Source organism: Phocoena phocoena, chromosome 8 (assembly GCF_963924675.1).
Source record: "Phocoena phocoena chromosome 8, mPhoPho1.1, whole genome shotgun sequence".
NCBI classification, from domain to species: Eukaryota; Metazoa; Chordata; class Mammalia; order Artiodactyla; family Phocoenidae; genus Phocoena; species Phocoena phocoena.
Genome location: NC_089226.1, coordinates 84,718,038 through 84,862,216, shown reverse-complemented (window position 1 = coordinate 84,862,216; position 144,179 = coordinate 84,718,038). Strand labels below are relative to the sequence as shown.

Sequence of the window (144,179 nt, the reverse complement as noted above, 5' to 3'; positions counted from 1 at the left end):
ACTGTTAAGTTGGATTTTATTAGGATTAAAAACTTATGCTTTGCAAAAGACAGTTTTTAAAAAATTGAAGTGTAGTCAATTTACAGCACTATATTAGTTTCGGGTATACAATATAGTGATTCAGTATTTTCGTAGATTACACTCCATTTAAAGTTATTATACTCCATATAAAGTTATAAAATATTGGCTATATTCCCTGTACTGCACAATATATCCTTGTAGCTTTCTAATTTTATACATAGTAGTTTGTACCTTTTAATCCCCTACCTCTATCTTGTCCCTCCCCCTTCTCCCTCCCTATTGGTAACCACTAGCTTGTTCTCTATATCTGTGTCTGTTTCTGTTTTGTTATATTCATTTGTTTGTTTTATTTTTTAGATTCCACAAATAAATGATAACATACAGTAGTTGTCTTTCTCTGTCTTATTTCACTAGGCATAATAGTGAAATATTATGTGTTGCAAATGGCAAATTTTCATTCTTTTTTATGGCTGAATAATATTCTATAGTATGTATATATATATATATATATATATATATATATATACATCTTTATCTATTCATCTGTTTCTTTTTTCTTTTTTTTTTGCTGTACTCTCCAGCATGTGGGATCTTAATTCCCCAACCAGGGATCAAACCCTTGCCCCCTGCAGTGGAAGTACAGAGCCTTAGCCACTGGACTGCCAGAGAAGTCCCTCCATTCATCTGTTGATGGACATTTAGGTTGCTTCCATACCTTGGCTATTGTAAGTAATGCTACTCTGAACACTGGGGTGCATGTATCTTTTTGAAGTAGTGTTTTCATTTTTTTTCATATTTATACCCAGGAGTGCAATTTCTGGATCATTTGGTATTTTTATTTTTTGAGAAACCTCCATACTGTTTTCCATAGTGACTGCACCAATTTGTGTTCCCACCAACAGTGTAGGAGGGTTCCCTTTTCTCCACATCCTCACCAACACTAGTTATTTAATTTTTTTTTACACTGTATATCTGAATTTTATTTTATTTTTATTTTTTAACATCTTTATTGGAGTACAATTGCTTTACAATAATGTTAGTTTCTGTTTTATAACAAAGTGAATCAGTTATACATATATATATGTTCCCATATCTATTCCCTCTTGCGTCTCCCTCCCTCCCACCCTCCCTATTCCACCCTTATTTTATTTTTTAACATCTTTCTTGGAGTATAATTGCTTCACAATGGTGTGTTAGTTTCTGCTTTATAACAAAGTGAATCAGCTATACATATACATATATCCCCATATCTCCTCCCTCTTGCGTCTCCCTCCCACCCTCCCTATCCCACCCCTCTAGGTGGTCACAAAGCACCGAGCTGATCTCCCTGTGCTATGCGGCTGCTTTCCACTAGCTATCTATTTTACGTTTGGTAGTATATATATGTCCATGCCACTTTCTCACTTCGTCCCAACTTACCCTTCCCCCTCCCCGTGTACTCAAGTCCATTCTCTATTTCTGCGTCTTTATTCCTGTCCTGCCCCTAGGTCCTTCAGAGCCATTTTTTTCTTTTTTTTTTTTAGATTCCATATATATGTGTTAGCATACGGTATTTATTTTTCTCTTTCTGACTTAACTTCACTCTGTATGACAGACTCTAGGTCCATCCACCTCACTACAAATAACTCAATTTCATTTCTTTTTATGGCTGAGTAATATTCCATTGTATATATGTGTCACATCTTCTTTATCCATTCACCTGTCGATGGACACTTAGGTTGCTTCCATGTTTTGGCTATTGTAAGTAGTGCTGCAATGAACATTGTGGTACATGACTCTTTTTGAATTATGGTTTTCTCAGGGTATATGCCCAGTAGTGGGATTGCTGGGTCATATGGTAACTCTATTTTTAGTTTTTTAAGGAACCTCCATACTGTTCTCCATAGTGGCTGTATCAATTTACATTCCCACCAACAGTGCAAGCGGGTCCCCTTTTCCCCACACCCTCTCCAGCATTTATTGCTTGTAGTTTTTTGATGATGGCCATTCTGACCGGTGTGAGGTAATACCTCATTGTAGTTTTGATTTGTACTTCTCTAATGATTAGTGATGTTGAGCATCCTTTCATGTGTTCCAACACTTGTTATTTGTAGACTTTTTGATGATAGCCACCCTGACAGGTATGAAATGATATCTTGCTGTGATTTTGATTTTCAATTCTCTAATGATTAGTGATGTTGTGCATCTTTTCATGTGCCTGTTGGCCATCTGTACATCTTCTTTGGAAAAATGTTGAAGACACTGTTAAAGATGAAAAGACAGGCCACAGATTTGGAGAAAATTTTGCAAAGCACATATCTGATAAAAGACTTGTACCCAGGGGCTTCCCTGGTGGCACAGTGGTTGAGAGTCTGCCTGCCGATGCAGGGGACACAGGTTCGTGCCCTGGTCTGGGAAGATCCCACATGCTGCGGAGCGGCTGGGCCTGTGAGCCATGGCCGCTGAGCCTGCGCGTCCGGAGCCTGTGCTCCGCAACGGGAGAGGCCACAACAGTGAGAGTCCCACGTATCGCAATAAAAAAAAGAAAAAAAGACTTGTACCCAAAATACACAAAGAATTTTCAAGACTTAATAAGAAAATAAACAGTCCAATTTAAAAATGGGCAAAGAGTTGAACAAACACTTTACCAAAGAAGATATACAAATGGAAAATAAGCATACGAAAAGATGCTCAACATCATTAGTCATTAAGGAAATACAATTTAAAATCAACTATGCACCAAATGGCTAAAAAACAAAAACAAAACCAAGACCAAATCTAAGTGATAAGCTGGAACTCTTAAACATTGCAGATGGTAACATATAATGGCACAGACACTTTGAAAGACATTTTGGTAGTTTTTAGAAATGGAGATATTGCGGGGACAACCACTTCTGCACCCTTTAGGTCTCATAAGAGTGACCCTCTGGGCTTCCCTGGTGGCACAATGGTTAAGAATCCACCTGCCAATGCAGGGGACACGGGTTTGATCCCTGGTCTGGGAAGATCTCACATGCCGCAGAGCAACTAAGCCCATGGACCACAACCACTGAGCCTGTGCTCTACAGCCCGCGAGCCACAAGTACTGAGCCTGCGTGCCACAACTATTGAAGTCCGCATGCCTAGAGGCTGTGCTCCGCAACGAGAGAAGCCATCACAATGAGAAGCCTGCTCAGCGCAACAAGAGTAGCCCCCTCTCGCCACAACTAGGGAAAGCCCGCAGGCAGCAACAAAGATCCAATGCAGCCAAACATTTTAAAAAATTTTTAATAAAAAATAAGTTTAAAAAAAAGTGATCCTCCCAAGAACACGATATTATTTATTATCTTGGCTGCTAGATCTAGAGGTATGGTTTTCCCCATTATGATAGTCCTTATCCCTGGCCAAGGATAATAAATGAGGGTTTATTGGGGAGTATTCACGAGATCAACCCTGTGGGGGAGTAAAAGAAGCAGAATTAGGCAGACGGAAAAGTTGAACTGTTATGCAATCACAATAACTCAAGGAAGCTTTGTAGCTGGAATGATTTTTCTGAGTTATTCCAAGTTGTATCCATTGGATCTGGAATGGCTGACCCTGGGAAGCCTTTGGGTGAGGTATCTCCCTTCAGTCAAGGGCAATTTCTGGAGAGAGGCTCAGCTAAGGCTGTCATCTGCCAGTACTTGTAGCAGCTGAGGAAATGAGTGTTTCAGTCCTACAGGAGGGGAATCTGAGTAGCACACCCCCCAACCATAGTGGCTTAAATAAGTTAGAAGTTTGTTTCTCTCTCTCTCTCTTAATAGCTCCAAAGTAGGTGCATCCAGCAGAAAGTAGAATGGTGGTTGCCAGGAGCTGGGGGAAGGGAGAATGGGAAGTATAGAGTTTCAGTTTAGCAAAATGAAAAGAGTTCTGGAGATGGGTGGTAGTGATGGTTGCACAACAATATGAAAGTATTTAATACCCCCAAAGTGTACACTTTAAAAGAATTAAGATGGTAAGTTTTGTTATGTGTATTTTACCACAATAAAAAAATTGGGGGATAAAGCAGGTGGTTGTTAGGGGGGTCCAGCTCTTAATAATCAGGGACCCTGATTCCTTCCATCTTGTAGTTCTGCTATCTTCTAAGCGGTTCTTCCCAAACTTTAAAATAAATGTGAATATCTTGGGCATCTTGTTAAACTTCAGACTCTGATGAAGTACATCTGGGGTGGGGCTTACTCTAACAAGTTCTGATGCTGATGCTACTAGCCCAAGGACCACAGTTAGAATATCATGATGTTTTTGTGATTTAGAAGCTGCACAAGTCACTTCTGTTCCCATTCCATTGGTAAGAATTTAGTCATGTGGCCACACCAAGCTATAAATCTATTACTTTGGAAGATGGAGAAACATTTTGGAGGATAACTAACAGTCTTTCATGGATCTTGTTCTAGGTATCAGTTTCTTCATCTATGAAATCAGGACCTTTTAACCTCTAATAGTCTGGGGTTTTGTGACACCCAATGTCCTCAACTGTAGAAACATGATTCTGTGTTACTTATTGTTGCTTTCTTGCAAGGTGACGAGAAAAAAAAATTTGTGTTGAGACAAAGAAGATTTTAAAATTTTGTTCATTACTTGCTTTCTTCTAATGGAAGTATATTATTAGGTGAACAGGATTTTAGGTGTGAAGAAACGAGAAGAGAGCTGAATTGCTCTGCAGGAGAAAAAGGAGAGATTTATGAGTTTGGAGGGACGATCCCAGGGGCTATAAAGCAGATTATAACTAGGTGCATCTGACAAGGCTGCCTCAAAAAAAGACTTAGAAGGGAGAGGAGGTAGCTGGTGTCTGGAGATGAACTTGGGGAGTGAACAGAACTGGTTAATGGAGATTTTTATTAAATTTTACCGTGTGTTATATCATGCAACCCTCCAACCCCATCTTCTTTACAAAACCTTCCTTCTATTGCCTTGTAGAATGGATTTTCTTTTGAGATATAAAGGGAAGTACTGAGTCCTACCCTAAGGGTAACACAAGGCAGGAACAATCACTATCACTGGTTATATAATGCAGTAAATACTCTCATTGATCTTCAACACTTGCTTTAAATAAAAGAGAAAATACAACACACACACACACACACACACACACACATGACAAAAAACAGGCAGGCTTCCTTGCACTCCAAAGACTGAAGTATGTTTCTGTTGTGATTACTTACTCTGGAGGCCTCAGCTTTTCATTCATGACTTAAAGAACAGTCAAATAATACTTTTTAAGCTTCCTTCCAACTTTACACTTCTATAACTCAAACTCAAATGTTAAACAGAATTTAAGTACAACTGAGTCAACCATAATTTATCACTTCAGTGGTACCAGGAAGGGAGAAATAGGCAGTGAAGAATTGAGACAATATAATTTAGTCCAAACAAAACAAAACACAGAACTGAGATACTTGGAGAATTAAAGATAAATTGCCTTTCTTGGTTTGGCAATCTATATAATTACAACAATTCTTCACTTCGTGCCTTGAGTTATAATTTTGCTTTTAAAAAACAACCATCAGGACTTCCCTGGTGGCACAGTGGTTAACAACGTGCCTGCCAATGCAAGGGGACACGGGTTTGAGCCCTGGTCCCGGAAGATCCCACATGCCGTGGAGCAACAGAGCCCGTGCACCACAACTACTGAGCCTGCTCTCTAGAGCCTGTGAGCCACAACTACCGAAGCCCACGTGCCTGGAGCCAGCGCACCACAACGAAGAGTAGCCCTCCGCTTGCCACAACTAGAGAAAGCCCGCGTGCAGCAATGAAGACCCAACGCAGCCAAAAATAAATAAATAAATAAATTTATTAAACAAAAAAACCAACCATCATTTTTTAGTGTGTTTTTGCTCTGACTTTACAAGAGGAAGCATCTTAGGATAAGATTATTATACATATGGAATAGGTAACAAATGCCCATGGTACAAAATTATAAAGGTACAAGAGTCTATACCATGAAATGTCTCCCTCTATATTTCTCACCTGCAGCCCCTCAGTCTCCTGGAGGCAAGCACCTGTCTCTTGGGTACCCTTGAAGAAGTATTCTCTGGATATGTAAGTTAAGTAGGATATTATAATGAGACACTTTCTGTCTTAGTTTCAGCTACAGCTTCAAAAGTTGAGAGAAAATAGTAGCTACCACATACATTCACATTCCAAGGAGAGTGGCCACCTTTCAAACAGGACTTACAAAGATGAGAATCAAAAACTAGCTTTGCAAACTTTAGCCAATTTTGAGGGTATTAAAGGCTTGAAGCTGAAGTGACCTGAGAGGGGGATTTTCTTTGGGGAGGATTTTGTTATTCCTCATGTCCATGGGCATCAGGAGAATGGTGTTTCTCCTTATATTAAACCAAAAAGAAGCCTTCAAAGAGACCACTTCTAGGTCTGGGCTGGATAGCATCCCTCACAGTTAGCGGGGTGGGGGCATGCTGGAATGGTGTCTGATGCACACCTGGGGAATCTAAGGTGAGAAGTTATGGCTTTAGGCCTGAAGAAGCAGAAAATGGAGAGGCCAAGCTTCCCTGGGAGTGAGCTGCATTGATATGAGGACCAAGTGGATTCATGGGCAAAACCCAGGCTGAAATTGGCTTAAAAATAACATTGCCCAATATAAAATAGATAGCTAATAAGGACCTACTGTATAGCACAGGGAACTCTACTCAATATTCTGTAATGACCTATATGGGAAAAGAATCTTAAAAAGACTGGATATATGTATAACTGATTCACTTCTCTGTACAGCAGAAACCAACACAACATTGTAAATCAACTATACTCCAATAAAAATTAAAAAAAAATATAACATTGCCCAGTTGGGCTGCCTGGAGGGGCATGAGACCCCAGAAGAGGGAGAGGGAGAGAGAGAGAGTAAACATCAGACATACAAGGGCTGAGGGTTAGAGGTGTAAGTGGCCTGCCGGAGAAAAGCATCCACCACATCACAGAAATTGCAATTGGAGGTTCCTAGATGGGGGATCTCGGAGAAAACAATACAAGAGATCAAGACTCACAGCCAGAATCTGCTACTCCTAGAAGGCCACAACCCACAACTAGAATTACCTGTTTACCAGTCAGGTATGACCTTTTCCATCCTTTACTTCTCCCTATTCTTTTACCACTGAGGGGTCAAAGCAGCTTAGAGAAGCAGGCAAGAGGCAGTAGCGGCCCAAGGCTGAGAAGTTAGGAAGCCTCCCAGCCTGCCCATTCCTCAGGCTTATGGCCAAGCTGAGCTGGAGGAAGGATAAGTTCTAATTTACAGAAGGGTTTGGAGTTTCAGTTATTTCACTGGACTGACCAATTGAGTTACAGAAATGAAACCATTATTGGAAATAAAAGCGTTCAAGAGACTTTTTTTTTTCTGAGTGACCAAAACAATTATGATATTGCACAAGATTTCCTCCAAGGTTTAAAGAGATACTGAAGGGAAGAAGTAAAGTTGCTGTTTACTTATACCTTATTTTGAGCGTGACCCATTTAATAGGATTTTTACAAAAGCATATGTGCGCATACCATACATACTGTTCTATGCTTTCTTTTTTTATGTAGCTGGGTGGCTGTTCCCTATTAATATATATAAAATTACTGCATTCTTTTAAACAGCTGCATAGTAGACCATTTTAAGGATGTATAATGATTTATTTTAATTGTTCCTTTTTAGGGTGTTGTCAATATATTGGTAATTCTTAATCTGTAAAGAAAAATGTAGAAAAAAATTTAAAACAAACACAAATGCTTCTACCATACTTAAATAAACACACTTGTAAGCACCTACTTTATGTGAAAGATATTTCTGGGTTTTGGGGGTTTTTTTATATAAATTTATTTATTTTATTTTTGGCTGCGTTGGGTCTTCGTTGCTGTGCTCAGGTCTTCCCTAGTTGTGGCGAGCAGGGCCCACTCCCCACTGAAGTGTGCAGGCTTCTCACTGTGGTGGCCTCTCCCGTTGCGGAGCATGGGCTCTAGGCGTGCGGGCTTCAGTAGTTGTGGCTCACGGGCCCAGCCGCTCCGCGTCATGTGGGATCTTCCTGGACCAGGGCTCGAACCTGTGTCCCCAGCATTGGCAGGCGGACTCCTAACCACTGCACCACCAGGGAAGTTCTGATATTTCTGTTTTTACAGGAACTTTGTTTAAAAAAAAAACCCTCATTGCTAAGCTTTAGAATAATCCACTTCACACCTAATTATCCACTGTATGACTGTCATTAGTGACTGGAAGCTGAAACTGAAAGCATTCAATAATAAGCAAAGCAATTATAATTAAATTAAATTCATTCTGGAACCTGGTTGAGCCACATGCAAAAAAAAAACATTTTCCACCTGTTCCAAATTATAGTATTTTAATACGACCTGGGATGGTAGAAGTAGATCAGTTGTTTATTTTAAAAATTATTTTTTGGACTTCCCTAGTGGCTCAGTGGTTACGAATCCACCTGTCAATGCAGCGGACACACGTTCGAACCCGGGTCTGGGAAGATCCCACAGGCCACAGAGCAACTAAGCCCGTGCGCCACACCTGCTGAAGCCCGCGCGCCTAGAGCCCGTGCTCCGCAACAAGAGAAGCCACTGCAATGAGAAGCCCACACAATGCAATGAAGAGTAGCCCCTAGAGAAAGCCCACGTGCAGCAACGAAGACCCAACGCAGCCAAAAATAAATAAATTAATTAAAATTACTTTTTGCTTAAACAATTTTGTGCTTATTATGTTCTAAATTCAGGACACTGTTCTAAGTTCATCACTGATGTTAACTCATTTAATCCTCATAACAACCCTAGGAAGTAAGTATTGTCATTATACCCAGTTTACAGATAAGGAAATTGAGGCCTAGAGAAGCTAAGTAACTTGGTCAAGGTCACATACCTAGAAAGTGACAAGGATTTGAATGCAGGAAGCCTGGCTCCAGAGTTCGTGATCGTAGTCACTCCCCCTTGTTGTCCCCCTTTAGGCTGACTATAAATCTATCATATCACTGCAAAGATGAAGACTTATGGTGTGCTTTCTTAAAGCAGAACTAGCACTCAAAGCCATAATCTTCAACCCCATCATCATTAACAACAAAATTTGATAATGAGTGCACACTATACTGTCCCTATGGATAAGAGAGATACATCACGGCCTCTGCTCTTGAAAGGATTTAATCTAATTTCCCTGCTGGGTCAAAGGAAATTGCCAGAGGCGGTATTCTATGGCATTACCAGGTCAGTTCCAAGGGAAAAGAATTACTAAAACCTAACAGTTAAATCCAAATGAGGAAAAATAAGAGGAAGCCAGAATGCAGTCAGCCTGGGACTGGAGGAGAGCTAGTATGTGAGATGGTTCCAAGCAGACTAAAGGAAAGAGATCTCGAATCCTTACCTGGCTGAGAGTTTAGGTACTGGCCACAGATTGTTACCAGTGGCCTCTGGTGTGGGTGTGGTAAGAAGAGTCAAAGAGTTAAAGAGCTAAACCCATGTGCAGAGGGTCCTGTTTTCCCATCTATGGGAAATCAAGGCTCCAATACACTACTTCTGAACTCCAGATAGTACTCTTTTAATAGTAAACAGTAGAAATTTACATGATTGGCTAATTTTTTTTTGCGGGGTTGGTGGGGGCGCTGTTCTTGATAAGCATTCAGTTGAGAGAGATCTAAGGCAGGAAGGGAAAACTCAGATGCCTACAGAGGCCAGGCTGCTGACTGTACATGTTGTGCAGGGGTGTAGCTGGTCAGGGTAGCAAAGTGAAGAGTGCTTGCTTACTTTGACACCATTTGACAGCAGCTCAGGATTTTGTTGTTTATTTCATGTCAACAATCATTGCAAATGCAGTAAGCAGCCACTCTAGGGAAAGTGGTACTAGCTGAAAAGGGAAGTAGCTTAAAGAGAAGTTAAATAAACACACCAGTTTTATTCTTTATGGATTCTAAGGGGATGTCAGAGTTGATGCTTCTCCTACAAAGGATGTGTTTTTGGCAAAGGCAAGGACAGCTGGATTGTAGGTTCCGTCCCAGTACTCTGTGTCCTTAGTGTGTAAACAGGCTTCACACTTATTTTCAGAGACAGAAAGGAAGGGGGGAAGCTAAAGAAACTGGGTCAGACCACAGTCAGTCTTAGGTGGGATGGGGTGGGGGAGGAACCCCAGGAAATAGAGCAGGTGATGACAGCTGTGAGTAGTAGAGGAATGAGTGCTGAATCCCTAGGGACCCTGCTGAGAGCAAGAAAGAGACTCTGAGGGGGGTGGCCTAGAAGTGGGAATAGAGCTGACACTTAACAGCCTTGCCCATGGAGTCCTGGAATAATGCCCAACAATAACATTTTAAAGCAACCAAACTGGAGAATCTATGAAATTCTGCCTGATTGAATAAAACTAGTTAAATAAAAGTCATGATAACGTTGCTGGTGTAAATACTTAGGTCATTTGGTTTGATTTGCCCAAGTTGATTCTCCAGAGGCTGCCACCATTTAGCGTGAAATCATATTATGCTTTTTTGCAGGGGTATACTTGCAGTCAAGTAACAAACTGCACTATAATAGCTCAACCATTATTTTTTCTATTTAAGAGACAGTTCGTCTTAAATTGATTTTCTTCCTCTGCTACATAGCTAAAATTTTTGTCTTCATCTTATCATGCCCAAAATAAGCTTCTAAAAATAAAGTAATGAAAAGTCTTAAGGAGGGAAAGAAAGAAAGGTGATGAAATTTGTTAGCTTTACAAATAAGGGATCTTGAGACCTGTAAATTTAAAAGTTTAGATTTTTACACTCAACACTTTATTCCTATTTCATAGGGTTTTGTTTCAATTTTTGTTTCAAAAACTCTACATACAAATTTTAGGAAAATAAGAGTATATGCCCGGGCTTCCCTGGTGGCGCAGTGGTTGGGAGTCTGCCTACCAGTGCAGGGGACACGGGTTCGAGCCCTGGTCTGGGAGGATCCCACATGCCGCGGAGAAACTGGGCCCGTGAGCCACAATTGCTGAGCCTGCGCGTCTGGAGCCTGTGCTCTGCAACGAGAGGCCGAGACAGTGAGAGGCCCGCGCACCGCGATGAAGAGTGGCCCCTGCTTGCTGCAGCTAGAGGAAGCCTTAGCACAGAAACGAGGACACAATACAGTCAAAAATAAATAAATTAATTTAAAAAAAAAAAAAAAAGAGTATATGCCCACCATAGTTATTTTAGTTCATACCCCACAATTTGGAAAAATAACAGTTTTATTTTAGAAATAGCCAAGAAAGAATTTTAGGCAGTGAATGATGTCAAAAACATAGTTCTTTATTTTGGAAATATATTAATTAAATCTATCATGCATCTAATAAATTCAAATAATAGAGACATAGACTAAAAATTTCTAGTAGGAAAGAAAATATTTGCAGGTGAAAAAAATACACTGGACCTCTAAGTAACAGTTAATTACAAATAAGTAGATTTGCCATTATCCTCTGCTTTAGAGTTATCCAGAAGGTTTTATCCAAACTCCTTGTTAGGTCACTTCAAGGCAGATTATGGCTTATTAAGTAATACTAGTTTTCTAAAAAGAAGTTAAGTATATTGAAATGGGCTACCAAATTACTCAGTATACATAGAGCTCCCTTTTTAAAATGTCCCTGTTGGAAAGGTCCATACATTGTTTGTTACCAAAAGCCTCTCTAACTATAATTAAAAATAAAACTTTAAAAGATAGCTGTTGAAATAAGTAAGTAAATTGGTACTAACAATTTGAAAATAAACTTAAACAATACCTTTTTAGTTGCTTAGCAAAATATTTATTACAAATAAATTATTCTCCAAATAAGTATATTGTATTAAAATAGAGATCTCCCCTTGAAATCTCTTTTTCTTGAATAAATTTCCCCTCCCTGACAAAAGGTTTCTAGAATGTGGCAGGTGGGTGGTACACGTAGTCTTACAGCCTAAGCAAAACAAACTTAGGAACAGATTTTAAAAAATAGATTAAGTGTTTTCTAAGCCACTGCTTGCCTACACTAGCCAGCTGAAGGCTTTAAATAATTTAATCCCTACAACAACTGCCAGCTCCAACTGGAAGCATTAGACAAGGACTGGATTCACTGAGGACTCCAACAGGTGCAGTCTAATAGTGCTCCCCTAAATCTACTACTGATCTATGTGTGTGCATGTGTAGGACTCTGTATTCTTAAATTCAACAGGACACTAATTCAATTAATCCAAATGCCTCTTGTTTTGTCCCATCTTCCACTACCATATTACCTAAGACATTCCTCTGGTTTTTTCCAGAGAAATAGTTAGCATAATGTGTGCATATGAGTTTGTTTTCAATGTTGCTTTTCTAAGCAAGATCCCTCTTATTACAGTGTAAGTTTTGCAAAGAAAATTAACTAATACATTACTTTCTTCCTGTTGTTATTGCTCTTTCTATCCAACTGACTTTTCTATATTACTGCTTGCTAAGCACCATTAGAATTCCTCAGATTTTTTCCTTTTACATATTTATAAAATGTATAAGAATGTACTTGTTGCTTATGTATTCAACTATATCTACAGAGAAAATTCACACATGGCATTTATGTAATCAAACTGAGATAACTTTTCCTATCAAGTTAAAGTGAAACACCAAAAAAGAAAAGACCACTATAATGCCCTCAGTCAGTCATGCAGTAAAAAGAAGTTTAAAAACCAATAGCTAACTGAATATGCAATGCAAAATAATGAAGTTGGACCCTTATTTTACACTATATACAAAAATTAACTCAAAATGGATTAAAGACCTAACTGTAAGACCTAACACTGTAAAACTCCTAGAAGAAAACATAGGGAAAAAGCTTCAGGACACTGGATTTGACAATTATTTCTTGGATATGACATCAAAAAACATAGGTAACAAAAGCAAAAATAGACAAATGGAACTATGTCAAAATTCAAAACTTCTGTGCCTCAAAGGAAACAATCAACAGAGTGAAAAATCAACCTACAGAAAAGGGAGAAAATATTTGCAAATCATATATCTAATAAAAGGTTAATATCCAGAATATATAAAGAACTCTTACAACTCAATGACAACAAAAACAACCCAATTAAAAAATGGGCAAAGGACTTGAAAAGACATTTCTCCAAAGAAGATATACAAGTGGCCAACAAACATATGAAACAATACTTATTTCTGATCATAAGATACATGCAAATCAAAACCAAAATGAAGTATCACATCACACCTTTTAGGATAACTGCTATGAAAAGAAAAAAATAACAAGTACTGGTGAGGATGTGGAGGAATTGGAACCCTTGTGTACTGTTGGTGAGAATGTAAAATGGTGTAGCCATTATAGAAAACTATGGAGGTTTCTCAAAAAATTAAAAATAGAATTACCACATAATCTAGCACTCTTACTTCTGGGTATATATTCAAAAGAATTGAAAGCAGGATCTGGAAGTGGTATTTGTACACCTATGTTCATTGTGGGATTATTCACAGTAGTCAAGAGGTGGAAATAACCCAAATGTCCATCAATGGACGGATGCATTAAAAAAATGTGGTATATACATACAGTGGAATATTATCCAACCTTTAAAAAGAAGGCAATCTGACAATATGCAACAACATGGATGAACCTCAAGGACAATATACTAAGTGAAACAAGCCAGTCACAGAAATACTGTATGATTCCACTTATATGAGGTATCTAAAATCATAGAAACAGAAAGTAGAAAGGTGGTTGGCAAGGGCTGGGGAAAAGGGAAGGGGGAAATTAGTGTTTGTCTAATGGATGTAAAGTTTCAGTTTTACAAGATGAAAGAATCCTAGAAGAAATCTTAGTGAATATACTTAACACTATTGAACTGTATACTTAAAAGTGGTTAGGATGGTTAATGTTACATATTTTTTACCATAATAAAATAAATAAATAAATATCAAGGGGAGAAACCCAAAAGCTACAGCTACCTTCCTGGCAAAATTCTTTCCCTAACACTTTTTCCTTCCTACCCCCAAGGTTTATAGAATTATTTTTTCCAACTTTTTATTTTGTAAAATTTAAAAACCAGAAGACTTGTAAGAAGTATAAATTGAATACTCATCCTAGATTTGTCAACATTTTGTCACATATACTTTTTTCTTTCTCTTGCTGTGTCTTTCCCCCACACATATACACATATATATTAACACGCATACATATATGTACATGTATGTATGTGCACACATATACATATATAATTATAATCATTTCACTAAGCTATTTACAAGTTAGTGGCATACATCATGACACCTTACTCCTAAATATTTCAGACTATCTCCTAAGAACGAGAATATCCTCCTGCATAATCATAATTATTATACTTGTTAAAGAAAAAAATTATCCGTGACACTTGTTAAAGATGGCAAAGCAGACTTTATTCAGAGAGAACTACCACAATGGGGTTTTGTAGTGTGGAGGAGAGACTGAGCTCAACTAACAAAGGCAAGTGGGAATTTATAAGGAAGGAACAGGGTGAAGGTCTGTGGATAGAAAATTACTAAGAGGAAACATCAAGTGTAGGGAGATTCTGGCTAACCCATTTGACAAGATTCTTGCTGAAGGGAGGCTAGGGTGATAAGATATAGAAGATGAGGGATGAGGAACTTGATCAGATGTCAGAAGTGGTCAGATACCAAGCATGGGAAATTTTCCAAAAACTGACCCAGCAGGATTCTTGCTAAAACTGTACTAAATGGGCCAAAGACAGAACCCAAGGTCAGGGGCATAGTCAGAAAGAGAACTCAGAGGAACCTGACACAAGTTAGGTCAAAGCAGAATCTTTGTCACATTTGTGAAATTTAATGTGGATACCATATTACTATCTACTAAACAGTGTATATTCAAATGTCTGCAATTGTCCCAATAATGTCTTTTATACCTGTTTTTTGTTTGTTTGTTTGTTTTCATTTTCTCTTGTTTTGATCAAGGACATCCAGTGAACGATCACATATTGTGTTTAGTTGTGATGTCTCTCTGGTCTCCTTTAATCTAGAATAGTTCCCATCTTTTTTGTTTGTTTTTTGTCTTTCAAAACATTGACATTTTTAAAAAGTCAGAACAGTTGTTTTGCCAAATGTCAATCAGTGGATATCCTCATGACTAGGTCTAGGTTAAAAACTTAGCGGGATACCACATTGTTGATTTGTGCCCTTTTCCTATCAGGTGGTATGCCATAAAGAGTTAACTCAGCAGGCTTGATTGCTCAAACTCTGCACCTTCCAAAGAAAGGATTGGACCCTGACCGGCTCCTGGGAGATAACCTCTGAGCCCTTGGAATATCCTGCCTGGAAAGAGTGTTTTTTGAATGCCTTTGACCTTGGGCAATCCGTATCATTTTGATCAGATAATTTATGCTAACAATTTGATTTATGGTGAGTACCTGTTTTTATATGCTGTGTGCCTATGTGACTGACTCCCAGTAAAACCTTGGACACCGAGGCTTGGGTCAGCTTCTTTGGTTGGCAACGCTTCACACATATTGTCGCACATGGTTGCTGAGAGAATTAAGTGCTGTCCTTGTGACTGAGAGAGGACAACCAGAAGCCTTATTCCTGGTTCCTCCTAGATTTGGCTCCATGCTCCTTTTCACTCTGCTGATTTTAATCTCTATCCTTTTGCTATCATAAACCATAACTACGAGAATCACAGCTTTTTTGAGCTCTGTGAGTCCTTCTAGAGAATGATCAAACCTGAGGGGGTCTTAATGTTAGTTTGCTTCATTCTTGGTGTTAACTTTGTTCATTTCACTAAGTTCCTCCCGAATTTCTCCAGTATAAAGATATCTTTTCCCTTTGTAATTAGGAAGTATTCTGTAGAGTGATACTTTGAGACTATGAATATTCTGTTCCCCAACAGTCTTTTACATAATAGTTTTAATATATTTTGATGATTCTTGTATGAATCAATTATTACTATGGGGGTTATAAAATGGTGATTTTTTTTGTTCTGTAATAACATGGACTGATAGGTTCTTTTTTGTTAGTCAATTCCTACTATTATTTATTTTGATGCTGAACTTGACCACTATTTGACCAGTGGGACTCCCCTCAATTTGACTCCTGTGTCCCCATCAGTTTTTCAGAACTTCCTTACTTTCTGATACAATGAGATATTCCAAACTTACTTTGTCTTTCCTTGCCCCAGCTTGAAATCAACCATTTCTCCAAGTAGACATTGTTCCTTTTACTTTCCTTGAACATGAATTCCAGAGTCATGTGTAGCCTGTAGGAGTGATGAATAGAAAGCAGAGTCAAATTAGTCTGCTAGGATGCACGATGACTGCATTGCTTTTGGCCTAAGCAAATAGAAAGATGTAGTTGCCATTTTCTGAGATGGTAAAGCCTAGGAGAAGAGCAGGTTTGGCAAGTAAGATCAGAAGCTTGGTTTTGGACATAAATTTGAGATACCATTAGATTCACATGTGGAAATATCACATAGGCAATTGGTTTAAGAAGTCTGGAGTGCAGAATAGAAGTATTGGCTGAAGAAATAAAATTGGGAGTTAGCATATAGCTGGTATTTGAATCCCTGGAACCTAATTGTGACCATCAAGGAAAAAATTGTGTTAGGAAAGTTCTAAGAACTGAGTCCTGCAGCATTCTAAATTTGGGAGATAAGAAACAAAGAAGGAAGATCATACAAGTTTAGAATTGTCATTATTGCCTGGTGAAATTAACTGCTGATTTGGTCTCCATCTCTATCCCTATAGTTTTTCCTTTTCCAGAATATCGTATAAATGGAATCAGTCAGTATGTAGTCTTTTGAATCTGGCTTCTTTCACTAAACATAACGCATGTGGGATTCATCCATACTATTTTGTTTATCAATAGATGTTCCTCAAAATTGTTGAATAGTATTTCTTTACATAGATGTGCCATAGTTCATTAATTCAATACCAGTTCATGGACATTTGGTTTATTCCCAGTCTTCAGAGATTATGAATAAAGTTGCCATAAACATTTGTATATTGTTTTGTGTGAAGACAATTTTTATTTGTCTTGGGGTAAATATTGATACTTAGGAGTGGAATTTTGGGGTCACACAGTAAGTATACATTTAACATTATTAGAGACTGCCAAACTGTTTTAAAAACTGTCTGCACAATTTTGCATTTCCACAAGCAATGTATAAGTGTTGCAGCTGCTTTGCATCCTCATCAGCACCTGGTATTGTCAGGTGTTGTTGTCTTGCCATCCACTACTAATAGGTTTGTAGTCATAACCTATCAGTTTCAATTTGCCTTTCCTTAATGACTAATGAAATTGAGCATCTTTTCATGTGCTTATTTGCCTTCTGCTTTTATTTTTCCATCAAGTGGCTGTTCAAATGTTTTGCTCATTTTTTAGTTGTGTTGTTTCCGTATTAGGTTTCAAGAGTTCTTTGTATCTGGATACAACTCTTTTGTCAGATATGTGCTTTGTAAACATTTTACCAAAGTCTGCAGCTTGTCTTTTTATTCTCTTAATGATGTCTTCCAAAGAACAAAACCTTTTTAATTTTGAAAAAGTCCAATTTATCAGTATTTTCTTTTATGGATTAAATATGCTTTTGGCATCATATCTGGAAAACTCTTTGCTTAATCCAAGGTAAAAGCAAGTTTTTCTCCTTTGTTTCTTCCTAAAAGTTATATAGTTTTACTTAGGTCTGTCATCCATTTTGAATTAATTTTATATAAGGTATGAGGTATAAGTTGAGACAGGTTTTTGCACATGGATGTCCAATTGTTCTAATACCATGTGCTGAAAAAGCTATACTTTCTCCCTTGGATTACCTGGACACTTGGTCAGAAGTCAGCTGTTTGTACTTGTATGGGTCTCAAAAAAACCTGCTTATATTTTGACTGTAATTGTTTTGAAACTATAGATCAATTGGAGGATAATGACAGCTTCATATTTAATAAGTCTAACATAGTCAGTGACCTTCCTGCCATCATTTTCATAGTTGCATTCTAATGTTTAAATACCTTTATTGAAGTCTAGAATTTATTTATACTTTTTAAGGTAATTTAGTAGTTGTACATTTTAAGCCATACTGAGTTTCTGGAAGGCAAAATCTGTACCCTACTTATCTTTGAATTATAGTATGCTGTAGATTCAAAGCATAGAATAGGACCTCCATAAAAGTTTGTGGATTAAATATTTAAATATGAGACTTTTAAAGGATTCTGATATCTTCAGACATGTAGAGGATTGGGCATATGGAACTTCCATGATACAAGAGGAAGAAACAAGTATTTCTCTTTCTAAAAAGAGCCATAGTAATTGTCCCTGATGCAAGTAGAAGTAAGAGGACAGAAGAAACTGTCCCCCAAATTTTCACCCATCACAAGACTTAGATTCCAGAAATGTCAAGGCAAATTATTTTATAGATGAGACTCATACAGTGACACATTATACTTAGCTTCCCGTATTTCATTATACACTTATACAAAAATTTGATCCAAAAATGAGAAACTTCTGCTAGAGCTGGTTAGGTTTGATTGGTTTTTTGTCACTTATGAAAATTGTGCATTTTTTGCAAATCAAAACCGCAGTCAGGTATCACCTCACACTGGTCAGAATGGCCATCATCAAAAAGTCTACAAACAACAAATGCTGGAGAGGATGTGGAGAAAAGGGAACCTCTGTACACTGCTGGTGGGAATGTAAATTGGTACAGCCACTATGAAAAATAGTATGGAGTTTCCTTAAAAAAATAAAAATAGAATACCAAATGATCCAGCAATTCCACTCCTGGGTATATATCCAGAAAAAACAAAAACTCTAATTCAAAAAGATACATGCACCCAAATAAATAGTGTTCATAGCAGCACTATTTATAATAGGCAAGACATAGAAGCAACCCAAGTGCCCATGAACAGACAATTGGTTTAAGAAGATGTGGTATACATATGTTGTGGTATATATATATATATATATATATAAAATATTACTCAGCCATAGAAGAGAATGAAATATTGCCATTTGTAGTACATGGATGGACCTAGAGAATATTGTGCTTAGTGAAATAAGTCAGAGAAAGAAAAATACTATATGATATTACTTACATGTGGATTCTAAACAATAATACAAATGAATCTATATACAAAACAGAAACAGACTCACAGACATAGAAAACAAACTCATAGTTACAAAGGGGAGAGGAAGGTGAGGAGGGACAAATTAGGAGTATGGGATTAACAGATACAAACTACTATACATAAAATAGGTAAGCAACAAAAATATACTGTAGAGCATAGGGAATTATACCCAATATCTTGTAATAACCTATAATAGGATATAATCTACAAGAAAAAAGGAATCATTATGTTGTACACCTGAAATAACACAATACTGTAAATCAACTATATGTCAATTTTTTAAATTATGTAATTTTTAGTTTGGCCCCCATAGTGGACTTTTTTTTTTTAGAATTTCGCTTTAGGAGAAAATTCACTGCATGATTAAGTATTTTACTGAAAAACCCCACATTTTGCCTTTGCCTTACTGTTGAATAGTACTATAGCAATCATCATCAATCAATTTTCACATAGCTGTAGTTCAAAGATAGGTGTAAGGGATATGTCATATCCTTTCTGATACACAGATGGTACCAAATTATTTTACCAATAATTATGTGACCACGGTAGCCAAAGGAGTAAAATTCATCATTATTTTTTCCTCTGCTACCATTTGATTTGGTGTGGTTCAAACAAGCGATTTTGATGCAAAACTAGAGTGCTCAGATTTCTAATCTTTTAAAGCCTTTTGCTTCCTTCATTTTAATAAGACTCTACTGGCAACAAAAGCAAAAATAAACAAATGGAACTACATCAAACTAAAAAGCTTCTGCATAGCAAAGGAAACCATCAACGAAATGAAAAGGCAATCTACAGAATAGAAAAAATATTCAAAAATTATATATTTGATAAGGAGTTAATATCCAAAATATATAAAGAACTCATACAACTCAGAAGCAAAAAAACAATCAGATTAAAAAATAGGCAGAAGATCAGAATGAAATACATTTTTCCGAAGAAGACATACAGATGGCCAACAGATACATGAAAAGGTGGTCAACATAACTAATCATCGAGGAACTGCAAATCAAAACCACAATGAGATACCATCTCACACCTGTTAGAATGGCTATTATCAAAAGACAAGAGATAACAAGCGTTGGCAAGGATATGGAGCAAAAGAATCTCTGTGTACTGTTGGTAGGAATGTAGATTGGTGCAGCCACCATGAAAAATAGTATCGAAGTTCCTAAAAACTTTTTCAAAGAACTACCAAATGATCCAGCAATTTAACTTTTTATTCAAAGTGGATATTTATTTGAAGGAAACAAAAACACTAACTCAAAAAGATATCAGCACCCCCATGTTCAATGCAGCATTATTTACAGTTGCCAAGACATGGAAACAACCCAAGTGTCCATCAATGGATGAATGGATGAAGAAGATGTGGCATATTGAGAAATATTAATTAGCCATAAAAAAAGAAGGAAATTCTGCCATTGCGACAACATGGGTGGACTTCCAGGGCATTATGCTAAATGAAGTAAGTCAGACAGAGAGAGACAAATACCATATGATCTCATCACTTACATGTGGAATCTAAAAAAACAAAAAACAAAAAGCAAAAGAACTCATGGAACAGACTGGCATTTTCCAGAGGTGAGGGGATGTGAAATAGGTGAAGATGGTCAAAAGGTACAAACTTCCAGTTATAAAATTTTTAAGATAATAAATAAGGCTCTATCTGTACATTGATTGGTACACAATGAAACACATTTAGGAAACCCCATTTCCATTAGATGGATCAATTAATTGTTCATTTAGAATCATTTAGGAATTGTCTGTATATATAGGAAGTACCTTTCTAAATGACTACTAACTAGTGTCTAGGTGAAAATGATAATTTTATTATTCCAGTCGAATGGAAAAACATTTTAAATTATTCTTTTCCAGCTATACTGGTGGATTTACACAAATTATGTTATTCTCTTTTCAGGCACAATTTGGATCAAAAAGAGACATTTGGGGACTTCCCTGGTGGTGCAGTGGTTAAGAATCCACCTGCCAAAGTGGGGGACACAGGTTCGAGCCCTGGCCTGGGAAGATCCCACATGCCACGGAGCAACTAAGCCCGTGCGCCACAACTACTGAGCCTGCACTCTAGAGCCTGCGAGCCACAACTCCTGAAGCCCAGACACCTAGAGCCTGTGCTCTGCAACAAGAGAAGCCACCGCAATGAGAAGCTCGCACACCGCAAGGAAGAGTAGCTCCCACTCACCACAACTAGAGAAAAAGCCCGCACGAGCAACAAAGACCCAACGCAGCCAAAAATAAATAAAATAAAATAAATAAATAAATTTTTAAAAAGAGAGAGAGACATTTCTCAAGCACTTGGCTGGAGCTAGGGGTGCATGCTCTGATTAAGGAAGCTAGCAAGGCTAAATGGGCCACATTGGGATCAAAACTATGACCTCATTGACAACGAGTTCCAACTAACCAGCACAGAGATGATAAATACATACTTCTTGGAACTTTACTTTCTCTCTTCTCCACAAGTGTTTTCTCTGTAGTCACTGAAGGATGAAGACATTTTATTCTCTCTAAGCTTCCAGCAGAACCCTTTGTGCCAGGGATAGCACATTCCATCCTTCTGTGTACTATTACCAATAAACAATGAAATGACCATAATAGAGCCTAAGTATTTGTTGCCTCATGAAAGGAATTTAGAAGAGTCCTTGGATGAAAAATCACCACACAGAGTAGAGTGGTAGTATTGTACTATTGTGCAGAGTATTATTACACCGAAGATTATGAACCATACATACTTTGCTGAGAGTCTTTTGTGGGCCAAATTCATGTCCTCAAAATAGACACGGTATTTTAGATAATGTAAATTTATGGATATGGTAGATTTTTCTCCTAGAAAATGAATACATCTTTTATACAATTTCCAGGTTAAAGGATAATGAAACTGTGGAAGCAAAGGTTCTAAAATACTCATTATTTTTACACATCAAGTTGTTTTCGAGATGGTAAAATCTGTTCTTTAAAATTATTTCTATTTCAGATGAATCATTTGGTAAACAAGCTCACATAAAAGGTGAGGGAACAGAAAAAGAAGGGGAAAGAGGACAAAAATTGATAATTTATCAGCATGTGGTTGTATCACACTTTAGAATGCCAAGAGCAGAAGTTCATTCAGTCTTAAGGACAAAGGAGGTTAACTGTAAGGACATGGATGGTTTAAGATTGTTAAGCCATTTCATAACAGTTCTAGGACTGGTCACACCAGTGTCCACATGGTCTTTCTCTCTCTTTCTTCTGGTGTCCCTCTTCTTTCAGCTTCAAACTTTCAAGTAGGGTACGTGTGGTTGTATTGTTTAATTCATCAGTGTGGAGTCTATCTATTGGGTAGATTCTGATTCAGGTGCCCATTCCTGACAAACACATTTAGGTTTAGCTTCTTTTTTTTAAGAGGCAATAGGTAAATCAACTATACTCCAATTAAAAAAAAAAAAGAGGCAATAGGAGACAGTAGAAAGTCTGTGTCGTATCACTTAGTACAGGCCCCACTTTCTTAAAAACAAAAAATAGCCCTTCACAGAAATCAAAATTGCACAGTATACCCAACATTTACGGCAAGGGAAGAAATGTATGCATATGATTGAATACAAAAAGGGACAATGTGAAACAAAACCTGTTTTTCAAAGTGGTAAGATTATAATTACTTCCCCCCCCCCTCAGTTTTTGCTAATGTTGTTTTCTAGTGCTTTGACTAATTTAAGAACATTTAAAAAATATCTAGAACAATAAGTATCATTTAACAATACCTATATGTTTTTTTAAACTGATTATCTCCAGGTTTTTTACCTTTGAAATCATTTTAAACTCAAGCAGTAGAGTCAGATTAAATCTAGGAAGTGTGTAAAAGATGAGATTAATTAACATTCTAATTCAAGATGAGTCAATAGTCATTCCAGTCAGTTTCATCATGCACATGAAGAATTCATTACTTGCAAGTGTTACAAGTACTTTAAAAAATAAAATTCCAGATATATTTGTGTCCTTCTCACAGAAGCTTTTAAAATATTTGCCCATCCCTCTACATAGCTGTAATCATGTGCCTGTTAAACTTTTTGTAAAATAGATCAAAATATAAAAAGCAGACTGAAACATTAAGGAAGTATAGCTTTGAGGGTGAGGAAGTGGGGTATGATTAATTATTTGTAGCAGGTGGGTATATTATATCAAGTATAACATATGCCCAGCCTTTTATGACCAACTTTAACAGATATGAGTTTACAATTAGAAATAACTGTAGAAATGTCCAAGGAATTTTTAATAATCTAATCAGCTGGTTAACAGAGCTTTTGCTTTATTATCAGTGATGCTTGAGTTTTTCAGATCCCAAACAAAGGACCAGTATTAGCTTTCATAGCCAGCAGATACATTTGTAAGTGTTTAACATGATGGATCAGTTGGAATATATATTTATCAGAGTGCCTAATTACAATGATCTCTCAGCAATTTAACAGTTGCCATTGATGTTTCTAGTAAAATTCTTATGTAAGTTATAAGAAATTAGTTCCTTAATCATCTGGTAGGTATGCTTGGACTATACTCTAGAATTCTGATTAGTATTTTTAACTGATTTGTAATAAGGAAGTAATGCTCTTACCAAGTATGTTTGTTTGTTTGTTTTGGCCGGACCTCGTGGCATGTAGGATCTTAGTTCCCCGACCAGGGGACCAGGGATGGAAACTGTGACCCTTGCAGTGGAAGCCCAGAATTCCCACCAAGTATGTTTAATCAAGTGGAAATTGTCTGCCACCTGGGGGATTCATGGAACCATTGCAAGTGGCAAAATTCATAGTAATAAAGTATTACAACATATGTATCAACAGTATTATATTTACATAATTGTGGCCAATGAGGTTGTGGCAAAACGAAGAAACTTGTATCCTGAATGTCAAGTGATGAAAATGTCCGAAAGAAAGGAGTGATCAGCTTTGTCAAATATTGCTGATAGATCAAATAAGATGAAGAGGACAGAAGGCTGAACACTGAATTTGGCAAGTGGGAGGTCATAGGTGTTTCTGGATGTTTTATGGTTCTTCTTGCTATTGTCAGTATGTCTTTTCATTTATGACATTTTTTTGGCCGCCACATGTCTTTCGGGACCTTAGTCGCCCCACCAGGGATTGAACAGGTGCCCCCTGCAGTGGAAGCAGAGACTCCTAACCATTGGACTGCCAGGGAATTCCCTTTGACATTTTCTAATCCATTACTGATGGAGTATAGGAAACTATTAATTTCTGTAAGTTGATTTTTTATTGGGCCACCTTACTGGATTTTATTATTATTTCTAATAATTTATCAATTGATTTACTTGTATATTCTAGGTAGAAAATCATATTTATGAAAATATCAACAGATTTGTCTTACTTTCCAACATTTATACTTTATTTGGCATTAAGTGGCATATCTGTAATTTTAAATGATTTGCTGTAGATTTCTGGGAAATATTCTTTATCTAATATGGAAATGTTCTTCTACTCCTAGTTTGTTAGAGACTTTCCTTTTCTCAAATCATTAATGTGTGTGGAATTTTATCAAATAATTTTTAACAAATATCAGATAATAATGATTTTCTTTTTTCAATTGTTAATATGACAATATTCATTAATAGATTTGCTAATGTTAATTTATGCTTATGGAGAAATCTAACTATCCAGTATTTTATATTTTCTTTTAAGCTCCATCTGTTTTCAATTTGTTTTTGTTCATTTCCTTTTTCTTTTTTTTTTTGCTAATTTTGATTTTTTATTTTTCCTATTTTGTTTACAAGTAAAATTGGCCTTAGGATTTGCTATAAGCGCCAACTATGTACAATTTTGGTATCAGAATTATTTTTAGCTCTAAAATGATGTTGGGAGTTAATGAAATATTTGAACTAAATAAATCTAAAAGTGTTAAACAACAACTATCATACAGGACAAATTCCCAAGCTCTAGTTGATTTACACATTTCAAGCAATAGCTAAAACAAAACTTTGATGGACTACTTCTCAATTCATTCAAAAGTACTCTACTAGAGAGTAGATATAATCTAGCAGAAGAGAGAACATATGAATGCAAATATAACACAAGGCAATATGGAGAAGTGTTATAAGGATTTTAGAAGTGGAGATAGTTTCTGGCTCAGTTGATCTGTTAAGGTATCGTGTAAGAATGCCTGATAGAGGGCAAGTACGTGCAACTTATATCACAGAAGACTGATCTCCCTTCTACATTAAGAGCTCCTAGAAATCGAAAAGAAAGGAATGAGCACCCAATATAATAATGGGCAAATGCCAGGAATAGAGTTCACAGGAAAGTACAAATGGTCTTTAACAAAAGAAAATTTTCTCAACTCCACATATAATAAAAGTAATGCAAAACAAATCTTTACTGTGATACCACATCTCACTTATCAGATTGGCATAAATACAAAGGTTTGACAACATACTCTATGGCAGGACTGTGGGGAAATGAACACTCAGATATGGCAGTAAGAGTGGAAAATGGTACAAGGTAACAACATTAGAAATATCTGTGGAATCTAGAAAAATGGTACAGATGAACCTGTTTGCAGGGCAGGAACAGGAAACAGACGTTGAGAACGGATGTGTGGACACGGGGGGGAAGGGGGATGGTGGGATGAATTGGGAGATTAGGATTGATATATATACACTACCATGTGTAAAACAGATAGCTAGTGGGAACCTGCGGTATAGCACAGGGAGCTCAGCTCAGTGCTCTGTGATGACCTAGATGGGTGGTATGGGGGTAGGGTGGGAGGGAGGCTCAAGAGGGAGGGGATATATGTATACATATAGCTGATTCACTTTGTTATACAGCAGAAACTAACACATTGTAAAACAACTCTACTCCAATAAAAAAAAAAAAAGAAATGTCTACCAAAACGACAAATGTATTTACCTTTTGACTCAACAATCCCATTTCTTAGAATCTATGCTGAAGATACCTCTACAAACAGAAACAATATATGCACATTTTTATTCATTGTAGCATTATTTGTAATAGCAAAAGATCGGAACAACTCTCCTGTCTATCAATAGGGAACAAGTTGAACAAACTATGGTACGTCCATACTATAGAGTGCTATGCAATTGTAAAAATGAGTGAAGATCTCTGTGTATTAATGTGGAGAGATCTCTGGATTACTATAATACAAATGATAAATGCAAAGTGCAAAACTGTGAAATAAAGAGGGGAGGGATAAGGATATATGCACATACACATATTTCTGCTATAATGTAATGTGTACTTTTCTAAAAAGACTTGGCCTTCTGAAAAGCTGCATGCTCAAACTAAGAGGATTTATGTGGAAAAAAATAGGGTTAAGAGCAGACCATGTCACTCAGACAGGCAGCCTGAGGTGACTGGAGGCTGCCAGGATCAATATTTAAAATTTATAAAAACAAGGGATACAGCTAGGCCTTTCAGTTAACCCTCCTCCCCCACAGCAGGCTCTCTTGAAGGAGTCTGTCTAGTCCTCCAAGAAGCAGAAACTAAAACAGGATTAAATAAATGTTCAAGGATTTTATTAGGCAAGTCACCAGTGAGAGAAAAGGGAAAGGAGCCAGGGAAGGCTGGGTGGATCATCAGACTACAATGCAAGTCTGACTCCAGGTGAAAGACAGATGAAAGTAGCATCCTAGACTATCATGCAGCCAAAGAAAGATTTAATAAGCTGTTGGAAAGTTCTCAAGCCAAAATCAGTCATCAAGGGGTTCTGGTTTTCCAGGAAAGGGCCTGCCTTCGTATCCCTAACACACTCAGTCCTTGGCTGGGAGCAGCTCATGAAAAGCATAGCCTCAGAGAAAACACAGGCAATGCATTTCAGCAGCTGGGACCCTTGGTCAATGAAGCTCACTGCAGCTGCACATCTCTCAGGCCCATACTCACTGGGCCAGCTCAAGGACATCTGAGTGGTGCATTTACATAGCCTCCAATACCATCATACAAAGGGAAAGCTGGTCATCAGCAAGAATGACATCAACATAGTAAGAAAAATGATACAGAGAGAATCCTAGGACTAAGCCCTTGATGCCACTTCTTCCTGAAACCCAGATTTCCCTGCTTTTTCACGTAATTTGGCTGTTCAAATTTTCCATGGTGAGCCAATAAATTCCTCTCCTTACTTAAAAAAATAATAAAATAAAATAAAATATATAAAAATGGTAGAGTGAAAATACCAGCAACATTTTAATTGAACCAAGGCTAGTGTGTGCTGAGACTATCCAGATTGAAGGGGAGCTCTGAGCAAATAGGGCTTTCATTAAGGTAGGCCTAGAAGGTACTGTGTGTTGCTATGGGAGTTTCTAGACCTTTCAGGGTGCCCACAAGATCAAAATATATCATAATAATTGTTAAGTCATTTTTCACTCTTGTCCTCTGATGAGTATGCAGGGGAGTTTTCCAGAGGCTACATGACATGTAAGTGTATTAAAGTCAGAAGCAGTTTGAGAATCCAGCTGTTTCTATTAAACCAGATAGTAAAGAGATTTGAAAATGCCATTCTTCTCGCTAATTTTTTGTTTTGGAAAATGTAGTCATTTTTTATATGTATGTTATTTATGTTAACTTGTAATGACATCATTATATTTAATTTACTTAATAAATAAATGTTGATATTTTATCAGTTTTAATTTCTATATAGCCCTCAATAATTTTTAAGAGTTTATAATGCTCTTGAGACCAACAAGTCTAAGAACCTCTAACAGAAACACTTTAGACTTCCTTCATTACCGTGATGAACAGTAGTAATACTGTTATTAATATTTGGAAATATTTTCTTTACATTTCTCAAAGATTTTAGATCCTGGCTCTTGGTTTCTCTCATCAGTACCACTCTGTTCATTTCAATGTATGCCTAGACAAACCTTCCCACACCAACACTTTTCAATTTTTTGAGCACACCTCCAATGATCTTGTCCTCAGCCATTCACATCTATGGTCACACCCTAGATCTTGTCATTATAGAAAACTACAGATCCTCTGTACTCTCATTTTTCTGCATTCCAGTTCTCTGATCACCACCTTCTATCTTTTTATTTATTTATTTGGCTGCGTTGGTTCTTCATTGCTGTGCGCAGGCTATCTCTAGTTGTGGCGAGTGGGGGCCACTCTTCATTGCAGCGCACGGGCTTCTCATTGTGGTGGCTTCTCTTTTTGCAGAGCACGGGCTCCAGGTGAGTGGGCTTCAGTACTTGTGGCACACAGGCTTGGTTGCTCCACAGCACGTGGGATCTTCCCAGACCAGGGATTGAACCCGTGTCCCCTGCATTGGCGGACGGATTCTTAACCACTGCGCCACCAGGGAAGTCCCACCTTCTATGTTTTAAGCTCAGTCCTTCTAGAGACCCTTTATTTTATTTATTTATTTATTTATTTATTTATTTATTTATGGCCGCTCTGAATGTCGGCAGTGAAAGCTCAGAGTCCTAACCACTGGACTGCCAGGGAGTTCCCATCCTAGCGACCCTTTAATGCCACCATAGGTCCTCAAATCTGGTGATGCTACTGTTGCTCAACTCTTGGTTCCTTCATTTCTCCTCCTTACACAGCTTAATCTCCATGGTCAATCATTGCAAACACTCCTTGCATGAAACTTCAATGTTTCTCCCTTTTGGTCGCTTACGCTCATTTGACAAAACCACACCTCTGGTTAAATGCGACACCCCCTACCCCCGTCCACTCCCCCCAGTCCCATCCCCTGCCAATCCACATATGAAATTGTGCAGCTGAACCCAGGCTGAAGCAAAACATAAAACCAAGCTGACTGGTCCATTTTAATTCCATGACCAGAAACCTCAACTGGACTCTATGGTTTGTCCCTCAATCTTACTATGTTTCCCTAGTCAACTCACCCTCAACCCCTCCCATATTACCTTAATTTTTTTTTTTTTTTTTTTTTTTTTGGCTGCATCGGGTCTTAGTTGCAGCACTTAGTTGTCCCGTGGCATGTGGGATCTTAGTTCCCTGACCAGGGGTGGAACTCACATCCCCTGGATTGGAAGGTGGATTCTTTACCACTGGACCACCAAGCAAGTCCTCCCATGTTATCTTCTCATACCTTCTCTTCCCTCCTCAAGCCCCCAAATCCTCACCCTCAAAACTTATTTTCAGCTGGTGATCTTGCTTCCTACTTCACAAGAAAATGGAAGTAATCACAAAGGAACGTCCAAAGACTCAGCAACACACCTAACCATGTTCCAGCATCTTTACTCATGTACTCGTCTGTCTGTTGAATTGTTCAGCCTTCTATCTCCAGCCAATTCCTCCTCCATTTGTGTGTGACATTCAGAATCCTTCTGCCTATCTTACTCCAGCAACTCTCTGTTTTACCTCTTAAGTTTTACTTGATACTGTATCATTCCTGCCAATATATAATTTTGCTGTTCTCTCTCCCACTTTTTAAAAAATATTTATTTATTTATTTGGTTGCCCTGGGTCTTAGTTGTGGCACGCGGGCTCCTTAGTTGTGGCATGAGTGTGGGATCTAGTTTCCTGACCAGGGATCGAACGCAGGCCCCCTGCATTGGCAGGTGGATTCTTAACCACTGTACCACCAGGGAAGTCCCTTTCTCCCACTTTTTTAAAAATAAATTTATTTCATTTTATTTTATTTATTTTTGGCTGCACTGGATCTTCGTTACTGCGCTCAGGCTTTCTCCAGTTGCAGTGAGCGGGGGCTACTCTTTGTTGTGGTGCACAGGCTCTAGGCACATGGGCTTCAGTAGTTGTGGCTCGCGGGCTCTAGGGTACAGGCTCAGTAGCTGTGGTGCACAAGCTTAGTTGTTCCGCGACATGTGGGATCTTCCTGGACCAGGGATCAAACCCGTGTCCCCTGCATTGGCAGGCGGATTCTTAACCACTGCGCCACCAGGGAAGGCCTCTCCCACTTTAAAAACAAACATTTCTCTTGGTACAAACTCCCAGTTGTAAGACAAATAAGTCCTGGGGATGTAATGTACAGCATGATGACTATAGTTAACAATACTGTATTTGAAAGTTGCTAAGAGAGTAGATTTTTAAAGTTCTTATCACAAGAAAAAAAAAATTGTAACTGCATGTGGTGATGAAAGTTACCTAGACTTACCGTGGTGATCATTTCACAATATATACATATATATCAAATCACAATGTTGTACACCTAAAACTAATACAACGTTATATGTCCATTATATCTCAATAAATTAAAAATGAAGTGTCTGGAAGAAATATGCCTTTGGCTACCTATCTTGGTCTCAAAATCTAGAGCAATAGAAGATTGATAAATTCTACTACATAACAATTCAAAAAAATTATTTTACATGACAAAAAAAGAAACAAACTTCCTGTCACCCCCCACCAAAAAAACCCCCATAAGCACAATTAAAAGATAAATGAGGGGACTTCCCTGGTGTCTCAGTGGTTAAGAATCCTCCTGCCAATGCAGAGCACATGGGTTTGATCCCTGGTCTGGGAAGATCCCACATACTGCATAGCAACTAAGCCCATGCTCCACAACTATTTAGCGTGCGCTCTAGAGCCCAGGAGCTACAACTACTGAGCCCAGGCACCTAGAGCCATGCTCTGCAACCAGAGAAGCCACGACAATGAGAAGCCCGTGCATTGTAACAAAGAGTACCCCCTCCTCGCCACTGCTAGAGAAAGCCCGAGTGCAGCAACGAAGACCCAACGCAGCTAAAAATTAAAAAAAAATTTAAAAAAGGTAAATGAGGGCTTCCCTGGTGGCGCAGTGGTTGAGAGTCCGCCTGCCAATGCAGGGGACACGGGTTCGCACCCTGGTTTGGGAAGATCCCACATGCCGCGGAGCGGCTGGGCCCGTAAGCCATGGCCGCTGAGCCTGAGCGTCCAGAGCCTGTGCTCTGCAACGGGAGAGGCCACAACAGTGGGAGGCCCGCGTACCGCAAAAAAACCCAAAAAACGATAAATGAGAAATGGGGATGAAATATTTGCAACCTATATAACACTCAAAGAGTTAATCTCTATAATATGAGAGGATTCTTAAAAATCAAGACAATGAAGACCAAAAATACAATAGAAAAATGGACAAAAGACATGAATAGGCAGTTCAGAGTAAAAGAAAATGATCCTTATACATATGAAAAGATCATAGCCTCACTTGTAATTAATAGCAATATGAATAAAACTATATTGAGATACCACTTGTTGAAGGAGCTGTGGGAAAGATAAATACACTGATTTTAGGAGTGCAAAGTGGCACAATTCCCATGAAGGGAAGATCTAATAAAATTTCACATCTATTTACTCTTTGATTCAGCAATCCCACTTTTACAAATGTACCCTTAAGATACATATACATAAATATAAAACAACATATGCACAAGATTATTTGCTGAAGCATTTGTATAGCCAAAGATAGGAAACAACACAGATATCCATCAATAGGGTTGGGTAAACTCATGGTACATCCACACTGTGGAGTACTATGCAAATGTTAAAAAAAGAATGATGAAAATCTCTATTTTCATCATTTTCTCCCTACTTTAATGGTAGGGAGTGACCTCTACAATGTACTAAATGAAAAAAGCAAGTGTAGAATAGTGTGCCCTTTGTGTAAGAAGTACAGTGAAATGCATGCATTGTGAATTTTTGCAAAAAGAAATACTAGAAAGATTAAACTGAAAACCAATAAAAATGTTTATCTCTAAAAGATGGGAATGGAATTAGGTGGGTGGAGGGGGTAGAGATTGAGGTGAAACTTCTCTGATTATAACTCTGTAGAAGTTTTGATTCTTGAGCCATGTAATAGGGTTTTTACATTTTCAAATAAAATTACATCTTAGAAAAACAAACATTAAAATTGAAAACAAATGCAAACAATTGAACCTAACTATATATTGAATTGCTCACATAAACTCAGAGAGATAAGAATTATTTCAAATAACTTTTTTTGTGTGTGTATGTGTGTGTGGTACGCAGGCCTCTCACTGTTGTGGCCTCTCCCGTTGCGGTGCACAGGCTCCGGACGCGCAGGCTCAGCGGCCACGGCTCACGGAGCCAGCAGCTCCGCGGCACGTGGGATCTTCCCGGACTGGGGCACGAACCTGTGTCCCCTACATCGGCAGGCGGACTCTCAACCACTGCGCCACCAGGGAAGCCCTCAAATAACTATTGCACAAGGCTTTCTGACACCACCCTTAATGTGACATAATCTAAGGACAAAAAGAACTTTAAAGAAATCTTAAACCTCACTCAGCAAATGTATTGTTTTTGATATTTTAGTACTGGTATTTTTAATTTAGAAACTTTAAATATATTTTGTAGGAACCAAGATTTTCAAGGTAAGAGAAAAGAGAGACAAATGTAAAATCAATAAAGAAAAAACCAGTCATGTTAAATTTGAATTGGGAAATCTATGTATGAACTCATAATTAGAAAAATACATTTCCTATAGCTGAACACTGAAAAGGACTAGAAGCAATGACACCCAGTAGCAGAGAGAACATCTATTGCCGGCATCTTAGTCCTAATTTCTATTCCCAAATTGAAGGAACCAGAGTAACCTTGGAGCAATAACTGAGTCCAAGTCTGTGATAGGGAAGGTTCGTAAGTGATCCTGGGACATCTTGTGCCAGTAGGCCAGGAAGTTGTCCAAGACTATTGTTACCATGTCAAAAAGACATAGTATCCATTCATCCAGGGAAGGGACCTGTACTGGCTGAAAAAGAATAATGATTGCAATCGACCGAAACAACTTAAATCTTAAAAAACTCGTGAATCCACATGATACTTAAAAAGCGAATAGGCCAAAAAATATATATATCATTTTCCACTACTTGAAGTAGATATTAAATCAAACTCTTTACTTTGAAAATTAGTCATTATAGGGAAAAAAGTAAGCAGTTATCCTGTTTTTTTAAGGTTAATGAGGAAGAGTTCTTTTTCACAGAAGAAATTTCTATTTATGTAGGAATTAGAGAATTATTTAATCACCAGATATTTCATTATTAGTTCAGGAAAGATTTATCGGTAAATGACCAAACCATGGTGAAAATTTGTTGGGGAACAGGAAATTGGCATGGTACCAAAGCCTTACTCTGCAACTACTTAACTACTAAGGATGAAATATACCTAAAAAAGAGATGTAATAGTCACCACCTTAACCAAGTGATCAAACTTAAAATCAAACTAGTAATTTGATGTATCTCCTGGTGTAATACAAAACGAAAAACATATCTATATTATGACATATTCTTGCCAAAATGTGTAACCCGAATCTAATCACTCTTTTAGCATACATTTTAGTTTATAGGAAACATGGGAAAGAGGAACATGTTAAATGATACTACAAGAAAACAATCAGATATATCCAGAATATGGACTATTCCTAGGGACAACTGGCAAACTCTCTTAAAAAATTCATAAAAAATAAAAAGATGGGCGATAACTAGAGATATAACAACTAAATGCAGTGCTTGAAATTTGATTGGATCCTGATTTGTAAAAACCTCCTATAAAGACATTTTTGGGCTACTTGGGAAAATTTGAATATGGACTGAATAGTAAATTATACAAGGAAATAATTGTTAATTTTCCTACGTGTGATATGTATTGCAGATATAAAGGAAATTTCTGAGATATTCTCAGAAAACACAAGCTGATTTATTTTGGGATGAAGTGTCACGATGTCTGTGATTTATTTGAAAATTATTTTGCAAAAAACCAAACTATATCTGTAAATACATACATATAAAGCTAACATGCCAAAATGTTAGCCATTAGATCAAGATGATGGGTATACAGGTATTCATTGTATTGTTCTTTGAACTTTTATCTCTTTAAAGTTTTTCATTAAAAATATTGGGAAAAGATATTGTCATTTGAGTCAAACTTTGAAGAATAGAATGTGAATACTATTCTTTTTTTTTTGTGGTACGCAGGCCTCTCACCATTGTGGCCTCTCCCACTGCAGAGCACAGGCCCAGGACGCGCAGGCTCAGTGGCCATGGCTCACAGGCCTAGCCACTCCGCGGCATGTGGGATCTTCACGGACCGGGGCACGAACCTGTGTCCCCTGCATCGGCAGGCGTATTCTTAACCACTGCGCCACCAGGGAAGCCCTAGAATGTGAATACTATTCTTAAAGACATGTTCTTACACTAGTTCATTTAAGACAAACTTAGAAAACAGATAAAAAGAAAAAAATTATGTGACACAGAGATAACTACTTTTAATGTTTTGAGGCACTATATATATATATATATATATATATATACACACACACAGTCATCCATGGGTATCCCCAATGGATTGGTTCCAGGACCCACCTTCCTGCCCCCCACAGATACCAAAATCTGTGGATGCGCAAAGTGCTTTACATGTATAAAATGTTGTAGTATTTGCATTTAACTTATGACCATCTTTTAAATCCCTTCTAGATTACTTATAATACCTAATACAATGTAAATGCTGTGTAAGTCATTGCAAATACAATGTAAATCCTATGTAAATGGTTGGGAGCAGCAGCAAATTCAATTTTTGCTCTTTGGAACTTTCTGTATTTAAAAAAAAATTTTTTTTCAATCGATGGTTAGTTGACTCTGAGGATGCAGGACCCACGGATATGGAGGATTGACTGTGTATATTTACATATATATATATATATATACATACACTGTACATCCTATATAATGTACACTATTTTTGTATTCTGTTTCTTCACTTTACAACATCATGTATGTCTTTCTGTCAGTAACTGTACATTAGCTCAGTTTACTACCTACATGACATTCCACTGTAGATGTCTTACGATGTAGTCTCTGCTGCCCTCCACCACCACCCCCGCCCCCCAGCTCCCCACCATCCACAGTTTCAGTTACCTGCAATCAATCTTGGTCTGAAAATATTAAATGGAAAATTCCAGAAATAAACAATTCTTAAATTTTAAGCTGTGTATCGTTCTGAGTAGTGTGATGAAATCTGGTGCCACTTAGCCGTCTTGGTTATCAGCTTGAATGTGGAGGTATCTCAGTGCTTGTGTTGAGTTAACCCTTATTTTACTTAGTAATGGCCCCAAAATGCCACAGTAGTGAGGCTGGCAATTTGGATATGCCAAAGAGAAACTGTAAAGTGCTTTCTTTAAGTAAAAATGTGAAAGTTCTTGCTTTATTAAGGAAAGGAAAAAAATCATGTTCTGAGGTTGCTAAGGTCCATGGAAGAACAAATCCTGTACCTGTGAAATGGTGAAGAAGGAAAAATAAATTCATGCTATTTTTGCTGTTGCACCTCAAATTACAAAGGTTATGGCCACAGTACGTGGTAACTGCTTAGTTAAGGTGGAAAAGGCATTAACTTTGTATAATTAGATATTCTGCGAGAGATAAAGCACACGTGCACAAATGAGCACAATTCACGTAACTTTTACCAGTTTGTTGTTATAATTGTTCTATTTTATTATTGTTGTTAATCTTCTATTGTTCATAATTTATAAATTAAACTATGATAACATAGGTATGTACAGGAAAAAATAGTATATATAGGGTTTGCTACTATCCCGTTTCAGGCATCCACTGGGGGTCTTGGAACATAGGATAAGGGAGCTACAGAGGATAAGAGAGTGGGAGGGATTACAGTGTTTAACTAGTCCTCTATTGTTGGATGGTGCAATAAACATCTGTAATATACACCCTTTGCTCATGTGTCTGATTTCTTGAAAGTGTAAGAATTCAGGCTGTAAAATGTAAAATAGATAGCTAGTGGGAAGGAGCCACACAGCACAGGGAGATAAGCTCAGTGCTTTGTGACCACCTAGAGGGGTGGGATAGGGAGGGTGGGAAGGACACACAAGAGGGAGGAGATACAGGGGGTATATGTTTATGTATAGCTGATTCACTTTGTTATACAGCAGAAATGAACACACCATTGTAAAGCAATTATACTCCAATAAAGATGTTAAACAACAAAAAAAAGAATTCAGGCTGTGGAAAGGGCAGAGGTGGAAATATGAGCAGAGGCATGGGAGACTGAAAAGAATAAGGAGTGTATGGGAAAGGCTGAATAGTTTACTTTGGACCATTGGCCACTGTAGACGATAGGGTGTTATAAGTCTTATGATGATGCTTGAAGGTAAAAGTTTGAGAAGACCTGCTCTCACTTAATCTTGGACTATGCCAAGTACAGTTCCAAGCACTTTTACATGTATAACTTATTTAAATTGCAGGTGCTGGGAATTCCCTGGCGGTCCCGTGGTTAGGACTCCACACTTAGACTGCTGAGAGCGCAGGTTTCATCCCTGATGGGGGAACTCAGATCCTGCAAGCCTCGTGAAGCGGTAAGAAAAAAAGCAGGTATTGGGCTTCCCTGGTGGCGGAGTGGTTGAGAGTCCGCCTGCCGATGCAGGGGACACGGGTTCGTGCCCTGGTCCGGGAAGATCCCACATGCCGCGGAGCGGCTAGGCCCGTGAGCCATGGCCGCTGAGCCTGCGCGTCCGGAGCCTGTGCTCCGCAACGGGAGAGGCCACAACAGTGAGAGGCCCGCGTACCGCAAAAAAAAAAAGCAGGTATTATTATTACTCGTAATTACAGGCAAGGAAACTGAGGCACAGAGGTGTGTAATTGCCCACGGTTTCCCATCTAGCGAGAGATGACGCCAGGTTTCAAATGAATGCAGGCTGGCTCCAGAGCCGAAGCGCTATTATGAAGAACCATGGTGGGATGCTGAGCTTAAAACCTGGGCCTTACTTCAAACCTTAGACACATGAGTAAACAGTGACGGTATAAATTAACATGGGCTTGATCTGTCCCTTTAATACCGCAAAAGCGTGAAGAGCATTAGCTGAGACCATAGAAAACTTCATAGATTCCTTATCTCCAAAATATAGGAAGCATTTAACACTTAGAATTGCTCAATAAGATGGCCAGCTTGCCTGAACTGAACCGATTTGCAGACTTCAACAGTGAAGAGGCGCGCTCCACAGCTTGATAATTAAATTCCAAAAGGCGCGCGAGCCTCCATGGAAAACAGTTTCCCGCCTCCCAGCCGGTTGCAGCTCGCTCAGCAACAGCCTCTCTACTCCAAGGCCGTGACGTCCCGCGCTTGCATTGGGCCCGCCCCCTGGGATCTTTCTGCTTCTGCGCGGTTGAGTAATCGATGATTTTGCACTCTTAACTCCGCCCTCTGCCCCGGAAGTTAATGCAGAAGCCACACACCCCTCCTTGGCCGGCCCGGGCGCAGCCATTTTAATTCATATCTGAGTGGGCGGTGGCGGTTCTTGTTGGCGGTCTGGCTCCGCAGGGCAGGGGGCAATTTTAGTTGTTTGGGGGTGGTTTTTAGTTTAATTTTTCTTTTGTAGCTTGGCATCGCGGGCCAGTTCGCACGTTCTAGTCGTCTGAGGCCATGTCAGGAGACGGAGCCACGGAGCAGGTGAGGAAGGAGAGTGGTGGGGCCTCGTGGCGACCTCTTCTCTCTCCGTCTCTGTTCGTCCGAGTTCTCCAGCCATGTTCGCTGAGGAGGAATCAAGGGTCTAATGAACCCGAAAGATGGGGTTCAGAAGTACGGTGGGAATGGGGAGAAAGATCTGAGATTTAAAACTTTTTTGGCTTCTCTGTCTTAGGCGTTAAGATGAACAAATATTTGATTTAGACAATAGCCAGGAAGCTACTTCGTCCTATTTAGATTCATGGGACTTCTCCGGTGAGAGTCTTTCCTTTAATACCATTTTGGTGTTAAGGGGTTAGGAATTGATTATTTTAACGTGTACCCGCTGTTTTCGAAAAACTTGACAGTGTTCCCTCCACCGCCTTTCCGATATATACTGTACCCAGAAAAAGGTTTGAGAAGTAATTTAAGGTGAAACTAATCTGGAGAAATAGACTCTTGCATGAGCGAATGAAGAAGGAAGCAGTTTAGGAGTAAGAGCATCGTTATGCTAAGATTTGGGAATTTTGTGGCTTTCTCCTGCTCTTTCCCTTTCTTCTATCAGCATTTCATTTTCATTTTTCCAACGAAACAAGTAATTGTAGAATTTGATAAATCGGAAATGAGAAGTATGTTTGGGCCACTGTAAGTAAAAGCATCTGTTTTTTAGTACTGGATATGTGATATCTAAGTATTTTAAAATTCAGATTCTTAATTAAATGATTTGTTTCTTTTGCTCTTTATTCAGAATTTTGTAGGATAGTATTTACCTTTGAGTTTGAAAGAGGAAACTGGTGTTTTATGGAAGCTGTCAATTTATTTTTCGATTCAAGTCCGGTATGTTTAGGTAAATAGTTTTTAAAATGGAGGCTAGCTAGACTGCAGTCTCAATTTCCTGAAATTTCCCATTGCCATAGCAACGAAATACACTTAGGTTTTCGTTTTTGAAGTCCCCATCTTTTAACGTGGGGGCTATTCTTGGAGGTTGACAGAGATGAGGCAGAATTGGCGTGTTCCTATTGAATAGAGTGACTGTAAATTTTATTATGTCGGGAAAGTTTGGCTAAACTGAATTTTGTGTTTGCTTGTCGACTGATTTCAGTCCTGAAATTTTCACAGTATTTACATTTTACATGCTGTTAGAATGCCCAAGAATGCCAAGTCTTAAAATCGTTATGTCAAGTCTGTTTTTGTATACCTACCCTTTTTCTTGGCTCATGTTTTGTCACCTGAAAGTAGAGGAGGAGTAATGTACTGAGGTGTTCATTGAAAGCTTCCCGAATTCATTGTTAATTTTTAAATTTATCTAAAATTGTAAACACACTGAAATGTTGCCATAACCTTTCATTTCAGAACTGTGGTGTTTTAAGTGGGAGAAAAGGTGGTAAAAATTCAAAGAAAAAAATTTCACCCAAAAGTGTTATGTGTAAAGTTTAGGACAAGGAAAAGTGCAGTGAACAACTGCAGTACAGTTCTTCGCCTAGAATCGACACTTGTTGAGTGTTTTGCCATATTTGCTTTATCTCCTTGTATATATTTATTTGAAAGTAAGTGACATATTCAGCCCCCCTTATTTCAGCATTCTCTTATACAGTATAAGGCATTAATGCTGTTATATAACCATTATACCATTTCCCACCTAAGAAAATTAATAGCAGTACCGTATCATTACTAAAAGTAAGTCCTAAGAATGTGATTCATAGGGTTTTATTATTTTAAAAATCAGAATCTACACCAATATGTATAAAATGGATAACTAATAAGAACCTGCTATGTAAAAAAATTAAATTAAATTAAAAAAAATCAGAATCTAATCTAGGTTATTTGCATCATTTGGTTATGTCTCTTGAATCGTTCCTCTGTTTTTTCTCCCCTAGGATATTTATTGTCTATTTGAAGAATCCAGAAAAGTTCTCTTGTAGAACTTCTCATTTTATGTCTGGGCTTATTTGATTTGTGTTTGTGTGGTGTCATTTAACTTGTCCCCTCATCTTCTGTATTTCCTGAAAATTATGGTTATGTCTAAACTCAGAGCTTTGATAGTATTCAGGTTAAATATTTTTGTGTAGAATACTTTATAACATCACATCAAAAGGCACTCACTTCATGCTAGGTTGTTCCAGTGTTAGTAAAGGTTAAGTTTGCTCACTTGGTCAGGGTTAGGGTAATGACTGCTGGATCTCTTCATTGTAAAGGATTATTTTCCCCTTTGCAGTTAGTAATCTGTGGGTTGATAACTGTGTTCCTCAATAACCTTTTATCTAGTTATTTATCATCAATTGATAATCTTTAAATAAATCAGTTGTTTCCTTGAAAGTGGCAAATGGTGGTTTTTAAAAAAATCCTATTCTGTCTCTACTTACTGGCTCATATTTTTTCCTCAAAGGTGAAATTTCTTTTTTCTTTTCCCCTCCTTTTAAAAGATTGAGGATAGCTGTGGATTCATGGGGTTTCTCTGTATTTACTATGTTAAAATCAGCTATAAGCTTTTCTTTTTCTTTTCTTTTTTTGTTTTTTAAATGCTTAACTTGTCCTAGCCTTTATGGTGCCTCCTATATGCTATATATTTTTTCCATCAGTCATTAAGACATGTTTTGACATCTGATGATCAACAGATAGTTATCGTCATATAATCTTTTAAACTCTTTAAAGATACATTTCAAACATGCAAGAAAAAAAGAATAGTATAACGTATGATGTTTCTATCATAGAGCTTCAACTCACAGCGAAACATGTTTTCTCCATACTTTCACTTACTCTCCCCACCTCTATTACTTTGAAGCAAATCTCAGATACTGTATTATTCAACTTTAACTGAAATGGTAATTAAATGATACCTTAAAAAGTGACATGATCAAAAATAGGAATCAGTTCGCTTGATGTGTAAGGCAACAGTTAATGAAAATTTAGAGGAAAAATGAGATGATGGACAAGGAAAAAAAAGACTAAACAAAACTGAAGAATAATAAGAAAAACATCAAAACCACTCTGAATCATGGATTTGCTTTGGAAAGATGGTAAGGGTGGGATAGGGAAAGAATCCTGTGAGGTATGAATTACAGATTTATTTTAGCTGGTTAGCATTGAAACTCAAAAAAAAGTTTTGTTCAGTAAACCTGATAATATCTTAAATTTGTTTTTCAAAAATATAGATGGTCCTTTCTTCGTACTGAATCTCTAGATTTGTGCTGTATGAAAGAGGGAAATGATTGTAGACAAGTAAAATCACAGCTAAGGTTTATTGTGATTTTTTTTTTTTTTTTTTTAACTCTTGTAAGGAAGTTCTATTTTACATTTAGAGGGCTATTTAAATTACCTTGCAGTTTTGGTGCGTATTCTTCTGGAGCTTCGTACTGTTTTTGTCAGTTTAATGGTGACAAAATCACCTGCATATAGGTTTTGTTAGGTTTTCCCCCTAACAAAAGCACATCTGGTTCCCGTGTGGAATTATGGCTATATTTTTATAGTGTACACTTTTTTTTTTTTTTTTTTTTTTTTTTTGCGGTACGCGGGCTTCTCACTGTTGTGGCCTCTCCCATTGTGGAGCACAGGCTCTGGACGCTCAGGCTCAGCGGCCATGGCTCACGGGCCCAGCCGCTCCTCGGCACATGGGATCCTCCTGGAGCGGGGCGCGAACCCGTGTCCCCTGCATTGGCAGGCGGACTCTCAACCACTGCGCCACCAGGGAAGCCCCAGTGTACACTTTTTTTTACTGCTTGATTCAACTTCTGATCTCATTCTTCACTCCATTTTACCTTGTGCATCACCTCTACAGAATTTAATAGGCTATTGGTTAGAGTTTCTCCACTGGGTTTTGAGTTGAAAGGCTGCCTTAGTTATTCACCATTGCACCTTAAAAACCTAGAAACACTGTTTTGATAATTAAAGGTGTTTACTAAATAAATGGATACATTTTGCATTCAGGCTATATGTTACAAAATTTTAAAGAATTGTATCTTTTGGGAATATAGGTGCTTATAATTATTGTTAATAATTAATACAAAGTAAAATACTTTGGGGCATAAGAGTGAATGGTTTCTCAAGTTTTGTTATATATATTTGGCCAAAGAAATGTATTTGGCCAAGTCAATTCCCATGAACCTTTAAGTCCCTAAAATTCTGTTTCTACACTCTTGTGTTTTAGGAATAAGATTTCAGTTTTCAAACAATTCATAGCCTATTCTAGAATTAGGAAGGCCTAAAGTATAAAAAGAATGATCCTTACTTCAGAAAAATTGCATGACTTGAAGGAGCACAAATTAATTGCCAATAATTCTTAACAAAGAGGGGAATTTAGGGCCATAAATAATTGTTTTGCTTTGGGTGAAAAATAAGTTTAGGAAGATTTAGAAAATGTGAAAAATATGTGTTCTGTTATATACTTACTAATGAGGAAAGAAAGATGAAACACTCAATGTTGAAACGTGATTTATTTTGTTGAGTAGCCATTAATATCTAGTAGGGCTTAAAGGGAAATAGTGCCAATTTTAAACCCAAGTGGATGTGTGTGGAGGTTAGAAGAGGGAGGGAAAGGCCAAGAATATATGTTATAACAACAGTGTGTTCTTTGGATCCAATTATTCTTATCTGTTGTTAACAAAAGCTTTCTGTGATAGCCTTTCCTACTTTTCCCCCTCCTATTTTAAGATACTTAGTATAATAGTTTGGGGCAGGCAAATTTGATTTGATCTTATTGTTAATATTTCTTGAGGAAACTGACTACATAGAATACTCTATTTGGCAGTAATTATTCCTAAGAGAGATTGATCTGTGTTTACAGAAATATTGGTTTTCCGGAGAAGTACAACAGAAGGAGATTGTGTTAGAAGAGATTGCATTTCCTCAGCATTAGGAATACAGAAATTTATATCCTAGGTAGACCTTGCAGAATGGCAAAATCTGTTCAGATGTTTGTACCTATTCAGTGGATGATTGCAAAAAACAGTTCATAGTTTTAAGCTTTTCTGCCATTGTCTCTAAATCTTTATTCCTCTTTAGACAAGACCTAGTTGTGAATTTGAGTCTTTTTGTTTTTACTGAACAGTTGGTAATGGTGTGAGAATTGATTTTAAAATAGATTTTAGTTAAACAAATGTTTAAACTATTTTTAGATTAATGGATAGGTTATAATCAGCAGTAAATATTGAATAAAACCAGAAGTGTAAAGCTGTGTCCTAGTTGTTGTTTTCTAATGTTTCACTTAGTTTATCAAGTGAATTAATATTTTGGCTACTCCTGGTCTAAAGCTGCATTTTTCAAATTCTAAAATATTAAGACTTTTATTTATAGTTTGTAGCTGTTTGTTTCCTGGGGGATGAATAAACAAATTTAATAAGCAAATATGATAAGTATAATTATTTGGACCAATAACCATTAGCCTATTTTTTCTTTAAGTTTTTGAATTGTTTGCATGTTTAGTAGATTTTAGTCTTTGGAAGGTTTGAATGGATTATATACAGGATACATATTCAGATTCATTCACAAAAAACATCTAGAGTTTTGCTGCATTGGTAAAGGAACATAGGACTAAGCTGGCGTCCAGTATTAATGTCATCTGTCACATAAAATGCTTAATTCTCTAGGCATATGAATCGACTCAGTTATTACTTGCAGATAGTCTTGCAGAGTGCTACCCTAGTCTACTTTTAACTTTGAAAAAAGACTACCAAGACAGACTTAAGAGTTGGAATGTATGTATTTGCAGTTTTCTTAATGTTTTAACAACAACAACAAAAGGAATGACTTAGGTCTGATTCCACTTTATTTTTGAGGAAACACCACATTTGGAAAAAAATATATTTACAGAACAGATGGGTTAGGTGGTGTTTCTCAGAATGGAGTCCATGGTACATTGCATCATATTCACTTAGGTGCTTTATAAAAGTATAGGTGCCGGGCTTCCCTGGTGGTGCAGTGGTTGAGAGTCCGCCTGCCGATGCAGGGGATACAGGTTCGTGCCCCGGTCCGGGAGGATCCCACATGCCGCGGAGCTGCTGGGCCCGTGAGCCATGGCCGCTGAGCCTGCGCGTTTGGAGCCTGTGCTCCGCAATGGGAGAGGCCGCAGCAGTGAGAGGCCCGCGTACCGCAAAAAAAAAAAATATAGGTGCCTATACCTCAATTTCAAACGTACTATCAATGTAACAGATTTTGTAGGTGAGGCTGAGAATCTTCATTGGAAATGAGTATCACATGTGATTTTTATGTAAATGAAAGTTTGCAAATCACTTAGGGATTGAAGCTACTTTGACCTTCAAAGTTGGTTTTGAATACATTGATAAATAAATGGAGAGGGCTTCCCTGGTGGCGCAGTGGTTGAGAGTCCGCCTGCCGATGCAGGGGACACGGTTTTGTTCCCCGGTCCGGGACCGTGGGCCATGGCCGCTGAGCCTGCGCGTCCGGAGCCTGGGCTTCGCAATGGGAGAGGCCACAACAGTGAGAGGCCCGTGTACCGCAAAAAATAATAAATAAATAAATAAATGGAGAAAAACATTGCAGATTATTTGAGGATGGTTAGGCTTTTGATAGTATTTTTACTGATTTTTCTCTCCCTACTGTATTTAGTCACTCATTATCCTTAATAGTGGAAAGTACTCATTACAAAACTAGTTTTGAGACTCTTCTCTGCTTGTTCTGTTGCAAAAACCAGCAAAAATCTTGGTCAAAAAGCTAATATAGGTTTACATCCTTTAATTTACTGCATTCCTCCCTGCATACTTTTGATGTTTATCACTTGGTTTAAATTTTCACTGACCTCTAGTTTAACTTAATTTCCATATGACCTCCAGCATAACACCCTCCCCCATTTACCACAAAAATAGCTGTTTGGAGAAAGAGAAGTACACTTTTTTTCCTGTCCAGGTTTTACTTCCTTTGTGGAAATGGAAAGAAGAAATTAAATTAGATTATAAATTATCTAATCATTAATATAATAGTGTCTGTCACTTCTCCACACCACACGCCATTAACAACCACCTGATATAAATTAAGCTATTGTATAGAAAGAAAGTGGTTTGCAGCTTAACTTGGTTTCCCAGAGGCTACATGACATATCCACAGTTATACGAAAAGGCTATTAAAAATGTTGCTCCCTTTTCCAACTACATAATTGTAGTTTTGTGGTCTTATACTTCATCAAAAACAATATATTGCAAAAGGTTGAAAGCAGAAGCAGATGTCTTCTATTCAGCCAGATATTAAAGAGATCAGAAAAATGTAAAACAGCGCCATTTTTCACTTTTTTTTTTTAAATTTTGGAAAATATTTTAAAATAGAAGTTTATTTTAAATGAATTAACACATTAAAATTTTTACAGTTTTAATTTTTAGTATGATAATGTTGATTTAACCCCCACATTTAAAAAAAAGTCTGATTCCTCATTTTTAAGAGTGCAAGGTGATTCTTTATAAGAAGTTTGAGAACTGTTGAAATAGTGCAGGGAGCCTGTGAGACAATGTCATAAGTTCTGTTTCTGAGTTAGCTTCACAAAACAAAAGGTTAAATATAGAAAGTAAAAAGACAACCAGCTGAATGGGAGAAAATTTTTGTATATCGTATATCCAATAAGGGACCAGTATATAATATGTAAAGGACTCTTGCAGTGCAATAACAAAAAAGAATTAAAAATGGCAAGCAATCTGAAAAGACCCTTCTCTAAATATATACGAAAGCCAATAAGAACATGAAAAGTGCTGAACTTCATTAGCCACCAGGGAAATAAAGATCAAAACCACAATGAGTTACCACTTTACCTGCTCGGATGGTTATACTCATCAAAAAGATGGATAATAACAAGTGTTGGTGGGGATGTAGAGAAATTGGAGCCCTCACACTGGTGGGACTGTAAAATGGTTCAATTGCTTTGGAAAACAGTCTGGCAGTTCTTCAAAATGTTACGCAGAGGTTTGCTTTTTGACCTAGCAATTTCACTTCTAGGTATATACCTAAGTAAAAAGAAAACACAAAACGAATTCCACTCAAAAACTGGAAATAATCCAAATGTCCATCAACTGATTAATAATAAAATGTGGGATATCCATGCAATGGAATACTTAGCAATAGAAAGGAAAGTACTGATATATGATAAACATGAACCTTGCAAACATGCAAAGTGAAAGTCAGAAACAAAACACATTGCATGATATCATTTACATGAAATACCTGCACATCTATAGAAACAAAGTAGATTGGTGGTTGCCTAGGGCTAGGGGGATTGGGAAATGGGATTGCCTGTTAATGGGTACCGGTTTTTATTTAGGGTGATAAAAATGTTTTAAAATTTATTATGATGGTGAATATACTAAATTTAAGCCATTGAATCTTACACTTTAAATGGGTGTATTGTATGGAATGTGATTATGTCTCAATAAAGCCATTATTAAAAATGAAAAAGGTCAAACATGTATAATGTATCCTATCTCCATACTTTAAGCCAGTTGTACACGGGTTATTACTCACATAGAAAAGTTTATATTTTAGCAGTACACTACGACTAGAAAAACAGTTCATAGAACAGGTACTGGAGGTAGTTCCCCAGCAACATTTTCGCCTTATACAAAAAAAAGTCCGTCGTCTACTTCACAATTTTTTCTGATTTTTGTACCCATTTGAAATAGTATATGTCGGTGTGTATGTGTATACTCCTTACAGTTGTGTTATTTTTCTGGTTTTTAAAATTGTGCAAATCAAAGAAGTTCCCACTGTCCTACTAGTATCATTAAATGTGCATGCCTTGGGAACTGAATTAGTCCAGCTTTTGTTTTGCTCATTTGATTTGGGGCCCATCCTACTCCCCATTATCATCCCCCTGAAGAATGATAATGGGATTACAGATATTCCAAAGACAAAAGCTGGATTTTGATAGAGTTTCTTTAAAGTAATGTTTTTGGGACATGTAGGCATGAGACGGCTCTTCTTTTGCTATAACTAAGGAGAGTTCTGACCTCATTCCATTACAAATGGGCACTGGAAACTTGCAACAAGTTTTCTTAAAGTGACCTATTTCTCTGATCTGGCAACAGATTCAGGAAATAATATTACAAGTCCATTCCTTATGGAGGCTCAGTCTCCTTGTGGATACTAGAAAACTGTTCAATTTTCATTTGCTTTACAGCAGTGTGGTAACCAGGCCACAAAACAAAAATGTTATGCTCTTGGTTACCCAATTGGCTCATAGCTGTGGTGATGAACGACTTTTTATTGTGAGAATTAAATATGACCTTTAACTACCAGAGGATACTCTTGGCTATTTTGGTTACCTTCTGTTGTTAATTAATTCAGTTGATTGAGAATTATCTAAATAGATTGTTTTATGAACATTTAATTACATCCTTGTCCAGAGGAAAACATTTAGGGTTATAAGAGATTCTATGAAGAGCTGAGCCATAGTTCTGCTGGATTCTAACTGGACTTCGGGCAGATTCATGTAAAATTAAGTTATATTTTTTATTATGAAATGGGGTTATCAGTTGATTAATGAAGAGTGACAATGCCTAACATAGTAGATGCTCAATAGATTTTTTTTTTATATCTGATCCAACATCCTTTCCATGGGGTTCTTGGGTCCCTGGTAACCTCTTCCCCCAGGTGTCTGTGGATAGAATTTTAGGGGTTCTCTGAACTTGAATGGGCAAAATAAAACTTTTCACTAATCTGTAACTGAAATTGATCCTTCTATTACGAATGTAGGCAAGAAACCACACTAGTAGCGTTAGCAATAGCTGTGTAACTGGGACAGATGTATTCAAAGTACTGTTGGCACTCATCACTAGACTCGCCACTAGATTTTGTTGTGTTAAGTATTTATTACAATATAAACTTTGTTTAAAAATATTTTGATAATTACATTTCACTATAATTGGTTTCCTTTGAAATCCTGCATAGTTTATTTTGTGTATTTAAGAACATTATCCCTGGAAAGGCCATAGGCTTCTCTAGATTGCAGGAAGTTTCAGCAGCCACACAAAAAAAGTTTGGAATCCCTAAAGAGCCATAATTTTCAACTGAGGCTGCACATTAGAACCTCCTGGAGAGTTTTTTTTTGAGCATCTTTTTAAATTCCCTTTACCCCAGGTGATTCTGATGTGCTGCCAGGGTTGAGAATCACTAAGTGAATGGCTTGTTTTATTTTGTAAGGAGACATTTATACTTGCTGCAATTATGCTGGTCAGATATTAGATGCTATCTTCTGAGTTTCTCTGTTCTTTTGCAGATTATGGCATACATTATCTAATTTTGGTAGGTTAATTTTCAGCAAGTGGATTTGAGTGATTTGGCCTCCCACCAGACTGCTTTGAAACACTAATTGTTAGCATTGATTAATTTAGCTGGTTTTTAATTCCTGATTTAAAGTTCCTGTATCACATTTACTTCTTATTTTACCGTTAACATATTATAGTTGATATCTTACGAATCCTAGTTTACTTTAAAGTATTTTTAAAGTTTGTCAAGAAGTAAACCGTTTGAAAGAAATCTTTATTTTGTTGTATCCCAAGTGCCCATTCAGCAATGTCTGGCACACACTAGGCACTGAACAAATATTTCTCAGGTGAACAGTAAAAATTCAAACAGCAGAAGAGTATACAGTGTGTGAAGTATGCTTGTATGTGGTGTGTGTGTCTCCCCATCCACTCCTATTTTTTTAACCAGCTATTATGGAGATTGTTCGATGTTGCTGTTTATAGAGCTGTATTGCTTTGTTCCTTTTAGTGACTACAGATTCCATAATTTATTTAGGCAGTTCTTTTACACATGATTATTTAAATTATTCCTAGTCTTACACAACAACAAACAGCCACATAGCTGATTACTCTCCTGTGTACATCTTTGTGTACGTGTAGAGTAGGGTAAGTTGTCAGAACTGGAATTCAGGGTCAGATATTCATGTTAAATTTTGGTCAATATTACCGCTTGTTCCTGCCAACAATTCGAGAATGTCTGTTTCTGTTGATAATATATCCTTGCCAGTGCAATGTTAATTATAAAACACCTTTGTGGGTGCTTAAAACTTAACCTTCCAATGCAGGGGGTGCAGGTTCAATTCCTGGTCAGGGTGCTAAGGTCCCATGTGCATGGCCCAAAAACCAAAACATAAAACAGAAGCAATATTGTAACAAATTCAATAAAGACTTTAAAAATGGTCCACATATGAAATGAGTAGCATTGACATCTATACACTACCAAATGTAAAATAGATAGCTAGTGGGAAGCAGCTGCATTTCACGTGATCAGCTCAGCGCTTTGTGACCACCTAGAGGGATGGGATAGGGAGGGTGGGAGAGAGACGCAAGAGGGAGGGGTTATGGGGATATATGTATACATATAGCTGATTATACAGCAGAAACTAACACAACATTGTAAAGCAATTATACTCCAGTAAAGATGTTAAAATAGTCCACATCAAAAAAAAATCTTGAAAAAAACACAGAAACACCCTTGATCTCTATCTTGTGGCTTACATTTGTATTGCTTTCGAGTGTTTAAAGTTCATTGTTCTTTTTCTATGAACTGTTCGAATACTTTGCCCATTTTCTCTTTGAGTTTCTGATCTTTTAGTGACTGGACTTTATATTAATAAATTTAATACTTTGCCATGTGTGTTGAGGGTATTTTTTAAGTTCGTCTTTTCACTGTCATTGTGATACTTTTCCCATGCACAAATGTAAATAAACTTTATGAATTAAGTTTACTCTTTTCAGAGGCTTTTAAAGAGCCTTCCTGGGCAAAGATACATTTCACTATATTTTCCAATGGTTCTTGTGTTTTTGTTTTTAATGTTTAAATCTTGATCTGTCTGAAATTAATTTGGTAGAAAGGGTAAAATAGGAATTCAACTTTATTTTGATAGATACAGTTATTCTAGCACCATGCATTGAATAACCCAACATTACGATTTGAAATGCCACCTTTATTATTTGCTGATTTTCCATATATCCTCTTTTTGAACCATCCTGATCTGGTGATTTATCACCATTGCAGTACTCTTTATTTGTCATTTTATGTTCTAATATGTGGGTGGGACCAGTGGTCCTCCTTTATTAAACTTTTCCAGTTTTAGTTTCTAAACTAAAGTAGTTTAAGCAAGCTACTTACAAAGCTCTTGTGTATTAGTTGAATATCCTAATTTAGATACAAAATTATATTATTCTTTTAAAACATGGTTTTCTTTCTAAATAAATATATACTTATCAGTGGTGGAAACTGATTTATTCCAAAGAAAAGTATACTTCTTCCAGGTAATTTTTTTGCCCTAGACACATGACTTGAAAATTTTTTTCCCAACTGCTATTTAGACAGAATTGTTTGGTGAAATATTAATTGCCACTAAGGGAAAAAAAAAAAAGAAAAAGAAAGGTATTAGGGGCAATGCTTCTCTCTCTATCCCCTCTTGAATGTTACTGATATTTATTGCCATACTGTGGATTTCAAGAAGTCCTACAAAAAAGGTAAAACCAAACTTAGTACAGATTAACATTTATCTAAATTTTTTGAGTATCACTTTCTTTTTGTGGCACACAGTAGTATTCTGAACAACAATTTGAGAAGTAATACTTGTATTTACGCCTCAGGTCCTAGCTTCTCTTTTAGGTATTTTTTAAAATTATATTTTTATAAGAAAAATAAAACTACCTTATTAAAGAGTTTAGAAAATATTAAAAGAAGGGGGGGAGAAGTCACCTGTACTTCTACCACCTATCACCCAGACATGACTACTAAATATTGTAGTACAATCTTTTCAATCTGTTTTATTATGGATTTCTTTTATAGTTTTCATTATGCTGTATATACACTTTGTAAATCATGCTTTTAGAACTTTCATATCAAAAATAAAATTTCCGTGTCATTTCATGCATTTTCTTTGTGGTTCAGGATGAGTTCTGTATAGCAGTGTTTCTCAGTTGGTCCAGGGACCCTGTGGGTTCCCAAGACTTTCAGAGGACCTGTGAGTTCATACTGTTTCATAATAGATTGAAGACATTATTTGCGTTTTTCACTGTTAATCTCATGAGTCTACAGTGGAATTTTTACATGAGTTGATATTGCAGAAGGTTGAATGCAGAAGCAGATAAGAAAATCCAGCTGTATTTTGAAGTCTGACGTTATATAGATTTGCAAATATATGTAACATAATCTCGCTGAATTTTTAGTTATTTTTCATTAAAATGTTATGTTAACATGTAAATAATTTTATTATTTGTACACGAATAAATATCTAACATTTTTCTCAGTTTTCATTTCTAATATGGTAAATCCTGAAATAACCCACATGAACAAAAGCTCTTTGGTATACTCAAGGGTATAAATAAAAGGGGTCCTGAGACTACAAAGTTTGAGAACTGCTGCTCTATATTATTTCATGTAAAAGATGGGTTTATTTAAGTTTTAAAAATGTTTTTTAAAAGTATGTGTTCACTTGATTTTGTTATTATGCAAGAGATTTATGATAAGATAGTATATATTATAGGAAACACAGGCCTCTTTTATAAGAGGACATTTTTATGCTTTGTACTGTAAGACTGCATCTGGGGGCTGATATGTTGTGCTTGAATTAAATTAGGCCTGAGATTTTTAAAACAGTAACTTCAGTTCATTGTTTTTTTTTCTCCCTAGGCAGCTGAGTATGTCCCAGAGAAAGTGAAGAAAGCCGAAAAGAAATTAGAAGAGAATCCCTATGACCTTGACGCTTGGAGCATTCTCATTCGAGAGGCACAGGTTTAGTGATATAGGATTACATTTCCTTCTCTATGGGTCCAATCACACTACTTGGTTCTGCAGTAAATAATACATTTATAATCCTAACATTGTAAATGCTGTTTATTGGTTTTCAATTTTAGAATCAACCTATAGACAAAGCACGGAAGACTTATGAACGCCTTGTTGCCCAGTTCCCCAGTTCTGGCAGATTCTGGAAACTGTACATTGAAGCAGAGGTTAATATTTTATTTTATTTTTTCTTATATAGCTTTTGATGGGAATTGCAACATACACTATAGTGATAGAAAACAAATTAGGAACATAGATAGCACAACTAGGACAAGGAGGATTTAAAATGTCTCTTGCCTTTATTTTGTAAAATAGGTATGAAGGAGTAATTAAAATGAATTTTTGAAATTTCGGTCTTTACAAGCTGATGATTGTTGCATTTTGGAGTTGCAACAACATTAAAACAGTTTCAATGGTATTGGAGTGCTTTAGCCTTTTATTTACTTGTCATGTGTCAATTTATTGCCTCCTGTGTCATTTATTTAGAACTCATTTTTCTTTTTATTCCTATTTACAAACTAATATGAATGGTATTATAAGAAAATACAGAAATGTTAACTTAGTTTCATAGGGTATTTTGAGTGTCTCTGGTTAAATGAAACCTTTAGGTGAAAGATTATTTTCGATTTTAATTTTGTGAAAATGCATGGTTTGTCAATAAATGTAAGCACTTCAATAATTTAAAAAAAGTTTTTCTATAAGATAAAGTTTACATTATACAGGAATAAGCTAATATGAACTCAAACCTATGTAATCATAATTTACCCAATGAAACTTTTTGTTTTTTTTCTTTCTAACTCTTGAAATTTGAAGTCAGGCATGTTTATTTTAAAGAGCAAAGGCCCCATTCTTGGTTATGATTAGAAGGGAAATGTTCATTTTTGAAGACCGGAATTAGCAATCCAGATGATAATAAAGTGTGAATGTATCGATAACAGTTGGCACCAAGTAGTCATTTTTCAGGTGATATATTAATGAGATGTAAGGGGTAAGATGGGAATAGTTGATATCCACATTAAGCTGAAAATGATATCCATTTCTTTTTATGACTTAAGAAGTATTCTTATTTGAGTATTAATTTTGTAATATAAATTCTCAACATAATCAAGTACACTGCAGCCTCGTCATAACATATTCCACAGTAGCTGAAATTTGATAACATGTGGGTCTGTTTTGGACCTATCAAAGGGCTTTAGTCATCAGCAGTACTGACTTCAACACAACACAGTGTCACCTGTGATGTGTCCCTCAGAAATGGACCCAACCAATAGCAGATTTAAATTGAGGCTACAGTGTACTCACTATATTTGTGCTGTAGTTTATATTGTATTACTTTGGGAGGCGGGGAATTACTGGACAATAGCAGGAACATTGTGTGTGTGTTAAATTTTTTCTGTGTGGTTGTGTATGTGGTATGTGTGTTTGTGTGTTTGTATGTGTGAGAGAGATTGTACCTTATGTGGAGTCTGGTTGTGGTTTTGGACCAAGAGCATATCCTTAAGGTTTTATCACTTATCTTTTGGGACCATTTCCTTCCTTTAGTATATCTAATCATCAGAGTAGACTGTCGTGGAATTCACCAGGTGAGTGAATAGGCCTGTCTGAAGTGTGCTGAAGCCAGGATCACCTGTACTTGGTCTTCATTCTAGTTTGACTTTACATATTAGCTTATATGCAGGCTCATCAGAAATTAACATAATTGGTACATGATAGTTTTTGTATAATGAAGTGGTACGTTCTGAGTTTTAGAAGTTTCTTTCAGTTTCTCAAATATTCAGGTATTATTCATGCATTTTATTATAGCATAAGTGAAACTGAAATTGGCTGTTAGATACCGCATTCTGTAAGTATAAGCACAGTGAGTCTGTTTCTCCCATTTCCTAGCTAAAAATACAAACTGCATTCTAAAAAAAAATTCTGAGACCAGATGTTATTCCAGAGGGCTGAAAGTTGTCTAAATAACAGGCTCATTTCATGTAATATTTCAGAGCTGTTAGCAGTTGCCTGATTGATTTAGTTGGTAATGTTTGCAGTTTCACACGCATACACACACAAATATGAATGTATGTATAAAACACCTTTTGAGAAAAAAATGGTAAAGAATATATATGTGTGTTTTATAAATTTTATATTTCTGGTTTAGGAATTAAGATGTTAAATTGAATGCAAATTTTAAAAATGCATATCCTGAGCTGTGTTTTCCTCTTTCTTAATTTGCTCTTTATTTTCACAATTGTACTTTGTTTAGCCTGTGAGGGGCTAAAGTTTTCTTTGGCCGTATCACCCAATGTGGCCTTTAATATTTCTGGAGAAGACATATATTTATAATACATTAAAATCTGAAGTAATAATAAGAATGTCTTTAAAGATAATACTAACAGTGTTTACATAACATCCTGTATGCACTCTCAAGAAAATAAAGTTTTGTTAATACATTTGTTGTAACTCAGTACTTCATGGTGGGAAAATTGTTTATGTTCAGTTAAACCAGTGTGTGTGAGTCCAAATACATTTAGTTCCTTTCTAATAGAAAATACATACATCTTTAAAAATGAGATAATTTGCTTCCCCAGAGAAATTTCTTGTAAACCCTACTTATGAACAAAGTGGCAAAGGAAGGGGATGTGTTTTAGGGGTTTGGGGAGTAGGGGGGTTACTTTTAAACTTGAAACATCAATTGCAAATGGGAGCATATTATAAATAATTTTTAGTAAAGAAGTTAATGACACCAGTCTGATATTTTTAATATTTGCCAGTATATAACCTTTTCTCATTTCTGAGCATTTAGCAATACTACTTGCTAAAAAGCTACTGTGTAAAATTTGAACTTTAAAATGTCATCCTTAATTCATTACCAACTTTTATTTTTGTTGCTTATTGGAGGTAAAATTCCCTTAGGACCAACGTCTATATATTTATAAAACATACATAATTTCAAAATTAAGCCAAATTACTTTAATGTTGTATATATTATATAGGAGATCACATTTTGCCTCAGCTGCTTGAAATTCTTTGCTTTCTTCTTGAATTCCAAAATGTTACTAGCCATATCATAAGAGCAAACAATTGTATGGCTCTTCTTAAAGTGATGCAGTATAGAGTCTAAATTGTTATGATATGAAAATAGTTTTGCTGCTGCTTGGTTTTAGTAAAGGAAACATTTTAATACATCTCTAGTTCATATACAGAAGTCTTAAATCTGCAGTACAATATATTTTAGAGTTTAAGAAATGGGAGTTTTTAAACACTAGAGTTAAGTGAAATACCCCTTTAGAGCCTAAGTGCTCTTTAAAGAACCCCTTTTTAGAGTGGTCAGAAGGGTCACTAAATATTAGCAAATTGAGAAAATTTATAGTTTTGCTACATTTTTTAAGTTGCCTTTCCCCTTTTGGTTTCTGTAGCTCTTCATGTAGCTAGGTAATCAATGTGACAGCATACTGTAAGCTACAAATAACTTAGTGTTAGAAGTAAGTTGTTTTGAATTGGGCCACATTCATAAGAAATTTTCTTATGAAAGGATGATTTTTTTTTTATTGTTAGCCGAAGGAGAAATGAAGAAGGTAATGCTGCTGGTAATAGCAACAATGTATCTTGCTGTCTGTGAAAGCTGTAATTCTTTAATAAAAGTATGTAGAGAATTGATTGCCTTTTATTAAAAACTTTTTAATGTGAATCCTTTTCTTATAAATACTGGGTTGTGACGTACATATTTCAGTTTTTCAAAATAACCTTTCTACTTGGGAAAAATGACTTTTAAAAATACCTTTCTTCTTGGAAAATCGAAGTGAACTCAGGATGGAACATGGGTGACCTAAATTGAAATAAACTTCTCCACTGTCAATACTGTTTTAATTCCTCTAAGTAACAGTTTAAACTACTGTATTATGTTTTGTATATATTGAGCAATGTGATTTTTAAATGCAGGAAAAAATTTTAATTATATAGATTTCTTTTCTATACTTCAGCTTGCAATCTTTTTTTAAAAAAATCTGTACTCTTTTCTTATAGATCTGCTCTTTTCCTGTTTGTAATAAATGTTGGTCCATGTCTGTGTGATTATTCAGATTTTTCTCTAAAATGCAATATGCTTTTTAATCTATAGTTTCTTAAATGCATGTATAAATGTAGTGTAGGGGTATAAAAGAAAACAAATTTTGCAAACACTGAAGTGAGTGATCAAATATCTGAAAGTGATATGGATAATTACATACTATTTTTAAAACAAAGGAAATATTTCCATTTACTGTTTTAAGTAGTAAACTTCTATTTTAGGTCTTACTGAAATATCTAATCCCATTCATTTTCCCTTCCATTATTGTAGCACAGATGTTTAGGTTTTTGTCACTTCCACTAACATGATCTGTACATTTTTTTCCTTGGAGTCTTTTCTTTTCACCCCAGGCTTTGCAAAATAAAACTATTTGCAAAAAGACGTAGATAATTCAGATAACAAAATTTCTCTTAAAAAAAAAATCTTGTTTTTTTATTCTTTATGTCTTCTAGGTAATTTATTTTATGTGAAGTGTAGCCCTTTATTTTCAGGCAAAATCTTGTACTAATCAACCTGATCATTTTTATATTTCTTTATAAAACAAATTTATAATCATTGAGTCACTTATAAGAATATTGGGAAAAAAGGTTCATTTTTTCCCCCTCTTCAAAAACTCTTAAAATTTTTAGCCAGGCTTTTTTATATTCTGTTTTTGTGTATCTAATAAGAGTTATGGTAGATCTGGAAAAGCCATCTCTAACCAGATTTTTTTAAGTGTATACATTCCAAAATTTGTTGTGAAACATAAAGAGCTATTTTTATCATGCAGTTTGAGGTTTCCCTGTGGGTAGTAGCTTAGCCTAAATTTCTTGGGCATTTATGGAATAACATAGTACTATACAATACCAAGTAATTAGTGTTTTAAATTACCGGGGGTTGTAGTCAGTAAGGTCTTGGGGGATTAATCTGCTATACAACCCCCTCGACATCCCAGGCGATACTCATTAAAGGTAGGCTCCAACATGTGGCATCCATGAATAAACACAAACTCCCCTAAGCCTTTTATACTACTGTGGAGTTAGAAACCTCCATATTTGGAAACAGAACTAACCCTAACATGAAAAGCCTTTTTTAGGGTGCTCTGTGGTTTTGGTTCCAACTTTGAGCATAAGGGAACCTGGTGGCAATTAATTGACTTTCTCTTAAAAGACAAAAAGGCCTCATAAAGGCTCAAGCGTTCTCTAACGGGTTAGTGTGTGCTTTCAACTTGCAAACAGCTGTTCCTTTTAAATGAAATGAGTGGCGCAAGGCATTTCCAAGAAATGAAGATGTCTGAAATAATACTAGTGATGTCTATGAAAAGCTGCACTTCTAAATGTGGACAAGAATGCATTTATTTGCTTGTAAATAACTTCCTTTTTAAACTTTAACTTTTATTACTAAACATTTTTACTCTTAGCAACTTTGGAGCAGAAAAGTAGTCGGTTAGTATAATGGCGTAATAAATTCTGTATAAAATTTTCCCCCACGTATTCAGAATCTGCAGCAAATTCAACAAAATGGTGAATATTTGCTTTGAATACAACCTGTTGAGAAACTAACCGGCTTTTCTAAAGCTCAGGAAAGCATAACCTGGGGTAAGTTTTACCATTTTGTATGCTAGGAAACCTCCAAAGAAAAATTTTCTGTTTGGAAATGTTAAGTGATAGTTCTGAAAACAGAGTCTGATGTCAAGGACAGTACTGAAATGTTGTTTTGGAATAATTACTTTGAAATGTAAAAAGGTCCAAAGATACAGTCCCAAAGCTATTCTTAATCTTCCTAATACTTTTTTATTCATGTTACAGAACATGTTCAGTTACAACCTTTTTTTTATAATACAAAGTTTTAGCTCTAGCATATACAGATAACATTATTATAAGTCTTTGTCTAAAGATTCCTGTATATGGGAAACGGCCTTTTTTTTTCTCTTTCAGTTTATTGAGATACAATTGACATGCAGCATAAGTTTAAGATGTACAACATAATGATTTGATATATGTATGTATTGCGAAATGATTACCACAGGGTTTAGTTAACGTCCATTACCTCACATAATAACAAGGGAAATGGTCTTATATATATATATATATTTTTTTACATCTTTATTGGAGTATAATTGCTTTACAATGGTGTGTTAGTTTCTGCTTTATAACAAAGTGAATCAGTTATACATATACATATGTTCCCGTATCTCTTCCCTCTTGCATCTCCCTCCCTCCCAACCTCCCTATCCCACCCCTCCAGGCAGTCACAAAGCCCGAGCTGATCTCCCTGTGCTATGCGGCTGCTTCCCACTGGCTTACACATGCATAAAACAGGGGGCTAAGCTAATTCATCTTTCAGCTCTAAATTTGATTTAAACCTAGTATCCATTTTGACTTTAAATATGTAATACATACATAGCCATAGTCTGTTGAATTAAAAAAATTTCAAGAAAACCATCATCATGAAATAGCACTCTTTTTTTCTTCAAATTGAATACAGAAATTGTCATCAATATAAGACAAACGTTACAGAAATCGTCATCAATATAAGACAAACGTTACAGAAATTGTCATCAGTATAAGACAAACGTTACAGAAATTGTCATCAGTATAAGACAAACATAAAATGGTCTTATATTGACTATGGCTATGTATGTATTACATATTTAAAGCCAAAATGGATATTAGGTTTAAATCAAATTTAGAGCTGAAAGATGAATTAGCTTAGCCCCCTGTTTTATGCATGTGTAAAATAAGTCAAGAGATTGTTATCCCTTAGAGCCAAAGTTTGCAAATAACATAACTTTAGGATCACCTGGGAAGCTTTTAAAACATTCAGGCTTTGTAATTATTATTGCTGATTCAATCTCCAAAGGATGGACATGTGGGATCTGTTATTTTTAGGTGTTTCTGGTAGCCAGTTTTGGTAATTGAGGCTTTCTTTGGTAATTGAGGCAATAATTGAATCTTATTGCCATGAGTATATTTCATACCTGGCAGAATACTCCCTATACTTGTCTGGAGTATAAAGTGATTGTTCTTTTGACTATACCATGTTGTGGTTTATCAATCAGTATATAGTCAATCAAGAAGTAATCTTTAGAGGTATCTGCAATTTGCTTGGTAGTATTCTTGACAGTGTGGTAACTATTAAATCTGCAGTCAGGTTTAGGGTTGTGTTATTGAACTTGGTCAGTTTTATTTATTTATTTTTTTGAACTTAATTTTATTCCTGGGTTTGAAGCCTGATTTTCTAACTCCATAAACTTTGTATTTTAAACACAATATAATCACCTACGTCCCAAATTCTAAGAATCAACTTGTAAGGGAGCCTCATGTGTTAAGACAGGGCCACTTAAGCTGTGGCTTAAAAGGATTACTGCAGGGACTCCCTGGCGGGATCCAATGGTTAAAGCTCCCTGCTTCCACTGCAGGGGGCACGGGTTTGATCCCTGGAGGTTCGATCCCTGGTCTGGGAACTAGTATCCCACATGCCGTGCAGCATGGCCCCCCAAAAAATGATTACCGCAGCTTTTTTTGATAGCTGACTCTTACCCTTACTCCTGAGAATTTTTAAACATATGAATACCACATCTTCATATTTTCAGATTATTAGCTAACATCCATTCATTTAATTAGTGCTTGAGTCTTTGTAATATAAAAGACTTTCTCATTCTTTTGGGGGATGAAAATGGATTGTTGTCACAGAGTACCATTCATTATTTCTAGCTATTCCTGTAGTTCAGTTTCGATTCATTTCTAAATTTTTCATTACACAGATGAGTGCGTTTAACTCATGTCCCTTTATTTAAAAAATTTTTTTTCCTTAGTGGCTTTTTTTTTTTTTGCGGTACACGGGCCTCTCACTGTTGTGGCCTCTCCCATTGTGGAGCACAGGCTCCGAACGCACAGGCTCAGCGGCCATGGCTCACGGGCCCAACCGCTCCGCGGCATGTGGGATCTTCCCGGACCAGGGCACGAACCCGCATCCCCTGCATCGGCAGGCGGACTCTCAACCACTGCGCCACCAGGGAAACCCCCTTAGTGGCTTTTGATAGTTTTTAAATGAAATGTTATTTTTTAATGGTATTTTTAGTACTTCTAGTTAATGTCTATTCTCAAGAGAGTTGGCTCTTTCCAGCTATAACTGAGAATTTTGCCACCAATGATATTTATAAAAGTACTCAAGTAATATCCAAATTTCATAAAACTTAAATGTCAAAAAAATGACATTACCTTAACAGAGCAGCTGGTGAAAGTGTAGACTGTCATAGAAGAGCTTAAAAGTATTTGGGGAAGATTGCCAACAAAATAACTTGGTTTCCTGTATTGTCTATACATTTATTTTAATTCTTTGATCCACCATTTCCTTTGATTACCAGTTTTAACTATTGTGTAATAAGTGATTTTTTAAGGTTTTGTGGTTCTATTAGAATGTTAATAGGTGAGAAAATGCTTAAAACATATTCATTATTTAGATTATCATTCTTTTAGATTAAAGATTCAGATTATATGTCCATCACTTAACCTGATTGACCAGTTTTTCACATCTGACATAAACTTTATCAGTTCTGTTTTTCGTGAACCGTAGGGGATTGGGTTGCATACATCATGACATCAGTGTATTTGCTAATAACAAAGATATTCTCGTACGTAAAGAAACTTATGAAACCCAGGAAATTTTACATTAATAGAATTTTAATCTGCACTCCGTTTTCTTCTTTAATTATTGATCTAATAATGCCCTTTAGAGCAGTTTTCTTTTAAATCAGAATCTAGTCCAAGATCATTGTATATAGTTGTCATTCCTCTCCAGTCTCCTTGGATGTTGAACAGTTTCTCAGTCTTAAATTTGAAATTTCCTCATTAGATTCAGGTTATATACAGTATAGCTGAAAAGCTACAAATGGTTGTGTGTCCTCTTCAGAGACACGTGACGTTCATTTACCACTTATTGATGATGTCAATGTTGACCATTTTCTCCACTGTGTAGTTACTGTTTTTACTTTTGTAACTAATAAAATAGTGGGGAGATATTTTGAGACTCTAAAAATCCTGTTTCTCAACAACTGTCCACTCAATTTTTAATCTATTACGATTTTTGCCTGAATCAGTGATGTTTTTCTGACATTATCTAGGGTTTTTCAGTGTATTGTTGAATATAAATACGTACTTAAAGTTCAAGCTTATTTGTATTTGAAAACTCTTGTAAGGTACTAGCTTCTCCTTGCCCTCATTTTTTTTTCTTTTGAACAGCTTACTAATAGAGGATGATTTACAAGATTTTTTGTGCATTTTATGATTGTAGCAAGTTTTCCAAATATAAAATGATATATTCTGTCAGTAATGCTTTTAAATTCTCTCACAAATCATAAGGGGAAGATTAAAAAATTTGCTCCCCAACTCATACAGAAACTTAACTGGTTGTATATTTTCATAGCAATCATTGTAGGCTATGGGAAATAAATGTATTGATTTACTTAGTTGACCAAATGGCAAATTATTTCATGTAAGAATTAATACGTGTTTTAAAAGTCATGAGATCTTTGATTTTAAAACAGGTTAAAAAGTGAGTGAAAAAGATCATCTGGATAAATGTTTGTGTTTGAAAATGCTATATTTTTCAAGTACTTATTTAAATTCTCAGTTGTTTGAGGTACAAATTAGAAAGTTAACACTTCAAAGGAAATAATTTCTCTATCAGCAGTTAAAGGGTGCTTAAAGCATGGGAGTGGTATTTTCCCCAGAGTAAGCTGTTCGGTTGTGCATTTAAGCTTCCCAGAGTTCACAGAATAGTTGATGAGATTTACACTTAAAGAACAGACATTCCAAATTGAAAGAACTTATTTATATATGTGTCTGTGATTTAATATTTTATAGTTAGTTGGGGTAGTTATTTGCTGTGTGTCTCAATGGCACGGTCAGAATTCTCCCCATTATTACTAAGACAGTGGCCTGATAATTTTTGCTAGTGTGGAAGGGATGTTTAAATAATTGTTAATTTATTTAAAGAAATGCAAGGAATTTGTAAATTTTACTCTACAAAGGATAGTGTGGAGGAATAGCAATGACACAGAATTTGGAATCTGGTGACCTAGGATTTACTGCTTTTAGCTCTTCCATTGAATCAATGTGACCTTAGGGAAGTCATTAATTTTTCTCTCTTTTTTGCCTTCCCAATTTTTTATTATGAAAATTCTGAAACAAAAGTCAGGAGAATAATATAAGTATTACAGTAAATACCTATACACCTTCTTCCTTGATTCAATGTTATGTTTTGCCATACATGTTTATCTTTCTCTATACAAAGAATATTGTCCTACATAACCACAGTACCATTATCCCACTGAAAAGGAACAGTGTTCTAATATAATTTCATACCCAGCTCATGTTTATATTTCTCCAGCGGTCTCATATTCTTTCTAAAATGCCTTATTTCTCTGATGGATGAAATCACTTGTATTTTAACTTCTTATAATGGTCCTTCTGCTGGTGCCTTTTACTTAAATTTAACACAGAGATTTCATATTATTTCTCACTCTTGTTCCTTCCCCTTCCCAGTAGGAAAACTAATGTGAATTCAAGTGTTGTTTCCAATAATTTGTAAATTATGACATAAATGGAAACATCCCACTATCGATTATAGACAAGAGCTGTCTTTATAACTATCCTGATATTAGAGAGTGGGGTGGGAATTTTTTATATTTTTATTACTAAGAGGCAACTTATTTTATTCTAAATTTAAATATATTTGCAGTGAGTTAAAAGTTTTGAGGATCTTACCCAAAATATGCATAGGATTGTACTTGTTCTTAGAAATAAGCAGGTGTTTTTCAATTATATCATTTTAAGTGTAGATCTACAAAACTACTAAATTTCATAGGAAAAAAATATTCTATGTGCACGTTATTTGAGGAAAAGAAGAGTGTGTGAGGATGATATTTTTGGAGGTGAAATATTTTCTAGAATACATTTTTAGAAATAAAGAGTGCATTTAAAAAATCCATTGTTGGGCTCCCCTGGTGGCGCAGTGGTTGAGAGTCCGCCTGCCGATGCAGGGGACACGGGTTCGTGCCCCAGTCCGGGAAGATCCCACATGCCACGGAGCGGCTAGGCCCGTGAGCCATGGCCGCTGAGCCTGCGCGTCCGGAGCCTGTGCTCCACAACAGGAGAGGCCCGCGTACCAGAAAAAAAAAAAAAAATCCATTGTTGATTTTTCAGTTGTTATTGATAGTGATTTTTTCTTTATTCTGATTACTTGCCTAAACAGTAATAGCTAAAAATAATTAGGCCTTTAATATATTCTGGGCACTGTGTTTAGTACTTTCAATGGGATATCTGACTACTTTTGAATTAGGTAAGTATTACCCCATTTTTTTCAAATGTTCAGCTTTTCTGAGATCTAGAGTTCTTAAATAGCTTTCTTAAGATAACAATACTAAAGTTTAAGCTACTGGGAAGTAAATAGGAAAGCTGGGGGCTTTATACTCAGATAATCTAATTCCTAGGTCTGGGCTCCTACTCACTAAGCACTGTACTAACAACCTAAAGGACCTAAAACACAGTTGTAGAAATAGCTAAATAGTAGGTTCATAACTGACTCCTTTTTTCTTTGCTCAAGTGTTTCTTGCATGCTTATTCAGCTATTAGGATTTGGGGGTACATTTGAAAAAATATGTATAATTGCCCAAAACCACATAAAATTGCTATGAATATTTTGGAAGATGGCATAGTACAATAACACATAACTGCATCTTAGGGTTTGTATAAAATCTTAGTTCTAAAATTCTACTTTGCAAAATTGTTTTTACCCTTCACGGTTTTTAAACTTTTCTGCACTATGTACTTGGTTCAGATTTCAAATAGTAGAAAGGAATTCCGAACACAAAAGCGGCAAATCTTAGCAATTCTGACCCTTTAAGAAATTTCTAAGTTGTTTTTTTTTTTTTTTTTTTTTTTTTTTTTTTTTTTTTTTTTTGCGGTACGCAGGCGTCTCAGTGGTCCTCTCCCGTTGCGGAGCACAGGCTCCGGACGCACAGGTTCAGTGGCCATGGCTCACGGGCCTAGCCGCTCCACGGCACGTGGGATCCTCCTGGACCGGGGCACGAACCCGCAACCCCTGCATCGGCAGGCGGACTCTTAACCACTGCGCCACCAGGGAAGCCTTAAGAATGTATTTTTTATAGTTCTAAATATTTACATTCAGCATTAATGTGAGAACAAGAAATTTTACCTTTCATTTCTGATTTAGCAATTAGGAGTTTTATTAGGATGGAATTTTCTCAAATTAAGGCCAAAATTTAGAATTTAGGTAAAGTATGTTACCTTTCAATCTGCTTACTGAATGGTTATCTCTATACTTTTCTTTCCATAGAAGTCTTGCAAAATAAGTTTTCTGATAGGACAGTCTATACTTTATTGTGATTTTTTGGGGTGGGGGGAGATCTTTAAAATGTTTTAAGTTAATGAAGCAAAACTTCATGAAAAAATAAAAATGAAAGATTAAAGGCAGGGAGCACAATATCTAGCTTCCTTTTTAAGAAAAAGTGAAAGAGGGTGTTAATTCCTATAGTTAATGGGAAAATCACATTTATTGAAGATCAGCATTCCCAGTTATTTGAACCTTGTGGTTTATCAGACTTAGAAATTCAAGACATACTTTTTGAGTACCTCCCCAGACTATGTCACTGAAAACTGAAATATCTTCATGCATCTTCCTGATACAGTTCAACTGATTCTAAATAAACCATTATAATGTTATATCAATTTAAATTACTTACCTTATAAGAGAATTTAGCAGTTCTAAGTTTCCCACAATTGAAGAACTAGAAATTTCATGTATTCTGTAATGCTTATTCTTTTTGGATAGGATGATACTTTTTGGATAGGAAGAAAAGTATAAGCTGTACTTTAACTTTTAGGAGATTCTGTGCAGATTAAAATATGCAGAATTCTGTTAGCAAGTCCTTTTGACAAGTAATTTTACATGTGGAGTCCTTAAAAGTATCCAAAACAGTAGGTAGAATGAAGACTTACAGATGCCTGTTGATATATTTGCCTGGATTATATTCAGATAAAATTGCCTGAAGTGTTACACTGTTTTTCTGTATCACAATTGACTGTTGAATTTATGGATTCTGAAAAAAGTCATCTGGTGTATTTTCAGGCCCCACACCATCTATATATTTTCATAAATTTTTATGTGGCTTCAGGTAAAAACATACATGAAAACACTTTCTTTCAGGTTCTTGCTTTCATTTTATGTATCGGGGAAGATGGAATTAACTTTGAAGTATCTACTGAGTAAATGCATGCTAGACACTTAGATGCTATGGACACATTAGTGAACAAATTTACAGTTTGGTGTAGGAGACAATTATAATACTGGGTGGTAGGTGCTCTGATTGAGAAAACATGGGGAGTGTATGTTAGGGTGGGTCAGGGAAATCCTCTAGAAGAACAAAACTTTTTTTTTTTTAACATATCTTTACTGGAGCATAATTGCTTTACAATGGTATGTTTCTGCTGTACAGCAAAGTGAATCAGCTATACGTATACATATATCCCCATATCTCCTCCCTTTTGTGTCTCCCTCCCACACTCCTTATCCCACCCCTCTAGGTGGTCACAAAGCACCAAGCTGATCTCCCTGTGCTATGCGGCTGCTTCCCACTAGCTATCTATTTTACATTTGGTAGTGTACATATGTTCATGCCACTCTCTCACTTCGTCCCAGCTTACCCTTCCCCCTCGCCATGTCCTCAAGTCCATTCTCTATGTCTGCATCTTTATTCCTGCCCTGCCACTAGGTTCTTCAGTACCATTTTTTTAGATTCCATATATTTGCATTAGCATATAGTATTTGTTTTTCTCTTTCTGACTTCACTCTGTATGACAGGCTCTAGGTCCATCCACCTCATTACAAATAACAATTTCGTTCCTTTTTATGAGGAACAAGACTTTCTAAATGGAAGTATTAAATTACACACAGAATCCCTGGCAAAGAGAAGCACTAGTGCCGAGGTCTCAAAGGGAGAAAAAACATGATCTGAGAAGTTGAAACAGCTTGGTAGTTTTTAAGCTAAGTTTTGCTTCTAGCCCTTCGCAGTATTGTAAACAGATGACTTGTGACTATTTCATGAAAGTTTTCTTAATTACAAAAACACTAGCTCAATAGTTAATCTAGAATTGCAGCTAAGCTGTTAGGAAAATAGAGCTGGAAAAAAAGTATGAACATCTGAAATTTCATAATGGCTAGAATTATGTGAATGTAATTTTGCTCTAGGAAAACCGTAAGTTGTGATATTTATAATTGTGGGCCTTTTTTTTTTTTTTTTGTGGGCCTTTTTTAAAACTCAAATGCCTACAGAAATTTAGGAGTTAAGTGAGGGGAGGTTTCCTTTACAATTTTCAAAGAAAGTTGCATGTTGGTTCGAAATTCTCTTGGTTTCACTAATTTTTACTTTGTATTTGAGACTTAAAAAAGTAATAGAGTTAAGAAGCTATGAAACATTTTATTCTCTATAATAGCCTTCATATAGTTTGAGGAAAATGCCATTAATTGACCAGAGTATTCATTTTGGAGGAGGAACAAAGCCTTTTCAAAGGGAGAAAATTAGTTATGTTTTATTGGTAGGTTAGACTTGAGTAGTTACTTTGAAAAAGGTGGTTCCTAGAAAAATTTTTTCCATGAATAAAATCTGTTTTTACTAAATGCCAGTCCCAAGATACCACATTGTCAGTATGTCTAGTTTATCCAACAACATAGTTCCCAGATTGACTTCTGCACACACAAAAGATTGCTCATCTGTTACATGAATTTTATTAATGAAGAAATGTATAGGACACTATCCTTTTATTTGGTTAAATACATAAGTTAATATGCAAGTGTGTACTAAAAGGGACAGTTACACCAAAGGGACAAAACTTTTTAAATACCACTTACACTTTTATTGATTATAGTATTGAGGATTGAAACTTGTTTTGAATAAAACCTGAAACTCATGTTCTGATGTCTTGTGAATATTTTGGGAATGCTTAAAGACTGACTAAAATTTAGTGAAAGCACAAGAACTGGGTTTCAAACTTCTCTTTTTGATGAAAAAGTTTGTAAATTTCATTCTCTAAATTTTCAAAGTTTCGTTAAGTCCAAAAATCTGTTAGGGAGGGTAGATTGCCTATCTATGGCAGTATGTTAAATTAGTATGAGGAGGGAAGTATTAATAAGAATTGTATTGGTGTAATAATGATAATATTGTATATTTTAGAAGAACATTGGTATTATATGAAACAATGTTTTTATAGCAGTAAGTAGTTGAGAAATTATAATGGAACTTTGATCGCTGAATTAGCGAGTTCTGGCTCTTGATTGGAATCTTCAAAAACAATAACCAGGGTCCTATTTCAAGTAGAAATTGAATATAGGTTTTTTTAATGATACATTTTTAATGAATTTATATCTGTAAAGTAACATTTTTATATGTTTAAGAATCAGTTGTTTCTTAGTCATAAATTCAGATAGGTTGAATAATTATTAGAAAATAAGTGTACAGAGTGAATACTAGGATACCCACTTAAGTATAAAATTTTGTGCTTGATAGCTGCGTGATAGATAATTCACATAGTAAATAAAGTCTCTTCTTCAGTCACTCTGGCCTCCTTAAATATTCTAGACACATTCCCACCTCAAGGCTTTGCTTTACATTAGCTATTTTATCTGCTCTAAAGATACGTATCCAGTTAGCTGCTTGGCAAAATCCTGTGCTTTCTTCAAATTTTTGTAAAAGTGTTATCTTCTCAGTGAGATCTGCTCTTGCCCATATTTTAAATTGCCACCCCCATTCCCAACACCTCAAAACTCATCCTTTCCTCTATCTTTTTCACCTATAATGCTTATCTTCTAGTATACTGAACAGTTTACTTATTATAGTTTGTATTTTATACATTGATATGTTTCAGGAATCTAGAACAATGCTTGGCACATAGTGGCACTCTAAATATTTGTTGGGTGAAAAATGCACAATGGAAAATAAAACTGAATTTACCATATTATTTTGCAAATTGAATTTTAATTTCTAAGAATTAGAGTGTGACATCAATTTATAACAATGTATTATTTTTCATCAAATTATATGTGGCCAATATCTTTACTGTTAACATAGGTTTTAAAAATGTCTCTACACTTTTTCTAAAGCTACAAAGAAACTGTCCTTTTGAATTGTCTAATACCCTCAGCCATTTAAGTATTTTAGAATAAGCATCATTGACATTTAGAATTATTCTATCTTAATGTATGACCTAAAAGAAAGGTTTTTAAAGAATTATCCAATTTTAAAGAATTACAAAAGGGCATTACTAATTTACCTAGGATTTTGAAGTACCTTAAAAAAATTGCTTGTTTGTAATTCTGAAATGCTTTCAGATAAAACTTTAAAACCTGGTATAGAAAATAAATGCCTGACTGGTTACAAGAAAGATTTAGGTGTATATATTGAAGTAAAAGTTCTGAGACATTTGTATGTGTATGTATGAGATAAAAACAGGAGTTTTCACAACTTGATTTATCAAATTTCACAGGTTGTTTGTCAAATTAGTAAAACATAAACATTTTAATTCTTACCCACGCATTTTCACTTGGACTAATGTATATGTGCACAATGCCAACATCCAATTGATGAGTGGAAATTCTTTAAGACATCTAGATATTTAAAAATATAGAAAGTTCCTGTTTTAACTTAATCCATAAACTTTATATAGATTTATTTTTTAAAAAACAAGTATAAAAGGTGAATTACTCCAGCTTTTGTCCTTAAAAACAGTACTTCTGTGTTAAATGTTATTTATCATTTTACTTTTTGTTTTTGTAACTTTCACCCAAACTTCACTTACTTTGGCATGGCAAACATTAAGGGTAAACTCAAATTGCTGGTTTATAAAGTATTTCAGAGAACTGAATTACACTTACTTGGGAATTCTCCAGTACATTAGAGGAAATATATTTGGTTTATTGAATTCTGGAATTTTCTTTTCTTTTTTTTTTTTTTTCGGTACGCGGGCCCCTCACTGTTGTGGCCTCTCCCATTGCGGAGCACAGGCTACGGACGCGCAGGCCCAGCAGCCATGGCTCACGGGCCCAGCCGCTTCTAGGCATGTGCAATCCTCCCGGACCAGGGCACGAACCCGTGTCCCCTGCATTGGCAGGCGGACTCTCAACCACTGCACCACCAGGGAAGCCCCTGTAATTTTTTTAACCTTAGAAATTTAGTGTTTCAAAGAACATTGGATTTTTAAGTTTTTAGTTGCTTTTCAAGATAGTTTGCATACAGAAATTTTTCCTAATTTTTTTGAAGCCAGATGTTAATAAAATATATTGAAGAAGATTTGGGTGATATGGTGAGCTTGGTTATTCAGATAAATGGTCTCACTGAAAACAAAGGCTTCTGGGCAGAATTTTAAAACGTCTTGAAGAACTAACAGCATAGTAAAAAATTACCAAGCCAAAACCTAACTGGAAAACAAACACACACACAAACAAAAATAGGAATGCTGGGAGATAAGCTGAGTTCCTAAACTGTTTTTACCCTAAGAGCCTTTGTCAAACTGGGAGAACTTGAGCTTCAATTTCAAATGCTTATAGGAGTTCAGGAAGCAAAAGTCAAAGCCCAAGTCTTGCCCAACAGGACACTCTCTTCCTCTAAAGCTGTGTGTAGGTAATACTCAGGATGACAGTGAACCAGAAATAAATCTGTGCTGCCTTATTAACCCTAGAAGACTGAGGAAAGTTGATGTGGTCCTGAGGAGAGCAGAATGGGGAAGTCCTGGGGTGTTTCAACAGGTTGGCACTTGCATGGATTTGTGGTCCAAATAAACATCACTTGGGTGGTTAAAAAAATTTTTGAACCATGCATGTAAGGTGGCCTCAACCTGTATTATGCTACTAGGTGCCTGATAATCTTTCTCAGACTTTTTTCTGGAGGAATGCACCTTCATCCTAAGCCACAGAAGAATATCCACGAATATTTTTCTAAGGAAAAGGAGTTTGCTTGTTAAAAACTAATCATGTAAAAAAAACATACAGCAGAAATAGATCTGCAAAGACTTCAAAGACTAGAATTAAGATGGAATTAGGTTAATAACAGATTAGACACAGGTGAAGAGAGAATTGGAGAATTGAAGAAATCCAGATTGGAGTTTAAAGAAACAATGACATAGGAAATATGAAAGGATTAAGGCCACAAAGGATAGAGTGAAAATGTGTCTAACTGAAGTTCCAGAAGTAGAGGAGAGAGATTGGGCAGAAGCACAATTTGAAGAGATAAATACTAATAATTTTTTTAGGGTGATTAAATGAATTCAGCAGATTCAGGATGCTTAATGAAGCCCAAACAGGATTAAAAAAAGAAAAATTCCCATGTAGACACAGAATGAAACTACAGAAAAACAATGAAAACCAAACCCATCTCAGAAGCAGCTGGAAACAAAAGGACAAATGGCCTTCAAATGAATGGCAGTTAGGTTGAGAGCTTCCCAAGAGCAACAGTAGAAGCCAGAAGACAATGGAATTGCCACCTCAGTTTACTTAGACAAACCTGTCAAAAGTTCTATACGCAGGAGAAAAATCTTTATGGGGGTGAAGAAAGACATTATAGGTGAGGTCAATAAAATAACATTGTCAAAGTTAAATATGTATTTTTTTTGATAGGTAAAAAGTGGGTTTATTTAGAGAAACACACTCCACAGGCAGAGTGTGGGCCATCTCAGAAGGCAAGAGGCCACATATGTATTTTTTGACATTAACCATTATAGTATATATAACTTCCTCAAACTAAAAGAAATATATATATATATGTGTACAAAGAATATTCTTGTTTCGGTAGTATCCACTGGATTACTCAGTATTTTTCTTAATAAGATTCTCCCTCCAAAGTCATTCTTTTCCAATGAAAGTTCTCATAGATGAAAGGACTTTTGTTAGAATTGTAATTCATGTTATATTTTTACCTTTGTTTTTTTGAGGAAAATGATTATGAATTTTATTTTTATTTTAATTTATAAATTGGTAAATCTTATTTGGTTTAGTGCCAGAAGTTTATAAAGATTGTGGCATGCAACAGATTTTTGGGGGATTTTTGGTTTTTTTTTTTTTAATTTTTAAAGTAATTTTATTTTTTTATACAGCAGGTCCTTATTAGTCAGCAGTTTTATACACATCAGTGTATACATGTCAATCCCAATCGCCCAATTCATCACACCACCACCACCACCACCCTGCCATTTTCCCCCTTGGTGTCCATACTTTTGTTCTCTACATCTGTGTCTCAATTTCTGCCCTGCAAACTGGTTCATCTGTACCATTTTTCTAGGTTCCACATATATGTGTTAATATATGATATTTTTTCTCTTTCTGACTTACTGCACTCTGTATGACAGTCTCTAGATCCATCCACGTCTCTACAAATGACCCAATTTCGTTCCTTTTTATGGCTGAGTAATATTCCATTGTGTATATGTACCACATCTTCTTTAGCCATTCGTCTGTCGATGGGCATTTAGGTTGCTTCCATGACCTGGCTATTGTTAATAGTGCTGCAGTGAACACTGGGGTGCATGTGTCTTTTTGAATTATGGTTTTCTCAGGGTATATACCCAGTAGTGGGATTGCTGGGTCATATGGTAATTCTATTTTTAGTTTTTTAAGGACTCTCCATACTGTTCTCCATAGTGGCTGTATCAGTTTACCACCAACAGTGCAAGAATGTTCTGTTTTCTCCACACCTTCTCCAGCATTTGTTGTTTGTAGATTTTCTGATCATGCCTATTCTAATTGGTGTGAGGTGATACCTCATTGTAGTTTTGATTTGCATTTCTCTAATAATTAGTGATGTTGAGCAGCTTTTCATGTGCTGTTTGGCCATCTGTATGTCTTCTTTGGAGAAATGTCTATTTAGGTCTTTTGCCCATTTTTGGATTGGGTTGTTTGTTTTTTTAATATTGAGCTGCATGAGCTGTTTATGTATTTTGGAAATTAATCCTTTGTCCATTGATTCGTTTGCAAATATTTTCTCCCATTCTGAGGGTTGTCTTTTCGTCTTGTTTATGGTTTCCTTTGCTGTGCAAAAGCTTTGAAGTTTCATTAGGTCCCATTTGTTTATTTTTGTTTTTATTTCCATTACTGTAGGAGGTGGATCAAAAAAGATCTTGCTGTGATTTATGTCAGAGTGTTCTTCCTATGTTTTCCTCTAAGAGTTTTATAGTGTCCGGTCTTACATTTAGGTCTCTAATCCATTTTGAGTTTATTTTTGTGTATGGTGTTAGGGAGTGTTCTAATTTCATTCTTTTACACGTAGCTGTCCAGTCTTCCCAGCATGCAACAGTTTGTTAAAGTAAATGTTGACTTTCAGATTTTTACCCATCTATATTACTTTAATAATCTTATTATTAAATGTTATAAATACTTTATAAAACACTTTAAGTAATCTTGAGTGACATCAATGTCTTGTTCCATTAGTTAACATCCAGTTTTAGGTTTGAAAATTATCTGACTAAGTAAGTTAAAATTTTATGGTAGTAATTCTGTACTTTGTTTTATCAGTTTGTGTTATGGTTGACTGTTTCTTTTACAAATGCTTAAACTCTACTAGGTATTTAGATGTTGCAAAAATCCTTTGCCTTAAAAAATACTGTGAGTTAAATAGTTTAACAATATTATACATCTTAATATCTGTATGCATAATACATGTTCTATTACTTGTATACATTTTTAAAGTATTTGGATTTTTTTTTTAAGAATTGATGGTTAAATACAGAAATATGTTTAAACATGAGAGAAGCCCCAAAAGGTTATATATTATCTAAAGAGTTTTAAAATACATATTTGTATATTTTAAAATATGGTTCAAAAACCCAAGATATGAAAGGGACCTACAGGGAAAAGTTTTTCATCTATCCATCCTTGAGTCACCCAAGTCCCCTCCCCAGTGAAAAATGTTCAGCTTATTTTTTTCCTCTCCTTTTACGTGAACAATTGCCTCTTAGGTTTTGTTTTATACCTTGCTTTTTTCTTTTTTGCTTAACAAAGTAAATTTTAGAGAGTGTGTATTTTTTTTTTACAAGTACTTATTCCTTATTTTGTTTAATCTGTCTTCTGCTGAAGGACATTTAGGTTCCTCCCAAACTTGTTTTATTACAAACATTACTGCATTGAATATATGTGTACATGTCATTTCCATCTGTAAATATATCTAGGTTATTCCTAGATGAGGAATTGCTGGATCAAAGAGTATGAGGGATTTTTTTTAACCAAATTGCCTTCCACAGAGATTCTAATAATTTGAAATCCCATTAATAATCCTTGATATTGAAAGTACACTTCCTTACAACTTGTTAATTCAATATATTATTATACTTTAAAATTTTTGCCAGTATTCATAGGTAAACAATTATAATATCAGTATGGTTGTGATTTACATTTCTCTTATGTATGAGATTGAACCTGTTTTTATACATTTAAAGTCCCTTTAGATTTCTTTTTCTGAGACTTGATCTCCTTATTCCATTTTTCTGTTTTGTTTTTTCTTATTTGCAGGAACATTATACATTAGGGGACTTAAGGGAAACTTAACTTTAGCATGATTTGCTATTTATAAGTTCAGGTAATTTTAATATAACATTTAAATAGTATGTTATCTTTATTGTTTATGTTGTTTTTCTCAGTATCAGACTGGAAAGAATGATAAATATGCTCTCTGAGGTGAAAGACCAGTACTTTCATTTGTTACTTTGGTGTTCATGAGTTGCTTTAAATAATTTTCTTTCAAATATTTTGTGCTTAGATTTTCATATAGTTGATCAACTCTATAATTTCCCACTTAAGTATTACGTTTGCAAATTATTTTTCTCATACATGTCTTGAACTTTTTATATTCTTGCAACTCAGCATTAGAAATATATGAGGAGACTTGAATACCCATATGTAATAATAATAGTTTTTTTTTTAATAATAGTTTTAAGTAGATTTTATAAGTGTATATTTCTGTTGCTAGTTATATATTTTTTCCCTTAAGTTGATTTGCCTATATTTTTGAAGGAAAATCTTGATTCACAGTACAGATTTTCTTGAGCTATTCAGTGTCACTGAAAATAGTAGGCATCAAAATCATGAAGCCATCTTTCAAGAATGATAGAGAGCTCCCTTTGAAGTGTAAGGATTATATTTGTACTTATGTATAAGGATTATATTTGTACTACTTATTTAACATTAAATATTTTTAAACTAGTTTTCTCAATGGTCAGGTAAATACTTCATAAAATCTGGTTTTCGAACATGCATGCCCTCCTATCCAGCAATGTATCTCAACTGTAGCAATTTGAAAGTCCATCCTTAGAGTATTGTGTGCATATTGTGAGATGATGAGGGAATGTGGGAAGGAGGATAAAGCAATGGTCTTGTCCCTGTCCTGTCTTCCTTTAGGTTTAGGGAGTGATTGGGAAAGGGCTGTTAGGAGTTCGACTTCTTTGAGAAGCAGTATTAGGAAATTTTTTATTTTCCTGTTATTTTTTACATGTCACAGCTTTCAATAATCTGACATCCCCACTAACCTGTTACACAAAGCCTGGACAAAATCAGACCTGTATATTAGGATCCATTATTAAGAATGGGCATGTGTTTATTAGATTATAGGAGCCTTCCTCCAGACTTCATTTACTGGCTAAAGGAACATCATCTTGATCCAGAGCTTGCTCTTCAGGTTTTTTTCCCCTTCAACTTTCTTTGCATTTCTGTCACAGCACAAGGAGGGAATTCCAATATAATCTTTATTGCAATCTTGTCTACTGTATATAGAATTTGGACTTAATTCTTTACTTTAGGTGATACCACTTTGGAAAATGTCATCACAAACATATGTCTGGAGGAGATAAAAAGTGAAATATAAACCAAACATTTCAAACTATATAAAACAAATTCCAGAGAACATAGTGTATACTTTCTTGATAAGCCTTTAAATAAATGTACTTAGGAACTTACAAAGTTAGGGAAAAAGTTTTAAAATTTAAGTATCTATTAGATTATTTAATAAACATTCTGGAGGTAGTACTTAACATTTCAAAGTAGGACTTAACCCATTAAAATAGAGCCAAAGTTTCACTTTTGGAGCATGTCTACCATAGAGGAAGAAGATTCATGTCTCAGTCTTACTGATTCTTCTGGAGTTTAATATTTTTTACCTGAATTTTTTCTTTGCTTTTCATGAAGATAATTTGTTAGCTATGTCTACCTATTTAAACCTCCACTTTCAAAATTCCAACTTCTCATCTTTTAAGTAGGTATATAAAGCAGTGTTACATGGGAAATGAAAACCATGTTTTCATTCAAAAGAATTAATGAAAAATAAAATTGATTTGGGTGTTTGCATGGAATTATCTAAACCATGTGAAATCTGTTTTCAAAGTACATATTAGAGTTTTAATCAGTCCCTATCCATTGTTATTTCATTGTGAATTGTATGACAGTATAATTCTTAGCATTCTTTTTAAATCTTTTTACTGAAGTGAGGTTTTTATAGTTAATGTTTTAGCAAGAATTACAGAACATATAAGGAGTTTTCTATAAAACTTAGACGTTTTACGTTTTTACATTTGCACTGATAAAGGAAAATATTATTTGAAGGAGTAATATATGTTTATTGCAGAAAAATTAGAAAAATGTAAGCATAAAGAGAAGAAACATCCATATTCCCACTTTTACCACTTAGCCTTTCTAGATGTAGCTATCTATAAAATCTTTAACCTTTTTTGTAACTTAAGTTTTTTACATGATAGCATATTTTGTGTTGTTTATTATATAAAATCACTTTTAAATATGCCAAAGTAGTTCATTTTAGATATATGCTTTGTTTTTTAAATAATTTTTTTTTTTTTTTTTTTTTTTTTTGGCTGTGCTCGGTCTTCGTTGCTGTGCCTGGGCTTTCTCTGTTGCGGCGAGCAGGGGGCTACTCTTCGTTGCGGTGCGCGGGCTTCTCCTTGCGGTGGCTTCCCTTGTTGCGGAGCAGGTGCTCTAGGCACGTGGGCTTCAGTAGTTGTGGCACGCTGGCCCTAGAGCGCAGGCTCAGTAGTTGTGGCGCACGGGCTTAGCTGCTCCGCAGCATGTGGGATCTTCCCGGACCAGGGATTTAACCCATGTCGCCTGCACTGGCAGGCGGATTCTTAACCACTGCACCACCAGGGAAGCCCTAGATATATGCTTTTTAACCAGTCCTTTATTGTTGTGCATTCATATAGTTTCCAGTTTTTGCTTTATGAGAAACTAACATAAATACAATTTTACTTAAATATCTTTACACCTTTATAACTTCTTTACATTTATCTTTTAGACTTGATTATTTCACTATCAAAGGTTGCTGACATCATCTTTCAAAAATTTCAGGTCATATTTTTTAATTGCTTCAGAATTTCAGTAAAAATGGCCAATGTATAGTTTACACAAGAGTAGGGAGAAAAAAGATTAAATAAATGTACAATTTTGGTGAGAAAGATGATTAGGAGATTATTTAGTATTTTTTTAAAGGGAACCTGAAATTAGGTTATTTTGTTAACAAAATAGAAATAAACTATGCTTAGAAGATTGAGAAAACTGGAATTGGATCATAAAATACAGGTGTAGGTTTTAACTTCTTGGATAAAATTAAAAGGGCATCAAAGGCAGAGTTACAGAATGTGATTGTAATTTCTGAACTAAAATTAAGAGTATTTGAAAAGCAGCATTGAAAAAAACATAATATTTTAGTCTCAGGAATGAATGTACTATAATTTTCATAGAATGAGGAAATCATCATTCATAAGTCTATGTTGATAGGGAAATACTGGAAGAGTAGGCAAGTTGCTCAAAAAGTAGAGAAATGTAATCCACTGGATTTATATCCACTTCATTGTAGAAGTTTAATCCTGTTTTTGAAAAGTGGTTTTAAGAAAAGCTAGAGATGAATCGTTACCCATGATATTATGTATCTAGTATACATGTTGATTCAGCAGTATTAAAGTGTACACAGAATTAGTAACAAAGAAATGCATAGAAGAACTTATGATGGGGCTTCCCTGGTGGCGCAGTGGTTGAGAGTCTGCCAGCTGATGCAGGAGACACGGGTTCGTGCCCCGGTCCGGGAAGATCCCACATCCCGCGGCGCGGCTAGGCCCGTGAGCCATGGCCGCTGAGCCTGCAACAACAGTGAGAGGCCCGTGTACTGAAAAAAAAAAAAAACTTATGATACCAGTTGATGCCACTGAAAATTAGGCAAGCAAATTGATATTCTGATAGGAATCTATCAAAATGGGAAAGAAATTATCTTGATTTATGAAACTAGAATGATCAGAGGAGTGATTAAAATAAGGCTTTTGCCCAATGATAATTCAATTGTTAATTTTTTAAAAATAGCAATTCTCAATATGCAGTGAGAAGTATTGTGAAAGAATCATAAATGGTTTTCTACTCTAAAAATTTTCACCACATGTTAAAAAGTTGTGTGACTATACTAATGGGAGATTAACTCAGCAAAATGAGAGTAGAGTGAGATACTTTCTAAGGCAATGTATAAAGTTCACGTAGTAGTCTTAGAGAAATTATACTATTGAATAATATTTTAAGTTTGCCTGGAAGGATTTTTATTTTGTTAAGTGAACAATTCATAAAAGCTAAAAATTAAGGTAGCAGGCTAGAGAAGACTATAAATGGATGTGAAAGAAATAAACTGATATTAGGCTTTTGAGAGAAGTGAATCAGCACCCCTACCTGAGCACTTCCCTGGTTGTGCAGTACAGAACTGATTCCATTTTCGAGATCAGTGGCTTATAAACTTGGTTCTCTTGACATTTCTGGTAGCTCGAGGATCTCAAACGATTGTACACATTTCTCATTCTCAACTTTAATTTACCATTTAGAAAGAAAATCTATGTCATACATCGATGTTGAGGTCGCATGGGGGGGTTGTAGGGGGCCTAGAGTAGCAAAACCAACGGAGCCATGAAGATGAGTGATGTTTTGATACTTTAGATCAAACTACTCACTTCTCAAAAAGTGAAATATCCTGCTTTGTTTTTCTTATTCAGAGTTTGCAGATTATTTTTGAAAAATAATTTGGCCTGGTGTTTACAAAGTGTGTTTACTGGGAGCAAAGAGTTTAGACATTAAGTGAAATAGGCTGAGTCTATAAATGTCAAGTGAGGATTGTTGACAGATGCCCTATAAATTGGGACAAAATCAAATTTAGGTCAAAGTTTTACCTTTGACATTCTTGGTTGAAATTAATTTTGCCTGATTTGCTAGCAATTACTTAATAACTTTTTCAGCTTGGTAGGCCTGGCTGAGGATTTGAGAGCATTTAAGTATGAGTTTTAAATGGAGATGTTTATAACCAGAGAAAAATACCAACAAATTACTCAGAAGAGGAATTTACTGACCCAAGTCAGCTATGATTTTCTTTCTTTTCTTTTAAAAAAACAAAAACCCATTTCTCTTTGCTGCTGTGAAATTGTGTTATAGAAATAAAATCTGTCACAGAAATAACTGAGACAGAAAAATTCTCTATTCTCGCAGTGATAACAGTTTTGGCTAACAGTTTTGCGTGCATTTCTCCTGAGTTTATGTCTCTTGCACTCTAGATAGAGACACAGAGGGGGTGGGATGAGGAGGATAAGTAGACTGGATAAACATACCAAATGTGTGCCCAATTTTAAAATTCCACTTCCTTTAAAAAATATATTGTGGACATATTTCCATTCAGTATTATAAATATACATCATTATGTTAAACTTTTATGTATATATGCATAATCCATTCCATTGTTTAGACAAAGCATAATTTATTTAGTCAGTCTGCCTTTGGTCTTTTAAGTTTCCAGACTTTTCTCTACCACAAGCACTCTTTCAATGAACATCCTAATACCTATATCTTGCTAAAGAGCAATGTAGTGTAATAGCTACAAGCTCAGTTGTGCAATATTGGGCAACTTACTAAACCTGCCTCAGTTTTGTCATCTTTAAGTAGTAAATAATAATAGTACTTTACTTGAGTGTTGTTCTAAGGATTGAATGAGTTAATACATATAAACTCTTAGAGTAGTGCTTACATACCTTAAGTATTTAATAAATGCTGTTGGTATTAGCAGTATTTTGTCATTGATTTCAACTTCTAAGAAGTTGAATTGTTTCAGCTTTTAAATTTAAATTTGTAATAGATAAGCAATAATTTTCTTATTTTCAGATCTACGGATCTTTCCTATACTCAGAGTTCCTTTTGACCTGTGGCCTATCCCACCATCCACCACGTCTTTTTCTTATAATGGTCTTTGACTTCTCTGATGTGATTTTTATCCTTTTTCTCTTATCTCAAGTACTCTTTGGGGTTCTTTTCCTTTTCTCTGCCTGAATAATGGATAATTTTTGAGAAATTAATCTTTGCTTGTCTGTATATTCTCTTCTTCAGAGAATATACTTAATGCCTTAGGTATTACATGCTCTAGGTATATATAAATTTTTTTTAAACAAGTGACTCAAATGTACATCTTTAATCCCACTGTCTTATTTGAAAACCAATACCTTATCTCCTAACTGTAAACAGTTTCTACCTGAATTTATGGTCATCGCAAATGTAATAAAAAGTAAACTTTATTGAGCAGCAACTACTATAACATTTTCCATTTTCGTTCCCATGAAAAACTGACTATTGTTTTTTGCTCTGTATTACTGTCTTGCTCTCCCTGTTCTCCCTCTCCCAAGCCCAGGCCACTGTTATCCCACTTAAGGATGATGGCAACAGCCTCTTAGCTATTCTCTCAGCTAGTGGCTGCTTACCTCATTCCATGGCACTGAAAGCCACCTCTGTCTTCTTTCCTACCTTTACCCCCTCAAACCGCCCCCGCCCACACACAGATGAGCCATAGTTTCTGTACTTTCCTTATTGTGTGATAGCCAATTTTTGTGTATCAGATTTAAACTCTGCTTGGCCTTTTAGGCCTCCTGTAATGGACCTCCACCACAATTAGCTAACCTATTTTCCTAATACCTATTCTTTCTTGTGTGAATGTTTTCACTGTTCTACAGAAACTCGTGTTATTTCACGAATTTACAGAAACTTTTTCTCATTAATGGTCAGGATTCCATCTGAACAATAAAACTTTTCCTTGGTAACTCTAATTTGCATGGAACGCCTGTTCCTCTGGATTTTATAAGACATGGCACAAGTAGAAAATAATTTTAATTTAGTCCTGTGTTCTTTCCAATAATTTTATGATTCTAACTAGATTATGAGCTCTTTGATAGAGTTCAGGTCCATATTCCCATATCTACTTGGTAAATCCTAAACATGCTACAAATACTTTTTAGTTGGTTCAGAAAAGTAGATTAATTAATACGTAATTTGGTTAGTACAAAGAATCAAAATGAACATAAATTTAATCCAAAACTGAAGATAATCATATTTTTGATTAGCACATTTTAATGTCAATCATACTGAGACTATAAGTGGTCTATACTTTACACTCATATTTAACAAATGTTATTTCTGTGCACATTTTAAGTACCTTGAGGAACTGGAAATTTATAGGACAACAACATGGTTTTAGCCAATCTGTTAAATGTAAATCCATGTATGTGTATGTAGGCATACATTTCTAACTACATTTAATAGGAAAATTATGGAAATAGTACAGTATATTATAGGAAAAATTAGGAAGCACAGATAAGCAAACATTTTAAACTACCTAGTTTATTTATCTGACTCCCTCACTAAAATATAACTCCATGAACTATGAAACTTAGTTTAATCCACCACTGTATCTCTAGAGATAGAAAAGAGCCTGCCACATAGGCACACAATTATTTGTTGAATAAAAATGAACTTACTGGCAGATACTCCTCTCCTGATACCTTTACTTTAAAGTTGGGACTGGGTGGAAAGGAAAATGTTCTGCAGCTTCTCTGGCAACTTAAAAATCTGTTGTTTGATCTTAGAGTTCATTCCTCAATGTTTCCCAAATTCATTAAATCTGCTTACATTTTGTAATTTTCTAAGACATAATTTCCAAGGCATAGCGGATTGAAAACAGAAAAGAGTAGTGAAAAAGAGTAAATCAATGGAAGATGGGGTTTGTATTTAGGATTCCATTTGCTTTCAGGTTTCAGGATTGGGGCTGAGCTTTTTGGATAATAAGAGAAGCAGAATCAGGCAGCTTCTGCAGCTCAAACTTAATTTAAATTGGTTGTCCTAAATTCCATGAAAGCGCATGTGCTGTGCTTTAGAGTAGAAAAGATGTAGGGGACAAATTAAGAATGTGGGTTTATGATTAATTCAGTTATTCATCACATTTGTCCTAAGCAACTGCCATGTTAACTCACTTGAGATGGGGCCTAGCTCTGCCTCTGCTGTGTGGACCAGTAGTGTCTTAAAACACAAGTATGAACTTGCCCCAAATGGCTATTATATGAAAACCTAAACAAAATATATAGAGACTTACTTTTTCTTTAGATTGGTTTACTAATTTACTTTCCTCTCTAGAGTCATCTTGCCAGTTGGGTTCACTTGTCAAATGTGTTTTTGAACCATTCAAAATAAATTATACAGGTGCTTATTAATTATTCTTATACTTGATAATTTAAAAAATAACATTAAAAAGTTCTGATGTTATGGGATTTGGTGGGGTTTTTTTCCTCAAGCTATATCATAAGAAAAAAAAATGTATTTGAGGAAATCAGCCAAAATGCTGTTGACATGTAGAGGTTTATTTCTCTGATAAAAATGCTAGCTATAATTATAGACATTTATACTGACATTTTATAAATTGTTCAATGAAATATTAAAATATGTTCTTAACAGCAGCTCTGAAAAACTTATTTTTGAGCAGTGAAATATTGTGGCTTCTTTAGATCTTCATATAAAAATGTTCCACGTAAAAGGTATAGCTAATCTAAACTATGTTATAAATGAACATTACCACAGGTTTTTTTAGACTTTTCTGACAATGTTCACTTTTAAAAATTAAATAATCTACTGTAAATGATCATTAGTTCAAATAACTGCCCAGAGGATAGTTTTAGTTTCAAAAGACAATGTTTAGTTAATGCTTGGGAAGTAATTGTGGAAGTTAACAAACAACTAGAAATAGGAAGTGTTCAAAAGTTAGGAAAAGATCTGTGTTTGTTCAGTGTTATACTTGTTTTCACTCTCTCCCAAATAACTACTCATTTGAACTTGATTAAATTTAAAGTTTAATTAATCTTGCTAGAATTCCAACTGTCTTCTCCCTTTATAAAATGAAAATATTAGGAAGTTGACAATTTTATTTTCTCTTATTTTTTTTGGCCTGGCCACGTGGCTGGTGGGACCCTAGTTCCCTGACCAAGGATCAAACCCAGTGAGAACGAGGCGTCCTAACCACTGGACTGCCAGGAAATTCCCAGCTGACAATTTTTTAAAATTTAGTCCTTTTTCTCCACCACAACTTTTCATATTTTGGTAAAATTCAAATGATTCATCAAAAAAGTAATATTGCAGGGCTTCCCTGGTGGCACAGTGATTGACAGTCCGCCTGCTGATGCAGGGGAAACGGGTTCATGCCCCGGTCCAGGAAGATCCCACATGCTTGCGTACCGCAAAAAAAAAAAAAAAAAAAGTAATATTGCAGTTGTATGACAAATTTTGATGATAAATAGATATATCGAAGGATAAATATTAAAATTATCCTAAATTTTTTCTTGGAATGATTTTTTTAATTACAAAAATAATATACCGTGTTATTAGAAGCTTTGGAAAAAACAATCATTCCATCACACTAACATATAAATTGTTCATTTTTTGGTATATTTCCAACCACTTAAAAACTTTTTCGCATTAGGATAACTTAGGATTCCTGTTTATGAAAACCAGAAATCTACATTTTTAACAATCACCTGAGATGATTGTTTGCAAGTTAGAGAACCAAAGACTAAAGATAATTTTTTGTTTGTTTGTATTTGGCCACGGCGTGCGGCCTGAGGGATCTTAATTCCCTGACCAGGGATGGAACCCACGCCCCCTTCAGTGGAAGTGGAGTCCTAACGACTAGACCACCAGGGAATTCCCTAAAGATAATTTTTTAAGACCCCTGTTATTTAAACTTACATAACATTACTTTTAATGTAATAGATAAGATGTGAGCAAGTTCTAGTAATCTTTGCAAAATTGTGTGTATGTATATATATATATATATATATATATATATATATATATATATATATATAATGGGCTTTAAATGGAGGCATTTATTTTTATTGAAGTATAGTTGCTTACAATGTTATATAAGTTACAGGTGTACAATATAGTGATTCACAATTTTTAAAATTATACTCCATTTATAATTATTATAAAATATTGGCTATATTCCCCATGTTGTAACTATATCCTTGTAGCTTATTTTGTACCTAATAGTTTGTACCTCTTAATCCCCTATCCCTATATTGCCCCTCCCCCTCTTCCCTCTCCTCACTGGTAACCACTAGTTTGTTCTCTATATCTGTGAGTCTGCTTCTTTTTTGTTATATTCACTGGTTTGTTGTATTTTTTAGATTCCACATGTAAGTGATATCATACAGTATTTGTCTTTCTCTGTCTTATTTCACTTAGTATAATGCCCTCCAAGTCCATCCATGTTGCTGTAAATGGCAAAATTTTGTTCTTTTTCATGAATGAGTGGTATTCCATTGTATATATTTACCACATCTTCTTTATCCATTCTGTTGATGGACACTTAGGTTGCATACATATCTTGGCAATTATAAATAATGCTGCTATGAACATTGGGGTGCATGTATATTTTCAAATTAGTATTTTTAGTTTTTTTGGATATATATACCCAGGAGTGGAATTTCTGATCATATAATGATTCTATTTTTAGTTTTTTGAGAAAACTCCATACTGTTTTCTACAGCGGTTGCACAAGTTTACATTCTCACCAACAGTGTTATTTTTAACACTTATTATTTTTAACCATTTACATTTTCTCTTCTAGGAATTGCCTATTCATATTCTTTGCCAATTTTCCCAAAGAATAGTTTCGGTTTTCCTGGCCAATTGTAAGAACTGTATATAATCTGTCATCTACACTTGGGAATCTGGTGACTTGAATTTGTCTTACTTCACTCCTACTCTCAACTCAACCTATTTACTGAGCCAAGCAGCTGGATGCAAGGAAACCTCAGATTCTGTTGCAGTCTTGAAGAACAGGGCTGGTGGAGTGCCTAGGACAAAGAATAAGAAACTGACTCAGAAATACTTGGCACCCTTCCACTGTCTTTCTGCCCCAGAGGAATGTTGACATCAGCCTGGCCTCCAGGAAACCAAAAAAGAGCCACACTGGCAGGCTGAGTCCTCCCTACTCTTGAGCAAAGATTTCTCTCTGTTTTTTTTGTCAGAAGACTACCAACAGCCAACTTGCTGTTTACACCTGCTACATAGCTCTCGTGGTAGAGAAGGGTCAACTACAACACTGGGACTGCCAACTCTGAGCTCAGGGAATAGACGGAAGAAATAACTGCATATCTAAGGAGACAGCAACAAGAAAGGAATATAAACAAGCTGTTGGGACAGGCCCCCAGCAAAATAGAGCTGCTGGAGGAGAGAGACAATAACTTGAACAAAATAATAGGAGCACAGTGAGATTGAAAGTGCAGTATTTAAAAAAATAAAACAAAAAAACCTCTGGCGCCAAAAGCCATTATTTTTGAACCAACTACGGCAATAGGTCAACTGGAGGAAAATGATAACATGGAGACTTAAATTTGTGGCCTAGAGAATCTAGTGGAAGAAGTTTCTTGGTTTTTTTTTTTGTTTGTTTGTTTTTGCGGTACACAGGCCTCTCACTGTTGTGGCCTCTCCTGTTGCAGAGCACAGGCTCCGGATGCGCAGGCTCAGCGGCCGTGGCTCACGGGCCCAACCGCTCCGCGGCATGTGGGATCTTCCCGGACTGGGGTATGAACCCGTGTTCCCTGCATCGGCAGGCGGACTCTCAACCACTGTGCCACCAGGGAAGCCAGGATGAAGTATTTTTAAACTCAGAGCCAAAAGGCAAAGAAAGGGTAAAAATAACAGATTTTGAGGATAGAAGAAGTAGACCTAATGTGTATAATAGGAGTTCAATAAGGAAGAAAAAGGAACAGATTGAAGAGAGGCAATAATTTTAAAAAGAGGAAAAGTCTCGAGCTGAAAGACATGACTAGCTTCAAAGGGCATGCTGAGTCCTTGGCAGAATTCATGGTAATAATAATAAATGTCAATTACTAAGTTCTCACTCTGCTAGGCAGTGTTCTAAGGGCTTTCCATTTATTAACTCGTTGAGTCCTTACAACAGCCCTACAAAATAGGTACTATTATCCCCCCTAATTCAGAAGAGGAAAAATGGTTAAGTGTATAGTCAAAAAGTGAACCCAAGAGATTTGACTCCAGAGCCTTGACTAAACTGCCTCAAAGAGCAAAGACCTATATTTAAGCAAATCCTGTTACAGTTTATGAACTCTGAAGATCAAGGGTGCAATCTTACAAGTTCCAGAGAGAAAGAGCAAGTAATCAGCAAAAGAAAAAGAGCCTGTCACCAGAGTTCTGATCTGCCTCACCTTAAGCCAGAAAGCAGTGGGAAAATTTATCTATACTACTGATTGAAAAGGACCACAAGCCAAGTTTCTCTAACCAGTCAAATTATTCACCTATCAAGCTGATACAAAGATTTGCTGATATATCACAAATGAATAACTAACCCCACCTACCATCTGATGAAAATACTCAAAAAAAGGGAATTCTAATAGTATTTATTTAACCTTTGTCTTCGTACATGCAACTCCTTCTGCCTAGAATAACTCCTCTCTCTCTTTCCAGTCTAACAACTCTGTTTTTAATTAAAATAGAATTGATTTACAATATTGTGTTAGTTTCAAGCATACAGCAAAGTGTGTGTGTATATGTGTGTGTGTGTATACATTTCAGATTATTTTCTATAATATGTTATTACAAGATATTGAATATAGTTTCTTGTGCTATACAGTAAATCCTTATTGCTTATCTATTTTATGTATAGTAATTTGTATCTATTAATCCCATACTCCTGATTTATCCCTTTCCCCTTCCCTTTTCCCTTTGGTAATCATAAATCTGTTTTCTATGTCTCTGAGTCTGTTTCTGTTTTGTATATAGATTCATTTGTATTATTTTTTAGATTCCACATATAAGTGATATATAATATTTGTCTTTCTCTGACTTACTTCACTTAGTATATTCTCTAGGTTCATCCATGTTGCTGCAAATGGCAATATTTCATTCTTTTTTATGGCTGAGTAATATACCATTGTATATATATATATATATATATATATATATGTATATATATATACATACATACCACATCTTCTTAAGCCATTTGTTTCTTGATAGACACTTGGGTTGCTCCTATGTCTTGACTGTTGTAAATAGTGCTGCTGTGAACATTAGGGTGCATGTACCTTTTCAAATTAGAGTTTTCGTCTTTTCCAGATACATGCTCAGGAGTGGGATTGCTGGATCATATGGTAGCTCTATTTTTAATTTTTTTTTTTTTTTTTTGCGGTACGCGGGCCTCTCACTGTTGTGGTCTCTCCCGTTGGGGAGCACAGGCTCCGGACGCACAGGCCTAGCAGCCATGGCTCACGGGCCTATCCACTCCACGGCATGTGGGATCCTCCCAGACCGGGGCATGAACCCGTGTCCCCTGCATCGGACTCTCAACCACTGCGCCACCAGGGAAGCCCTATTTTTAATTTTTAAGGGAACTTCCATACTGTCCTCCATAGTGGCTGCACCAATTTACATTCCCACCAACAGTGTAGGAGGGTTCCCTTTTCTCCACATCGTCTCCAGCATTTATTGTTTGTAGACTTTTTAATGATAGCCATTCCGACCTCACACCTCATTCTTAACATCTTCACTTCTTCCAGGACATCTTTTGCAACCCCATAAGTCTGAGTTTTATGCTCCTCCTAAATGCTCCCATAGCACCCTGTAGTTCACCCATCTTGACACTTGTTTTCCCTGTAAAATTGTAAGCTCTATGAGGACATAGGCAGACTATGCATGTTTTATTCACTGTGGTAGCCCCAGTGCCTAGCACAGTGCCTGGAGTATAGTAAATTGACTGAGTGATTAAAATTTATTTGTAGTCAAAATTCACAACTCTTTTTTGCTACCCTACTCAGATTGTTCTAGTAGTAGCTATTCAGGGAAAATAAAGCTTTAAGTTTGTCTTCATTAGATACTTAAAGCCCTATTCAAGTATGCCTTGTTTATATTTATTCATCTTGTGACTGTTTTATAAAATTTTAAATTCACAAAAGTTCAACATAAATGAGCTTATAAAAAATTTTCCATATAGAATTAATTTATGTAAGGCATATTTACAATGCATATTATCCATATTGGGTTCAAACTTCTATTTGTTATTTTCAAAAGGCAGAATTAAATAGGAAAGTGTAGAAATGAATTTACAAACTTAATCAAAACACTCAGAGATAGTGATAGTACTCTAAAAAGAATGGTGTTAATTCTATATTTTTCTCTTTCTCTGCAGATTAAAGCTAAAAATTATGACAAGGTCGAAAAGGTGAGTCCTCTTAAATATTTTGAATGTATGCTGAAGTTTAATTTAGGACTTAACGTATATAAGGCAAATATAGTAAAATGTTAACAACTGTTGAATCTAGCTAGTGATTATATAGGAGTTCATTGTACTTATTCAGCCCTTTTGTATGCTTGAAAATGTTCATAATAAAATCTTGGGGAAATTCCCTGGTGGCACAGTGGTTAAGAATCCGCCTGCCAATGCAGGGGACACAGGTTCGAGCTCTGGTCCGGGAAGATCCCACATGCCGCGGAGCACCTAAGCCTGTGTGCCACAACTACTGAGCCTGTGCTCTACAGCCCGTGAGCCACAACTACTGAAGCCTGTGTGCCTAGAGCCTGTGCTCTGCAACAAGAGAAGCCACCGCAATGAGAAGCCTGCGCATGGCAACAAAGAGTAACCCCGCTCACTGCAGCTAGAGAAAGCCTGCACGCAGCAATGAAGACCCAACACAAAAATAAATAAATAAAATAAATAAATTTTTAAAAATAAAATAAAATTTTGGAAAAGAAAATAATTAGACTCTGCTGACCAAAATTATGAAAATGATTTTGATTATCTAAACAAAATAGAGGGAGTTGTTATTTGACATCTATTTGTAAGAAGATAAATTCATGAAAGGAGCTGAATTTGTTTCTTTAATGTTTCATTTCAGCTATGTACATGTGAAATTTATTTAACTGTGGATTCTGATATTTTATTGTATTTACAGCTATTTCAGAGATGCCTTATGAAGGTTTTGCACATTGACTTATGGAAGTGTTATCTTTCATATGTCCGAGAAACCAAGGGTAAACTACCAAGTTACAAGTAAGTTAAATCAGGAGCTTAAGAATGCAAGTCATCCCGAGGCACACAGTCAATCCCATAGAAACTCACACCTCTTAACTCCAGAGGGTGAAGCAACTTAAGATTTGAAAAGTCAGGATTCCCTGAGAAGTCAGTAAACCATGGAAAAAAATGCTTCAAAGAAAGCTACTGGCATTAGATTTATTCTGGAGAATTGAATCATCCAAGCCCCTCTTCTATATTGAAACACTATACATTTGCAACTCCACAGCACTTTGTTGACAGGCTTGTTGACAAACTTTAATAAAAAGCATCTTATTACTTGTCATGGCACCACTCCTGGCAGGTTACATTGTAACATGCTACTTAAGTATTCCAAGGCATCTTTGACAATGGTATTGTTGTATAGTTGACCTCCTCACTAGGACTTAGCCCCACCTGTCTATCTTTGTTGAATCTAAATAATGGACCTTCTCAAATGCTGTTTTTTTATATGACGAATAGGCAGATTATTTCTATAACCAGAATTCTATCTTTGTTTTTTTTTCTTCATTATTGTTTATTATCTTACACTGAAGAAGTTCTTTCTCCCTAAATTTTATGTCAGAGCTAATAGATATTTAGACATAACTTACCTTCTTAATCAAAGAACCAGATATTTCCACATTTGAATCTTCTACATGTAAGATTAGGCAATTTAAAGGCTATAAAGAAGGGACTTCCCTGATGGTCCAGTGGTTAAGACTTTGCCTTCCAATGCAGGGGGTGCAGGTTTGATCCCTGGTCGGGGAGCTAAGATCCCACATGTGTGGCCAAAAAACCAAAACATAAAACAGAAGCAATATTGTAACAAATTCAATAAGGACTTTAAAAATGGTCCACATCAAAAAAAAAGTCTTAAAAAATTAATAAATGATATAAAGATAAATAAAACATGGCCTCTATCTTTGATAAGCTTACAAGTAGTAGGTAAAAGAAACAAAGTACATAAATTAATGACATTGACAAGCTAAAGACAAAAGAGCTTAGTCTTTATATTTTGTTTATATACTTGTAAAGATGTCTTTACATTTTGTTTGTATAAGCGGTTTAAATGCTGTTCTGATCATATGATCAGAAATCATGATTATGTTTTAGCTGTAGATACATTTTAATAACATGCAATTTTTTCTATAAAAAACATGTCTTTCATGTTTATTTCAGAGAAAAAATGGCTCAAGCATATGACTTTGCACTGGATAAAATTGGAATGGAAATTATGTCTTATCAGGTAAAGTTAAAATTTTTTTAATACATACATTTAAAAAATTTGAAACTACTAAGGAAGATACTAACATTTTATTTTATTTCTTAGATTTGGGTGGATTACATCAATTTCTTAAAAGGCGTGTAAGTATTTTTATAGTTTTATTTTCTGTGTGAACAGTTGATTTAGCTATAATATAATTGATGGCATTTCTTACCCAATGCCAGGGAAGCTGTTGGATCTTATGCAGAAAATCAGAGAATAACAGCTGTTCGAAGAGTTTATCAACGAGGTTGTGTTAATCCCATGATCAACATTGAACAACTGTGGAGAGACTATAACAAGTATGAAGAGGTAAATTAGGCCACAGTAATTTATTATTATGACCAAGCCATTTAAATTTTTATGCACTGTGGATTTGTGGAGGCTAGCCTTTCTAATATCAGGTACCTGGATATCAGTGCTGCATACGTTTGTTTTCATATTGATTGTAATGAAAGAACCATTCCTAATGTTTTGAGAGTCTCATTTTACTGTTGAGTTATTTTTAGAGAATACTCTGGGAGAATTATAATTCTTACCAAACCATTTTTAATCAGTGCTAAACCATATCCACACAGTCATACACACACATGTTGCCACTGATCTCTTATGAAACAGTTCCTTTTTAGAACTCCTTTTCTAGTAGTAATGATGAGTTGCAATGCCCCTCTTTCACCTGGTTACAGTGATGTGATGATTCCCTTATAATTGTGAGATGTAGGGCTGTGGTCCAAGATCTTTGTCTCATAAGAAAATGATTTAACAAACTGAACTAATAAGCCCATTATGTAAACATACATGCCAAGTAAGCTCTATCTTTAAAAGAAAGTTCCTCACATGTCCACTGTGATTTGGAAGAACTATGTAGGGTATTGAAACTGTTCCCTCATAGGCATGAGCAGTGGTTCTCAAACATTTTGGTCCTGGGATTTTAAAAAGTATTAAAGACCGCAAAGAACTTTTAATTTTAATGTGGCTTTTACCTATGAATAGTTAGCATATTGGAATTAAAACTGAGAAAGTTTCAAGATATTTATTAATTCATTTAAAGTTTGCAGTAGTAGACTCCTTATATTTTAACATAAATAGTATTAAGACAAATATTTTCCAAAATAAGAAAAAATTCAGTGAGAAGAGTGGCATTATTTCATATTTTTGCAAATCTCTTTGGTATTTAGCTTAATAGAAGACAGATTTTCATATCTGCTTCTAAATTCTATCTGCTATGCTGTTGAATGTCACGTAGCTTCTGAAAAACTCCACTGTATATTTGTGAGAGAGGCAAATCATGTCTTAGTATTGTTTGAAAATTGTTTTGATCTTATGGATCCTCTGAAAGGGTCTTGGGGAACAGGAAGCTTTGGACTACTCTTTGAGAACTACTCGGCATGAATGATAATGTTTATGTCTCCTTGCTACCTCTGCATTTATTATTTATTTATTTTTTTTTTTTTTAATTTATTTTTTTTGTTTTTTGCGTTACGCGGGCCTCTCACTGTTGTGGCCTCTCCTGTTGTGGAGCACAGGCTCCGGACGCACAGGCTCAGCGGCCATGGCTCACGGGCCCAGCCGCTCCGCAGCATGTGGGATCTTCCCGTACCGGGGCACGAACCCGTGTCCGCTGCATCGGCAGGTGGACTCTCAACCACTGCGCCACCAGGGAAGCCCTGTTTTTTATTTATTTTTTAAAATTTATTTTATTTATATATTTATTTTTGGCTGCATTGGATCTCCAATGCTGCGCACGGGCTTTCTCTAGTTGCAGTGAGTGGGGGCTACTCTTCGTTGCGGTGCACAGGCTTCTCATTGCGGTGGCTTCTCTTGTTGCGGAGCACAGGCTTTAGGCATGCAGGCTTCAGTAGTTGTGGCACGCGGGCTCAGTAGTTGTGGTGCACGGGCTTAGTTGCTCTGCAGCATGTGGGATCTTCCCAGACCAGGACTTGAACCCATGTCCCCTGCATTGGCAGGCGGATGGATTCTTACCACTGCGCCACCAGGGAAGTCCTGTATATCATTCTTTATTAGTAGAATTTTATGTGAAATAATTGGTCCTTTCCAAATCATTCCCTCTCTTTAGAAATGCCTGATATATGGAAACTTACTGCCATCTCATAAGACATAGGCAGATCCTCCTTCATCTCTTAAGCATATAATGTGATCAAACCTTTATTTTACTAACCAAAATGCCTCTTAAACACTTTAAAGTAATTTAGCAAATGAATATACTATATTATGCTAACATTAAAATATACTTAATTTTCAAATAATATGCATTTTTCTTTTTTTTTTCCTTAGGGTATCAATATTCATTTAGCTAAAAAAATGATTGAAGATCGGAGTAGGGATTACATGAATGCTAGGCGGGTAGCAAAGGTATGGAATTCTATCAGGACACTTACTATATTGTTTGTTGTGAGTATGTTATTTACACAGGCACTTTCCCTATCTGGTATTACTCTTAATATTTTCAATCATTAGCAGTCTTAACTAATGACAATTAATTACGTTGTCTGAGCAGGTGATTATTTGAAGCAAAATACCTCTTTACAGACATGTTAAAGGACAAAATAGAATAAATCAAGTTTGGAAGAAATTATTTTTTTAAATATAGAAACAGAGGTCATAGAGACAAAGTTCTACCTAGAATTGATCAAGTAGTTGTTATCCATCCCTCCTGTCAGCTCATACATATCCGAATACTGTAATAATCTGTGGTCTAATGACATAGCTCTCAGGGACCGAGTTTTGTCTTGTGTACATAACTTTCCATTCATTGACACTGTTAGAAGTTAGGGAAAATAGCCTAGACTATGAACTATTGAAATTTTAAAAGATCATTTCTCCAAAGGTGGCAGTAACAGTGCCACCAGATCATCAGTCATGTTGATCTGTCAACTCCTCTGTCCTGAAGAGTGACTTCCTAGATCACCTCCAGAGAGGGCCCAGGGCTGTTCTGTTCACCCAGTCCTGGGAACCTCTTCTTGGGTAGGTAATCTTCTGTTATCTTTATTCCTGCTCTTAAATAGTTTTTAGGTTATATTAACAAAGTAGTATTTGGAAAAACTAGGCATTTTGAACAAAGTATTCCAAACAGATCAACTCCATTTCATACATCTGAGTTGTTCCTCAGCTTACCACAGAATTCTAAATACTTGTTGTCTAGGAATATGAGACAGTAATGAAAGGTTTGGACCGCAATGCTCCCTCAGTGCCTCCTCAGAATACTCCTCAAGAAGCTCAGCAGGTAGATATGTGGAAGAAATACATACAGTGGGAAAAGAGCAACCCTCTTCGTACAGAAGATCAGACTCTTATAACTAAAAGAGGTAACAAGACTAACCCTTCTGGGACTCCAATTATGTGTATGTTAGGCCACTTGATATTATCCCATAGGTTACCGAGGCTGTTTTTTACTCCCAGTCTTTTTTTCTCTTATGTTCTTCAGATTCAGTAATTTCTATAGATCTGTCTCCATGTTCACTGACCTTTGCTTTATCATATCCAATATGCTGGTGAGCCCATGTAGTGAATTCTTCATTTCAAATATTCTACTTTTCAGTTGTATAAATTTCCATTCTAGAAATTTTTATGTTTTTTATAGTTTTCCTTTTTCTGTTAAGATTCCATGGCCAATACCATCTTTTTCTTTATATCCTTGAACATTTTTATAACAATAGTTATAAAATCCTCATCTGCTAATTCCAACATCTGAGCCATTGTGGTGTTGATTTCTTTTCCTCTTGACTGTGGGTCACAATTTTTGTTTTGTCACAAGTCTAGACATTTAAAAAATTTTTTTGGACATTGTACAGATGTGTAAATGATACATAGTAAAGACTAGATTCTGTTATCTTCCTCTGAAGAATATTGAGTTTTCTTTTAGCAGGGAGTTAAATTACTGGCAGGTCTCCTGGACCTTGTGGAGGCTTGGTTTTACACTGTTAGGATGAGTCTCTGTTAGTGGCCTTCATCTCACAGTAAATCTCTTAGTCCTGGGATATAGTCTTTACTCCCAAGATATAATGGAAAGTTCACGGTGTTTACTCAGACTCTCTTAACTTGATGGGACTCAGATTCCAGACTTGGTCTCCATTACAGTGGGCAGCTGATGAGATATCTATCCAGCTCTTTCAGCTTTGCTTTCTGCTCTGGCTGTTTGTATTCTTTCCTGTGTATGTCTATTTTAGAGTCAGTTGAAGATTTGAGGGCATTAGGCCCAGATTTTCAGCCTCTACCTTCTGTGGCTCTCTTTTGGGGGATCTTCCCCCTTAATTTCCAGCTGTTCTTGTAACCCAGAACTCCATGTTACTTACCTCAAGCCAGTAAGACTTCAGCATTTGGCTTGAGTTCTAGCTATCCCAGAACTATACACATAGGGGTTTGCACTTGAGGGAAAAAGCCATATTAAATATATATCTCACCTAGTATGATTCCAATTTTTTAAGGGCTCAGTCCTCTCCAGTTTCTTTTTCTTCTGGTCATTCTCTAGTGCCTTTAAACAGTTGCTTTTTGTATTTTTCAGTTTATGATTTTTTTTTTTTCAGGAGAGTTAGTCTGATACAGACTACTCTGGCACTGTCAGAACTAGAATTTGGAACTTAAAAAAAAAATTCCTCAATCTTGCCTTGCTCTCTCAGCTGGAGGCCTTTGCAAGTACTGTTTCCTTTGCCTACACCATTTTTGTATCTACTCCTGTCCTTCCTGCCTCTACTTACTCTCTCATCTGACCAGATTCTACCCCTTCTTCAGGTTTCGCTTAGATCTCAGTTCCTTAGTGAAACCTTTCTTGAGTCTCTAAACTATGTTAAGTCCTGCTGCTGTAAGTTTCAAGAGTACACTCTACTTTCCTCAGCATAATACTTATCACTTACCATAACTGCATTCTTAATATCAATCTTCCCACTATACTGCAGACTTCTTGAGTATAGGAAGTCTTATTTACTGGTATATTCACAGTGTCTTTCACATTCCCTAGCATATAGTTGGTACTCAATAAATATTAATTTAATAAATGATGAATGGATGGGGTTTGGGTGGATGATAATGCCAGAAATCACTAAAGTTTTTTTATTTCTAATTATCATTCATTACTGAGGGCTCTGTCTTAGCCTAAAAATTGAGTTGTGATGCTTGTATTGATAGTTTTGTAAATAATTTATTCTAATTGAATGTTGCAAATGTCTTCCCTTAGTTATGTTTGCTTATGAACAGTGCCTGCTTGTGCTGGGCCATCACCCTGATATTTGGTATGAAGCTGCCCAGTATCTTGAGCAGTCAAGTAAACTGTTAGCAGAGAAAGGGGTGAGTATTTATTTGTTTCCCCCTTTTGGTCTTTTCATGGTTTTGATATAGCAATAATTTGCTAAAAGTATAGCACTGAATTTTGGTAATGAAGTGTAGGTATTGAACATTTTAATCTTATGTCACTATGAATCTTAGTGACCCTCTTATATGATTAGACTACCTTAGTCAGAATTAAAATATAGTGGCTCTTCTTTAATGTATTAAAGTGATAAATCATTTAGAGTACTTCTATGATTCTTCTTTATGTTAAAATAATGGGAAAAGTCTTTGGAATTTTTTTTTATATTTATTTACTTATTTATTTATTTGGTTGCACTGGGTCTTAGTTGCAGCACGTGGGCTCCTTAATTGCAGCAGGAGGGTTCCTTAGTTGTGGCATGTGAACTCTTAGTTGCGACATGCATGTGGGATCTAGTTCCCTGACCAGGGATTGAACCTGGGCCCCCTGCATTGGGAGCACAGAGTCTTATCCACTGTACCACCAGGGAGGTCCCTGGGATTTCTTAAGAATCAAGAAATGCATGTGTCCATAGGTATAAACATATGAGTGTGTGTTTTATTCTCTTTCAGCTTTATTGAAATTATTGTAAGTGAGCTTTCTTTTTTCTCTCCTAGGATATGAATAATGCCAAATTATTTAGTGATGAAGCTGCTAATATATATGAAAGAGCCATAAGCACTTTATTAAAGAAGAATATGCTTCTTTATTTTGCATATGCAGATTATGAAGAGGTGAGTTAAAATGTTTAGAACTTTCTTGTAATTGGATTTTTTACTGCAGTACTGAATTTTTTTTCTGGCTGCTTCTTTGCCAGGCATATTACTTTTGGAAGACAGAGATAATGCAGAATGAACAGTTATTAGTCCTTAGCTCATTATATATTTATGCTCAAAGCAGATGCCTTTGTGGGGTGCAGCCTCTGGATTCCTCAGAGCTCTAATGCTGCTTGTTTATGAATATATATTTATATCCACTTCTTCTCTACCACCTTAGAGTCGCATGAAGTATGAGAAAGTTCACAGTATATATAACAGACTTCTGGCAATTGAGGATATTGACCCCACCTTGGTAAGTAACTTTACAAGTCTCTTTCCCACTTTTGCAGTCTGCTTTAATTTAAAAAAAATTAATTTACATAAAGTAAAATTCACTGTTTTTGTTGAATTGTTAGTTCTATGAATCTTGACCAATAACATAGAGTTATGGGACAACCATCACAATTAAAATACAAAACACTTCAATCACCCCACAGAAATTCCCTCGTGTGACCCCCTTGTAGTCACCCCTTCCCTGTCTCCCAGCCCGACAATTGCAGATCTGCTTTCTGCTCATTTCTTCTGTTGTTGTTTGTAAGTGCAGTGCTATGAACCAGCCACAGTGGAGCTTTCTCTAACACCTTCCTTGTGAGCATGGCTTGAATACCACATAATTGTTGCTTAATAAATATTTCTTTTTAAATAAATGGAGGCAAGAGAAACCAACATTCTGGGAAGCAGTTGGACAAGAACTCACTTTATCCTGAATTCAACTCTGTAATTGTGGTTTTCAAAGCCCTGAATCTCTGCAGAAGTGCAGCAGAGTTCTTTCAGTGGGAGGGGAGGGGGAGGGCCAATCGTGGGGCTCCAGACCCTCTGCCTCAAGTCAACTACAGCTATACTCCTTTTTTTGTCTGTTTATCATGGGATTCCACTGCTCTAATTGCTTGCATTTAGTCATCATTTTAAAATTCATTTAGCAAACTGATCTGTGCTATGCACTGTGCTAGATTCCAGCAGTATAATGACACATAAGTAAAATTCCTTTCCTCAAGGAACTCATAGTTCATTCATCCATCTATTCATCTGTCTAAACTGGGCAATGTACTTTGACATCACCAAAACTGAGCAAATCAGGACCCTACTCATAGTCACCCTGTGTACAGTCCAGAGATGTTTTTTCATTGAACAAATATTGCATACTCATCATGTGTTGGGCACTCTGTAGGTGCTAAGTATAAAATGACTCAAATAGTTTATCAAGAAAGTTACATTATATGGTCTTTAGGAAATAGAGTAGTGGGCTTTTAAAAGTAATAAATCAAGAAATACTAGCATTTTCTCGTATTTTCACTTTTATTCCTTCCTTAAGATTTAATTTGCATGTTCTGGAATTAGATAATTGTGATGACTGCAAAACCTTGTGAACATACTAAAAACCGTTAAATTATACATTTAAAGGGTGAATTTTGTGCTATGTGAATTATATCTCAATTAAAATATTAATGTGCTTGTGGATTTAAATAGTACACTATCTATAATCTTTTTTATTTCTCAAGTATTCAAAATTGCTTCCTTATACAGCAAAACGTGTTAGTACTGAAGTAAGGTGAACCTGTATTGGATGCTACAGTCTGTAGAAAACAAATACTTTTTTTGTGTAGGTATATATCCAATATATGAAATTTGCAAGAAGAGCAGAAGGTATTAAATCTGGAAGAATGATATTTAAAAAAGCAAGAGAAGATACCAGAACCCGCCACCATGTCTATGTTACTGCAGCACTCATGGAGTATTATTGTAGTAAGGTAAGTCCTCAAATAAAATATAAAGATAAAATAATTTCCTTCATATGAGATAAATTAGTTAAAAGAAAGGCAGTCCTAATTTCTGTCATTAAGTTTTATTATTTATTTATTTATTTATATCTATCTGTTTTTTTGGCCACGTTGGTCTTCTTTGCTACACGCGGGCTTTCTCCAGCTGCAGCGAGTGGGGGCTACTCTGCCTGTTAGTTTATACCTTATTAAACTCCATATTTATGAATCTGAATCCCCTTGAATGGTTTTTAGCTCTGTAATTTTTACTTAACATAATTTTAATCTCCATTTTAATTCTTAATATACCTTGTCATATTTAGATGTTATAGTTTTAATATTCTTTGAGTATCTTGTCTGACACTGCATGGAAATCAGTAGTTTCCTCTCTACTTCTAGGACAAATCTGTTGCCTTTAAGATTTTTGAGCTGGGGCTAAAGAAATATGGAGACATTCCAGAATATGTCCTGGCCTATATTGACTATCTTTCTCACCTCAATGGTAAGTAGATTCTAGATCTGTAATGGTTACTTAATATTAAACCATCAATGTCATTCTCTGAAATTATGTTGCTGGGTTTTTTTCTTTCTCAAATGTATTATATTCTGTCATCACACCAGAACCAGGCACTTGATAGGCACTCAAATATTTGTGGCCTGTCAACTATGAATTTATGCTTATTGTATAATGGTTGATGCCTTTTGATTCTGCAGAGTGGTCTTTAATTTAGCATCAAAGTCCCAACAGTAATAGGGTAAAGCCACAAATCTCTAGCCACGAAAACTCAAAGATGCCCAAGTAGTAAACTGCTTTGAGGCTACTGGGGAAGATATTTCAAAGGAAGCATTATGTTTATAAGCATCTTTATTTTCCTATTTTGTTGTAATAATAATGACCATCTTTTATTGAGTTCCTACCTTATACCAGGCACTAGGCTAGAGGATCTGTATATTTATGTATGTATCTTATTTAGTCTAGTTAACCACAGTCCAGGATATGTAATTTCTTGACTAAAAATGATCTGGTTTAAAAACTGATTTAAGAAAGAAATATGAAATTATGTGCCATGTAAATAATTAGATGTAAATTAGATATCACAGGTAAATATTAGTGATTTTAATGATATTTTAGAAAAATGTAGCATTCTATATACCTAAATAGTAGAAAAGAATAAAACTTAAACATGATTTTATATTTCAGCTTAGTGATTCTACTCTCTGGAAAAGGACTTAACTCCAAAAAGTGAGACAGTGGAGCATTTAAGATTTTTGAGCTGGGGCTAAAGAAAATTTTCATATAATTTTCTTGTATGAAATGAATGTTCCTTACCAGTTTTATATTGTTTTGCTTGATTTTTTAGAATAGTTACTAAGATGTACAATATTTTACTCTAAAATTGAGGATGAACTCTGATGTCAGCATTATTATCTTCTAAAATCAGTGTCTTAGTTTGTTTATTCATCAACCCATCATTTATTCAGTAGCTTTGGTTAGTAAGGTCTGGAAATACAAGAATAGGACTCCATTGTTACCCTCAGAGTATTCTCCTGGGGAAATCAGATGTGTAAACATAATTGCATCATCATTTGATTCTTAATTGTGGCATAAATTCTGGGGTTAGGTGTATAATGATGTTTCAGATTTCTCATCTGCAGAATGGTTATAATGAGAGTACCTTTCATTGGACTGTTGAGATAATTAAATGAACTTTTGCATGTATTTGACTTATATATGGAATGTGGTAAGCATACAATAAATGTTAACTATTTAAGCTGATGGTGGCAGTCATGAAAAGCATGTGCTAAATTCTGTAATAGAGCCCTGAATGAATTACTTTGGAAGCACAGAGAGGAGCGTGTAATCTAAGTTCCAGAGCTGTGCTATGCAATTATGGTAGCCACTAGACTACTAAGTTTTTTGAGCCCTTGAATTGTGGCTAGGCCAAAATGAGATGTGGTGTAAGTTAAAATACATACTGACTTCAAAGAGATAGTAGAAAAGAAATGTAAAATATCTTAATAATTTTTCACATTGATTACATGTTGAAATGATAATTTAGATATTTAGGTTTAAATAAAATAAATTAAAATTAATTTCACCTGTTTTTATTCTTTTATTTTTGTTTTTGTTTGTTTTTATTCTTTTAAATGTGGCTAGCAGCAAATTTAAATTATTGGATAGTGCTGTTCTAGAGGGTGGGAGAAGGCAGCATGAGATGGGTCTTGAAGGATAAGTAATCGTTTTCCTAAAGATACAGGAAAATGCATTATTCCAGGAGAACACAGCATGTAATAAGCAGTGGAAAGTTATGTGGAATGGCAAAAAGTGTGTCTGGAGCAAAGCTTGGAATAAAGCTAAAAGAATAAAATGCAGGATTTACTTATTTCTTTAAGTACAGTATGTTAAGTTGAAGATGAAAGCCATGAATATGGTGCTATCTTCTTTGGTTCAATACCTATAATCTCTTGGTTTGACTTTGCATATTATGGACATGTAGTAAAACTGAATAACTGCCCTGCGGCAGTAAAAGCCAACTACTCTGTTGGATTTTAACAGTTTTATTGAGGCATAATTTATATACCATAAATGCACCCATTTAAAATACGCAGTTCAAAGAGTGTTAGTAAATTTACTACTAGATTCTTAAATTTTAATAGGTCCCTTAGAGCTTAGCAAGAAGTGTCATTTTCCACTTCCAACTACAGACCTCCCGAGACTCTTAAATTTTAATCCACCTCTGGTGACCATTGTTATTCATTTTCCATTTGCATATTTATCTACCAATCTAGATATGGTACCTATATAAGAATTTAAAGTAGTTAAATATAGAGTAGTCCTGGTGCTGCAAAATAAGAAAATCAAGTATCTAAATTTGAGCTTGTCATCCTCCACATTCAGTGTATTTAAAAAATATCAATAGTTTGATTCTTATAATGTCAACAGGTATGCAATTTTCATTATTAAAAAAAAATGAGATACCCGATTCAGATATCTCACTGTTATAAATTGTTTGACATTACAACTACACTATACTACAGAAGGAGGGCTAAACTAGAGGTAAAAAGACCTGGCTTCTAGTTATGGCTCTATTACTCAGTAACTGTGAGCCACATCAACTCACTTCATCTTTTTGAACCTCAAGCTTCCTCATCTATAAATATTGGGTGCGATAATAGTTAGATCTCTCTGCATAGGATTTTTGTGAGGATTAAATGAGATAATGCATTGTTGAATTATAAAACTGAATTTTAAAAAATATTTAAAATCTTCTTTAATATCCTAGAGGACAATAATACTCGAGTTTTGTTTGAACGAGTTTTAACATCTGGAAGTCTTCCACCTGAGAAGTCTGGGTAAGCCATTTTGAAAACTTACTGGTCGGGTTCTAATATTTGAATTGTGGTCTATGGCATGAACATTTGCTTGTTGTGAGTATACGTTCCAGGAGAAATTTCCCTTCTCTTTTGAAGCTTAATTTACAAATGCCTGCCTTGCCATATTTTCATACCTGTTTAAGATTTGTTAAAAATTTTTTTTGCATACTGACTAGGATTATTTTGAGAGATGCCTTAGCAATTTATTATTAAATATTTTAATATACCTTGCTATATATCCCTAGAAATTTATATGAACAAACTAGAGAAGAGTTCTGAAATTTTTACTTCTTACTCGAGAGCAAAGACTCTGACAAAATGAAAATTTGTTTGACAAATTATATCCCTGATTTATGGTTTTGACTCTGTCAGTTTTACAGGAGGAACAATATGGTATAGTGGTACAGTGAAAGTAGTAAGGCTTTGGAGTCTTGGGTTCAAATTCCAGCTCAGGCAACTACACCTTGGGCATATTTCCTCACTCTTGCCAATCCTTACGTTCTTGTCAAGTAGCAGTAATGTCTACCAGTATAGGAATTTTGTGATAGTACTCTACCTAGTATATAATAGGAACTCAGTGCATTACTTTAGTACAAAGGTGCTTACTGAGATTTATTTATTTATTTATTTAACATTATTTTTGGAGTATAATTGCTTTACAATGGTGTGTTAGTTTCTGCTTTATAGCAAAGTGAATCAGCTATACATATATCCCCATATCTCCTCCCTCTTGCGTCTCCCACCCTCCCTATCTCATTCCTCTAGGTGGTCACAAAGCACCGAGCTGATATCCCTGTGCTATGCAGCTGTTTCCCACTAGCTATCTATTTTACACTTGGTAGTGTATATATGTCCATGCCAGTCTCTCACATTGTCCCAGCTTACCCTTCCCCCTCCCCGTGTCCTCAAGTCCATTCTCTGTGTCTTTATTCCTATCCTGCCCCTAGGTTCATCAGAACCTTTTTTTTTTTAGATTCCATATATATGTGTTAGCATATGGTATTTGTTTTTCTCTTTCTGACTTACTTCACTCTGTATGACAGACTCTAGGTCCATCCACCTCACTACAAATAACTCAATTTCATTTCTTTTTATGGCTAATATTCCATTGTATATATGTGCCACAACTTCTTTATCCATTCTTCTGTCGATGGACACTTAGGTTGCTTCCATGTCCTGACTATTGTAAGTAGTGCTGCAGTGAACATTGTGGTACATGACTCTTTTTGAATTATGGTTTTCTCAGGGTATATGCCCAGTAGTGGGATTGCTGGGTCATACAATAGTTCTATTTTTCGTTTTTTAAGGAACCTCCATACTGTTCTCCATAGTGGCTGTATCAATTTACATTCCCCCCAACAGCGCAAGAGGGTTCCCTTTTCTCCACACCCTCTCCAGCATTTATTGTTTGTAGATTTTTTGATGATGGCCATTCTGATCGGTGTGAGGTGATACCTCATTGTAGATTGTTTTTTTAAGTTTTTTAAAATTAATTTATTTCATTTATTTATTTTTGGCTGTGTTGGGTCTTCGTTGCTGCGTGTGGGCTTTCTCTAGTTGTGCGTACTCTTCGTTGCGATGCGCAGCCTTCTCACTACGGTGGCCTTTCTTGTTGCGGAGCACGGGCTGTAGGCATGCGGGCTTCAGTAGTTGAAGCACGCAGGCTCAGTAGTTGTGGCGCATGGGCCTAGTTGCTGCATGGCATGTGGGGTCTTCCTGGACCAGGGCTCAAACCCGTGTCCCCTGCATTGGCAGGTGGATTCTTAACCACTGTGCCACCAGGGAAGCCCTCATTGTAGTTTTGACTTGCATTTCTCTAATGATTAGTGATGTTGAGCATCCTTTCATGTGTTTATTGGCAATCTGTATATCTTCTATGGCGAAGTGTCTATTTAGGTCTTCTGCCCATTTTTGGACTGGGTTGTTTGTTTATTTGATATTGAGCTGCATGAGCCTTACTGATATTTAAGTAAGTATCAGTAAGTAAGTATTAAGTAAGCCTTACTGATACCTACTTACTCTCTAAGTAGAGTCTTAGAGAATTAATTTTGGCTGTTAGAAAGTGGTGAGGCACAAATTTGTCCCCAGTGATCCGTATTAATGGGAAAAAAGAGAGAGCATGTTAGATTTCAAAAAATATTTTTATTCATATGTTGCCCCAAGAATGTATTCTACATTTTAATTCATGCGACTACAAAATGGTGAAGCCACATTATTCAGGAGAAACTGGAAATCTCTCTAGGTTCCTTTTTCAACTCTTCCACCTAGAGTTTACTCTCTCTAGTGTAAATGTCTCTCTTATTGGCCACAAAGGATAGGAAGGTATGCTAAATAAGTAAAAACTCAAAAAAAAAAAAGCCTTAAATATGGAAGTATTTAGGGTAAAGGGTTATGATGACTGTAATTTACTTTCAAATACTTAAGCAAAAACAAGATGAAGCAAATATGGCAAAGTATTAATAATGATTAAATCTAGGTTATGGTATATAGGCATTCATTATACTACTCTGTTTTTCTGAAGTTTGGAAATCTTTATAATAAAAAAAAGAGAGATTTGTATAATTTTAAAAAAAAGGGGGGGAAGAAGGGAACTTAAAGATTTTTTGTAAGCCTCAAACCCAGAATAGTAAAGTATTGATTATATTTATTTTCTTACAGAGAAATCTGGGCCCGATTTTTAGCTTTTGAAAGTAATATTGGTGATCTAGCTAGTATACTCAAAGTGGAGAAAAGACGGTTTACAGCATTCAAAGAAGAGTATGAAGGCAAAGAAACAGCTTTACTGGTAGATAGATACAAGTTCATGGATTTATATCCTTGCTCTGCAAGTGAACTAAAAGCGCTTGGGTATAAGGTATGTACTTGGGCTCAAGATGTGTGTAGTGTCTTTACTTTCCTAATGTTTTAGAATAGTTCATGGATAAACTTCACTCTAAAGTAAATTCTGAAATAGAAATTAATCAAGCTTTAGAATAGATTTGCAGAATAGAAAAAAGTTCAGGGATTTCCCTTGGGTTTGTGAAATATTGACTATCAACAATACTGAACAAAATGAGAATTAAAATGAGATTTAACAAACTTTCTTTCCTGGAAATTGTTAATGCCTTATATCTTATGTCTTGTGGGCAGATGGAGGAGGTGGGTGAAGGAAGAAAAACAAAAGAAAATCTGAATGTCACTTAGGTTAGTTTTTCTCTAATAGCTCTTAAGACTGATGTGTGTGTTTTGACAGGAGATCATATATAGTAATTCCTGCTATATATTTTGTAGATATAATGAAGAAACATTATAGCTTATTAAATCCATAAAGTTCCTTGAAGGATTTGTATCTTTAAAACAGGGCTCCTTCAGTGGGGTCCTTTAGGAAATTAGCTTATCTAGGAATGGAACTCTTCTGTTTGGACTACTGAGTCATAAGGAAACAAATATGGAACCTGAACTCATTCAGGCCAAGGGGAAAGATTAATGTTTACACACTCCTAGAAATAGCCCTTTCTGAGAAGACCATTGTTCTATCATTTCTTGATTTTTCTGTGTCATGTGAACAAAGACCAAGATGGAAGCCCAAAGGGAAGCTATATCCACAAGAGTCCTCGATTGGTCCCCTTAAGCCAGCCGGCATTAGGATGTTCCTCACCATCACTCTGTATTTCCTCACTGCCCTCTTTTAGCCTGGGTCTCACTGGCTAAACCAGATTAAAATAAACTTCAGACCTTTTCATTAATGGAAGCTCCAGTTGTGTGCCAGCCCCATGTTCCTATTCTGAACTAAGGGGTTACTGCTCAGGGATCAGCAGGTTCTGCTTCTGGTTTAACTACTTCTTAATGAAAAGCCAAAGACATTTTAAGAATATTATGTGGAATTTTTAGGCTATTTCAACTTTGCCAAGATGAAAATGGAAATTAAGGAAGTTAATGAAAAGATCTTACTAAGTAGAACTACTTCTTGAATATGACTTTTCCATCTTGTATTTGTTTCTGTTTTTTTATTTGGAAAGGATTATTATGCTTTTGTGTGTCACACATAAGTGAGAGAGGGAAAAAAAAGTAATTCCCAGTAGGCATACTCATTTAGATCTGCCACCAAATGCATATGAGCAAACTTTGAGAATATGAAATTCTCTTATATCCCTTGATGGTGGCAAAAGAGGCTCTTTTGGTTTTAGACAGATTGACACTGGTTACCTGTAGCAGAGGAACTTCTCTGGGATAGGGCCTCTTTAAGAGGTAGCATGTTGCTCCCTTTGATATATCTCAGAGGGTTGCTTTCAGCTCTGGCAGGCATTGCTGGGACACTGAAAAGAAGACTGGATGGGTGTGAGGTCAAACAGGCCTGTGCTCTCAAATCCTCTCTCTACTTCTTAGCCATCTAACATTGGAGACAGCAGAACCTCATTTGAGTGTCAGCTCCTTCTGTAAAATGGAGGTGTTACTATTTGCCTCCTCAGAGAGGGAATAAATGGCAAAAACTGACAAATAGTGGTTGCTCAACAAACATTCCTTCTCCCCTATAACAGTATTTTGGGAGTAATTTTTCATTTCATTAGCAAAATCTTATGAACTAATTTAAGTGATGATAAGCTTTATGTTAGGTTTCATGAGACAGCACCTTTCTTAATCCAGCTTCTTCACTTAGAGAACCTGGTAGATGATGTTCAATTTTAGTGGAAGGGAGATATCAGAAAAGTATCTAAAACCGCAGATTTTCTTCCAAATTACCCCACCTCTACCTGGTATGTATTACCTACAAAAGCTTGTATCTATCCTACAAGTGTCCCACCTGGCGACACTGAGTCTAATGATTCTTAACACTGGTCTTTACAGCCCTTCAGCTTTCCTTGTTAACAACCTTTACTGTCATGGAAGTTCTCGCTTATCTTTCTCCATTCTCTCTATGGTTTTAACCCAGTTATTCACAGTGTATCCTCAAGATTGTAGAATTGCACAGTTATACTCTATAAGTCCCTTTTTCAGGTTTAGGATTCTTCTGTTCTGCATTTTCAGGATGTCTCCCGTGCTAAGCTAGCAGCTATAATTCCAGACCCAGTTGTAGCTCCTTCTATAGTGCCTGTTCTGAAAGATGAAGTGGATAGAAAACCAGAATACCCTAAACCAGACACTCAGCAGATGATTCCATTTCAGCCACGACATTTAGCACGTAAGCCATGACTTTAGATCCAGTACTGAGACCTCAGTTTGTTTGTTGGTTTAACTGGAGAGGTGTGGGGGGGCAAAGTAATGTGACCTTTCCATTGTAGATTAATAATTAGACTCAGGGTCACTATGACAGGTGGTTTGGCTGTAATCTTTGAACCAAGATGAGTTTAAAATGTCTTAAAAAAGAAAAAAACAAAACCTCATTGATCCAGATTGCAGTAACCCATTTTGGCAGTGATACTTAAGACAGTTTTCAGAAATGCTGCTACATACAGATTACCTGCACAGCTGGAAACTTACTTTGGTGATGTTATTTGGTATCGTTTATACTTACTAATGGGTAGTAGCCTCTCTGGATTCTATTTGAACAAGGCCCTTATGATTAAATATGTTACTGTATAACTGACTTTAAATGGGATTGCTGAAAAAATGACTTGTGAGGCTTAGGCATGATCTTTGACAAAAACTGACTAGCTCAGCGCCTGGGTTGCCTTATGCAAAGTCACTTGTTTACTTTTCTGCCTCCCAGTGGCCACGGGGTTGAGACTGCTTTCACTGTCTCACCCACTTGCGTTTGGTCAAACATATAAAGCACTAAAAACATTTTAAGATGTCCAGAACAAAGCAACATGACTATTTGTACATAGTAATTTATGTACAAATTACTTATGTTGGTTCATTACATGTGCAGAAACTCTTCCATCCCATTTGATTCCTACTTTTCTTTCTTTTACAGCTCCGGGCTTACACCCTGTCCCCGGTGGAGTGTTCCCAGTACCACCTGCAGCAGTTGTTTTAATGAAACTTCTCCCTCCTCCTATTTGTTTCCAGGTTTGTTCACTATTTTCATGATAGATATTTGCTCTATGGGTAATTATAGTAATTGTGTGCTTTTTTCTCTTGTATCATGGGAAATGCAAAGTAGGGCTATTTTGTCAGATTATTGGGGATTAAATTTTCTTTGTGTCAAAATAGGGTCCTTTTGTACAAGTGGATGAACTGATGGAAATTTTCCGAAGATGCAAGATACCAAATAGTAAGTGATGAGTCTCCATTACTAGAGTGGAATTCACATTGTTGTTTCCTAGGCAGGAGAGACTGTCATCCTTTGGCACTGAAGTTTCCAAAACCAGCTAGCCATCTTGCAGAAGTACAGTGACACCTAGGAGGGATCCTTTGGATCTCTTTGGTACAGAGAGGCTTGTTCATGTTCTTATTCTTCTGAGAAAAACATCATAAAAAGCTTATCTTTTCTATTCATGTGAACATGCACTATCAGGTTTGGCTTATGAAAATAATTTTATTAATTTTAACAGCAGCTTTTTTGTATTTAACTATTTATTCAATAGTATCAGTAGTACTATCTCAGAATTTCCTAATAGGAGGCTACAAGATTATAAAGTATCCAAAGTAGTACATACATATTCCTTCACAGTAGCATACTTTTAAACATCCTCCAACAACAGTCCTTTTTGTTTTGCTTCAATAGCAGTTGAAGAAGCTGTGAGGATCATTACTGGAGGAGCCCCAGAGCTAGCTGTAGAAGGCAATGGCCCGGTGGAAAGTAATGCAGTACTCACCAAGGCTGTCAAAAGGCCCAACGAAGATTCAGACGAAGATGAGGAAAAGGGAGCTGTCGTTCCCCCTGTTCATGACATTTACAGAGCAAGGCAGCAGAAGCGAATTCGGTGAAGCAGGCACAGAACCTGCCTCAGAAAGAAAACTCCTATCCAGGATTCCTTTTGCCTCTTAAGTCATATGTTTAAAAGAGACAATGCTTTGTTACAAAGTTCTTGGAAACAAAGTTGTATTGTCATTGGTGCCTCTATTCATATGCTTCTTGAGAAAAACCAACCAACCTATGTGAATTTTAGGATTTGGAACAGACCTGTGCTCTAAGAAAAATTAGATTTTCAAAAATGTGAGAAGAGTACAAAGTGGCAGAACCACATTTTGTTCCCGCTTCAAGGGTGTCTTGTATGTACCACTTGAAGACTTGTGGGTTTTCAACAGTTTTATTTTAAAAACTGGATGGCTTATGATTGTAAAGCATTTTATCACATTTTCTGAAAACAACAGCTGTTCTTGGTTTGCTTATGTAGAGTCCTGCCTTATTGTTTGTTTTATTTATGGCAGAATGTACGGAATCGGTTTTGTAGTTTAAAATTTTAAAAAACAATCCTTTAGAAAATAAAAGGATCTCAAAAAGTCATGTCTCTTGCTGCTGCTTTCATTCAGATTTTATATGAAATAGCTACTTACGTTATTTAGCCAATACTGTTTAAAACTAAATGTCAACAATGTACGGAAAAGTCATCCTGTATTTACTATATATACACTTAACTGTTGTCCTTTCCTGGTCTTTTTTGCTACTATTTGAAAACATGAGGGATCCATTTTTAAGAGGCAAATTAAACATTTTAGAAATCTTCAAATATGAATGCATTTTTCCCAAATTAAATCTGAGGGCGATAGACTGAGATATTTTATCTTTCATGTCTCTTAAAAGCAACATAAGTGTGGGAATTCCTTTAACCACTCACTGTCTTGCTCTCACATAAATATGTTTCAAAAAGTGCTCAGTATTCAAGAACATTTTTTTCATCAGCTAAACAAAGACAGCATTAAAGGAAACTACAGCCGAGTAACCAAAAACTAGCTAGTGAGCAAAAACTTACCATAAAAATTAAAAGAATTAAGTTTTGCTCTTTTTTAGCAACGTTACCTCCTCTTGACTCATCTCTAGAAAACTAGACCAACAACTAGTTGAGCCTAAGGATTGTGATTCAGATTAAAAGCTAAGAATAAGGAAGGAAATAAGAGGAAAAGTACAAAGGCTATAAAGAGACAGTCTTTGCACAATGGGTACACAATTTAGAATTTGAATTCAAGTGTGATTAAATATCAGCTTCAAATATTTCTATAAAACCTATAATAAAAGGTTATCTTGAATCATTTTCTTATATAAATTTATATGTAGCAAGGTCATATTTACCTAAGTTGACCACAAGCATATGTCTCCAGTATTTTCCCAGTGAAGCTGAGAAAAATTTCCTCAAAGTCAGCTGCCTCTACTTCAGATTTTGTTATCTTCCTAAGTATCATTTTCAAGCTGTGTGGGTTTTTTTTTAATATCATGGTTATCAACAAAACAATCTGAAAGGCATAAGTAGTACCATATAGCATAAACTTAAAAATATAGAGCTATGGAATCTTTCCTGAAGTGCTATCTTTGGGTAGTGTATTGAAGAAGACAAAATGGTTTCAAATACCTGTAATGGTCTGTAACAGTGTTCCCACGTGACAAAAGAAAGCCACGTGATTGAGTATGGAAAATGCCTTTTTGTTTTTTTTGTTTTTTTTAGCATTGTACTAAGAAAACACACACGTACACCCCTACCTACCTTGGGGAAAAGTGCTGCTAAGGACTGTTAAGGCCGTTATGTGTATTACAACTGCTCCTATTACATTCATTTCTAAGACTTTTTCCCCTAGAAATTATATGACCTTTAAACTTAAAAAGGATTATTTCTTAAGAAAATATTTTCTAATGTTCTACCTGATATATATATGAACTTTTAGTTTTTAGTATGATTTTGTCTGAATGTTTGATAATTCCTTTTGTAAACACAGTGAACAAGGAGCATGATGTTAGAAATCTGAAATTATTTTTGGAAATCTATCTGCAGACTCTCATGGTATATATAGCCAGTCCTATGTGTCCAAGGTCTCTCATATATCCATATTGCTGGACCCAGAGAAATTACCAAGAGATATCCGTATCTTTCCTCTTTATAAAAACAATGACAGCATCTCCCCACAATTCTAGAACTGGATAAAATTTAAGGACCATAAATGCTCCCTAAACAAAAATCAGTCAAACTCTGGCTTTTAGCACTAAATTTCGAACGAGAGATTTCATCTATGTTGCCACACATAGTAAAGTAAAAGGTTATAGCTACCTAGTAAATATAAAACTGATCAAATTGTACCACTGGAAAAGAATGAAAAAATATACCACTTTTGTCAGCATATTGACCTTGGGCAATAATTATTAATTTATTTGGTAATTTTATAATCCTCTATTGGATATGCTTTCTTTAAAAAAATAAATTTATTTATTTATTTTTGGCTGCGCTGGGTCTTCGTTGCTGCATGTGGGCTTTCTCTAGTTACGGCGAGCGGGGGGCTACTCTTCGTTGCGGTGAGCGGGCTTCTCATAAATTCTGGTTTTTACATTTCAGTTCCCAAAGCAAACTTCATTAAAGTTGGTAGTTCTTACTTGACTGTGACGTTCAGCAAGTGAAGTTATATTTCATTTAGTAAAAATTTCAGAAGGCTTGAAAGGTAATTCACACCAAGTAGCAAAACTCAGGTACCATATTACTGATTTAAGTAAAAACTTAAATATTCAACAGAAGTGAGCTTACCAGTCTCTGGGAATAAAAGTCCAAAAAACCAATTCAGTTTACTAAATTTTCTTCCCCGTCTGAGCCCTGACCAAATTTCTGCTTCGAGCTTACAGCAGACAGTACTTTAAAAAGCAGAGGCAACAAGAATTAGAAAGGAAAAAAAAAAAGTGTTACTTCAATTTTAAGGTTGCTTTTAAGTCAGAAGTTGCACTTAAAGGTTCTCAACGCTTAGTTCAGATAAAACAAACACAAAAATGGTGAAATCTGACTATTGCTACCAACTCCAGACACATCTGATTACTAAATTAAGTGACATTCCATCAAATCAGGCCTATAGATTAGTTCAGAAGGCAACACAGTATGACAGAAACCCACACTAGGGGCAGTTTTAAGTAAAATTCTGCCTGTTCAGATTTCTGACACTTCTAGCTTTTTCTGAAAGTGTCAGTGAACATTTGACAGGTTAATAGAGGCTTTTAGGCCTAAAGGTTTTCCCCTCCCCCATCCCATGAAGTTGCTTTGAATACTGTGAATAAAAAGGCAATCCATTAAAATAGGTATACAATATAAAACCCAATATAAATACACAATTGCAAACATCACTGTAATTCTTTATTTAGATTATGTTTTCAATGAGATAGTGCCTTTTAATATGAGTTTCATAGCCCATCGTCCACTACCATTTAGTCATCCACTCATTTGTTCATTCATGCATTCATTTACTTCAAATGATATAGAGGTGGAAATGGGGAGAAACCACTGGGGTGGAGTGAACGGCAGCAGGTCCGAAAAGTAAGATTGCAGCTCTAGCACAGAAGAGATGAGAAAAGAAAATAACAGTCTTGGGACAGGACAGGAGGAAAACCTTCCCTACAGGCCTGTAAAATGTGCTTGACTGAAGGGAGGTTGGGCACCAACAGTCGAATACGTCATGATAACAGATATGCACCTACAGGCAGGGTTACATGCTCTCCTTTGTTGCTAATAAAGTCATTCATAGTCCTTTTGCATGTACAAAGCATTCTAATATCCATTATCAAATTTAATCCTCACAGGAAGTGTGAGTTAGGAGTATGCTCATTTTACAGGTGAAAATACAGAGCCCAAGGAAGAATGATTAGCCCAACATCACATAACCTTGCAAGAAGGCAACAGAGGAAAAACTCAACCCAGATCTTCCTCTAAATCAGGAACTTTCTGCACAATCCTACTGCAGTCTACTTAAGTTATTAAGTCCAGTCAGATTTACTACAGAATGTCAGACTTGGAAAGGCTTGTAAGGTTAAATCCAGTCCTTTCATTTTTTAGGTACTGGAAATGGGTCCTAATTTCCTCGAGCTAATCACGTAACAGAAATGGGATCAAAACTCTGGTTTCTTGACAGCTCCCAGTCTTTCCACTCTACCAACCTGCCTCAAAATTAAAAGAAATACAAATGTTATACACAGGAATCAGGGCATGCCAAAACGTCACTGGAAATCAAACAGCAAACACCTATTCCCTCCCTTTGAAATTCACCAGGAAAGTAGGCTGCTCTATTCCCAGGTATCTTAAGACTTTGGAGAAAGTAAAATAAGCCACAAAAACAGAACTGCTAAATAATCCGTTCAGAATTGTCAGCCAGTATGTGCACATTATGTGCCTATTGAGTCAAACTTTTTAATAACTTCTCTTCACAGAGAAAAAAATTCCTATACACCTGTCCACTGCATTCATCAGTAAGATATACCAGTGTAACTCTGACCTGAAGTATATTTGTAAAGGGCTACATAAACGATCACATTTTACAGCTTGCTTTAGAATAAGATTAAAAAATATACATATGTAGAGTGAGAATCCACCCACTATCCACCCAATCGGTTGAGAGCTGACAAGGCAGCAGTTACCGCTCTAGACATTCATTCATTCATTCATTCAGGAGACTATCAAAGAAATCTCCCTGACCTGCTGATATCAACCCAACTCTCAAGGCACCTACCTGCAGTGAAATACTAGTGCCCAATAAACTTAGCACTTCCACAAGACATGTTTTCCACAAACCTGTTAGGCAGGAAACCACATCAAATGCAATCAGTATACAGTATATAACCCAATTCAATTCTGAAGGATAACTTATACGCCAAAGCTATTTCTGTCCTGGAGGGAGAGCTGTAGGGGAGTTCTAAGTAGATGCTTAGCAAATGTTTCCTGAGTGACTAAATGAACTAAATGAATTTTCCTGGCCCTTAGTGATAATCCTATGAGATTCCAGGAAGAAAGCTAGCTCACTTATCTTCAAAGAGCAGCAACAAAACGATTCAATATGAATATTGTGATTCTGAACTCTGCCGTCTTCATTCTGGCTTCTGTAGAATTCCACCAGTGGACACTGAGGTAGTGGGGGCCACAGGAGTCTGTGAAGCTCCCCGTCATATAGGCATCAAGATTTCAAACTGTTCAAACTTCACTCTATGTAGGAACCCATGAGGGAAAAGAAAGAAAAAAATCACCTAAGAGTTAACTCTTACAAAAGAAATCAAAATGAAGAAACTTTGAGATTTAGGGGAAATGGCTGCAGGAGCTGGTGACCCACCCTGCATCTGTGAGGGTAACTTACGCTCCTCTCCGGCATCCTTGGCTGTGGAGGGAGGGACCCAAACACTGAGGCTGAGGCAAGCAAGAGTGCTGCCCCCAGGAACCTCATACTCTACAACCAGTGAGCACAGCTTCCACAGCAGCCTTATCTCCAGAAACAATTCCAGAGGTGACCTCATTGAATAAGCTACAAAAGATGTGATTTTGTTCTTTAAAAGTTCTACTTACCGAGCTTTCATCCCCTTCCAGTGAAACCTTGGAGGATTTGTCCTTCAGCCTAAACTTTATTCATATGACCTCTGACCACGTAACCCAGCATACATTTCTGACTGCAAGTAAAAATATTAGAAGCAAATACTTGGAGAAATCACATTCCCAGTATAACCTTCACTCCTCTGAAGCCTCGCATCACTAGACAGTGTACAGGGTGGATGTTTCCCCAACGCTGTCCCCAGCTCCACCCCAGCGCTCATCGGCTTGAATGAAGGGATTCCTTGTATGATTCTGGGAACTGGAGATCGCCCAACAACTTCATGACTCTGTTTCTAACAAAATGTCCCTGTCTAAAATACACACAGGCACGTGCGCACATTTTATTTTTTTTAACAGAACAGGTCACCTGTGAGAGCCAAGCTACCCTTTCAGTCACAGGATACGTCAGGAATTCTGGTCACTGAAGTTCCTCAATAAATACTGCTCAAAAACCAGGGATCTCCTATAACTTCGTTATCCAAGAAATAAGTGAGCTGACGCTATTTTACCTGAAAACACTTAAATCCAATGCTGGAATTCGAATCCAATCAATACATCTATGTATTGTATCAGAGTGAACTTTTCAGTAAGAACTTCAGACATCTGTCCTCTTCTATATATTACACTAACATATATTAAAAAAAATAGTCCTCCTTGGCTTTCAAGACATAAAAGTCACAGAATTTTCCTTTCTCTAGATCCCATAACTGCTATCATCCAGGCTCAGAAGTAATTTTGTATAAACAAGTAAGCTTTTTAAAATCAAATAACTCTCCTCTAGAACAAAAGGGTTCTGGGGCTCCAGCTAGCCCAGGCAGGGAGAAAGCAATAAATAGTGGGCGCGGGAGGTGTGTGGAGGCAGTAAGACTATATAAAGTCCTTCCAACACAAAATAGCTGGAGGAAGGAGGGCTGGGCTGGGCAAGAGACGGGCAAGGGTCTAAACGCATCAAGGCCTGGTTCTGTTCACTCTGGGGTGGCTGTCAGATACTCTTGGGTGTCTGAAAGAAAAGCGAGCCAGATGGCAGAAGAGGTCCCAGGCTCCTGGGAGAGACGAGGCAGCTACGATCATGATAGGGTGTGGGTGGAGACACACGGCAGTCCACCCGTCGAAAGCTGAGTGCTACCTACAAAACTCACGATAACGAAAAGCTTCTCTGATTTGTAAACTTGCACTCATGGACACAAACCCTCAAAACAGAATTCAGTACATGTTTCAACAAGCCTTTTCAACAGTGATACACAATACTCTTCCTTTTGGCATCAGTGCTGTTAAAGAGAAAGGTACTAAGCAGCCATTTTCCAAAGCAACACTACAGCTGAGAACAGGTCAAGTGGGTAACACTGCTGCTGTAGGGAGCACAGGCGTTAGGGTCTGACAAGGATCTTACTGAGGATCGCATCATAGTAGGGACTGAAGACCATCTTGTTATAGTTGACCAGGCGCACGAAGTTAATGGCAACTTCCTCCAGCTCTGTTTGAACTGGACCTAATCCCCCTGGGGCTGTGGGCAATGGCTTCTGATGACTGGAGACAAGGTAGGTTTCTAAGAAGGTCAGGATTCGGGAATCTGCGACAGAAAAGAAAGCAGTTGTTTGCTTCTTGGTCAGGGTGACTTTACAAGTTTCTATTTACGCTTCAGTTTTCAGCTTAAACATTACCTTTTCGGGAAAGTCTTCCCTGACCATCCTGAGGCACCTCCCACTTCTGAACATTCATCCCATTTGTACTGTACCCCCGCCCACCCCAAAGCTGGTCCGCTCCACGGGGTGGGACCATGCTCATCTTATTCATCATTCTCTCCCCAACACCCAGCACAGTGCCTGCCATGAGGCCTGGACACCAGGCAAAGCCCAAAATACACTTGGAAAGCAAGGATAAATGTATGAACGATTAAGGGGAGATTAGGGTGCTGCCAGGTTCCGCTCTCAGAAGAGCAAGGCACACCAAGACCAACATTAGCCATTGTTTAAGATCATATAAAAAGTGGGAGGAAAAATAAAGCAGGAAATGCAAGTTCAAAAGAGAAGAGAAAGGGACTTCCCTGGTGGCACAGTGGTTAAGAATCCACCTGCCAATGCAGGGGACACAGGTTCGAGCCCCGGTCCGGGAAGATCCCACATGCCGCGGAGCAACTAAGCCCACGAGCCACAACTACTGAAGCCCGCGCGCCTAGAGCCTGTGCTCCCCAACAAGAGAAGCCACCACAAGGAGAAGCCCACGCACCACAACGAAGAGTAGCCCCCACTCGCCGCAACTAGAGAAAGCCCCCGCGCAACAACGAAGACCCAACACAGCCAAAAATAAATAAATAAATACATTTATTTTAAAAAAAGAAGACTCCAGCACTATTGGCTTGTGATCTAGATTTTCCCATAAGCCCACATGAAAGAAGCCTAAGCCTCCTTCTCCAAAGCCTACAATGAAGGCCATGGAGTTGTGGGCCACTTGTCCTACTCTGAGGAATCATTTAGTTTGATGCTTCTTTAGCCCATCCCCTGCTATGATATTTTTGCACTTTCCTGTGTATCCTCAGCTGCCAAAAAAGTGTGTGTGCAAGCCGCACCTTGCAGATTTTATTACAAAAGCAATAGCGGCATTTATATTAAATAAGCGTTTTCAAACTTCACACCCACCTCATGCCCTAGGGAACCTTCTCAGGTGCAACTGACTTACATCCTTTGGAGTCCGGTAACACACTTAACTGGCTGTGACTAAACAACCTAGATGACAGGACTAAGGCAGCAGCTTAGTAGCCAGTGGTCTCTTCACAGCACCTCCCCGCATCCCCACTCCAGTTGACAACAATGACCTCGACAGTCCGAGGGCCCTGCAGCATCAGGAGGCTCCTCCTGAGGGACCTGCAGACGAAACTGTGACTAATGCGGGCCTGGGATGAAATTTTAAATAGGCTTGGTATTAGAAGCACACCCACGTCACTGGTTCAGCCTCTACTCCAACCTCGAATCTGATAACCACAGATCATTCTGCTTTTGCCTGAAGCCTGCTAACTTTTCATTATTTATAAGATGAACATCTATATGAGTTCATAAAGAAGTTAAGGAAGGACTTTACCATTAACTAAATGACAATAATTTTAAAAATTAAATATTAGATGTAAAAATTAAATATTAGATGTAGTGAACAGAATCAACCAGTGATGATGGAAAGTCACAGCTCACATAGCAGAGTAATATATATATATATATATATATATATATATATATATATATGCCCCCTGCACTGGAAGTGCAGAGTCTTAACCACTCGACCGCCAGGGAAGTCCGGAGTAATATTTTTAATAACTGCGACTCGTTAGTGAGTCCTCCCTATGCTGCCAGGTTCTGCAGTAAGCACCTTACATATCTTACCACCTGCAGTCCTCTCAGCAACCCTGCAGGTGCTGGTATTACCCCCTTTTAGAGATGATGAAACTCAAGTATCACGTCACTTGCTCAGGCTACACAGTAAGTGCTTGTAAAGAAAACCCGTCCTAGCCTTGCACTACAGCTATACTTTTCCCTTACCCTCGCGCCACTACCACATTCAAAACGCTTCTGACTCCAGATCCGGGGGAGAAGTGTCCCCACGCCAAGCAATTCTCTGTGACCCCAGCTGGGCGTCCTGCAATTTTACTCAGTTCTGACACTACATGCAGATAGTCTCAGATCCCACAAGTTAAGGGCTCAGGTCCACAAGACTGCCCCCGACTTCAGAAGCCGATCACAAGGAGGAGGCCCGCAGGTCATCCACAACTTCTGACTTGACTACAAATCAGAGGTTGCCATGACGTCCTCTCCCTTGGATTTTGATGATTTGCTAGAATAGCTCACAGAACTCAGGGAAACACTTACTTAGGTTTACCAGCTTATTATATAATAAAGGATCTGATAAAGGATACAAATGAAGAGTCGGAAGAAGCCATCCATACGCTGAGGTCGGGGAGAGTCCAGAGGGCAAGAGCTTCTGTTCCCGCGGAGCTGGGGTGCACCACCCGTCCACTACACGGATGTGTTCAGCAACCCAGAAGCTCTCCAAACCTTGTACTTTTGGGACTTCTGTGAAGGTTTCATCACGTAGGCATTTCTAGCCCCTCTCCTCTCTCTGGAGGATGGAGGGCGGGGCTGAAAGTTCCAAGCTTCTAATCATGGCTTGGTCTTTCGGGTGACCGGCCCCCACCCAGGAGCCCATCAAGAGTCACCTACTCAGAACGCAAGACACTCCCAGCACCCAGGAAATTCCAAAGGAGGTAGGAGTTCCGGGTCAGGAGCCAAGGTCAGAGACCAAACACTAGAACAAAAGATGCTCCTAGCGCTCTTGTCACTGAGGAAACTACCAGAGTTTCAGGAGCTCTGTGCCAGGGGCCAGGGGCAGACACCAGTATACTGTTTCCCACCACCTCACAGTGCTGGATGGAGCAGGGTTCTGAGCCAAGACCGGTGATTCCAAAGCCAGAGCCCTCAGGACAGTGATGGCTGCCTAGTCACTCGGCCAAAGCTTCGGGTCGCCTTAATTGCGCTATGGTGAATAATCACTCTCTCTTCACTCACTGGCACTCGTAATCCATCAAACCCTTCTAGATGCCCGCAGAGGGGCCTGTCTGCCAGCCCATCGCAGGCATATCCCTGGTCCCGCCTTCGCCCAAACGTACCCACGATCCTGCGGATGGGGTTGTCAGGACTGGCCATGGCCTGGATCTGGCCCTTGAGCACGGCCTCCTTGTCTGTGGTGAGGGGGCTGAACCCGCACAGGGAAAGGCAGCTGCTCACCTCCAGGCAGACTTTCTCCCCAACGGTAGTCAGGGCATCCTCCAGATGGAAGGAGCTTGAGCAGAGAAGGGAAGGAGAAGCCAGTGAAGAAAGGGCCCATCAACAAAGTGCACATCCCACCCCCACCCCCGCCCAGCCCCCGTTTGGGGAGAGTCACAGCGACCAATTCACAGACTGATGGGTTCAAAGGGAAAACTGTGCCTCTTCCCTGCCCCGAGCCCCTCAGACTGCGTCCATCCAACTCAGGGGACTTTGTCTCTCTGCCCGTCTCTCTCTGCCCGAAAGAACAGTGGCACGGGGAGGGCTGAGGTTATGCCTGGTCTAACAATCTAAAAGCTAACTTCTTGCTAGCATCTGTGTGGTGAAATAACCCTGGAACTGACTTAGGACTACCTTGGACACCTCTGGAGCAACACACCAGAGACCAGAAATGTGGCAGCCGCGGGACGGAGTGGGAGAGAAACTTTTCATTGGATACCACTTTGTCCCTTTAGCTTTTGAAACACAGTGTATTAACGACTTTCAAAGAACAAATAAAACTGAAATCTAAAAGTTAAAATTCACACTTCGATTTCCTGGGGCTCCTGGGCTCCCCTGGAGTCTCTGTGGAGAGCCCTTGTGCTGGTGGGTGTTGTCTGAGAAGGCAATTGCCTTTGTCCTGGATCTAGAGGCTGTGTACAGTAGAATGAGTGTGAGCAAATGTGAGAGCCCCAGGACTTGCTGCTGGGGCCAGGGTAGACAAGGCAGGGCCGGCCTCCCAAGGAAGCACGGACAGGCCCTCCTCCTCAGTAGCTTTGACAGAGCAGTTTTACCGGAGGGGGACCTAGGTGACGGCCCAGGGCTACACCTGTGCAAGGGCCTCAGGCCGGGCCTCGCCTCAGCAAACACCCTGCAGGCCTGAGTCAAGACTGTTGAGCCCCAGGTCACAACTCGTGGACACGCCCCTCAGCGCACTGAACACAGGCAAGCTGTGTGCAAACTCAGCAGCCAATTCCTCCACTTTGTAAGGAGGAGGAGAAGGTCTGGGGACATCCCACTTGAAGAATCCTCTGAGGTGGACCTTGTCAGATACAGGTTTACTTAGAAACATTCAAAAATGTTCTATATGCTGGGAACCACATAAATCACCTAATCTGATTTCCCTGCAGAAGCAGGTGCCCTCACACAAGTGTGGACTGGTGCTGGTTGATAGATAATCCATTTACACTCAGCACAAAACGTCTATGAGAAGTGTTTTCCGAAAAGGGCGGAAAACTCTAGTCACATTCACACACTCTGGAGGAACGCAGCTTGTTTCTTATTTGACCTTTCCCTAGGGCTGTGTTGACCAAACTATTAGCTGATTATGAAAGCAATTCACTGGGTAGCAACCAGTATTTTTTTTCTTTTTAATGGGACAAGAACAGAATAGAAATATCAGGAAGTATTAAGCACAGTTGGGTAAGTTTCACTTTGTGAAGTTTTTATTGCAGTTACATGTGTGTCCAAGTATGCACTGTCACCACGGAAGATGACTTTCTTACTATGCGTCCTGGTCACAAACATTTGAAAGCCACTGTCCTAGAGCCTTGCTAATCAGCCCTGGAGTGGACTCTAACTTTGACCGTGTGACCCTGAGTAAATCCTGTGGGGGTGAAGAACGCTGGAGTGCCAGGTTTCCTCAGTCTCTGGCGAGCGGCCCCAATTCTGCCTTACACCGCAGACCCCCGCTCCAGTCTGCTCCTCGCCACCCGCTGCCTCCCACCGTCTGCTGAAGGCCCTGGTCGCCAGAGCTCTCCGTCACTTACGGTAGATGCATATCTGTGAGCAGAATCTTCACGATCATCTTGAGTTTCTCAGCAAAGTCGGCCCGGCTGGAAATTCCTGGGGCTGCCATGCTGAACGTGACCAGCAACACGGCCCCCAGGACGGTCAGCTGCTCCAGCTGGAGCTGGAACTCTTGGAAGCGAGAATGGTCCATCAAAACTGTCTGCAATGAATAAAACAGAAATCATCCTGAGCTGCAGGTCTGGGCTGTCACCGGCAGAGGGCAGTGGGGCCGCAGCCCATATGGAGGCCTCTGAAGTTCCCCTGAGGATTTTCTAGTCCTTTCAGAGCCGGCCATAAGGGAGTCAGGTGTGAATTCTTCCACCACAGTGCCCCTCTCCCTTAGGAAGGCTGCAGTACAACGTAAGCCAGACTGGGTGTAAATCCAGACTTCATCATTTAATAGCAGCACAACCTCATGCGGGTTTCTTCAACTCTGAGCCCTAGGCAAAATGGGGATTCCTCCTTCACAGTGCTGTTTTAAAGACGAAAAAAGGGGAGAGGGATAAGTTGGGAGACTGGGATTGACAATATACACTCTACTATATATAAAATAGATAACTATTAAGGACCTACTGTATAGCACAGGGAATGCTACTCAATACTCTGTAATGACCTATATGGGAAAAGAATCTAAAAAAGAGTGGATATATGTATAACTGATTCACTTTGCTGTACAGCAGAAAGTAACACAACACTGTAAATCAATTATATTCCAATAAAAATTGAAAAGAAAGAAAGAAAGAAAGATGAAAAGAGACCATGTATATAAAGTGGCTGGGACTTCCCTGGTGGCACAGTGGTAGAGGATCTGCCTGCCAATGCCGGGGACACGGGTTCGATCCCTGGTCCAGGAAGATCCCTCAGGCCGCAGAGCAACTAAGCCCATGAGCCACAACTACTGAGCCTGTGCTCTAGAGCCCACAAGCCACAACTACTGAGCCCACGCGCAGCATCTACCGAAGCCCACGTGCCTAGAGCCCGTGCTCCGCAACAAGAGAAGCCACCGCAGTGAGAAGCCCGCGCACCTCAACGAAGAGTAGCCCCTGCTCACTGCAACTAGAGAAAGCGCACGCACAGCAGTGAAGACCCAATGCAGCCAAAAATAAATAAATAAATGTATTAAAAAAAGAAAGATAATAATAAAGTGGCTGGCAGAGCCAGCACTCAATAAATAGGAATTACATCATTAGATGGGACAGAGTAATGAGGTACACAGGGGGCCAACTCATCCCAGTTTTTCCAGGAGTGGCCTGGTTTAAAACTGAAACTCCCAGGTCCTGTGAACACTTCCCCTCCCCACACCCATTCCCAGTCCTGGGTAAACCAGACAACCAGCCACCCTATCCAGGACACAGGAGGGAAGGAGGGGAGAAATACACTTATTCACCTCAGTATCCCCCTCAGTATCCAGCACAAAGGAGGCTCTCAAGAACTGGGAAGTGAATAAAGAAAGAGAAAAATGAACGATAAGTAGAAAAAGTAGGAATGACAGATAATACCTGGAAAGTAGTCAGTGAGTGAATTTCCATGACGGCGTCCCCGTGTTATTGACGGGCCTGGGTGCTGCCAGGCCAAAGTCCTCTGTGTGGGGTGAGGTAAAGGGAAGTGGAAAGGCTGAGGAGATATGACTTCTGATCTGAGTTTTTACAGATGAATCAAATAAACTTTAAGGACCAGTCTTGCTATAAGAAACTGACACACCAAATCGAGACATTAACAATGTGGAGTCTTAGCCCAGAATTCTCCCTAAGAAGTAAAAGCCATCTTTGAAGGCTGAGACTCCTCTATTGTTAAACAGAGAGGCTTTACCAGTCTCTTTTTTGACTTCACTTTGTTACAGGGCAGCACCCTTGCTTTGCGGCCTCCTAGCAGTGTGCCGTACTTGGGTTTAGGACGCAAAGGATTTCCAAGGATCAATTCTGAGAGGAGACATCTGTCCCCAGTGAAAACACCATTTCCCCCACGGCTATCTTTTGAGAGAAAAGTCTGCAGGAGAGAGCAGAGAGCATGTCACTCTGCAGGAAGGAAGCTCCCCACCCCAACTTCAATATCCCCTTGAGAGCCTGCTCTGGCACAAAACAGGGAACTCACAAGGCAAGAGGTGAAACTTTAGGCTCACAACATCTTAAAAAGAAAAATAAGGAACTGAGAAAGAAACTTCGAGAAGTAGCAGGATATGAGGCTAGAAATAAGAAGCGCGAGTGCCCTCAAAAAAGAGGGGGAGTCTAGACGCCAAACCAGCTATTTGCTGGGGGACTCCCCTGTTAGTCATGTCTTTAAAGGACTCCTGCAGTTAGAAGCACTTACTGCGAAAAACATACAAAGAAAAAAAATATTGCTCTGGGCTTCCCTGGTGGCGCAGTGGTTAGGAATCCGCCTGCCAATGCAGGGGACACGGGTTCAAGCCCTGGTCCGGGAAGATCCCACATGCTGCGGAGCAACGAAGCCCGTGCGCCACAACTACTGAAGCCCGCGTGCCTACAACCCACGAGCCACAGCTAGAGAAAGCCCGTGCGCAGCAACAAAGACACAATGCAGCCAAAAATAAATAAATAAATTTTAAAAAATATATATTGCCCTGCATGGAAGGGGAAGAAGTTTCTTTAGATAAAAGTGAAAAGCACCGTCACTGTTTGGGTTTTCATCAAGATGAGTAAACACAGGACAGAAGCTCAGCAGCACAAATTAGAAGCCCCATACACTGCAGGTGGGACTGGAAAATGAGGTAGGCGCTTTGGAAAATAGTCTGGCAGTTCCTCAGAACGTTAAACTTAAGAGTCACCACGTGACCCAGCAATTCTAATCATAGGTACATACTCAAGAGAACTGAGAACACATGGCCACACAAAAACTTGTACACAAATATTCAGAGCAGCACAATTCACAATAGCCCAAAAGTTGCCCATCAGTTGTCCATCAACTGATGAATGAATGAAGCAAAATGGGGTATAGCCATACAATGGAATATTTTTCAGCCTTGAAAAGAAATGCTGCCACAAACAACATTGTGGATGAACCTCGAAGATATTATACTAAGTGAAATAAGCAAGTCACAAAAGGACAAATACTGTGTGATTTCACTCATATGAGGTAGCTAAAGTAGTCAGATTCAAGAACACAGAGGAACCGGGGGAGGGAGGAATGAGGAGTTAGTGTTTAAAGGGTACTGGGTTCCAATTTGTTCCATGAATGGGTGGCTGTGATGGCTGCAAAGTCATGTGAATGTACTTAGTGCCACTAAACTGTACACTTAAAAATGGTACATTTTATGTTGTGTATATTTTAACACAATAAAAAAAACTTTAAAAGAATGAAGTACTGATTTATGCTACAACACGGATGGACTTTATGCTAAGAAGCCAGACACAAATGGCCAACATTGCCTGATTCCGTTTAAACGAAAAGTCCAGAATAGGCCAGATCCATAGAGACATAAAGAAGATTAATGGTTGCCAAGGGGTGGGGGGAGGGTTGTGACTGCTAATGGGTACAGGGCTTCTTTCTGGGTGACGGAAATGTTCTGAAATTAAACAGTGGTAATGGAAGCGTAACTCTGTGAATGTACTAAATACCAGTGAATTATACAACTTATAAGGGAGATTTTTCTGGCATGTGAATTATAACCATTATTTTTTTTAAAGTTCAGCAGTGAGCAGTCAGACTGCTCTGGAGCACCTACTTCAGGGAAAGGTCTGTGGAGATGGTCCCACTTCAGAAGCTTCAGGTACGCATAATTCTGGACAGCAACAGGATCTGGCCCGGGACTGTCCCCAGAGCCAGAGGCCTCTCCCACAGCCGGCAGGGCATTTCTATACTTCTGATTCATAAGGTCATCTGCGGCTTCTTCCAGCCACTGGGTGACAAAGTCCAGGGAATCTGTGAAAAGCAAGGCTTCGAACATTACTGGAACGCTCTGGACGGATTCTTCCCAGAATTACTTTAGGGAAGATCATCCTGGAACTGTGGTAAAAGTATAGAGTAAGGACTTTGGAATCAAATAGACCTCGGTTCACATCACAAGATTGCCAGGTACCAGTTGAGTGTTCTTAGATACGCCATTGTCTGACTGTCAAGATTCTTAATACAAAGAAATGTCCACCACCACCTCACAGGCTGCTGTGAGGACGAAGCACAACAGTGGATATAAATGCCACCTTGGATGTTCAGAAGACCTCCACTTTCTTCTCTCCCACCCTGGCCACTCCTGCATGATACGTGGCTGGAAGCTCTGATAGCTCCAGCTCAGTGAGATGCAAAAATTCTTGCCCAGAGACAGATGGGATGAGACACTGACTAGAGTTTCCCAGTGTAAAGTACCCTCCACACTGAAGATGAGGCTTGTCCTTGTCTAGATCTTAGTCTTGTATCAATCTGGTTTACTTTCAGCCTTGCTGGGGTAGGGGTGGGGGGTAAGTTCTGTCACGTATTTGACACATACTGTGCAGTGTTTGGAGCACTGCGGGGCGGGTGGGGGGAACCTCAGTTGTTTTTCATCCACCAGCATGCTTCCCCTACTTTTCTAAGCTGAATAATGCACCAGGGACTCTGAGGGACACAAGAGAGAGAAGATGAGGTTTTTGTCCACATTGTATGAGCAAACACCCCTCTGACAAGACCTGGAATAGGCTGCAGCCCGGCCAGTGGAGGCCACCTTAAAACAAAATGGGCAGCCGAGGGCATGGGTGGAGTCCACTCTTCACTGCTGCAACAGGACACTCCTCTGGTTCTGCCCACATGCTGATCACACCGAGCTCTTGGTTCCGAGCTTCACTCTCCCTTTCGCCTCTGCAGACAGCATTCTGTAGGCAATCAGCCCTGGAAAACCTCGGCTTTCATGCTGTGAGTGATAAGCACTAGACTCGGACCGGCTCAGCGCCTGGGCCCCGGCTGTCCGCACCTGGCCCTCATACAAAGGCTCTTCAGCCTGTAAACTGCAACCCTGGTTTCTCCTGAGGGGCAGTAAAATACCGGTTGAGAAAGGGAGCTGTGTGGTCATCAATTCTGATCAAAAATCTCTCAAAATCTGGGGACTTCCCTGGCGGTCCAGTGGTTAAGACTCTGAGCTCCCAATGCAGGGGGCACAGGTTCGATCCCTGGTCAGGGAACTAAGATCCCGCATGCCGCCTGGCACAGCCAAAATTTTTTTAAAAACCTCTCAAAATCTATTACCACATCTGTAAAATTGGTTTAAAAAATACTGCCTACCTCGTAGGCTTACTGTGAGGTCACCTATGGCAACACAGGTACACCCTTGGCACAAGCCTAGTACACAGTAAACACTAACCAATCTTCTAGTACTGCTCCTTTAACTCTGCCCTTTCTTGATTCCTCCTGGCCCTCAGGACCAGTTCCAACTTCTCTGCCTGGAGCTGGATGAGCAACTGTTGACCTGATCCTGGTCAGGCAACACAATCTATCCAGAGACTGCCATTTTCATCTTGTGACCCGCAAACTTAGAGGCTAAATGGAACTCGTAATAAATTGGAACTGAAGACTGCAGTTCACTTAGAACATCAGCTGCCAGTGCAGAGACCAAAAAAGCACCCTAGAAATGAAACATAGTTTGGATTTTAATTTATCTGTTTCCTGCGGTCATCTGAGAGGTTCATAAAAATGAGACTTTTTCTGGGTACGAAACCAGATTTATGCATATAGAAGAGAAGCAAAGTGAAATTTCTTGACGTACCTCATAGAGAGGAGAAAAGTGAGCTAAATAGTCCTAAGAAGTTCATCATGTTCTTAAAACCAAGGCCAAGTATACAATTCACCTCAAACTGGTGTTTTCATAAAAACCCATTTAATTTAGGGCTTCTTTGTTTTTTTAAATTTCTGTTCTCCTCTCCTACTTACAGTTCTCTTGCTTGTCAACTAAGTTTTCAGGGCCTAACATCTTGTCCTTTTCCGTCTCCAAATTAGACTACTCCTGAAACAGGAGGGAAGGGGGCAGGGCACAACCTTTGAAAGAATGATATCGCCCGAAGACATGACATAAACTGATTAGAACCAAATGGATCCAAGATGGCGGACAAGTCAATTTCCACTAGACCTGGAGCCTCAGTATAGGCTTACTGTAACACATCAGCAAGCGAAATGATACACCCACAGGCGCCATGACAGTTCCCAGGCCCACCATAAGGATCAAAAAGTGGGCGGTGGCCCAATTCCTGGAAATCACCACCCCTTCCTGAAATAGCAGGACTACTCCTCCCACTCATTAGCCTATAAATTACCCACCTCTATAAAAACTGACAACCCCATAGCCTGGTGCCTTTCTCACCATCTGAAATGGCTCACACTCTGTCTGTGGAGTGTGTTTCTCTCTAAATAAATCCACTTCTTACCCATCACTTTGTCTCTCGCTGAATTCTTTCTTCGATGAGATATCACGAACCTGAGCTTCATTAAGTCCTGAAACCAAGTGTGTGATCTCAGATGGAAGACCGTGGGTTTTGGCTGGGTTTGAGTCCCAGCACGTGGGTTCAAGTCCCAATCTGAGGTGCACAGTTTCACTCTCATACTAAATTCTCATTTTGTTTTGAAAATATCATTATGCGGCAAGCTACAGCCACTAAAATGAAAAAGCACAGACAACAAACAGGCACCACAAAACATTAAACATACTTGGATGTTTCTCCAAAAACTCTTGAAACTGCTTCCTTTCATATTCAACTGACTGCTGCATGAGATGTGGCCTAATGCTACTGACAGCAAAGTTTGCCATATCCACTTTCATTAGGTCCAACACGGAAAAAATTGCCCTGAAAGAGATAAAAGGATTTATCACTGGGCACTTGTAAAGTAAACACTGCTGTAAAAAAAATATGAAATTAGCTGATTTGAGACAGTTTTTTCATCTCAGAAAGGGTGGCAAGAAAAGTTGGAGAAGCCATGAGAACGCAGATTAAAAAAAACAAATTTAGAAGAAAGGACTGCAAATTTTTAAGTTGCTCTCTGTCCCCACCCTTGCCCCTAGGCAAACGTCACTTCCCCCACTGCCTGTCAGGCCCAGAGCTCTTTCTTTGGCTCTGGGTCAGCCCTCTTGGCTGCAGAGGAAGGACGGGGCCCCAGACCCGAGGTTAAGAGCAGAGAGTTCACCACCTGGTCTCCACGCTCACACAGGTTAATATGTTCACGGCAGGTTTTATGCTCTAGCTCTCATGGCATAATTGCTAGCTCACACTCTGAATGTAACCAGTGGGCAGACCTGATGCAATGCCAAGGATGCCTTCCATACCACGCCTGTCACATACCAGCAGCACTCTTACCAGAGGTCAGGAGCTGCTAAGCGACCTACTTGCAGAAAGTGGATAAAAACCCAAGGTGCAGGTTTAGGTGTGGTCCTACACAGGTAAGAACAGGATCAAATGTCCTCCCAGTCCCCTGATGTCCTTTGGGACTGACTGAACATCGTATGACAGAATAAACTCACCCACACATAAGGTGATATGTATGGGAAAGGATATACACTCTGAGGAACAACTCAGGGCCCCTCACCCTGCCACTCTGTCCCTCTCCCAAATGCGTGGGGCAGCCCACTTTCTGGAGGGTGTTCTGCCTCTCCTTTGAGCATTCCCAACAGTCCCCTAAATCCACCTACAGGAAACCAGAGACTACTGGAGACTGCCAAGTGGCAGACCACTGACTGGAAGTAACCCACAATCATGTTTTATGCTCACAGTGTTTTTAAAAGCCAGGATTTCTAGCTTTTCTTGAAAAATCAAAAGATCTGGCAACCCGGGCCCAAACTCCACCACAACTACAATCGGCTGGCACTAAGCGGCCACTGTGGCCTCCTTCAGATAGGGTGTATACTCCCAGGTTACCAGTTTCCCCAGTCCCTTCTCTTTCCAGTAGGAATCTGAGTTAGGTTGAGTTTGCTACCAGCTATTTCCCCAGAGGACTCTCTTCCAAGGAATTCCTCATTTAACTTAGCTGATTTTGAGCTCTTACCGACTATATTATTTCTAATGTCTAGCACCGTGCCTAGCACATAAGAGGTGCTCAGTAAGAGCTTGTTGAATGAATGAACAAATCAATAACTATATTTAGGCAGTCTTTTCAACATGTTCTCTCCTATTAAACGTTAGTTAATAGGAGAGAGGGAACCTGACAGTGAAGGGCATTTTTCTATGTAATGAATATTGACAGCATAATGATATCAAGAAGGCTAGAGATTAAACTTTTTTTACTTATAAAACTTTTGGAAAGCAACTTGGTACCATGCAATGAATCTTAAAACTGTTCACATCCTCTGACACAGTAATCCCATTTTAAGAACCTATCTTTAGGAAATAACCTAAAATAAAGAAAAAAGTTTTGTGCAGAGATGTTCACTGCAGGGTTAAATACTAAATAACTATACATAATCTAATTGTCCATCTTAACAGAGAAACAGTTAATCGTATCTATGTGAATGAATATATTGCAGCCACTGAAAATGCTTATGGAGAGTTTAAAAAAGTAACGTAATGTAAGTTGGTTATAAAAGGGCAATGCAAGAGATCCTTGTGGTGCTGGAACTGTTCAGTATCTTGAGTGTGGTGGTGGATATTCCAACTTAGGTGATAAAATTGTATAAAAGTTACTATAAATAAACATATACATGTGTATACAGGAAATCTAAATGAGATCAGTGGACTGTATCAGTGTCAACACCCTGGTTCTGATAGTTTTGCGATGTCACCACTGGGAGAAGCTGGATAAAGTGTACTGTATTATTTCTTACAACTCCATGTGAATATATAATTATCTCAATGATACTTTCAATGAAAAAATAAGTGAAATAATTAGGGTGTAATGTTAACAAAAAAAAGTCAGGCTTGCAGTGCCCACCGGGAGGTCTTCTTTGGTTCAGCTGAACAGTCAGACTCACAAGACAATAAGCCACAGGTTTGGCACCATCTATTCACACAGCTTGCCAACAGGGTGGCACCAAGCACTCCTCTTCAAGAAGAGTTACAATATCAGTCATGAACAGACAGCTCAGAAATGTGGGAGCACCCTGACTTAAAAGCTCGTAATAACTCCACGGCATGCCTTCTAGGGTCTCTATGGGGGGCATGCCCAGTTATAAAAGTTTCCCCACTCAAGGAAGTATCAAGTATGATGTGCCATCGAATATTTATAGTTCATTATCATTTCTTTCTGTCTAGATGCAATTTACCAGTTAGAGGTCATTTTCCCCATAAGTAATGTTACCTAGTAGTATTTTGATACATAACACCTTCATCTGTTTACAGGGAAACAGTAAAGCAGTTAACCAAAAGTCAAATTCTCAGGCAGCATCATGTCAATCCTTTGCCCATATTAGCATATAAATTATATAAATTTGATCACAACTGTATACATTTAAAAATAAACATGCAAAAGACTAAAGGAAGTTAACATGGACTAAACGTTAGTTAATAGGATTACATTAATGTTAAATTTCTTGAATGTCCTGGTTGTATTTTGATTATGTGGGAGAATATCCACATTCTTAGGAAGTAGTTGCTGAAATAGTTACGGGTGAAATGTCATAATATCTGACATTAACCATCAGAAGGTTCAGGGGAAAAAATATACATACATACGTACATACTCAATGTGCACATACTCAGTGTATATATAAAAAGATAAAGCAAACTGACTAAATGTTAAAAACTGGTGGATCTGTGTAAGGGTTATATGAGTGTTGATTGTATTGTTTTCGCAACTTTTCTGTATGTTTGTAATTTTTCAAAATAAAATGCTGAGGCAAAAAAACCAAAAAAATTTATATATCAATATGACAGTAGTGACTGTGCCTTTGTGTGGTAAAATTACGGGTGAAATTTTTCCTTCTTTCTCCTTTTCTATAGTTTATAAAATGTTTGCTTTTTAAAAAATATCTCATGCCTTTTTGTTTCATTGGATTTATATTGATTTTAGTAAAAAACAGATTTGAATTTTAACATTTTTAAAACATATGCTAATTATCAGTCTTTACCTTGACCTGCCTTCAACCAGTTAAAGAATATACAGACTATAACCTCACCCAGAGTCTCAAGTTCACTGTCTTTTTCCCCTTCCTTCCTTCCTTTCAGCCTTCCCTTTCTCTTCCCTCCCTTCACTCCATCCCTTCCTCCTTTTCTTATTATAATCACTATTTTAAAAAAATACAGAACGTTTCACGAACTTGCAAGTCATCCTTGCACAGGGGCCACGCTAATCTCTGCATGGTTACAATTTTAGTGTATGTGCTGCCGAAGTGAGCACAGCAAAATATTTGCTTTTTAATTTTTTTTTTTTAAATGCATGAATACCTACACTTGAGGAAGTCTAACTCTGAAAATAGGCTCTGTATTTTAGGTGCCCTGAAGGTGATTAACACAGTGCCCATACCTGAAAAGGGGCACTATTTCCTTAATGTCCTTTAGTTTCTTCACTTCCTCATCTCGAACAGGTGCGCACAGTGTCCCCATCATGCCAATAATGAATTCTGCCAGCTTGGAAATGTCCAAGGCCCCATTCTCTGCCTCCTGCTTTATCAGATCCAGATCCAAGACTTCTGTTATCTGGTTTCTCAGTCTAGTGTGACCAGGCAGCAAGAAAGATAAGAGCGTCTACAAGAGAGCACAGCCAAGTTTAATCAAAGCTTCCTAGTCAGAAGCCATTTTTGATTATATGTAAAGGAATTTACAATTATTCCTATAAGGGCTTACCAACTGCTATTGTAATGGTGCATACATTTTAACCTCTTATTCAACAAACTGACAGAAAAACATGTTTACAAATCATTTAGACTAGCTATTTAAGCTTCCATTTAAGCTCTAGGTAGCAATCAACTGGATGCAGGAAGAAAAAACTGTTAGAAGTGAAAAAAAAAAACCCCACATTAATTAGTGTGTGCCTGTGAGCTAACAACAGATGGCAATTTCCACAGACACATTACTTCTTTGGAAAACTGTTGCTAAAGGTATTGCAAAAACAGTTCTACCTTTCACTTAATGCCTTCTCTGTCCCAAAGACTGAATCGCTTTTATGGTCATTATTTATTGAAGGTGTTCATATCAATTAAAAATTTTATAAATTATCTGTATTTTATAAAATAACTTGTTTTCTTTAAATAATTCTGTTTTCAAAAATATGAACCTTCTTTTCATTTAGAAGAGTAATGCCCTCAGGTTATCACAGCTTCTTTGAAAATTTTTAAAGACCAGTAAGCCAAAAATACCCTAAATCCACATTTCGGCAAGCAATTTAGAATCCCGATCCTTCAATTTCTTTAACGCCTTCTGGCACAGTAACACAGGATGAGTAAGTACTCCTAACATACGAGGAAAGCAGCACAACTTGCTCTTCGCCTCACCTCTTTGATCTCACCAACAAGCTTGATGGCCCGGTCATAAGTTGGGGGGTCTTCACATAACTGGACACTCAAGCAATCCCAAAAAGCTTTATGTACAATATCCTTTACTTTCTTCTCCAAGCTGGAGGCAAATGGAAAAAAAGGCAAAAGCAAATAAAATATTATTGCCTCAAATTACTTTCAAAAGCACAAATTCTACAGGTTTAGGGTAAGAAAAATTTTTTTAATTATTTGGATGAAGGAAAGATTTCCCAGATATACCTAAACCAATCACATACTTATTTTTAGTTAGTGATTTATTTCAATAAGTACCTCATTGGAAAAAATAACTTTCAACTAATTTGACAGGTGACATTAGTCCAAATAACAGCCCATAACAGTGCCATATGATAAAAAGAATACTGGAAAGTTCAGATCTGTTAATTTAAGTTCCCCGATACCAGCAAGTTTCCTAAGATATTTATGATTTAGTTGTTTAAGACTTTAAACTTTAAGTTTGTTTCCTAAAATTATCCTATTCCCATGTGACATACTGGACAACTGTTTAATTAGGTACCAAATTACTGATATAACAACTTATATATAGCATTTCAGGAAAACCAGTCTTTATGTCATGAGAGCAAGACAAGTAATTAATTCTTCATGATTAATGTGAAAAAGTACTATCCTTGCAGAACATATAAGAAATGTTTGTAAAGTCATATTCAGAAGCCTCATGAGGGAGACACTATAGCTTGCTGATCCAGCAGCCATCGCTCCTCCTTTGTCAAGAGAATCCCGATTTTTTTCATGGTACTTTCACAATTATAATGGGCAATGTTTTTTCCTTCTTGTGACAATCCATCTTTAAAAGGTGCACCTTACAATCAACAGAATTTTAGATTCAATATGATATGTGCCAGGTACTAGGTAGGGATAGAGAATAAAGCATAGTCCTCGTCTCTAAGGAGTTTACAAATCCGGTGAAGAATGCAAGTAAACCAACAACGACAGTAAAATGTGATAGTTACAAATGAGAAATGAAGGAGACAGTGCAATGAACACACAAGAGGAGGCAGCTAAATCCTATGGAGTGGGAAGAAGCTGACATGCAAGACTTCCACAGGAGGTTTCCAGACCTTTTACTACATTGTCAAGGATCAGTGGTCCTGAGATCTACTATCGAACTCTAGTAATTCCCAGGATAAGGAACATATTTTAGCAACATGCAAAAGGAAAAATATATTAGAATATATTGACATCAAGTGAAGAAAACATTTCCAGAACTGGGAAATGGCTTTGTTCTACCAAACAAGATAACTCAGTAACCACCTTACCTGTCTTCTGGTAATTCAACTGGTTTAATCCGAAAGTCTCCATTTATGACAATTTCATGGGCTATGGTCATGTTAGTTACTCCTTTTGCTGTCTCTAGAAGTTCTTCTACTGTCACGAATCGAGGAGGACTAGCTATAACAAAAATCCAGTGTAAGAGGTCTGTTCCTCTAGATTAGGATTTCTATTAAATTAAGGAGAAGGTAGTGGCTCTGGTACCAGCTAATAATTTCAGTTATCCCTTTACTTATGAAAATATTCTGGCAATTTCAAATAGAATTTTACCTATTTCATATTCTTTTTTTTCTTTTAACCTAGAATCCTAAAAGCACAGATCATTTACAATACTCAAAACATCTTTTTTTTTTTTTTGCCAAAACTGGTCAGTGGAAAATGATTACAGTAAACTAAGACTTAGAAAAACTTTTTAAAGTTACTGATTATCACTTTTTAAAGTTACTGATTATCATCTTCCCAGCAAGCTGAGAATTTTTTCTAATCCCTATGCCTCCTGTCTACCCTAAATGGAAAACAGACACCAGATTTAGGATCTTCTCTTTTGTTCCCATCAGCAGTTTACATTTTGCTCCATCGTTAACACTGTGCCTTGAACCAGTCTCCCCAAATTAAAATAGCCTTGAGCCAGGTGCTGTTTAAACAGTGCTAAAACCACTACCCTGTACAGGATACTAGGACAATATAAGAATTCTGAAGTTGACAAATGAACAAATTAGAGTGTGTGACACAAGAATTTGTAGAATGCAGGCCCACTGAATCAAAAACCTCAGAGTCATCTCTGACTTCTCCCTTTCCACTGCTCTGTTATCCAGGTCCTGCAGATTTTACTTCTGTGTCAACTGTGGCAATAGCCTCATAACTGGTCTCTGTTCTTTGCTTTCTTTTGATAAAGTTTGAGATTTATCTTCCATAAAAAAAGTTCTCACAAATCTCCCCAGGTGTTCTAAGCCAAGGAACAAAGGGTAATTCCTACTTTTAAAAAGTCTATGATTAAATACTTGCATTTTTGGTTTATCAGTTATATCTCAATAAAGCTGGGTTATTTTGTTTGCTTTTTAAAAAAGCCCATGATAGCAGGTCTTTAGTTTATATCAGAATCACAGGGAAGGCTTAAGAAGACAGATTGCTGGGCCCCCTCTCAGGGTTCTGATTTGGCCTGTCTGGATGGGGCTGGAGAACTGCATCTCTCATAAGACTCCAGCTGATACTGATGGTTTCAGAAACCACACTTTGAAAAGCACTGGCCTAGAAGATGATTATATTAATTTTATGTAATGGTGATAAGATCCGGGCTTAAAATGAGATAAAAATGCCACTGGTTTACACAGGGTTTAAAACATAAAGATCTTCCTAGGTTAGTGAAAAGTTATTTTCCCTCTTCTTTCACTTTTTTCTTTTGCTCACCAGAAAAAGGAATCAAATCTAAGAGCTGGTCATATTCTGTCTGGTAAAAATCTTTATTTACTCACATAAGGAGAAGTTGAGAAAACTCACAAAATTTTTTTCAGCATTTCCAGGGAATATTAATAAAAATAATAAAGAATATTGGCTTTGTGGATATTGGTAAAATGCAATAAATATCTAAAATCAAGGCCCAACAGATCTTTTCAATTCTCAGTATTATTTAGATGTCAATTTCTACCAAATTGATCTACCGATAAAACGCAATCCCAATCAAAATCCCAGCAAAGTTTTTGTTGAAATTGCCAGACTGATTCTAAAATTTGTATGGAAATGCACAGGACCTAGAAAAGCCAAAACTATTTTGAAAACGAAGAATAAAGTTGGAGGACTTATACTAAGTGATTTCAAGATTTACTATAATGCTAATAATCAAGTCAGTGTGCGTCTCGCATGAGGACAGACATATAGACGAACTGAACAGAGCAGAGGATCCAAAAATAGACTGATGCACACACATACATATGTATATTTGTGGTCAATAAGGCAAGATTCGTTTTTTTATCAAATAGTGCTGGAACAATTAGAAATCTATAAATAATAGAATGACCCTCAACCCTTACCTCACATGATAAATAAAAACTAACTCAAAATGAACTGCAGACCTAAATATAAAAGCTAAAACTATAAGACTTCCAAGAGAAAACACAGACAAAAATCTTTGCGATCTTGGATTAGGCAAAATTTCTTAGATAGGATACAAAAAGCTTAAAATGTAAGAGAAAAAACTGATAAATTAAACTTTACCAAAAGTCAAAACTTTTGCTCTGTGGAAGACTCTATTAAGAAAATGAGGGACTTCCCCGGTAGTCCAGCAGGTTCAAGACTCTGTTCCCAATGCAGGGGCCTGGGTTCGATCCCTGGTTGGGGAACTAGATCTTGCATGTATGCCACAACTAAGAAGTCCACATGCCACAACTAAAAAAAAAAAAAGATCCCGCATGCTGCAGTCACTTTGGAAAACAGTCTCTCAGTTTCTTACCAAGTAAAACACACATACACTTACCACATGACCCAGCAACCCCATTCCTAGGTCTTTACCCAAGAAAATTGAAAACATATGGCTATGTAAAGACTTGTACTCAAATGTTCATAGCAGCTTTCTTCATAACATTCAAAACCTGGAACTAATCCAAATGTCAGTAACAGCAGAATGGATAAACAACTGTAGTATAACTATACCATGTAATAGTACTCAGCAATAAAAAAGGAACAAACTACTGACACATGCAAAACCATGGATGAATCCTAAAAGCATTATCCCTAGTGAAAAAGTGAGATACAAAAGACTGTACAGTAGGGACTTCCCTGGTGGCGCAGTGGTTAAGAATCCACCTGCCAATGCAGGGGACAAGGGTTTGAGCCCTGGTCCAGGAAGATCCCACATGCCATGGAGCAACTAAGCCCGTGCACCACAGCTACTGAGCCTGCGCTCTAAAGCCCGTGAGCCACAACTACTGAAGCCCACGTGCCAAAACTACTGAAGCCTGCGTGCCTAGAGCCCATGCTCCACAACAAGAGAAGCCACCGCAATGAGAAGCCCGCGCACCGTAATGAAGAGTAGCCCCTGCTCGCTGCAACTAGAGAAAGCCCGTGCACAGCAACAAAGACCCAACGCAGCCAAAAATAAATAAATAAATATTTTAAAAAACTGTTGCTAAATTGTTACAGCATTTGTGCACTGACGCTCTGTTACAGAAACTGAAAACCTCATTAAGTTAAACATGCCCTTTGGGAGCCTGGCAAACAGATTCCAAAATAAAATGAAGGTCTAATTCAGAATGGCTTACTCTCACCTTCCTTCACTAAGGGGTTCTGGGACCAGAAAAGTCTACACACTCTAAAGAGATGCTTCTAGTCACACAAGTAGATGGACATTTATTGAGGGCAGATGGCAAATGTCACCCAAAGAGCTACTATAGACTGAGTATAGTGAAGCAAGGGTAAAGCTTATCCATTGAACATATTACACTGTGTGGAAATGGTTTGTTACAGTATCTTCCTCACTAGATTGCAAGCTCTAGGAGGACGGAGAGCATGTGTGCCTGGTTCACTGCTGGACTCCCGCTACACAGTGTGCACTCAATCAACACTGATTGATTAACTAAACATAGGGACACCATAATTCAGTCTGGTCTTGCACTTTAGAAAGGTAAGAACTTGGTGTCACCCGTTTATCTAATGAATCTCATAAGGACCTGATTTAATAAATTAAAATGCTAAATGGGAAATATTAACTGGAATAACAATTGATGTTTTTCATCTGAATATGGCAACTTTTACTGATCAACTAGGTGAGTAAATGCTAGAGCAAAAGGTGCATTGTGAGCAGAGAATTAAAGTATATTAAAGGGACTTCCCTGGTGGCACAGTGGTTAAGAATCGCCTGCCAATGCAGGGGACAGGGGTTCGAGCCCTGGTCGGGGAAGATCCCACATGCTGTGGAGCAACTGGGCCCGTGCATCACAGCTACTGAGCCTACTCTCTAGAGCCTGCAAGTCACAACTACTGAAGCCCACGCACCTAGATCCCGTGCTCCGCAACAAGAGAGGCCACCACAATGAGAAGCCCACACACCGGAACTAGAGAAAGCCCACGCACAGCAACAAAAAGCCAATGCAGCCAAAAATAAATAAATTAATTTTTCAGAAAAAGTATAAAAAACTCCAAAAAAAAAATGATACAAATGAATCTGTATACAAAACAGTAACAGACTCAGAGACACAGAAAAACAAACTTATGGTTACCAAAAGGGAAAGGGAGAGGGGTAGGGATAAATTCGGAGTATGGAATCAACAGATATAAACTAGTATACATAAAATAGATAAGCAACAAGGATTTACCGTATAGCACAGAGAACTATATGCAATATCTTGTAATAACATATAAAGGAAAATAATCTGAAAATATATATATATACACATAACTGAATCACTTTGCTATACACCTGAAACTAACACAATATTGTAAATCAACTATACTTCAATTTTTAAAAATCACTATTAGAATAAAAGGGTAATATTGGTGCAGGCAAGATCACTGGTAAAGGCTAAAATCAGTGAGTTGAAGTTTAAGCAGAAACAGGATGTCTGCATAGTCCCAAAATATTGTAAGCAGATAGGGTAGGTAGGTGGTCTCCAAAGAAAAAGAACCAGGCATGACTCTCTTGACACAAGATGCCATTTTTGACCTAAGCCACTCTGTGATGTAAGCCTGGCCACAGTGCTTGCCCTTGAACAGATCTCAGTAATTTAGTAAGATATGCATAACAATGTGATACATATCTTTGAGTTCTGCAGGAACTAAGGCCCCCACCCAGGTGGAGGATGGTAACTGCATGCTGAGACCCCAGACTCGTCAGAACCGGAGGAATGATGATGTTGACCTTTTTCTACATTCTGTATCAGGTACTAAAAGTTCTGAACCCAAATTCCATTACATGCAGGGGAAGTGGGGTGAAGGTTTTTTCCCCACACCACCAAGCAATTCTCTGACACCAGACGGGTGTCGTACAGTTCAACTCAATTTTGACACTACCTGGAGACAGCATCAGATTCCACAGGTTAAGGACTCAGTCCTACAAGACTGAGTCCCCTGCCCCCCCGCCACTTCAGGCAACAGTCCCAAGTCCAGATTGTCACTTTTTTTTTTTTCCCTAACTGGATACCTTTTATTTATTTTTATTGCCTGGCTGGGATCTCCAGTTCAGTTTTAATTAAAAGTAGTAAGAGTAAATATCCTTGTCTTGTTCTCAAACCTACAGGGAGAAACATTCATTCTTTCACCATTGAGTATGATGTTAACTGTAAGAGTCTGTAAATGTCCTTTTATATTTTGTGGATGTTCTCTTCTTTATTTGCTGAGAGTTTTTACCATAAACTGATGTTAAATGTTATCAAAATAAGTCTATTTGTTTTAAACAAACACATTATTTTGCTTCCTATGAACCAGGCACCATTCTAAAATGCTTTACAAATAGTATCTCCTTTAATCCTCTAACAATCCTAGTAACATGAACTAGTTTTGAACTAATAGTGAATTACTATTGTCCCCATTCAGATAAAGAAAGGCATAGAGAGGTTAAGTAACTTGCCCAAAATGACATGGCTAGTAAGTAGCAAGTCACCTCTGCTTCTGACAGACTGGCTACGGATGGGAAGTTCCAACAACCTCTCCTTGCGTTCAATTAATTCACTAGAGCAGCTCATGGAAGTCACAGAAACATTTTACATACTAGATTATTGGTTTATTATAAAAGGATGTAACTCAGAAACAGCCAGATGGAAGAGGTGCATAGGGCAAGGTATAGGGAAGCAGTGTGCCACTCTCCCAGCACCTCCACGTCTTCACCAACCCAGAAGCTCCCTGAACCCCATCCTTCGGGGTTTTTATGCGGGCTTCATTACATAGGCAAACTTGATTAAATAATTGGCCATTGGCAACTGATACAACATCCAGCTCCACCCTCCTCCCCAGAGGTGGGGGTGGGAGGGTGGGACTGAAAGTTCCAACCCTCTAATCACAAGGCTGAGTCCCTTGGCAAACAAGATGCCATCCTTCGGTTAGGTTACCTAGGTGCTTTCCAAGTCTAACAAAAGACATCTTTCTAGCTCTCATCACTTAGGAAATTCCAATAGTTTAGCAGCTCTGTGCCAGAAATAGGACGAAAACCAAACATTCCCTATAATAAATCACAGTATCACAGTTACCAATAGCAGTTCTACCCTTAAAACATTATTCTGTATTATAATTTGCAAGGCTAAAGGCTATCTTTTTGCTTTTAATTTGTAGCATCCCAGATGTGATTTTAGAGTTACTTATAAATTCAGTTTGGGAGAAATGTCTGCAAACAGCTAATTTCATATTTTATAAATTCTTATTTATGCTCTATGCAGGCAGTGATGTCTCCTGACCTGGTCCCCAGACTATGGGGTCTTAGTTTTACCACTGGAGTCCACAGCCCTATACCTACCTATTACTACAAGGAGAAAGAGCAAGAAAGCCAATATTTTAGGTCATTGATTTTAAACCTCATTTTGATATGGACCTCTATGAGAATTTAATGAAAGCTTCCATGACCTTCTTCCTAGAAAAATACACATACACACACATGTTGATACACTTTTTTGACTGTTCCTGGGTTCCCCAACTCTTGATCATGGGTCCCAGGATAAGTTGCCTTAAGGACATAACCACATACAATTTCAGATAGTCTAGTGTTGGCCTGACATTAATTTGGAATCATGCCATCAAACTGAGAGGATGCCAAAGACAAGGACATTAATCAAAGTACAACTGAAGATCTAAACCAAAGGTACTTCTTTACCAGAAACTGCAAGTGATAAAACTACCATATTGGCCATAGACAGCCACATTACAGCTATCAGTCCTTGGTATCTTTAAATGCAACAGATGGGGGAATTCCCTGGTGGTCCAGTGGTTAGGACTCTGCACTTTCACTGCCCAGGGTGTGGGTTCAATCCCTGGTCGAGGAACTAAAATCCCACAAGCCACGTGATGCGGCCAAAAAAAAAAAATTTTTTTTTATAGTAAGTAAATAAATGCAACAGATGACATGTTAGTAGCAGTAGTATTAACAACTAATGTTTACTGAGCATTTATTATGTGCCAAGCACTGTTCTAAGGGCTTTACATGAATTCATTTAAACTTTTCAACGACCCTAAGAGATAACGTGTATTTTCCTCATTTTAAAAACGAGAAAACAGATGGTTTCTAACTATACATATTGGAGACAAGGCCTAACACATGCATGATAGGCTGTTATTAACAGCATATTTCCTTCCCTGAACACAATTTGACCTAGCAGTATATTTATCAAAATCTATGTGATAATAAACCACAATAAAATGGGGTCCACCAATGTTTGCTATAAGAATACTCTGTTGACTAATAAATTACCTGGGAGGGGCTTTTATCATTTTAAAAGAAACACACCTTAAACCCCAAAATGTTTGTACTTCTTCCAAATATGAAGGATTACTGATCATCTATACTTTAAAGAGATAACATCAACACTAACATTCTTAGACTATGACACCCCCTCTTAAAACTTTCATTTTTGCACTCACTTCAAAAACCTCGAGTGTTCTTAATAAAAGACATGAGCTGGAGCAACTGCTGGGAATGCATGCGGAAACTGCCACCCTTTCATCTACGAAGCCTGCTCCCTGCCAGGGATCTGAAGTGACTTCACCACACACAGTTAGCAAAGTGAATCCCCTCAGCCTTGTGGGAACTAAGCCCCCAGGCAGTGAAGTTAGGGTGGGGAGAACTCACTCACAGTCAAAAACTTTTTTTTTCAACCTGCACAAGCACAGTCCTAGCTGGGACCTGCCTTGGGCTTTTCAAACACTCTTTTAATTAAAGCTGCTATTTGCACTCCACCTTCCTATTTCTCAGAGCATTTCAGACAAACTGGAATGTCACTGAGGCTGGAGGAAAACAGGAATATTCTGGACATTATTCTAAAATTGTAATTTCTCATGCAATTGAAAACCCAAAAGTGACTAGGCTGTCAGTCGCTAATGCTAAAATGCTAATTATTGGCAATGTTATCATATTATTAGAACCTAGTTCAAGGCCACATGCACAAGGAAGCATAATAAAAATATCATCTGAAAACAATGAAGATATTGCTTCTAACCAAAGTCAAATGTGCTTACAGTGAGGTCTTTGCACTCTTTGGGTGCTAGGAGAGCCCGACTTTATTTTCTGTAAAGCTTCATCAGAACCTTCCACAGCATCTTCAAGGCCTTGCTCAGAATCATTTGATTTTGATTTTCCTTCTTCGTTTATATTGGACTTGTCAAGGTTTTCAGACATTCTCAATTAAGTTCATTCACTTTCCTAGGGGGAAAAAGAAAATGAACCAAAATGTTCTTGCTCTGACACTAACTAGCAGTGTGACTCTGGGCAAATGATTTAACTTCTTTGGCTTTCAGATTTCTCATCTGTAAAAATCAATGGGTTGGCTAAAGTCTTATCCAGCTATAATATTCTACTTCAATGATTAAACAGACCACCTGTAAAATGACACTTGTAACTATCAAATTTATGGACCTGTACTTCAGAGAGTAACAAGTTCGAATACTTCTGTCCCAATCTGAGTACCATGTCATGAGAACACAGGACCTTAAACTGTTGGGAGGTAACACTATAAACTGCCTGCTTCTATATATATATATATTTTTTTTTTTTTTTTTTTTTTTTTTTTTTTTTTTGCGGTACGCGGGCCTCTCACTGTTGTGGCCTCTCCCGTTGCGGAGCACAGGCTCCGGACGCGCAGGCTCAGCGGCCATGGCTCACGGGCCCAGCCACTCTGCGGCATGTGGGATCTTCCCGGTCGGGGGCACAAACCCATGTCCTCTGCATCGGCAGGCGGGCTCTCAGCCACTGCGCCACCAGGAAAGCCCCCTGAATCTATTTTAATCAAAGGTGATTCAATTCTTAAATTCTTTACTTTCAGTCCTGAGAAGTGATAGGAAAACTCTGGAAATAATGCTTTTCATCGGGCTTCGAATTAAACATACACTAGGCTGAGGAGTTGGTTCCCTGATCCTCTTATGTGGATAAGACACCTGGGGATGACAAACAGAAGGCAGAATCTCATGGAGCATTTAGGAAAAATGTGTGGGGCAAATTATTTTTGTTAACTTCTTGCCAGTCAGCAGGAAAAGATGGTGAGTAAAGTAGGAAGTTGCAGACAACCATAATGTATGTGGTTGGGAGGGATTTTAATTGTCTTAGTTGCTGATTAGAAGAAGAGTAACACTTAACACGCTGGTTTGGGCCTGGTTAATAAAGGCCTGGAATAGTAACCTCTGAATTACTATAAATGGTTTTTGTAAAGTTTTTTTTTCCCTAGAGTTCTCTATTCTTAATGTGTTTCTAAGTAAGGGCAAAGAAAGACACAACATTTTCTGCATTTATAATACTGAAAATATTAGCATTTGTACTATCAGCACTTGGAGATCACAAAACATTTTCATAAGCACTAATCAGACTTTATTACATACCTGGATGTTAATCCAGGGATCAAAAGAAATGACTATTTTCAGGAGGTTTGGCAGATTCTCTTCTGTACATTAGAAAAGAAGAATCACTTGATATAATTAACTGAACATCAGATACCCCCATTAAATAGAATGAAGCTATTGGAATTGACATTTTCAGGCCTGTATTATTAACATGAAGGTTGCTTTAATGTAGCTCCATTTTACCTTCCAGCAACCCACTCCAGACACCCATCTCCTCTGTCCTAAATCCTGTCTGGCTCTAGAAATGCTCCAAGACCCAAAAGATAACATTACCAGCATATTCTATAAGAAAGGACCAATAAAAACACTTCTAATTTTATCCTCTTCATATGCTGGGAATTAGCTTAGAAGGATGAAGTAACGCATTCTGTGCAATAAGGAGGAAAATCAGGATTTCCAGGTCTTTAATACTAAGTTTAGTAAACTAACCCATCCTTGTAAAATTCGGCTCAATGCCTACCTCCTCCCAGGTCACTTCCCAACCTCACCAATGTTTGCACCTTTCTCTGAACTCCTGTAGGGATGGCTATTAGACATCTGGCATTCATCATTGCCTTAAATCCAATTCAAAATATTCTGATTTAAATAGGAATACAACGATGAAAAGGCATGGTCTAGAGAGGGAGAGAGACAGTCTTACAAGAAAATATAGTGAAACTTAATCGTTAATGGCATTATGAAATCACTAGGGGAATACAGCAGAGGGAGAAACTAATTCTGCCTGGAAGGAGGTTGAGATAACCTTACCAGAAAAGGTGACATTTGAGCTTGTCTTTTTGAAAAGAGTAGGATTTCACCCAATTAAAAACCAACTGGAGAGAATTCCCTGGCGGTCCAGTGGCTAGGACTCAGCACTTCCACTGCAGAGGAGATGGGTTCGATCCCTGGTCGGGGAACTAATATCTGGCAAGCCAGGCTGTGCGGCCAAAAAAAATAAAAAACCAAAAAACTATCTGGAGGTGAAAAGAGGGGCCTTTCACAAAGGGCAGCATTTCACTCAAAGGGCACAAGCGAAAGCAGAAGAAAATAAGTAGACGAACAAGCAGCAGGTGATGAAGAAGGAGAGATGGGTTGGGGTCAGATGGTAAAATTACAAGTTCTTATTTTTTAAAAAACTCTTCAACTAGATTTTTAACTTCTTAAGGGCCAGACCAACCACATTCCCTACGTATACTCCACACACATATATCCTTCAAACAGATACCCACTAAGTATTTGTTGATAGCTGTGTCATCTCTTTAATGTCAGTTTATACGGGACGCATGGGCGTTGGTATCAGACATAGCTGGGTTCCAATTCTGGCTCTTTACTAGCTGTGTTAACTTCAATTTCCTCAACTGTAAAATGCAGCTACCTGCCTCTTGGGTTTGGGGGACGTGTAAACGACAGAGCGTACATAACGACAGCTGGCGCACAACAGGCTTCCCACAAATGGTAACTATAATTAGAGGACTACAGGATCTAGCGAGGAACCATTTAACTGCGTACAGCGTGCTCATTCACTCAAGAAGCCCCAACTCCTGCTATGCCTAAAAAAGGAACCGAGGGGTAGAAGACCCTCGCACTTGCCGTGAAGACCGTCTATCTGAGCCGCAAGCCGAGCCCAAGCTGCTCACAAGAGACTCCCCCAGGAGAAAGGGTCTTTCAGCAAAAGAGCTCTGTCCAGCGCCGGCGAGAATCACCTCCCCTAGCACTCAGCGCCACTCACACCCAGCGTCCGGATTCCGTTGTAAACAACTGTTTGGGCCGGCGAGGGAGTGGCAGGGCCGGGAGCAAGCAAAGGAAGCGGGGCGCGCCTGGAGGACGGCCTCGAGGGGTGGGACAAAGGCCGCGCTAAGACTCAACCCTCCCGCCTTCTCTGCCTCTTCCTCGCCTCCACCCGACATCGCCGGGAACTGACCGACAGAAAAAGGCGAAGAAATGCCTGTAATCTCGACCTTGTTCCTCCCGTGCGGGCCCCGCAGGGCTGCCAGCCTCCGCTTCGCTCACCTGCAGCGGAGTCGGCGTCCTCCCTCCTGCCGCTCGGCCGGGAATCTGACGGGGGCTGGCGCCGCGGCGGAGGCGGGGAGGATGCGCGTCGGGCAGGGCGGTTCAGCCTCTGCCCCTCCGAGGCCGCACCCCTCACTGCGCTGCGAGCAGTCCTCCTCGACCGGCTCGGGTGGGCAGCGGCCAGCGCCGCAGCTCCTCAGCTTCGGACAGCGGGAGCGAGCTCTTAGCCCGGAGGCGCCGGTCCCACGCAGGGCGACGCCATGTTTCCGTACGGAAAGGCGGGAGGCGCGGCAGGATGCTGGCGGAGAGAGCCCAGTGGGCAGTGACTTGGAGCCGGGAGGCAACCCCACGCCACAGAGGGCGGCGCCATGTTTCCGTACGGAAAGTCGGGCGGCGGAAGGGGGGTCGCGGAACCAGTCAAATAACGGAAAAGGGTTGGCAGTTTAGCTGCAAAGCTTTCCCCGCCCTGGTTTTCAAATTTAAATATTACATCACGTTTTGTAGCAGCGTATAGTTCATTCCCCTCCCCTCATTTTGGCTGTTAGAAAAAAGGCACGCCCACCACCTTGATTGCCAAGTCTCATTTTAATGGCACAGATTCGGTTTGGTTTGGGTCATCTCTTTTATCTAAGTGGCTGCTTCATTTTGTCGACAGGAAGAGCGAGATTTTAGCCCTGAAAAGATGGAAGATGAGGGGGCAAACACGTCCCATGAGGGTTCAGCTCGGTTTAGACAGTTGAGAAACACAGTGAGCACTCAGCATTTTATGTGCCGTCTGCGTTCTAGAAAGGAAACATCCCATGTTAAGACAAGCTTGTTCTGGAGCCTCCTTTCCTTTTGTCCCAGGTACCCGAGCCG

At 37.6% G+C, this 144,179-nt stretch overlaps 2 protein-coding genes and 1 non-coding gene across 4 annotated transcripts; 1 reads left to right on the top strand and 2 right to left on the bottom strand.

The window, feature by feature from the left end:
- Nucleotides 1–37,234: 37,234 nt before the first annotated feature.
- Nucleotides 37,235–107,544, top strand: CSTF3 (cleavage stimulation factor subunit 3). Its single transcript, XM_065883054.1, has 21 exons — nucleotides 37,235–37,420; nucleotides 51,020–51,121; nucleotides 51,244–51,339; nucleotides 86,800–86,832; nucleotides 87,563–87,660; nucleotides 88,843–88,909; nucleotides 88,994–89,028; nucleotides 89,113–89,239; nucleotides 91,223–91,300; nucleotides 92,091–92,253; nucleotides 94,119–94,228; nucleotides 94,847–94,963; nucleotides 95,226–95,300; nucleotides 96,652–96,795; nucleotides 97,204–97,306; nucleotides 100,089–100,158; nucleotides 102,838–103,033; nucleotides 105,184–105,337; nucleotides 106,073–106,167; nucleotides 106,312–106,372; nucleotides 106,826–107,544. The coding sequence occupies exons 1-21, from the start codon at nucleotides 37,394–37,396 to the stop codon at nucleotides 107,026–107,028; spliced, it is 2,154 nt and encodes a 717-aa protein (XP_065739126.1). The 5' UTR covers nucleotides 37,235–37,393; the 3' UTR covers nucleotides 107,029–107,544.
- Nucleotides 107,545–113,772: 6,228 nt separating this feature from the next.
- Nucleotides 113,773–143,368, bottom strand: TCP11L1 (t-complex 11 like 1). 2 transcript variants are annotated; one of them, XM_065883056.1, is made up of 10 exons: nucleotides 143,322–143,368; nucleotides 139,959–140,142; nucleotides 131,798–131,930; nucleotides 130,482–130,602; nucleotides 129,515–129,735; nucleotides 125,774–125,910; nucleotides 122,832–123,028; nucleotides 119,131–119,312; nucleotides 117,226–117,398; nucleotides 113,773–114,144 (listed from the first exon to the last, which is right to left on the bottom strand). In XM_065883056.1, exons 2-10 carry the CDS (start codon nucleotides 140,116–140,118, stop codon nucleotides 113,942–113,944), a joined length of 1,527 nt encoding a protein of 508 aa, XP_065739128.1. In that variant the 5' UTR covers nucleotides 140,119–140,142; nucleotides 143,322–143,368; the 3' UTR covers nucleotides 113,773–113,941. The 2 variants fall into 2 exon arrangements, with proteins under 2 accessions (XP_065739128.1, XP_065739127.1); XM_065883055.1 differs by lacking the exon at nucleotides 143,322–143,368 and adding an exon at nucleotides 142,898–143,061 and having other exon boundaries at nucleotides 113,942–114,144.
- LOC136127726 (U6 spliceosomal RNA) lies at nucleotides 129,285–129,388 on the bottom strand. Its single transcript, XR_010656179.1, has one exon. It is a non-coding gene; the product is annotated as a U6 spliceosomal RNA (small nuclear RNA).
- Nucleotides 143,369–144,179: the final 811 nt, after the last annotated feature.

Bases quoted from the DNA above. Each gene is read 5' to 3' on its own strand.
- CSTF3 (XM_065883054.1), top strand. From the start codon at position 37,394: ATGTCAGGAGACGGAGCCACGGAGCAG. The intron at 86,833-87,562 runs GTGAGTCCTCTT...TTGTATTTACAG, and splicing joins ATTATGACAAGGTCGAAAAG to CTATTTCAGAGATGCCTTAT. The intron at 89,029-89,112 runs GTAAGTATTTTT...ACCCAATGCCAG, and splicing joins ATCAATTTCTTAAAAGGCGT to GGAAGCTGTTGGATCTTATG.
- TCP11L1 (XM_065883056.1), bottom strand. From the start codon at position 140,118: ATGTCTGAAAACCTTGACAAGTCCAATATAAACGAAGAAGGAAAATCA. The intron at 130,603-131,797 runs GTAAGGTGGTTA...ATTTGCCTCCAG, and splicing joins GTTGAATTACCAGAAGACAG to CTTGGAGAAGAAAGTAAAGG. The intron at 117,399-119,130 runs GTAAGTGACGGA...TCTCTGCTCAAG, and splicing joins CTCACAGATATGCATCTACC to CTCCTTCCATCTGGAGGATG.